Source organism: Podarcis liolepis, assembly GCF_965112155.1.
Source record: "Podarcis liolepis genome assembly, chromosome: 11".
NCBI lineage: Eukaryota > Metazoa > Chordata > Lepidosauria > Squamata > Lacertidae > Podarcis > Podarcis liolepis.
This window is the reverse complement of record NC_139565.1, coordinates 12,706,806-12,822,348: the sequence shown is the minus strand read 5'-3', so window position 1 is coordinate 12,822,348 and position 115,543 is coordinate 12,706,806. Positions and strand designations below refer to the sequence as shown.

The 115,543-nt window shown below is 44.3% G+C and overlaps 1 protein-coding gene across 7 annotated transcripts; it reads left to right on the top strand.

Moving 5' to 3' along the window:
- The first annotated feature begins 532 nt into the window (after nucleotides 1-532).
- On the top strand, nucleotides 533-58,078 carry ERCC6L2 (ERCC excision repair 6 like 2). Of its 7 annotated transcripts, XR_014516918.1 has the most exons (21): nucleotides 567-938; nucleotides 4,526-4,586; nucleotides 4,786-5,210; nucleotides 8,482-8,601; nucleotides 10,879-11,072; nucleotides 12,869-13,030; nucleotides 13,417-13,624; nucleotides 15,555-15,695; nucleotides 21,017-21,130; nucleotides 21,978-22,097; nucleotides 26,638-26,709; nucleotides 28,344-28,489; nucleotides 30,421-30,516; nucleotides 30,617-30,716; nucleotides 34,683-34,835; nucleotides 36,751-36,831; nucleotides 38,728-39,904; nucleotides 42,557-42,711; nucleotides 54,307-54,494; nucleotides 55,197-57,625; nucleotides 57,805-58,078. XR_014516918.1 is itself a non-coding variant. In XM_083464755.1 (20 exons), exons 2-20 carry the CDS (start codon nucleotides 4,568-4,570, stop codon nucleotides 56,113-56,115), a joined length of 4,590 nt encoding a protein of 1,529 aa, XP_083320881.1. In that variant the 5' UTR covers nucleotides 533-776; nucleotides 4,526-4,567; the 3' UTR covers nucleotides 56,116-58,078. The 7 variants fall into 7 exon arrangements, 6 of the variants coding, with proteins under 6 accessions (XP_083320881.1, XP_083320882.1, XP_083320883.1 ...); XM_083464755.1 differs by having other exon boundaries at nucleotides 533-776; nucleotides 55,197-58,078; XM_083464756.1 differs by having other exon boundaries at nucleotides 535-602; nucleotides 55,197-58,078.
- The last annotated feature ends 57,465 nt before the right edge of the window (nucleotides 58,079-115,543 follow it).

Below are 115,543 nucleotides of genomic sequence, written 5' to 3'. Positions count from 1 at the left end.
CACAGCTCCTTGGCTTTGACTCCTTTATTCCTGCGGTCTGAGCTCCAGCCGCCGCGCCGAAGGAGCAAGCGGAGACTACGAGCGAGCGCAAACCCTCCGACCTCCCTGAGAGCAAAGCGAGAACTGAAGGCAGCCGGGGAAGCAGCAAAGGGGGTGAGTGGAAGCACCTAACTTCGTTATCGCGAGAATTGACCGCGAGAGCCGGAATCAAAAGCCGTTCGTTTTCCCGCTAGAGATAGGAAAAAGTGTAGAGTCGGGAGTTTCTTAAGAGCAGGAACTCCTGCCTGCTCCTCTCCTTGGCTTGGGCAGCCTTCTTCTGCTCGGCCCCACCATCGTGCCCTGTGGGAATTCTCCTCCTTCGGCGCCGACAAGCGAGGGTGAGACAAGGAAGGGGAAATGGCGCTCGAATAACAACCATAGACTCTGAGGCCGGGCGGGCGACTCTATACTCTTAAGTCTAGTTACATCCTGAGAGGAGATGCTCTGTGGAGACCCGGACCCCGCGATACCGCGCTAGATCTCGCGAGACCTTGCTGCTCCCTTCGAAATAGGGCAGCTTTGAAACCCCGGAAGTGGCAGAAGCTGCGGCGGCTTCTCGGCACGTGAGTTCGGGGCTTTTGCCTCGCGCGGGGGAACTTCCTTCCCCCCCCCGCCCGGAAGTGCCCTTTAATTCTAGTTATTCCTGCCTATATCTTAATGCTAAAAGAATGAACAGAGCTGACTACTGCAGTCGACACCAAGATAATACCAACAATTACCTGAAACTTTGTTTGCAGGTAATGTCACCTGTAAATAAACAATAAACGTCCATTGAAAATGGCAAAAGTAGTTTCTTTCCCCAAATAGGTTTAGGCTTGTTTCCTAAGGAGATTTAACAAACTGAAGGACGTCGTCCTCCTTCTATGCTCCTCCCGAAGGAAACATGCAGATGGGGACAGGTAAGTTTCTACAGAGAATTTTTTGTATTAGTGGGACTGGGGCGGGTAGGAACTAGGTACGTGCAAATAGACTAGTTATTGTCTCACCTTTATACCTTTAAGCCGCTTACATACCATCTTCTCTTGTATTTCGTTTACACTACAAAGTTATGCCTTAACTATGCTTTCTCAGCCTATTTCTTGATTTAATTTTCCTTGTTCATTCGGTGCAATTCTGGTACAGTAGATTTTGACAGCTCAATGACTAAAGGTATTTAGCAACGAAACGCCGGTTTACCGGAATGAAGTCTGAACACTGAACCACTGGTATATCACAAGTGGACTCTTTATTTACTTCGTTTGCGATTGTTCAAGATAAAATATATTTTGGAAAGAGAAGAAATGAGCACTGAAGCACTGACAAGTGAACTCTTTATTTACTGTGTTTGCTGTTGTTCAAGATAAAACTTATTTGGGAAAGAAGCTTCTTTTGCCATTTTTATGGATGCTTACTATTTGTTTAAGATAGTTGCCTTGGTGATATTATCTTGTGCATCTTAATGCTGGCCTAGAAAAAGGGTCTCCTGCCTTGCCTTTGTTTGTGTTATTGGACTGAGACTGCTCTAACCTGATGTCAGGGCTGCTGGGGAAATCTGTGGCCCTCCAGAGGTTGCTGCATTTCAGTTGCATTTTCAACATGGTCAGGGGTGTTGCAAGCGCAGGGCCTTACCCTTCTTTCATGTCATATTCATAGACATAGCTAGGATTTATGTTTGGGGGAGGGGTTGGATAAGGTTACCAGATTTTTTTCAGTGAATCCGGGGACACTTTTCAACTTCAGTAGGAATGATAGGATTTTGTATGGGGACTGATTTGTAAATCCGGGAACTGTCCCTGGGAAACGGGGACATCGGGTAACCTTAGGTTAGGACACCCACCTGTTATCCTCCTCTGTCTGGTCTGTCTAGCAGATTTGGAAGTCAAAAAATAAAATAAAAATTAACACCAGGGAGTACCTTTCCCACAGTTAACGAGTATATTTTGCAAAATTACAAAGAACATGCCTTTTCTCATCTTATTTTCTTTTTCATTTTTTTCTTGGATTTGCTGAAATGCTTCTCAGCATTTCCTTCTCCAATTCCTTCTTTCCCCCAAATGTGGTTTTTGTGTGCTCACTCAGTAAGCATTACCCATGAAGACGCTCCCCTGCCATCATCACCCATAGACAGGTTTTTACTCTCCGCAATGTACCAAATGACTGTTCTAGGGTACAAGGGGAGCATGGCTGAGCAAGAGAGATGAGGAGAACCTTTTCTGTGATAGGATAGAAGATTTCTGCCTCTTTTACTAGATCTGCTATGTCCAGCTCTTTCAACTGCTCTTTACTGAGTTTCTTCTCCTTCCACATGGTGTACCATAGTCCATCACTCAGTCGGGTTGCCAGTTGCATCGCTAGAATGCGCCACAACATCATCCAAGTGACTTCAACATGCATTTCAGTTTTAAATAGTATGATTATTTCTACTTTTAGTTAAGTGTTTTTATTTATTTACTTGATGGAGGGGGGCAACTCCCCCCCCCCGCCCCTGGCTACGCCCATGGCCCTATTGGTTCAGAACAGATAAAAGAAAGCACTTCTTCACACAGCGCATAGGTAAACTTTAGAACTTGCTCCCATGGGAGACAGTGATGACCACCATCTTGGATAGCTTCCAAAGAGGGTTAGATAAGCTCATGGAGGTTATTGGTGGCTACTAGCCATAATGACTATGCTAATGCTGCTGAATGCCAGTTGCTGGAAACCGCAGGAGAGGAGAGTGGTCTTGTGTTTGGGTCCTGCCTGAGAATTTTTTACAGGCATCTGGTTGGCCACTGTGAGAAGAGGATGCTGTTGGCTTGATCCAGCAGACTCTTCTTACGTTCTTACATTTACTGTCCAGAGGATGTGGTTAATGGGCGGCCTATAAATACCAATAAACAAATAATAGTCTTCAGCTTCTGCTCTCTTTCCTACCACCTGCTGCTTGCTGATAATTGAGTCAGTTTAGTTTAGTCACATACTAGCCCCTTTCTCAAGAGATGCTTAGGCTGCAGCTCACTGCACGCTTTACCTGGGCCAAAGTCCCTTTTCAGGGCATCAGACTGTCAGCATTTTATACTGATTTCCTGCAGACTGGTATTTCACGAAGAACCCCACTTCAGCTACGCTTGTCACCTTTAAAAAAAATAATTATAATTGAGGGGGAGACTTTTTGTCCTAAGTGCAGAGCACTGTTATTCCCTCTCATAGGGATGCAGGAGAAGAGGGGCTGTTCTCTTGGCTTGATATGATGCCTCACCTCATCTCCTAAAGCATGGATGACTAACCCGAATCCCTCCAGAAGATGCTCAACTACAACTGTTGATTGTGTGTCAGGACCCCGCAGCCACCCCCTCGTTGGGAAATAACACACACAAGGACACGGATATTAGGTTTATGTTATTGGGCAAATTTGGCCACAACTTTATTGAATTACAGAATGTGAATGGTATCGGCTTAGGCACTGATTGGACATGACTATATCTGACTCCTGCCCAATGTGCAGGAAGTCTGGTAAGGGTAAACCACCGGATGGAGGAGCTCTGTCGGTGCATACCAACTCGAGCTCCCCCTGGTGTTCCCGTCGGGGTCGTGTCAAGGCCCTAGCCCCCAACCCGGGCTTCAGACAAGATCAACACCCCCGGATTCCTTTAACAGAATACCCTTAAGCTTGGAGGGGCAGGTGATGGCCACACCTCCCCCCCCCATCACAAGGTCTAACAATGCCTAACCGCAACCCTAACAAAGTTGTGACGATTGCTACGAAGTAGGTGAAAACCAAATGGCCACTGCCAATTCTGGCTCGCCCCTCCAATTTAAATTGACCCAGCCACGCCCCCGGCCAGCAGATTGGCCGGCCGGGCTCTGACGTGGCCGGGATCCCCTGGGCAACGGGGGACAAAGCCCCCCGCCCCCGGTGGGGAGTGGGTGGCCATGTGGTCCACCGCAACTCCTCCCCACTGGGAAGTGGAGCGGATCTGCTGGCCATACTTGCTGGAGCTGATGGCAGCTGGAGCCCCGCAACTTCTTGAGGGACACAGTTTCCCCCCTTCCCTAAAGTGAAAAGTACAGTGGTGCCTCGCAAGATGAAATTAATCCGTTCCGCGAGTCTCTTCGTCTTGCGGTTTTTTCATCTTGCGAAGCACGGCTATTAGCGGCTTAGCGGCTTTAAGAAAAAGGAAACAAACTCGCAAGAACTCGCAAGACATTTCGTCTTGCGAAGCAAGCCCATAGGGAAAATCGTCTTGCGGAACGACTCAAAAAACGGAAAACTCTTTCGTCTTGTGCGTTTTTCGTCTTGCGAGGCATTTGTCTTGCGAGGTACCACTGTACAGTTAGCTCCATGTGGTGCTTTTTCCCCCAGCATGGAGATGTCATTATTTGGGACACTATGTTATGATAGCATTTGTTTCGGGTGTTCCTTTATGGAGGTTAATCGTATGTTTGAAATGTCGGTTGATGATACTTGCCTTTTATCTTGTTAATACTATATTTTTTTGCTTATGCTTGTTTCTTTTCTCCCTTTCAGTTTTATAGGTATTTGGGGACCCATGCTTATCTATAACTAAGAATGTGTGATGATTTGGCAGGTGGGTGATTTATCTGTTATCTTGAAGAGAACATTGCTAGGATGTGTCTTGATTTTTGCAGGACTAATTTAAAACAGTTTGCACCCCAACTTTATGTGGGCTTGTTCAGAAAAAAAAATGAATAGAATTTAATTAAGTACACTCTACTGAATTTCATTCAGGTTGAAACACTATTTTTGTTGTATGTGATTTTTAACAGGCAGTTGGCATGTTGGAGATAAATGCCTTGCTCCTTTTCCTGAAAATGAGAAGCTTTGTGAAGCCACGATAACATCCTTGGAAACAGATGAAAATGGGAATTCTTTTGCAGTTGTATCTTTTAGGGGCTCTCAAGGAAAGAAAATACCAGTAGCAAAACTCTGTAGTATCAAAACCAGTAAATATGCCCAGAAGAACTTAATATTTGATGACGAAGATTTGGAGAAGCCTCATTTCCCTGGCAGAAGATTTCCCTCATCTGCAGTTGACTATGAGCTGTCTAAGGATGGAGATCGGATCCCATATACAATTAATAGATACCTGCGTGATTATCAAAGAAAAGGGGCCCTGTTTTTATATGGACACGCTGTTTGTGGTAACGGGTGCATTCTTGGAGATGACATGGGCCTTGGAAAAACTGTACAGGTATCTTACCTCCTTTCTGCTATTCTAAGGACAAAAATGTCTTGATGTCTGGAGCAGAGTAAAGAATTGGCTGGATTTTGTGAGGGTCTCTGGTGTTCATGATGATTTGTGCTCGTGATGATATTGGGCACTCACAAATTCTAATGAGTTGCCAGTCATTTGAATGATTGTTCTTTCCTGCTTTTAATGGTTCTAAGTTTTTGCTAGGGGCTACCATCTCTGTTTGCTCCGCTCATCAAGCCCACTTACCCCTTTGTCAACTCTCCCTCCTTCATACCTGGCCAACCCTTTACACCTGGCCCTTAGCATCTCAGCTATGTCTTTGCCTATCCACCCCCCTTTGGTGAAATTCAACATTGTGTTTAGTCTGTGCCAAGTATTGCAGCTTGTCAGGTGGAACGATCACCCTTTCCTCTCCAGAGGGGGAGGACAGGGGCGAAAAACCCATTGCGTGAACTTGTGAGGACAACTAAATTTCTCCTGCCCCTTAATTTGTTCTGCTTCTTAGTATTGTGTTTGTCTGTAGCTGCTTTGATAATATTTATACCTGTGGGTTAAACCACAGAGCCTAGGACTTGCCGATCAGAAGGTCGGCAGTTTGAATCCCCGCGACGGGGTGAGCTCCCGTTGCTCGGTCCCTGCTCCTGCCAACCTAGCAGTTTGAAAGCATGTCAAAGTGCAAGTAGATAAGTAGGTACCACTCCAGCGGGAAGGTAAATGGCGTTTCCGTGCGCTGCTCTGGTTCGCCAGAAGCGGCTTAGTCATGCTAGCCACATGACCCGGAAGCTGTACACCGGCTCCCTTGGCCAATAAAGTGAGATGAGCGCCGCAACCCCAGAGTCAGTCACGACTGGACCTGGTCCCTTTACCTTTACCTTTATACCTGGGTTTTATAATTAAATAATTAACGAAATGAAATTTAGTAAGCCACAGCCACGTTTCTCCCCCCCCCAGTTTTTCTCTCCTCAGTTGTGAGGTCTTTAGATGTTTCAGGTGTTTAAGAAAGACCTCTAGAAAGAATTAAGCTAATGATATTAATGAGAAAGTTGGGAGTCCATTCTTCTGTCCTGACCATGATATTTGATAAACCTGGAAGGCAAACAGATGGCGAGACTGGAGTGAGGTCTTTAATTTTCCAGAACTGTCACAAAGTGGGAAATAACTTAAGACAGTGATCATGAGTATACAGTCTCTATGCTTCCTTTTAAAAACAAGGCTGATTTCCTCTTGCTTTTTTTATATTGCCTGTTGGGGAATTTTATTACACTCTTTCCCAGACACTGGTATATACCACTGATTGCAAAATGACAGTATGTGAGGAAAGATAGACTGTAAAAATGCTTTCTTGTCAGCGTGGGGAAGGAAGCCTGCAACATTATTTTCTCAGAATGGCAATTCATTCTTTCACTCCAAGGAAGAAATAGCACTCTGCTGTGTGAGACATCCAGGGATTAAACTCCAGACTGGTTTTATTCTACAGCTTCTTTCCATAATTTACCACTTTCTCAAAAAAAAAAAGTTTCCATGCATGGCTTGCCACCTATTTTGTGTGTCATTATACTTGATAATAGCAGTGGTTCATGATGAGAACCAGGAATCCAATTAGAAACATCTTTTTCACAACAGTTTGAATTTCATTGTAAGCTGGAAGTGGATATGTGGATGAATATTTTCTTTTCTTTTTAAAAGTATTTTTCATGGAATTTTATCCACATTACCCAAATAAAATAAAACTTCATGGGACAAATGCATAAAAACCAAGCTGAATCCAAACCAAGGCTGGCATGGGATGTTACATTTACAAGAAGAAATGATAAAGCTGGTTAATGGAGGGATATTTTAAACTTGCCTGTTTTTCCCCCATCCTGGTCACCTAGCTGAACAGTAAAATTCTGATTTAAGCAGGGCATTAGCTTCTGAATGTTATTAAAGTAATCTATTGACTTTTAATGCTACAACAAGCTAAGGGCATCATTGCATGTAACGAAATTAGTGAAATCAAAGCAAGTGCTGCAATTGTCTTATACGGGTCATTTTCTGTCCCTACATGGATCTCTTTATAGCAAGGGTGGGGAATCTGTGACACTTATCTATTTTTGGGTTCCAGCTCCTATCCACCCCAGCCAGTGTGGCCAAGGGTCAAGGATGATAGGTGTTGCAATCCACCATCTGGAAGGCTACTGTTTGCTACCCTTTATTTATATGCTGCCCATTCCATCTTGGGACTTGCATTAGAACTGGACCTCTGGTGGCTCCAGATGCCCTGGCTCTGATTCTGCCCAGGAAGAATAATTCTTGTGTATCAATAAAAGAAGTGAGATATTCCCAGCAGAAGAGGTTGGACTCTCTGTTACACTTGCCAACACAAATTACTTGCATTTGTTGTCAGGAGGACTCTCCTTTCTGCAACCTGCACATTTTAAGAAGGGCTAGTTGGCACATGTTTCCTCATCTTGAGAGCTCGAGACTCTGTGACAGATGAAGAGTGTTTTGGGTCCCTTCCCTTGCTTAGCTGTGGGATGCTGTACAGTGGTACCTCAGGTTAAGTACTTAATTCATTCCGGAGGTCCGTTCTTAACCTGAAACTGTTCTTAACCTGAAGACCACCTGTTCTTAACCTGAAGACCTCAGGTTAAGTACTTAATTCGTTCTGGAGGTCCGTTCTTAACCTGAAACTGTTCTTAACCTGAAGACCACCTGTTCTTAACCTGAAGACCTCAGGTTAAGTACTTAATTCGTTCCGGAGGTCCGTTCTTAACCTGAAACTGTTCTTAACCTGAAGACCACTTTAGCTAATGGGGCCTCCTGCTACCACCGCACCGCCGGAGCACGATTTCTGTTCTCATCCTGAAGCAAAGTTCTTAACCTGAAGCACTATTTCTGGGTTAGCGGAGTCTGTAACTTGAAGCGTATATAACCTGAAGCGTATATAACCAGAGGTACCACTGTATTTAGTTGCAGCAGTGGGGCTGGCTGAGGTTCTGTTGAGATTCCTTGCCTTTGGAGTCTTGAGGCAGTGTGTCTATATGAGTTCTGAGAAAACAAGTCTTACCAAACTGTCTTTCCCATTTGTTGTGAATCTTAACTGCTTTTTTGTGGAAAAGGCCATTTCACCAGTTGAACCATCATCAAATTCCTACTTGTTCCCACAGTTCTTTGGATATGCGAACAGAGATATATAGTCTTCCGCTGTGCATCGGAGTTTTGTTCGGAGTGTGATTTGGTTATTATTTTCCCTTCCTTAAACACTTCAAATTGCGTTTCTTTCTAGGTTATTTCCTTTCTGGCCGCAGTGCTGCACAAAAAGGGGACACGTGCAGATATTGAAAATAACATGCCTGAATTTTTGCGAAGAACTATGAAAAAAGACATGCCATCTGTTCCAAAGAAAGTAAGCTTAGGGGCATCTTGAAGATACAACGGTACAAACCATTTTTAAATGGAGATACCGTATTTTTTGCACCATAACACTCACTTTTTTCCTCCTAGAAAGTAAGGGGAAATGTCTGTGCGTGTTATGGAGCGAATGCCTGCGGATGGCGGGGGATCTGCTGCAGTCATGAGCAGAGGATCCATGGTTCCCCTTCCTTCCCTCCTCCATGGCTCGCATTGCAACAGCAAAGCGGGAGAAGAACCGCTGAGTGGGGAGGAGAGAGGGACAGAAAGCCTGCTTGCTTTAAAGGAGCAAAGCGGGAGAGGAGAGGAGCCTTCTCCTTTTATACCCCTCTTCTGCATTATTAACAGCATCCTTCTCCACCCACCCCACACGTGTTTCTTGTCCCTTGAGTGCTTTTCCTTCCCTCCCCACTTAAAACGTGGTTACAAAGCACGGAGCCACATGGATCCTCAGGATTTTTGCACTGGGTCACCCCAAATTCACCATCAGATCACATAGCATGTCCATGGCTACAGCTTGCACCAAAAAAATCATGCACCCACTATTGCCTGGGGCCGCAGTGGTGCAAAAACGTGGTTACAAAGCATGGATCCACATGGATCCTCAGGATTTTTGCATTGGGCTACTCCAAACTCACTGTCAGATCACATGTCTGTGGCCACAGCATGAACCACAAAAATCATACATCCGCTGTTTCGCTTAGAATATTTTTTTTCTTGTTTTCCTCCTCTAAAAACTATGTGCGTGTTATGGTTGGGTGCATGTTATAGAGCGAAAAATACGGTATGCTTTATGTATGTGAGGTTCTATGGACCACAGTTACACAGCGTGACCCCCGCAATATATTATAGAATATGGTGGTGGTTGTTGGTGGCATGGAGAACTCTGATCCATAGGCTTCTTCATCTCCTGTGATAACTGAAGGACCATTTGCTGACTCTTCCAGTAGCTTGGAGAATAATTGCGCTTGCCTGGAAAACATTTTTGTGACCCCAATAGAGCCTAAGCAATCTCAACAGGCTTCAGATAATTTAAGTGGGCTCTTGGTTCCTAACAAGCAGCTGAAGGGGGATATGTTTCACTTCCCCATTAATATACAGGGGGATTCTTCCACCTTCTTGCCTCTGTACTTCTCACCCCTAGTTGGGCTGGCCTTCACCATGACGCTTCTAGGCTCTGCTTCCTGGCCTACCTTTTGTTCCTACCTCTTTCTTAGTCAGCTGTGTTAAAATCCCTAGGTGCTTGGTAACAGGACGCAGACAGATCTTCCTTCCCTGCTTTTGAGAGCGTGACTTTCCAAGGTTGATATAAATTAAAAGCAGTGGTTTTTGAGGATTCCACCTCCATAACCACAAAGAGTCCTCTCTCAAACGTTGCTTGTCACCAGATTTTGGCTAGGAGCCAACTGACACTCTTTGACTGTTGGCATTCCCTTGCCATCTGTTCTTCTCCTCGTCTTGGGGATTTTCCAGGTTTGCTCCAAGTAGGCATGCTTAAAGCTTGCATGTTCCTGAGCAAAAATGGGGAGGGGGTGTTCCGCCAACTGGCAGGCCTCCCTATGGGCTGCTTTAGGCCTCAAGAGATTCAAATTACCATATTTTTCGCCTTATAGGACACACTTTTCCCCCTCCAAAAATGAAGGGGAAATGTGTGTGCGTCCTATGGGGTGAATGCAGACTTTCGCTGAAGCCTGGAGAGCGAGAGGGGTCGGTGCGCACCGACCCCTCTTGCTCTCCAGGCTTCAGGAAGCTCTGCGCAGCGCTCGGGAGCCCGGCGCAAAGTTGCGCCGGGCTTCCGACGGCTGCGCGGAGCTGCCTGCATTCCGAAGCCTGGGACGCGCTGAAGAGCGTGCCCAGGCTTCGCGCACCTCTCTGCAAGCCTGGGGAGACTGGCGCGACTTCGCGCCGGGCTCCCTAGGTTTGCAGATAGCAGGCTGTTCTGGGGTCAGGGGAAGCCGGGGGGGGGGGGAATAATTTTTTTTCTTTATTTGCCCCCCAAAAAACCTGGGTGCGTCCTATGGGGCGAAAAATACGGTACATAAGCTTGCCATAGAAACAAGATGGTGGCTACATTGAAAGAAACTCTTCTGACTGGGTCTTAATGAGCTTGAAGGACCTTTTTTCTGGGTTTCTCTCATTGTGCTGTGTCCAGGCTGCTGAAAAGTATAGGATAGCGTAGGAATATTAACATTATGGGGGTTTTGTACTCAGTCGCAGCTTGTATGTATTCAGCACCTTGTGCTCAGAAACCACATCACATTCTCCTTTCCAGCCTTTCCTGATTGTGGCACCCCTTTCTGTCCTGTATAATTGGAAAGATGAATTGGATACCTGGGGCTATTTCAAGGTGATAGTTCTGCATGGCAATAGAAAGGACTACGAAATGAGTCGAATCAAGCAGGGGAAATGTGAAGTCGCACTAACAACATATGAAACCCTTCGCCTTTGTTTGGATGACCTTAACAGGTAACACAATTCTAAAAATTACCTCTACTGCAGACAATGAATGTGGGGTTGTTCTTGTTGTTGTTACATCCTAAATATACTCTTGCAAACCCAGGACACTGAATTCTTGAAACCTTTGGGAGAAATAAGAGAAAATGCATTGAGCATATATATTGTGGCTGTAATCCTATGCACACAAGTCGTCAGTGATTCCATTGCAAACTGTGGGACTTAGTTTTCAATTAAACATGCATAGGAGAATGAAAATGTCTTCAACTGCATTGCAGAAATATATGCGCAAAGGGGAAACAGTCAAATTTTTGCTTGGAGTGGAGAAATACTTCTCTAGAGTTTTTTAATTGCAACAAGTGACATTTGATGAAGTCTGGGGCAGGGAACATTCTGGCAACCACCAGTCAGTGGGAGGGTGTAGGGAAAAGGGCTGTAGCCAAAAACACCACTCTCACTCTAGGCAAGCTTCAGTAATGCAATAGAACCGTGATATTTCTGAAATGTGAAACATTTAGCGCTTTTATTAAATGCTAGCCCTATTTCTTCATGTTATTTTGAAAACTTTATTCAGTAAACTGAGCACCAACCCTAACTTCTCCCCTAAAGTATGAATCACTCTGAAATGAATTCTTGCTGGATGGCAAATAATGTATTGTACTTGGTTTAATCTCCCGGCCATCAGTTCTAAGTCATTCCAAATTGGTGCGATCAAATGTTATCTGGCCCTGCCTGTAGCTGTTAAGTTATGGCTGTTATGGACTTCTTTGGATAATTACAAAATCCTAGCTGAAAGTTATATTCAGTTTCTCTCCCTGTCTCCCTTCAAAGATAAACCCTTTCTCCCTAATACAGAAATCAGTTCTTTTCTCTTGCTGTTTGTAAGGAGTGTCAAGAATTTCGCTGTAGGTACAGATAAGCAGGAAAGTCTGGTCACGGTCAGTTGGCACAACCCAGTCAGATGGGTGGCAAGCAAGCAAATATCTGTCTGTCTGTCTGTCTATCTATCTATCTATCTATCTATCTATCTATCTATCTATCTATCTATCATCTATCTATCTATTCCCAGGGAAAGACAAGCCAGGTCTCTCTGATCAAGCCAGGGCATCTCCAAATGGGCCCTGCTGGCTGACCTAAGACCATATTATGTGTTCTGCAAGCTTGCAAGTACTATACCGCACTTGGCACCAGTTCCCTGAGGCGTGGACAATGCTGACTTAAAAGGCCCTTGTCCTATTCTGTCAGTACTGACATCTGTGCTGGAGGGGATGTCAATGGGTGCTTCTCTCTGAGAAAACCAAGCAAGCTATGTCCACAGGCCAAGGAGGCTCAGGGGAGAGGTTGACTCCCATGAGTGGAATGGTCTGTATTTTCCCCTTATCTGTTTCTTCTTCAAGCTTGTATGAGGGGCTGGGTTTGGGGGTCGTCATCGTCATCCATATAATTGATTACTATCAAATTTCTGAGGGTGGTGGAACAGCCAAGAGGGTGTTTGTAGGGAAAGTGAGGTATTTGGGGCTTGAGCCATGACAAACATGTAATATGGAGCACAGATGGGAGGGAGTGCATTGAAACTTTTTTTTTTTTACTTTTCAGCTACATTTAAAAAAAAAACTTGCTGTATTTTTTTTTTAAAAACCCTTTTTTTGTTTTGATACTCTGTACTCTCATTCTCCCAGAACCATGGAAAGTTCAGTCTTGAGTGTCACTGTTTTGCATAATATGGGAAACCTCATTGGCAATAGCTTATGAAATAATATATTTGGAAGATTTAGGGAGACTCTCATAATTTCTGGTTGTTTTCCCAGCTTAGAGTGGTCGGCTGTCATTGTAGATGAAGTGCATAGAATCAAGAATCCGAAATCACAAATAACCCAGACCATGAAGGCGCTAAAGTGCAAGGTTCGATTGGGACTTACTGGGACGATTTTGCAGAACAACATGAAGGAACTTTGGTGTGTCATGGACTGGTAAGCACAATAAAAGTGAAGCTTGCAAGTATAGGTTGAACGCTCATTCACTGTTGATGCCATTTTATTATTTATCTACATACACAGATAGTGTTTTTGCACAGTGTTTTAGTTATCGCACGGCCAGTTTTATAAATGCTCCAATATTACATTTCAGTCCCTCTTAGGGGTACATCCTCGAGTACCTAGAAAACGAACATATTTAAAAGTATGCATGGGAATTTAGTTCGCCAGCAGCTGGAACACAACAGCAGACAGAGAATCTGGATCTTTGGTTCTAGAATCCTACTGGATATGTGAGTGACTCACAAGAAATCACAGCAGACGGAAGAAAGATGTGACAACAAGAATGATAATATGTCTACTGATTTTTTCCTGTCTCTTAGGGCTGTACCGGGACTTTTGGGTAACGAAGCGCGCTTCAAGAAGGAATTTTCTGATCCAGTAGAACATGGTCAGAGGCACACTGCAACCAAAAGAGAACTGGCAACAGGTCGAAAAGCAATGCAGAGGCTAGCTCAGAAAATATCTCGCTACTTCTTAAGGCGTACAAAGGCTCTTATAAATGATCAGTTGCCCAAGAAGGAGGACAGAGTAAGAGTGATCAGCTACAATAAATTTGTCTATAGCTTTTCAATGTGGATTTAATGAAATTTGGCACTGTGGTATAAACCACTTGAGCCTTGGGCTTGCCAATCAGAAGGTTGGTAGTGTGAATCCCCACAATGGGGTGAGCTCCCGTTGCTCAGTCCCTGCTCCTGCCAACCTAGCAGTTCGAAAGCATGCCAAAAAGTGCAAGTAGATAAATAGGTACCGCTCCGGAGGGAAGGTAAACGGCGTTTCCGTGCGCTGCTCTGGTTCACCAGAAGCAGCTTAGTCATGCTGGCCACATGACCTGGAAAAAACTGTGGACAAATGTTGGCTCCCTCAGCCAGTAAAGCAAGATGAGCGCCACAACCCCAGAGTCATTCGCGACTGGACTTAACTGTCAGGGGTCCTTTACCTTTACCTTACCTTGTAGACATCTGGGGTGGGTGGGAGATCCAGTCTGTCTTTTGCATGTGGGAATGCACATACACAGCTGTGTTTGTGCACTGGACTGGGGCTGGTGGGGCTGTCAGGTGCAGTTATGGGAAATCCATTTGCTGTTAGCGGTGCTCTGCAAATACATAGGCACGAATGGGTCTAGAGAAGGACTGGATCGTCTCCTTGATTGCTAAAATGTTTTTTTCTAGTAATTTTAGTATTGTGAGTCAGTGTAAGGAAAGGATCGAATACTGCTGTTAAGCAATATTATTTTTGTCATTTGCAATTTTTGTCAATGTGGGACTTTCCACAGACAAATGATTTTTCACATCTAACCATTCATGTTTTGCCCAGAATTTGTAATTACAAGCCCAAATAACTCCCATAGCTCAGTCTGCAAGCTTAACGTCTTCAGTTCCCATGCAAAAATTTGTTAATGGACCAGAGTTCTGAAGATGTATTCATTTAAAAGACTAGCGAGAGGCATTTTTGCTCTCATACTTTCTTTTCTTCTGATAAATGCATGTAAAAACCTAATTGAATTGTTAAATGGAAAAAGACTGCCTGGGCTTGGCATCACCATCGTGAAAGAGTGCGTGCATTTCACATGTCTTGCCTTGTACGTTGAGCATAAGAGTACATTTTAGAGAATACACAATCACACATACTTTTAATAAAGATGCACGTTTGTCTGCTGCTTTTCCTTCCTTATTTTTACCTACCTTTTAGCCAAAGCCTGTAATAATACAGTCTAAACTGGGCTTTCTAAAGAGAAGATTAACAGCAACGCCACTCGGCTGCCTTTAATCTTGCAGCTTTCATTTCATTTCATTCTCTTGATAATGTGAGTATATGTTCAAGATACTTTTGGATTATTATAGCACAGCATGGTGCTGCTGCTTTGTGGGTGGCCTAAATTCAGGAGTGATCCTGGGATTTCTGCATCCTGCTGGTTGAGACCAAAAGATGTCATGGAGATGCCACCCATGGTCTTTGAGAGGAAGGATAAAGTTTGTCATCCCACTGTACAGAGCCCCTCCCTCCTACATCAGCAATTCAGAATGTCAATGGATATCTAAAGAGCTGGCTGTTTCTCTTTATCGCCTTTGTCTGCATTAGTGTTCTGCAATAGTATGTGCCAGGAAATGGCAAAATAGATCTTTTAAGTGGTTCAAAATCTTTGTAGCCTTACATCGATGCATTTTGAGTCCTTTCCCCTCCAGCACATACTGATTGCAGATTGAGAAGGATTGCCACAATTTAACTTTCATATTCGTGACAGATTGTGTCATTTAAATCTAAGATATTAGCCAACGACACCCCCCCCTTTATATGGTGCTAAAGTTTACATCTATTTTGCAACAACAATGAAACATCGTGTTGAGTTGGGCTGTGCCTGTCACGATCATTCTCTTCTTGCAATTGTTCATAACAGCTTAACATTTTTATTTGTGGTGTTTTCTCCCCCCCCCCCCCGTTTTGCATTTTATCCTGCCAGATGGTTTATTGTTCTCTGACAGAGTTCCAGAGAGCTGTATATAAGACTGTGCTGGAGACAGAGGATGTGCAGTTGGTGCTGCGAGCAGGGGAGCCGTGCAGCTGCAACAGCGGTCGCAAAAGGAAATATTGCTGCTACAAAGTAAGATGTTTGGACATGTTTAATTGTATTGCCAGGTTCCCTTCTGCAGTGTGCATCTGGCGCACTCTGCTTCCATGCCGACTTTTCACACATGGATCTGAAAGTGGGGCACAGACGATGGATACAATGTGGCATAAAACTCACTTACTCATCCCTCTGGCAGTCTAGGTTTTTGGATTCCCAGTACAGTGGTACCTCTGGTTGTGAATGGGATCTGTTCTGGAGCCCCGCCCCGTTCGTAACCCGAGCAGAATGCAACACGCGTCTGCGCATGCACAGGTCGTGATTTGCTGCTTCTGCGCATGCACGTGACATCATTTTGAGTGTGCATGCGTGAGCGGTGAAACCCGGAAGTAACCCATTCTGTTACTTCCGGGTCGCCGCGGAACGCAACCTGAAAATGCTCAACCTGAAGCATATTTAACCCGAGGAATGACTGTACAGTGGTACCTCAGGTTAAGTACTTAATTCGTTCCGGAGGTCCGTTCTTAACCTGAAACTGTTCTTAACCTGAAGCACCACTTTAGCTAATGGGGCCTCTTGCTGCCATTGTGCCCCCGGAGCACGATTTCTGTTCTCATCCTGAAGCAAAGTTCTTAACCTGAAGCAATATTTCTGGGTTAGCGGAGTCTGTAACCTGAAGCGTATGTAACCTGAAGCGTATGTAATCCGAGGTACCACTGTACTTTCTTTTACCACTCACTTTTCTTCTTTCTGTTTGGATTTCATAAGCATTGAGGTTGAGTTACTCAAAAAGTCATCATTAAATAGCCAAAACATGTTGTTGTTGTTAGACTTGTTAGTCTTATGCAGGGGTGGAGGAAGGGGGGTGCGGTGGGTGCAGTCCTCACTGGGTGTCACCACTGGGGTGTGTGTGACAAAATGCCAGGTGGCACTCAACATGGTGCCTGCAACGTGCCCGAGCCACGCATCTCTCACGCGGTGGCTTCGGTGTGTGCAGTCTCCACACTGCCCAAATGGTCTGCCCACTGCCTCCCCCCCAGCTGTAGGGCAGCTGAGTAGGAGGAGGCAGGCAGATTCCTTGGAGGCCCCGTGGTTTGCCCCACCCCTATGGGCAGCTCGCCCCACCCCTGGGCGCGCCACCCCAGGCACCCATGGGGCGGCTTCCTCCACCGCTGGTCTTAGGTTTGGCATTTAAAGTATTCAGAAACACCCTTTCAGACTTAATTTTTGATACCACATAAAGTTTTGCAGGTTTACATTGGAGCCTTGCTTCTTCAGATGCGAGTGTGGATTGGCTGGCTACAAGTGAATGTCACCATTATTAGTTACACATATAAGGCATAAATGGAACGGTGTGGGAAGCAGCAAGGTGGGGCGTGAGGTAGGGGAACTAGGGGTCATAATGTTCAAAAGCAGTTGCATGTTCTTAGGCTCAAATCAGACATAATGCCAGATTATGGTTTGCCAGCTGAGAATAAGTTTTGTGGGCTCAGGAGCTCTTTCCACTGCTTCTCAACTTCCTTGCTTTCTTAGTCCATAGCTTGCAGACATCCACTTTGACAGAATGTGGTTGGTGCCTCGACCCATGGCTTGAAGTGGGTTTGGAAACCATCACTTCAAATTCTGGTTTACAAGGGAGGTACTAATCATTGGTACATGTTAAAAAGCATGTTAAAAAGTACATGTTAAAAAGCAGAGACATCACCTTTCCAACAAAGGTCCATATAGTTAAAGCTATGGTTTTCCCAGTAGTGATGTATGGAAGTGAGAGCTGGACCATAAAGAAGGCTGATCGCTGAAGAATTGATGCTTTTGAATTATGGTGCTGGAGGAGACTCTTGAGAGTCCCATGGACTGCAAGAAGATCAAACCGATCCATTCTGAAGGAAATCAGCCCTGAGTGCTCACTGGAAGGACAGATCCTGAAGCTGAGGCTCCAAGACTTTGGCCACCTCATGAGAAGAGAAGACTCCCTGGAAAAGACCCTGATGTTGGGAAAGATGGAGGACACAAGGAGAAGGGGACGACAGAGGACGAGATGGTAGGACAGTGTTCTGGAAGCTACCAGCATGAGTTTGATCAAACTGTCGGAGGCAGTGGAAGACAGGAGTGCCTGGCGTGCTCTGGTCCATGGGGTCATGAAGTTTCGGACACGACTAAAGGACTAAACAACAACAACAACAATCATTGGTTGCCCATTTAGGTGTCATGGCGAACCTGCTGATAAAATTGAGGGAGGGTGTCTACTGAGCAGGCTTCCAGTTGCCAAACCGAGGTGTTTCAGGCACGTTGAGCCTTTGTTTCACGTGGGGTTAAGGGACTAAGCCGTGTAGGTTTTGACGATTACCCCCACTGCCTGTGGTCTTTTTGCACTAATATAAACATTTCCTTTATACAATTCTCTTTCTGCTATTATAAACCTTTGTGGTGGATGGTTTCTTTGCATTTGTGCTCTCATGACTGGCTTCAGCCAAAACAGCTGACTTAAAAATAAAATAAAATAAAGCCCCACAAATATACAAGGGTTGAAGAATAACATTGTAAAACATTGTTATGTATGCTGTACTTTTTCATCAGCATTGGTAAAATAGTAGTAAGCAGACAACATGTAGAAAATAATTATGAAAACACTTCTGGAAAAGAATACCTAGTGAGTTCCTTTTTACTTGAATATTAATTTGTTCCCTGAGTGACTTTTTTATGGTGCAAAATTCCATTGGACTGATCTGCTGGCAGATATTTGTTAATATATCTGTACCCTTAAAATATTCCAGTTGATCTGAAGTTATCCATAAAGCAGGCTAGTCGGTTACTTTTTAAAATATGGCAAAATAGAGGAGAAGGTGGGGAGGATAGTGAATGTTTTGTGACATGTTCTTAGAAGTTATATTGCTAAATCATGGTATATGAAAGAATAGCTTTACTATTGCTATTCTCGTGAGAGTCATAAAATGCACGGTCTTAATTTTTTGTCATGTTTACCTCAGTGGAACTACCACAGAGTAAATGGTCAGTGAATCATCACCTAAAAATCAGCCAGGCATGGTCGGGAAAGTAGTTATTTGATATAGGTGCTGATGTCATTGCTGGTACATTAAGAAGCTGTTGGATTATACTTTCTGAGTTGTTTTAGGTTAAATATATTTTAGATGTATGAGCAACAACACCCTGAATCCTAAGCATACGTAGTTTGGCATTAATTCCCTTGGGAGTAAGTCTATGTACGCGGGTGGCGCTGTGGTCTAAACCACAGAGCCTAGGAATTGCCGATCAGAAGGTAGGCAGTTCGAATCCCCGCGATGGGGTGAGCTCCCGTTGCTCGATCCCAGCTTCTGCCCACTTAGCAGTTTGAAAGCATGTCAAAGTGCAAGTAGATAAATAGGTACCACTCCGGCGGAAAGGTAAATGGTGTTTCCATGTGCTGCTCTGGTTTGCCAGAAGCAGCTTAGTCATGCTGGCCACATGACCCGGAAGCTGTCTGCGGACAAAGGCCGGCTCTCTCGGCCCATTAGAGTGAGATGAGCGTTCAATGCCAGAGTCGTCCGCGACTGGACCTAACGGTCAGGGGTACCTTTCCCTTACCTTTAAGTCTATGTAAGATCATAGCCTAACTTTCCTCTAAAGAAAGCAATGAGTGTTAACAATTGTGAGAAATGGGATACAATCCCTCAGGGAAGACTCCAGCATGTAAACGAAACACTGGGGTGCGGGAACCTTCCCCAGGCCTGCGGCAGCCATGAACCCTAAATTGGCCTCATTTCCAATTTAGGGGAAATTGAGGTTAAAAGGTAAATTCTGCTTGAAGTTGCACCTGCAGCTTTATTTCCTTGCATCTTTATTTGGTATCCAGATCTGCTGAGATTGGATGACACCAATAAGCAGCAGCATTAGAATTCCAGGTTTATAGTCTGAGAATCAGAGAGATTTGTGCCACCCTGTGTATCACCGTCTTCCAAGCACTGACAGAGCTACCCAGTTATGGTTGGCAACAGGAACAGCCAACAGGTTGTGGTCATTCCGCTCTTTTGCAATTAATAGGCACACATGCCATGTTACTGTGTCTGGCTATAAAGCCAAACCAGGCGATCAGAAACGTAAAGTGCTTAAGCATTGTTGTTTAGTCGATTAGTTGTGTCCGACTCTTCGTGACCCCCTGGACCAGAGCATGCCAGGCACTCCTGTCTTCCACTGCCTCCCGCAGTTTGGTCAAACTCATGCTGGTAGCTTCAAGAACACTATCCAACCATCTCGTCCTCTGTCATCCCCTTCTCCTTGTGCCCTCCATCTTTCCCAACATCAGGGTCTTTTCCAGGGAGTCTTCTCTTCTCATGAGGTGGCCAAAGTATTGGAGCCTCAGCTTCAGGATCTGTCCTTCCAGTGAGCACTCAGGGCTGATCTCCTTCAGAATGGATAGGTTTGATCTTCTTGCAGTCCATGGGACTCTCAAGAGTCTCCTCCAGCACCATAGGGGTCTTAAATTTTTTTTTAAAGGACACCAACCAACCATCCAGTTTTTGCAACAGGCAAGACCAATTTTACAGAGGTGGGAGGAGGGAGATCTGTGCTATAAGTTTGTACTGTCCGAGAGAAATTATTATTGAGCAGTAAAATGGGATGCTCTGCACTGTCTGCATTCTTTTCAATGTTGTGCATTCAAAAATTCCTGTCAGTTGCATGCAAAGTACAGTGGTGCCTCGCAAGACGAAATTAATTCGTTCCGCAAGTTTTTTCTTCTTGCGAGTTTTTCGTCTTGCGAAGCACGGTTTCCCATAGGAATGCATTGAAAATCAATCAATGCGTTCCTATGGAGACTGTCCGGGGACAGAGGGGAAGCGCCGCGCGCCTTCCCCTCTGTCCCCGGACCTGTTTAAAGCAAGGGGCGGCGGGGAGAAGATTGCTTCTCCCCGTTGCCTGCCCCGCAATTTCCGGGGACAGAGGGGAAGGTGCACGCGCCTTCCCCTCTGTCCCTGGACCTGTTTTAAAGCAAGGGAAGGGGCAGTGGGGGGAATCGCTTCTCCCCGTTGCCGCCCCTTGGTTCAAAAGAGGTCCGGGGACAGCGGGAAAGACGCGCTGCGCTTCCCCGCTATCCCCGGAGCTTGCGGGGCAAGCTTTGTTTTGCGAAGCAAGCCCATAGGGAAATGCGTCTTGCGAAGCGGCTAAGAAAACAAAAAACTCCTTCGTCTAGCGAGTTTTTCGTCTTCCGAGGCGTTCGTCTTGCGGGGCACCACTGTAGATGCACAAGGTGGTTGAGAGTGGCCTGTACCACTTCCAAGTGCAGGTGGGAACAGTGCTATTGAGCTGCCTTGAGCTTCTCGTCCCCTTTCTAAGATGCTTAATTTTTTTATCTATTTCTGCAGACAAATGCTCATGGCGAAACAATGCGGGCACTGTATTTCAGTTATCTGACGGTCCTTCGTAAGATTGCTAACCATGCTGCACTGTTACAAACGAGCCACACAAGCAAACAGCAGGTCAGTCTCCTTGAACCCACAATATTTTGAGGAAGAACTTAATGGCTAAATTACATTGCTTTTCCCATTTTGATGTTGTGTTAATTGTTCATGCTGCTGAAAATTGTTTCAGTCATATTCAGCTCCTATTCAGAAAACACAATACTACCGTATTTTTCGTCCCATAGGATGCTCTGTCCCATAGGATACACCTAGTTTTTTTGGGGGGAAATAAAGGAAATTCCCCCCCTTTATTCCCCCCCCCCCAAACCAGGTCGGGGAAACCAAACCAGGTCGGCTAACAGCGGCATGGCGGCACTGCACCTCCCCGCTGTCCCCCGAGCTTGTGGGGCTGGCCGATGTCTGCCCGGCACGTGGGGCGCTCTGCTTCAGGGCGCCCACGCGCCGGATGGCAGGCTGCAGATATCTGCCTGGCGCGAGGGGTGCTCTGCTTCAGGGTGCCCTGCGCGCCGGGCGGCAGGCTGCTATCCGCAGCCTAGGGAGCCCTGCGGGAACTCCCACGGGCTCCCCAGGCTTGCTGATAGCTTCCTGAAGCCTGGAGAGTGAGAGGGATCGGTGCGCACCGACCCCTCTCGCTCTCCAAGCTTCAGCGAAAGCCTGTATTCGCCCCATAGGACGCACACACATTTCCCCTTCATTTTTGGAGGGGGGAAAGTGCGTCCTATAGGGCGAAAAATGCGGTAATTCCTATAGCTTTTAATCTATTTTTCAACCCTTAAAGTTAGTTGGATCATTTTGCTTCTGTAACTGTTGAAAAAGTGCTTTCGATTTCTTCTTATGCCCAGGATGTTAATTACAGATTTGCCAGATTTTATCCTCCTTCTGCACAATTTGTGTTTCCTTGCAGGAAGCCTACATCACGAGGGTGTGCAGCCAAGTGTTTTCCAAATTTCCTGATTTTGTGAAGCTTAGCAAAGATGCAGCCTTTGAAACCATTTCTGATCCAAAGTATAGTGGGAAAATGAAGGTAAATATATGAAGGGATTGAAGTATACATTATGTGGCAAAAAATAGTATTAGCTTTCATTTAGCATGCATGGTTTCTTTAAGATAAAGGTCCTCTGTTTACATTTCCATTACCATGTAATTTCATGAAATTTGAAATTTTCTGCATATTTCATTGTTATTCCACTCATGACAAATATGTTGATGCAAATGTATTGCTACCAGTAAAAGAAATTGAGTTTCTGTGCAAACAAATGTACCATCAATGTGCATGTTGAAGCTCCTGTAGATCAGGTTGTGTATATATTGAATTTGCCTATTTCCACCCTAACTTCATTGCAGGTAAGATGTCTGGAAAGAAACAGACCAGAACACACATGGAAAAGAATGAACCTTCTTCTCCATGTAATCAGGTCCCTGGTTTTACAATCTTCTGCATTTTTATAATCTATACTTTACTACTACAGATGCACTTTAAAAAATGAAAATAGTAAGACACCAGTAAAATAAAGGCTTTAATCAGATATTGTTGCCCTCAGGAGATTGGTTCTAATTTTAAACAGTCTGCCAAGCTGCAGCTAAGAAAAGGTTATAAAAATATTGCAAAGACAGCTTTTAAAATTATATTTTACTTCAAAAGCTCAACTGTTTTAATTCTGGGGTTTTTAACATATAAAAAGGCAGGCATAACCTATATCAATAAACCACTATGGCTGAGAAATTGAGCAAGAGTGAAAGAGCTGGCTGAATAGTTATGGCAGTAATAAGGTGGGGTTTGGGATTTTTACTTTTTATTGCATCAACTTGTGCAGTTTCCAAAGTATTTCAGCTCTGCCGTGCCTCTGCTTTTGTTCATCCACAGAGTATCAAGGATAGCTTCTGTGTGAAATAACACTGGAGGCATCTGACACGCCATTATTGGGCACCACTTAGTGAGTGTTTTTTCCTGAAATAAGACTGTTAAAGTGTCCTGCTGATCAGGCCAGTGGCTTGTCTAGTGTGCTGGTCTCACAGTGGCCAATCAGATGCCTATGGGAAGCCCCAGAGCAGGAATTGAGAGTGATATACTCTTCCCATTGGGAATGCCCAACAACCAGTACAGTGGTACCTTGGTTTGCAACCGTCTTGGATTACAACCATTTTGGATTACAACCACATCAAACCCAGAAGTGTGTGTCCCTTTTTTTGGATTACAACCCAATTTTTTTGGATTACAACCCTTCCCCCCCCTTCTTTTGGAGGACCCATTGGCGAAAGCGCGCCTTGAGTTACAACCTCTTTTGGTTTACAACTGGACCTCCGGAATGGATTGTGGTTGTAAACCAAGGTACCACTGTCTTCAGAAGCAGGCTAGGTTGAGAGGGAATGACTGGCCTAGTGGGCTTTATGCATTTGAACCCTGGTCTCCCAGGTCTTAGTCCAACACTCTAACCACTACACCACATTGGTTCTCTATTTGTGTCAGTCTGCTTATCCTTTAGGCTTTGGGCATTCTGGATTCATATATTTCCTTTTCAGGCTTATCTATTTGTTCCTTGCCTTACTTCTGATCTGCTCTAAATCTTTTCTACATGTGAAAAGGATCTAGGAGTCTTGGTTGACCACAAACTTGACATGAGCCAACAGTGTGACGCGGCAGCTAAAAAAGCCAATGCAATTCTGGGCTGCATGAATAGGAGTATAGCATCTACATCAAGGGAAGTAATAGTGCCACTGTATTCTGCTCTGGTCGGCCCTCACCTGGAGTACTGTGTCCAGTTCTGGGCACCACAATTCAAGAAGGACACTGACAAACTGGAACGTGTCCAGAGGAGGGCAACCAAAATGGTCAAAGGCCTGGAAACGATGCCTTATGAGGAACGGCCAAGGGAGCTGGGCATGTTTAGCCTGGAGCAGAGAAGGTTAAGGGGTGATAAGATAGCCATGTTCAAATATATAAAAGGATGTCACATAGAGGAGGGAGAAAGGTTGTTTTCTGCTGGTCCAGAGAAGCGGACACGGAGCAATGGATCCAAACTACAAGAAAGAAGATTCCACCTAAACATTAGGAAGAACTTCCTGACAGTAAGAGCTGTTCGACAGTGGAATTTGCTGCCAAGGAGTGTGGTGGAGTCTCCTTTGGAGGTCTTTAAGCAGAGGCTTGACAACCATATGTCAGGAGTGCTCTGATGGTGTTTCCTGCTTTGCAGGGGGTTGGACTCGATGGCCCTTGTGGTCTATTCCAACTCTATGATTCTATGATTCTATGCTCTGTGGAATACTGAAATACCTACCATGCTGTGGAGTCCTCTTAGATTCCAAAATGACATGACATTGGTTTATTTTCTTTAAGCTAAGTGGATTTGTTTTCAGGATACCCATTTGGGAATTAATTATGTGAGCATATTTGTTCTCCTCACTTTCTCCCCTGGTTGTTTTGTAGGTAAACTCATTTTACCCTTTAATTTGACCTCCTTGTTTGTACCTAAGAAAATAAAATTGGAGTCTGAAATGGCAGGAGTTAATTATTGTTTTACCCATTAAAACGATCCAGTTTTGACAATTTCTAATTGAATTGAAAACCAAAGCTCTCCAAATATTTCCAATTCGTGCCTCTTCAATTCACCGTGAAATTGGATGATTGGGCCTTCAGTGTGGGTTATAACAGTACGATTGCTGCTTTGTATTCAAGATTTTATCTGCCATTATAGAATTAATCAGATAAGTCTCCTCCTGTCATTTGGAATGTTTTGCTTTCAGGAAAATCTGTGCAAATTAAGAGGTTAAGTATTTATCACTGAATCAATAGCATTGTTTAAATATTTATTGCCCATTGGGAATAGGCTACCGACATTGGACAGAAAAAATCCTCTTTTCCCCTTTTGTGTCTTGCTTCTGCGCGGTGCTCTGGAATTACTGCTTGCCAGATGTGGACATGCTCCTTTGGAGAATAACAGTATCACTGTTATACAGAATGCTCTGGATTATTTGCTTCCCTACCAGAAGAGCATTGCGTGTGGGCGGATTATTGGCATTTCAAGGTCTGTGCAAAGTCTGGGAAGCCACGACCTACTGTAAACAGACGAAGAGAGGACACTGGGAGCGGGGAAGGGCATACAGCTGGCTGATTATTATGAGAAGCCAAGTTCCAAGAAGTTCTGAACTTGGATGTTGTACAGCAGGCTTAAAAGGGGGTTGGCTCGCTTCAGGGTGACTATTACGCTCTGGGTTTTTTAAAAAATGTCGTCGTGTGGTCATGGCCTTGTAGGTTAAGGCTATCACATGCTGGGCAGCTACAATGCTACAAATGTGTGATTTGCCATCCTTGCATTGTGTTTGCATTAAGATCACACCTCCTGCACTGTTTCGTGAATTTTCTTTTATAGCTGTTTTAACCAAAGCCGTGCGTTATCTGTACATTTTGTAAAATGTTTATTTTATACATGTTTAAATGAGTGCGTGCACGCATCTGTATCTCTGATTATTTGATATCTTCTTATGGCGCATTCCAAACACAAGATTCACTGGTGTAAACGAGGTTGGAATAGGTGCGTCTCCAGCAGAATTAGCTGGGTCTGGGGTCTGTCCTACACTCGAGTAGGACTCTGGCAGAGATACATGCCCGAGTGGCATGTTCTCTCCCTCCTGGTCAATTGTTCGGGAGCTTCAAAAGCTTTCTTCAGCCCAAACATCACAGCGACCAATGCCAACAGACACCAGCACACTTAGGGATCCGCAGAGTCTTCGCAGCTTGCGTAACAGACCTCAGCAACTCAGCATTTTGGCTAATCTACTTTATTTACATATAAACAAACACGGAGCATTGCAACATGGCTCCCTCTCTCTCAAGCATCAGACAGCAAAGAGAAAGAACAAAGGACAATAGTCCCACTTCACGGAACACAGGAACACAAACATCCTGTCTCCGTCTCTTCCCACTTTGTGGAGTCAAAACATACACCATCATGTGATAGACAACAATCCCATGACTGCAATCATGGAGCAGGAATTCTAACAGGCTCACCTGGGGTTAGGCCAGCTGGGGTCCCTCATCCTGATTCAGCTGGCAATACACTGGTGTAAGCCTTTCATTCTAGCACAGCCGCAGCTCGCCTGGGGCAAGTTCCACAAACGGGGCATTCTGGGGTAGTGGCAGCGGACAAACCATAGCAAGGAGAGATTTACCCCTATCTCAGTCAAATGCAACCCAGCATAAGTTGCATTGGCAAATAGCATGGTGTAAAGCAAACACAATTTTAAAGGCTGGTTTTGCCTCTGATAGACTTGGGATGGTTCAGCTGGCGGTAGGCCTACTCCTGAACAGAGTTTGAAATAGGGGAAGTTTACACCAGGATAATATATCCCAGCATAAATTGCACTGGCTTCCTGTCATTTCCATTGACCTGCTCATGTTTTTAGTTTGTATGAGGTCACTTCAAATCAGTTGACTTGTTTTTTCTTCTTCTTCTTCAGGATTTTGTGTTGTGGTTTTTAAACCCTCAACTTTGGAAAGTTGTCATATATGTGAAAGTATTATTTGCCTGAGGTTTATTCAATAATTCTTTTCTATGGTTTACTTCCAGGTCCTTCAGAAACTTTTAAATCACTTCAGAAAAAACAAAGATAAAGTGCTCCTTTTTTCCTTCTCAACCAAGGTGAGCTTCACCTGATTTGTAACAAAACTGACTATAGCTTTCTTTGTTATATGGTTAAAAACCAGCGTACTCTATTTAATACAACAATAAGTACTAGTACAGTTCAAATGATATAGAATAAAATGGTAAAAAAGGTAAAGGACCCCTGACAGTTAAATCCAATTGTGAACGACTCTGGGGTTGCAGCGCTCATCTCGCTTTACTGGCCGAGGGAGCTGGCGTTTGTCCACAGACAGTTTTTCCGGGTCATGTAGCCAGCATGACTAAGCCGCTTCTGGTGAAACCAGAGCAGCGCACAGAAACGCCGTTTGTCTTCCCGCTAGAGCGGTACCTATTTATCTACTTGCACTTTGGCGTGCTTTCAAACTGCTAGGTTGGCTATTTTGTATTTTTATAGAAAGATAGAAAGTCCATGTTGGCCTAGTAGGTAAAAACGATTGATGTATTTTGTAGGCTGTCATGCAAAATATTCCGAATAATGCTGTAATTTCTAGTTTTCCGTCTTCAAGAAGTAAAATGGGTAAATTCCAGACTTTGAACTTCTGGGCACTCTTCTAAGCAATGGGATAATAGTCTCTGTACGAGCTAATAGGGGCAACATAAGAGAACATGGAACTGACTATAACTATGTATAGTAAAGCCTAAAGCATTGAATATATCTGCATCATCATCCACTTAAAGTATTAAATATGATAGTAGCCCAGTCTGCACGTCACAGTAATTCCCAGTTCATAGTTTCCCAGTGATTGCTCCTGCTTTGTGCCTCCCTTCAATCCAGCAGGCGCAACAAACCATCATCCCTCAGCTTAACGGTATAACTGAACCAGGAGCCATGGTTTGTTTTACTCAAACAAACCATGATTCGTAAGCCAAGACCAAACCTTGTTCTTGTTTGGAGAAAGTCAAACCATGACACACACACCCCGAACACTTTTGTGTAGGAAAAACTTGGGAGTATTTCCTCATACCCCATAACAATCACACCTATGGCTGTTCAGTTGCATGTGCGCATAACAAAACAGATGCATGTACAATGATTATATTATGAAGTATTAATGCTTTTCCTCACACAGAAGGATTTCCTTGTCGGAAAAATGTAAGGTGTGAGGCAGCTCTTGGATAAACTGAGGATGCGATCCTGTTCACACTTCCAGAGGGTAAGTCCCATTGAACTCAGTGGGACTTACTTCTGAGCAGAGATGTGGGTTATCCTGTGAAACTTTCTTGTCAGTGCCTAGGCCAAGCTGTCTTGCCTCTTCCTCTTATGTGTGAATTCCTTCAACTGACTAATGGGACTTGGGGAAATGGCACATGAGATAAGGCAGGGTTGCCTGGGTTGAATTAAAAAATGAATGTAAACATTATCTGAGTTCTCCATATCAAATTAATAGTTCGTTGCTTCCACTGGAAAAGCAACACACTATTTAAACATACCACTGCAGTAAATGGAAAATGGAAAATGTTAAGTGTTTCTACAAGTTAATTAAATATTTGTGATTCTATGACTTTGGAGAAAGAGTGATGGTAGGAAAACTCTGAGCTGTTACAGACCTTCAAGACACTTGATCTGCCGGTTTTATTGTGGTTCTTTTTAAATAGTACTAATTGCCTGGTCTCCCCACCTCTTCCACCAGTTGCTTGATGTTCTGGAGCAATATTGCATGGCATCTGGGCTAGATTACCGAAGACTCGATGGAAATACAAAAGCGGAGGAAAGGGTCAAGATAGTAAAAGAGTTCAACAGCATGGAAGAAGTTAACATTTGCCTCGTTTCTACAATGTAAGAAAATGCTGTGTCTGCTTTTGTCTAGGTAGTTAAGAGATTTATAGCAAATTTACTGCACTCCCACTTGATTGATCTTGCATTTTGTCACTTCCTTGGGAAGAAGCAATAACATTACTGTCTGCTGTTATAAGACTGGGAAGTAGACTGCATCAATCAAGACTATTAGGGTAGGAATGAGTCATATCCCTTACGTATTTCCATATTTCTTCGGTCTTCATCTTCGTCTACCCTTTCTGAGGATCGCTTGAGATCGAAAATGACGAGTGATAATATTAAATAAATAAAAGCCCCCCCCCCCCGCTTTTTGTTCCCCTTTTGGAACCAGAATAATCTTGAATGCAGTTGTTTTTGAAAGCTACCATCCTCAGTTTCATTTGAAAGAAATTAGTAGTGACATGCACAAATAGAAACTCAGAAATTCAATTAAAAATTCAGTCATGGCCTCGGCTGTATTTAATGCTTAGAGTTAATCGGTCTATATTTTTCACTCGCCCATCACAATATCACATCCCTGTTCACAAGATGCCATTTTGTTTGTCACTCACGAAGCCCCCAAAAAGAGACCATTCTGTTTTGCTGTATTTAATACCAATACAGTATAATAGTCTTCAAGGCCTCCCACTTATAGGGCTAGTTTCAAACAGTAGCATTTTTTTATGAATTTTATTGCAAACTGCTTTGAGATGTTATCCTAATAGGTGGTATATACATATTTTAAGTAATCAAATATAGTAATAATATTGTGTCAGGAAAAAATAAGCCCAATTAAAAACCCGTAATTTTTCTCAACTATGTTTCTTTTGTTTTCTATTTTTAATTCCAATAACTTTTCTTAAAAGAGAAGACCTAAGGTATGGGGAGGGTATTTTTAGTTACTTGAAGTTATTTCCTGCCAATTGAAATGTAATAGGATTACTCACTGGAATTTGGTGGATTGGGTTCAAAGAGAGACTGCACACCCATGTGATGTTATTGATGTGATGTAAAATTCCTACAAAATGCTTCAGATTTCATCTTTGAAGCCTACCCAGAATTTGAGCTGCTTTATTTGTAAGGAAAATGTGTTCAATATGCAACTGTTGGAGAAAAAAATGCCACATTGACACATATAATTTGACTCCCTGGAATATACATGCAGGGTGACTTATCTCTGATCCAAGCAAAAACTCTGAGGATTTTAATGAAAGCAAGTCATCACATCTTGTCCATGCAACTTGTCAATATGGTTGAGGTTTAGCCAATTTATTTAAAAGAGTGTCTTCTTAATGGCTTATTTTGGACTGTTTTCAGTCTAGTTTATTAAGTGTTGGAAAAGAATTGTTGCAAGGAAAGTAGAAGCATAACGTTTTAAAAGTTTAGTAAGCTTCATTTCCTTGGAGTTTCTGAACCCAAGTGAACATAAATTGTGTCCTGTCCCTTCAAACTGAAGTACAGCACATTAGTTTAATTGAATGTGGCAAGCGACTTTTCCTGTAAATGGAACAACGTAGTTAATGTAAACCTCTGTACCCCCTTCTTTCATCCTGTATCGCTTTGGGGAAGAATGAAAATGACCTTGAGGTATCTTGTACAAAACAACATAGTTGGAAAATGTACATTGTTTGTAGCGCAATAAATGTGAATGTCACTTTCCATCGCTAGTATTGTGAGATTATGGAAGATGATGGGACAGTAGCTCTATTGCACACGAACAGTGAAACTGCAGTAAGTTTGTTCGTTATGATGAGAGAAATGCTATTTGTGGTTTCTACTGAAAGCAGTATAGTTAGTGGCATTATTTATAGCCTTTTGGAAACTTGAGAACTTTCTGCCAGTTTGTCTAGGAAAAATGCTCGTAACAAATAATGCTACTTTATATACAAGTGGTGATCTCATTTAAAAAAACACACATTTCTTCACCTCTTTGTTTCTTCTGTTGTTATAAGGGCTGGTGGACTGGGGCTCAATTTTGTTGGTGCAAATATTGTTATACTGTTTGACCCAACATGGAACCCAGCGAATGATCTTCAAGCCATTGACAGGTACAGGCAACTTGCTAAAAACTGATTACTTTGAAATTGCTTCTCTTTTTTCTTCTTCTCTTTTCTTCTTTTTTTTGACCCAGGACTTTGGTTTTTTCAGAGCTTACAGGATTGGCCAATGCAGGGATGTGAAAGTATTTCGGCTAATCTCTTTGGGGACGGTGGAGGAGATGATGTACTTACGGCAGGTTTATAAACAGGTAAGGTTTTCACTGTGTTTTTGTTCACATTGCTGATTTTTTATATCAAATCACAGCACTTGTTAACCAGTTGTTTGTGTAAAAATTAAAGTTGACCGAATCTAACACAATCTTTATCTTTGCTTTATGGCTTTTAAGCTAATTTAATAATTCTCATATATAATTTAAACTCTTCCTAGAGAGAATATAACAAAAGAATATATACCAGGGTGCCTGAAATAAATGTTCACATTTAATTCATCATTAACTAGTAAAGGGCAACATTTATCATGGCAGAGGCATAAATAATAAAACACCTAAACACTTCCAACACGCCCCTTTATTTCTTAAGAAGCACCTAGTTCTTACAATGACTTATCAAGTTTCACATTCATTTATATCATTTGTGCCCATGCTTTTTGATTTTGAAGCATAAGTACATATATAATTGCTTTGCGTCACATTAATCTTTTTTATATACTTTTCTTTTCTCATTCCTCTTCTCTCTTTTCTTTGCTCCTTGCTTCACTTCCTTTGTAGTCTCTTGACTGTACTAATTTAGATTATAAGTTCATTAGGGCATGGAACCCTCTCCTTGCCTGTAGGTGTGGAAGACTCCCTGGTCCTGAATGGGGTAGCTGTGCCCATGAAGGACCAGGTGCGCAGCCTGGGAGTTATTCTGGACTCACAGCTGTCCATGGAGGCGCAGGTCAATTCTATGTCCAGGGCAGCTGTTTATCAGTTCCATCTGGTATGCAGGCTGAGATCCTATCTGCCTGCGGACTGTATCGCCAGAGTGATGCATGGTCTAGTTATCTTTCGCTTGGACTGCTACAATGTGCTCTGTGTGGGGCTACCTTTGAAGGTGACCTGGAAACTACAACTAATCCAGAATGCGGCAGCTGGATTGGTGACTGGGAGTGGCTGCCGAGACCACATGACACCGGTCTTCAAAGACCTACACTGGCTCCCAGTACGTTTCCGAGCACAATTCAAAGTGTTGGTGCTGACCTTTAAAGCCCTAAACGGCCTCAGTCCAGTATACCGGAAGGAGCATCTCCACCCGCATCGTTCTGCCTGAACCCTGAGGTCCAGCGTCGAGGGCCTTCTGGCAGTTCCCTCACTGCAAGAAGCCAAGTTACAGGGAACCAGGCAGAGGGCCTTCTCGGTAGTGGCACCCGCCTTGTGGAACACCCTCCCACCAGATGTCAAAGAGAAAAACAACTACTAGACTTTTAGAAGACATCTGAAGGCAGCCCTGTTTAGGGAAGCTTTAAATGTTTAATAGATTATTGTATTTTAATATTCTGTTGGAAGCCGCCCAGAGTGGCTGGGGAACCCAGCCAGATGGGCTGGGTATAAATAAATTATTATTATTATTATTATTATTATTATTATTATTATTATTATTGCTATTATTATTATTATTAATCACATTGTAAAACGCTGTATACACTGGTGGTGCTCTATAAATAAGTTCCCTGATAAACATTAGAATTTTCTGACATTGTTCACTGGCCTTCTAAAACTTATCTTCTCACGGTTTGAGTTAGTTTGTTGTCTGAACCTGGGCTCTTCGTTGATCTCTCTCCAGATGTATCACAAGCGGTAACCAAGGTTTATTCTTGGATTTACAGCTCATGGTTTGCCTGGAGAGCCACATCACTAAACCATGACCTAGCTTATGGCAGGAGGACCGGAGGAGGAGTGCAGCAGCTGCAATCTCCTCCGCAGGGAACCTTATTATTGTGTGTTTGCACTAATGGGTTATGTATATTAAACTCCTTCAACATTGAACTCCTTCTCTTGACACCTGGCCAATAAAATATTAAAATTAAAATAAGAATTACCCAAGAACCAACATTTAATGGTTTTAAGAATACTGGGTTATATCCAACTAAGTCCTACTCAGAGCAGCAGATCCATTGAAACCTAGGGGCTTAAATTCATGAATTTTAGTGGATCTATGCTGAGTACAACTTAAAGATTCTGTGTGGAAATGAATTGTTCTCTACACAAATTGCAGCTAATATTCCTCTTGAAATAATTTGAAATAATGAATGTTACTAGTGTTGGCCTCACTGTTTGTTTGGGGAGGAGGGAAGTAATATTGCTGGTAATGTGATCAGTTCAGAATAAATAATTGTAGAGGTCCTGAAGTTCAGGTCTTTTACAGAAAAACACTGTCAAAACAGCTCAGTTTTTAGGCCAACTACCTTTGGCAAGACTTTAAACATTCTTAAAAATCCTGCCCGCTATACATTTTGTTAATTAGCTTACAGGCAGCATTGATGTATGTTTGAGAAACTTGATTGAAATCACTGCCTTGTAAATTCAAATGAAGTTTCCCAATAGTATTTTCAGATGGTGTCATTCCAAGTATCTGTGTAAAACCTTTAAAAATAAATAAATCGCAGTGCCGTTTTTGCAAACAAATTATACTTTAAATTGTGATAGTGCCAGGATTTTGACCAGCAAGTGGTGATTACACCTTTTTGCTAGATTAGGAAGAGAGTATTGCAGATATTAATATTGTGCAGTTTGAAGCGACTAGAAGCATAAGACCTGACTCCTGTTGAAAGAAATCATTGTCCAGACCCATAAAAATATGATTCAAACTTTTACGTGCAGAACTCTTCAAAAACAGAACATAAGCATCAAAGATACATCTAAAATATCCATGTGCCATCCAGCACAGGCTCAGCATCTTAGAAATAAATGGTAGCTCCAAGGATTAAAACGGTGCCTCTCTCCCCTATTCTAGCCTGCCTAAGGCTACGCAGCTTTTTTGAAAAGCCACTATCCTATCCTTGTGTTCTCTATCAGAGAAAAGCTAACAGCCACCATCCTTTCAAGATGGCGAATCTGCAACTCAATACTTTTGTCATCTGATCCCAAGTTACAACACTCACATGTTAGCTAGCAGAAAACACCAGTTAGTTCATTATCAACTCATCCAGAGCTTTGAGTCCACTTAGAAAACTACTGTGTATGCCAATGTTAGCAATACACATTTAGCCATTTTCCATTATAAACCTTCATTGATACACATACATTTTCCATTTCTGTGTCAATCAAACCAAATATACTTAACAGAGAGGTCCGGAGATTCTTCTGGCATTTGGCAATTCAGGGGACAACAAGCCTCACAACATGGTACAACATAGTAAGTAACAGGTGAAACCTGCAAAAAACGTTGCAGATCTGTAAAAGGATTTCTCCAGTGTTGTGCTCTAGGCAGCCTTGAACAGGAGCTTCATATTGCTTTTCAGGCGTGTAGATTTTTCAGGAAGGATGAGCGGCAAAGGATGCCTTTATTTTCCTCCTATCTCCAATGTCTTCTCCTATTGTGCTATATACTGTGCCACCAGCCTCAGATCTGAGCATTTTATTGCTCTACACCAGGGTGGTGGAAAGTGAGAGTAGTGGGAAGCCTTTTTTCACCAGTTGTGGTCCCACATTGGATTTTGCCCGTTGACCATGAGGAAGGGACAAGTAGGCTGCTTCTCAAGTAATATGAAAGCCTTGGTGGTGCAGATGTAGCCTGTGGATCATATATTGCTTTCCCCTAGCTCATGTTAACTAAATTCTCACTATTGAGGATTGTGGTAGTGGGGCTGTGGCCTACACTTGGAGATCATCTACTGCCTAGCTTGTTTCGTTATTTGCAGTATGTAGCTGGGTGTGTTGGAAAACAGTGTATCTGCTGGAGTACATTAGCACAGTTATTTGATTTCCTATGTTATACAGGGTACATGGGAGACTTCAGAGCACATTTTCTTTATTTTCCAATAACATTGTTCAGGTTAATATTACTCCACAATGGTGGCATCTGCCAGGGAAAATAAAACACAATATTTTACTCTTTTAGGAATTTCTGCCTGCTCTGGCTAAATCGGCGCATAAACTGTAAATGCCAGGAAATTCTGACATGTTGCAGGAACATGCTCCTGAATTATTATTTTTTTATGTTCTACTCTGTTTTAGCAACTGCATTGTGCTGTAGTGGGAAGTGAAAATGCCAAGCGGTATTTTGAGGCTGTGCAAGGATCAAAGCAACACCAAGGAGAACTTTTTGGTATTCATAACCTTTTCAAGCTTCAGGACCATGGATCCTGTCTGACAAAAGAGATTCTGGAGGTGTGGTGTTTTACCTTTGTCCTTTTGAATATTTCTGTGTCTTTTCTCTATATCTTACCAGGCTTGTGAAGAAACACATGTTTTGAAATGTGGGAGGATTTTCACAACAGTAAAGTTAGTAATATTGCTTTTCTCACCACATAAGAGAAATCCAGTCTAGTTGCAAGTGTAACTTTTTCTTAACTTGGGGCTGGGGAAACTTTTTTGTCCCAAGGGCAGCATTCCCTAATGGGCATCCATTTGGGGGGCACATGCCAATGGTCGCTGGGGCCAGAGGCAAAACGTAGGCCAAGCAGTTGGTGTAACCCTTTGTACAGTAGGCTACCTTCCAGTCAGAAGAATAAGTATAATAATTTATTATTTCAGTTACAGATAGGTAGCCGTGTTGGTCTGCCATAGTCAAAATAAAAAAAATCCTTCCAGTAGCACCTTAAAGACCAACTTTTGTGTGCATGCACACTTCTTCAGATACACTGTGTATCTGAAGAAGTGTGCATGCACACGAAAGCTCATACCAAGAACTAACTTAGTTGGTCTTTAAGGTGCTACTGGAAGGAATTTATTATTTGTACCCCGCCAATCTGGCTGGGTTTCCCCAGCCACTCTGGGTGGCTTCCAACAAAGATTAAAAATACATTAGAATGTCACACATTAAAAACTTCCCTGAACAGCCTTCAGATGTCTTCTAAAAGTTTGGTAGTTATTTTTCTCTTTGACATCTGATGGGAGGGCGTTCCACAGGGTGGGCGGCACTACCGAGAAGGCCCTCTGCCTGGTTCCCTGTAGCTTTGCTTCTCGCAATGAGGGAACCTCAGCGTCCCGGCAGAACGATGGGGGTGGAGACGCTCCTTCAGGTATACTGGGCCAAAGCCATCTTTACACCCAAGCAAGCAACCAGCATGTTCACAGTTCAAAGAAACATTCCAGCCAGGCAAAAGTATTTGAGAAGGGCACAGAATATCCCGAGACAGAGAGAAGGTATAACCTGGGAAGAGTTCTGAAGGCTTGAGCTTCCTCACCACCACATTAACTTGATATTTTAATATTTATTTGTTTGAGAAACTCCTAACCTGTTTTTCATGGAATATTCTCCCAGATCAGGGTACATCGTAGTAATTCAAAATAAAATAGTTAAAGTCAGTATAGTTCCAAAGAGCAAACAAGAAACAACTTAAGCAAGTCCATCAAGGGCAGAGATGCCCATCTGCACCAATCAAGCTGAATGGTTTAAAACAAAAAAACCCCCCACCTAGTGCCGAAAACCCATCATAGCGCCAGTCGAATGTAAGAGGAGGAGGCATTCCCTGAGCAGAGCGTCATTACTGAGAAAAACCCTCTCCTTTGTAGCCACATCGTGGATATTTTAGTTATTCACATACATCATACCTCGGAAGTCAAACAGAATCCGTTCCAGAAGTCCGTTCGACTTCCAAAATGTTTGGAAACCAAGGCGCGGCTTCCGATTGGCTGCAGGAAGCTCCTGCAGCCAATCAGAAGCTGTGGAAACCACGTCGGACTTTTGGGTTCCAAAGAACGTTCGCAAACCAGAACACTCACTTCTGGGTTTGCGGCGTTCCGGAACCAAAGCGTTCAATTTGCAAGGCGTTCGACTTCCAAGGTATGACTGTATATATATATCAATAATACCCAACCAGGAAAATATCAGGAATTAAGGTCTGCTAACTCTGTCCTTGAATGCAAATAAAGCAATTCCCCCAAGCCTGCTGATGCCCTGACATCTCTCTCTCTGTGTGTCTGTGTTGCCATTTTGGCTGCACAAGGATCAGCACTCTGAGAATGGCTCCATTATTAGTATCTAGAACAGGCATGCACTGGTGTGCAGAAAGGTGACTGATCAGACCAGAGAGTCTACATGATGTAAACTTAACCATTAGTAAATTGCTTCATTTTTTAGAGAGAGGGCCAAGTGGAAGCTGGTGTCATGACAGCTACTACATGGTTAAAAGAGGAACCCCAGGGAGACGCGACAGAAACGGTAAATTATCAACTTGCCTTTCTGTTTTCACATGTTATGAAATGCACTGCTTTAAGATTTTGGATCTGCTAACTGTGATAAAGTCTTGAGCTGTCAGTTGGAGTAGACCCAGAGGAAACTGGAGGGGAAAAACCTAGGACGGCGGGATTAAAAGTGTCCTAAACTTCTCCGTACTTCAAAACATTTCTGTGCACATTGTATAAAGTTACTTTTCTGGCTTATGAACCTACGTGGCGTTTTTCATTTTGAATCTGCCAAGTGATTTTTTTGGCAGAACAGCGTAACGTACCAAATAATAAATGGAGAGGAACAAGGAATTTAACAACAAATTATTGGTGTTTTTAAAACATACACTTGTGAAAGAAAGAAAGAAAATGTGGCCATTAGAGGTTGAATTTAATGGTGTCTCCTTGGCTGATGGGAGCTTTTTTCCTTCTAGCAGGCGGGTGGCGCTGTGGTCTAAACCACTGAGCCACTTGGGCTTGCTGATCAGAAGGTCGGCGGTTCGCATCCCCACGACGGAGTGAGCTCCCATTGCTCTGGCCCAGCTCCTGCCAACCTAGCAGTTCGAAAGCACGCCAGTGCAAGTAGATAAATAGGTACCACTGTGGCGGGAAGGTAAACGGCATTTCCGTGCGCTCTGGTTTCTGTCACGGTGTCCTGTTTCCATGCGCTCTGGCACTTGTCATGGTCCTCCATGCACCAGTAGCGGTTAAGTCATGCTGGCCACATGACCCAGAAAACTGTCTGTGGACAAATGCCGGCTCCCTCGGCCTGAAAGCGAGATGAGTGCCGCAACCCCATAGTCGCATTTGACTGGACCAGCTTCCTTCCTCCACTGGATCAAAGAGCTTTCCATCAGAAGAGGGGTGGGCACAAATGAGTATAACTCTACATCATTTTAGAAAGGCCTGTTTTCTGCATTTAAATTCTAATGTTCTTATAATTGGGAACCTTGGCTTATCTATAATTAGTTTTGCTATTTGTGTAGGTGTTTTTTTAAAAAACCTTTCTAAAAGAAGTCCAATGTAGCTCACATAGCTACTATACCATAAATATACTGTAAGCGGTATCATCAAAATGTCACACAATAAAACAGAGACTCCATTAAGCATCCAAGCAAGTTCTGTAAAAATAAGTAAAAGGTCTTTTTTTATCAAGAAGTTTTTTGTTTCTGTCATTAAAGATTAGCTACTTCTCCAGTGTGCCCTCTTACAAATAATTCAATTAAGCCTGCAATTGTAAGTGTATTGAAAAGTAAGCCCTACGGAATGGACTTGGACTTGCTTCCCAGTTGCCCTGTAAGCATCAGCCTATAAGTTGAGCTTTTTAGTTTTGGTTGCTGCCGGGTCAAATAAGAATGCATCTTTAAAAGCTGCACAAAAACGAGACATTGAAAGATATGGTAAGAAAATGAGGAAGTTGCTTCTCCATAACCAAATAGTAGGTAACAAACCAGAGGGAATGGTTTGTCAATAAGCAGATAATAAGAGTCAATAAGCTGATAATCTAGAAACATTTACAAACTTTAGTTGTGGTTTTTAAAAAAAGAAATATATATATATAATGCCATTTTCCTACGTTTTTAAATGTCTGATAATTGTATTTTATGAGCTGGATCCATGCACATCCTTTTCAAATAGGAGGGCTCCATCTCTCCATGGCAGGAATTCTGATCCAGCAATCTGGACAAAGATGGAGGGGAGCCCCTGTTCCAGTTCCTATGTAGATCCCACAGTGCACAAGAAAAGGTTTACAGGAGCCTCCTCCCACCCTGTTTTAATAATTATGACTATGGCATGTCATTTGAAGATTGAAAGTAAGCATTGATAGTTTGAAGACACGTTTTCAATTGCAGTTTTGTTTCATATTTTCCTGTTTCTCGCATGATTTCAGCACACGGAGGCTGGTTGTGAAGATCAAGACGCTGCCAGTCCCAGGAAACTGTCGAAAAGGGAAGAGTTTGATTGTGGCAGTGACTTCAGTGACGAGGAGCCTGCGAGAAATTCCAAAGTCAAAGCAGAACAAAGCCGATCTTGCAATACAAAGAACAGCAAAGTTGTGCAGGGACAGCTTACTTTGCTGCAGTGTGGGTTTCCTAAACTACTAGAAAAGGGCACTGAAATTACTGAGGATGATAGTTGCATTGCTGTCTCCAGTGGTGAAAGTGTTGGCGGTAAATCAATGTGGCAAATACCTAAAGAAAGCTCCCGAAATGAATGTTCCCTGAAAACTGAGGACGGCTGCAGTACTGCAGGACCTGAGAGAGACTTATTGTCACCAATCAAAGCTGCGAAACAAGAGTTTCATAGAGAAACTACAGACTGTGATTATCGTATTTCACTACACCCTGAAGAAGAAAAGGACCCTGGAAATAAATACAAAGACATGCATATTTTAAATCAAGTTGGGGTCGTTATGGAGACAGAATGCAGTTCAAGTGACAGTGATGATATCATATTTCCTTCTCAAGTTCCTTCTGACCAGAAATCTGTTAAAAGCAGTAAAGGTGCAGCAACAAATTGTGAATGTTTAGGAAGAGTAAAAGGCTCCACGCATACATCTCTGCAAAAGCATTTGACTTCCGAGCACAGTAGCAGGAGTGTTTCACCTTACAGCGAAATGACACCATTTGAAAACACCCGAAAAATCACATCAGTGAAAGAAGCAAGTGATATCAGTGATGAGTCTGATGATATTGAGATGTCTGGATCAGGAAAGCAGAAATTCACCGGCATTCTGAAAGAAAAACGGTTCTCTAACAGGAGGCTTGATACCTCCTCCACAAGAACTGTGTTGCACAAGAGCAATTTGAGTGTTGGGGAAAGCGATGCCGATTCTCACATAGATGAGTTCTCATCACCAGAAGACAGCTTCCCAGTTAATATACGAAGAGGGAGGCTAAATAGTGAGAGGTGTGGAATTCAAATTAAACCCAAATCGCCAGTGTATCCGAAGAGTCCTTCTTTGACTCTGAGAAAACGAAACTATTCCGATAAGCACCAGATTTCTTTCAACGAGCAAATATTTGAAAGTCAAGGAAAAAATGTGGGATCCCTGGACAGACTTCTTGGTAATTACAAATATATCATACAGTGCAGAATAACCAATAGGGTTCCGAGAATGATGCTTTAAAGCAAAGGCACTTTGAGTTTTCTCCTATTTCTCAAATGAGTGTATTTACAGCAGGACAGGGTTGGAAAGAATTTCTTTACAAACCTGGAGGATTATTTTGTCAAATAATTGTAAAGACCTGTTTCTAAAACAAGAACAAATATTGGTGAAGACAAAGCCTTAGCTGTCTCATAATCCTATATCAACAATTGAAGCTTTCTTTGAAATTGCCATTAGCGCTTAGAATAAGGGGAGCTTTTGAGACAGGTTTACTGCCAGTCTGCATTACAGTCTAAACTAAGCTTTATTTCCAGTTAAAACTTTCTTCTGTTTTATTGGTCTTACTACCGTATTTACTGGAGTCTAATGCGCCATTGAATCTAATGCGCACCTCCATTTTCAGAACCTTGAAACCAAAAAAAGGATTTGCTGGAAGACGTAAATGTGCCATAAACCTAATGTGCACCTTAATTTTCACAAAGTAATTTGGCCCAAAAAAGGTGAGCATTAGACTTGAGTAAATGTGGTAGATTCACTGTTGCTCTTATGCTATCTTTTTGGACTCTAAATAGTGGAGTGTTTACTTTAACCAAACACTGTTTGTATTGTGTGAACTTACAGACAATACAGAACCATTTGTGTTGTTAGCATCTCAAGATGATCAAAAATTGCTTCTGAATTTTTGCTGCTTTCAACAGAGATTTCATGTTCTTATTTAGGAGTGCAGTCCAAACCCTGGGGTACTGCCCAATGAGAAAGCGAAAGATCCACAGCTCAGATGCATCTGTCAGCAGGGCAGGCCAAGAGCAATCAGGCCTGGATTTGGGCTGACGCCGTCACATGACAGCAGTGGGGCTGACTTGGGATCTAATGGATCTCGGACTGGCCCGGCCTATATCTCTTCCTGCCTCCAGACTTCCCACTGGCTGCTGTGGGCATCAGCAGCGGCGGAGGAAGCTGCTTGGGCGCCTGGGGTGACGCGCCCAGGGGCAAGGTGAGGGCGGGGCAAGCCGTGGGGCATCCAGAGTCTGCCTGCCTCCTCCCACACAGCTGCCCTACAGCTGGGGGAGAGGCAGTGGGCAGACAGTTTGGGTAGGAGAGACTTATGGCTCAGGCGCCCTGCAGTGAGTGCCATCCAGCTCAGACCACATAACACCAGTCTTGAAAGACCTACACTGGCTCCCAGTACGTTTCCGAGCACAAGTCAAAGTGTTGGTGCTGACCTTGAAAGCTCTAAACAGCCTCAGTCCAGTATACCTGAAGGAGCGTCTCCACCGCCATCGTTCTGCCCAGACACTGAGTTCCAGTGCCGAGGGCCTTCTGGTGGTTCCTTCACTGCGAGAAGCTAAGTTACAGGGAACCAGGCAGAAGGCTTTCTTGGTAGTGGTACCTGCCCTGTGGAACACCCTCCCATTAGATGTCAAAGAGAACAACAACTACCAGACTTTTAGAAAACATCTGAAGGCAGCCCTATTTAAGGAACCTTTTAATGTTTAATAGGTTATTGTATTTTAATATTCTGTTGGAAGCCACCCAGAGTGGCTGGGGAAACCCAGCCAGATGGGCGGGGTATAAATAATAAATTATTATTATTATATTATTTTGTCACCCCCCTCAATGGTGACACCTGGGGTGGGCCACACCCACTGCACCCCTTCCTCCTCCCCTGGGCATCAGCTCTTCTGCCTACCTGCTTGTTGAGCTGCCAGAACAGGGTGCTGGCATCACTTTGTAAGCGGACGCCAGCAGAGCTGGGTGGAGGGACAGCTTTTGCCCAATTCAGTCCTCTGCCAAGCACAGCACAGCACAAAAAGGGGGTTGGGTTTCACCTTCAGAGAGGTTAATCTTCCTTAAAAGGTTAAAAGTTCAAGGTTGTTGGTTTGAAATGTGCATTCTGCTAACCAGGCACATTTGGATGAATTAAGAGTTGCTAGGCCCCTTAGAAGGGACGTGGGTGGCGAAGGGGCGCGGGTGGCGCTGTGGGTTAAACCACAGAGCCTAGGACTTGCCGATCAGAAGGTCGGTGGTTTGAATCCCCGTGATGGGGTGAACTCCCATTGCTCGGTCCCAGCTCCTGCCAACCTAGCAGTTCGAAAGCACGTCAAAGTGCAAGTAGATAAATAGGTACCGCTCCAGCGGGAAGGTAAACAGCATTTCCGTGCGCTGCTCTGGTTCGCCAGAAGCGGCTTAGTAATGCCGGCCACATGACCTGGAAGCTGTACGCCGGCTCCCTTGGCCAATAAAGCAAGATGAGCGCTGCAACCCCAGAGTTGGCCACGACTGGACCTAATGGTCAGGGGTACCTTTACCTTTACCTTTAGGATCCTTATAGGCTGTAGAACAGGCTCACGAAGCTTAAAATTTGCTTAAGTGTAGATGCAAACACAGACCAAAGTTCAGAAAGAAAACTCTTTTGTATACAAATAGTGTTGTGGTTTTTTTTAAAAGAGGACTTAAAGAAAAGAGGGAAAGGGCAGGAGATTCAGGGCTCAGTTTTCCCCTAACAATGCCTGCTGGTGCAAAGTTTCCTTTGGTTTCATTGAATGCCTACCTGCCAATCTTCTTGTATCCTTAGATGAATGAACTCTTGTGTTTCTTTTTCGACTGATAGGTGATGTTGCAGAAGTGTCGTATGTTCACTCAAATCAAAACGTGGTTGGTTCAAGCAAGGCGGAAAATCAGATGAGTCGGTGGGCGGTGCAAGACGTTTTTGAACTGCAGCAGTTTTCGCAGCTCCCTGCAAATGTAGCAGTGCGCCCTGCCAAGGTAAAGAGAAGGATTTGTGGAATGTTTTCTGTTTCTGTTGTTGTTGTTGGTTTTCGACCTCAGTTCCTTGGACAAGGTGCCTCCAACAGAGTCCAAACAAAGCGCTTGCTGCTATTTTTGTATCAAGGGAGCTAGGAGTTCGGTGGATAATACGTTACAAAAGATAAAATATATTTTCACTGGGAAATATTTAACGGACATCCCAAGGATGATATGTTGTGTACCTTTGTTTGCAGTACATTTTTTTTAAAAAAAACTAATATTGTAAAGCACATGCTCTGCTTTCCTTTGGACCACATCAGCGAGACCAGGGTCTTGTCATCTGGGCAGCCCAGGACCTCCATGCAGGCTGCCCAGGCTTGCGCCCTGAGGAGGCCACTTTGGTGCTGCTAACACAGCAGTTTGACTTCACCCCCAGAGGCACACGCCATTGTCTCTTGAGGCAGACGGATGTCAACAACAATATTGTCAAAAAAGCATACCATTTCCCTATTTTTGTTTGATAATACATGCCAACTTAGAAGCCTGTCTCCTATGCATGTGTTGCTTAATTTCATTAATGTACAGTCATAACTCGGGTTGAAGTAGCTTCGGGATAAGTATTTTAATGTTGCGCGTTGTGGCGACCCGGAAGTAGCGGAGTGCGTTACTTCCGGGTTTTGTCGCTTGCGCATGAGCAGACGGTCAAAATGACGCCATGCGCAGAAGCAGCGAATCACGGCGCTCAGACGCGGGTTGCGTTCGCTTCTGGATGCGAACGGGGCTCTGGAACGGATACCGTTCACATCCAGAGGTACCACTGTATATATTTAAGCACACATCCTCCTTTGTCTCTTGGCTTCTATTTCCAGTTTAGGATTTATAGGCCACAACATTACAGTGATGGTAGAAACTGCACCGGACAAACGTCTTCCTTCTGCACTGCTTTTACAGACACAGGAGAGCTCTCGGTGTCTGACATGGCAGTCATATGCTACTTGACTCCCTAACCTAGAGCCTGAAGTCCTTTCTCTCAATCCCTCTTCCCCCTGCCCCCTAGATTCTCTTCTCCTTTGGTTCCCTTTCTTCTGAGACATCCCTGAGGTCAGCTTTCAAGTCAGAGAAGCTTTTAATCCCAGCCAAACTGACAGTTACCATCTTTCACAAAAACTGCATTGTAAAACTTTTCTTGTTCCCAGAGCAGTTCACATGTTGATGGAAATATCAGGTTGTACCCAATGGAGTTTCCCCATTAGGTGCAAGGACTTTCACCTGCGCAACAGGACTTCCGTCCCTCCTCTCCTCTTGCACCCTGTTCAGATCTGCTGGAGAAGGTTTGGAGAAACCCACTAATAGATTGGGTGGTGCTGCACCAGTCAAGAAGAGGAATTCTGTTTGTGTAGGTGGAAGGTCTTGTGCTAGTGGCACAACTTTGTTGGATACAACCTGTTGTTACTCTCCCCGAATTGGTTTCAGAGTCTTAACTGTCACAAGTGCCATGTCGTACAGATTAAAGAACCAGTATCTGCCCTTAACAATAGCTTTTTATGAAGAAATTAAGAAAGCGTTTCCTAGCAGAGAGATAGAGTGATGAGGAAAATCTGACCTACTTAATTTCTTTGTCAGCTATTGTCAATGGCATGGAAACACAGCTAGAAAGAAGTTGGCAGTCGTACTTTTCCCATTTACACATTCTTTGTGTGCTTAAGCTGTGTGTAGGGTTGCCTGTGGAATGGTTTCTGCATCTTCAAAAGCTTCAGGGAAGGCTATGACTGGAAAATCTGTAGCTTTCCCAGATTAGGGATTCAGCGTTGGGGAAAGCGGCATCTGTTTCATTTTGCAGGGATAGAGTTTTTGCTGACAGGACTGGCGTGTGGGACTGATAGTGACACATCCAATGAGGCAATTCATCTATTTCCTCCTCATGGGCCAATACTAAGAGCAGATCCACACAATGCATTTTAAGCACATCTGTCACTCATGTGAAGCACACAGCTTTTACATTGCGCCTGTAGTTTAAGGATGTTTGGAATTGTAGTTTTGTGAGGTTGAAATTACAGTTCCCAGCATTCTTTGGGGGAAGTCGTATGCTTTAAAGTGTTTGCTGAAATGCTTTAGGTATGTGCTGTGGATCTGCTTTTTAAACAACTATTTTGTACCTCTATCCCACCAGAGATTTATATGTGCAGTGTGTGTGTGTGTGTATATATATATATATATATATATATATATATATACCGTATTTTTTGCACCATAACACTCACTTTTTTCCTCCTAGAAAGTAAGGGGAAATGTCTGTGCGTGTTATGGAGGGAATGCCTACGGGTGGCATGCCTACGGATTTTCCTCCTCTAAAAACTATGTGCGTGTTATGGTCGGGTGCGTGTTATAGAGCAAAAAATACTGTATATATATATATATATATATATATATATATATATATGCACAGTATAAGATTTTTAAGATTTATATGTGCTGTATAAGATTAATTATACTGTATGATATTTATTTATTTGACTTGTTAGCTGTTCACTACAAAATAGTCTCCAAATGATTTATAAGCCAGTAATATGCTTTCATTGCTGTTAGTAATGTATGTTAGTTAGTAGTTTTTCTAAATTATAAAAAATATTAATGCTCAAAGTAGTATAAGTATACAGATATATCAGCTCTATAGTCACACACAGATCCCTGAAGGCTCCTACAGGTTTGCAAAAGCTCACAGAAGAGAAGAAATGAGAATCTTTTTTGAAGATTTGCTGCCCCTCCAATCTCTGACCCGGACTCCAGTTTTTCCTTTGTGACCCAGCTGCTATCTGAGCACACAGTCCTCATTGGGACCATCCGATCTTCCTCCCCTATCTTGCTATCTCTATTCATGATCCTGCCCACTTAGTTCACCAGTGCATAAATACACCAGTGCAAGAAAACCTTTAAAGCTACGGTGCATCATTTCTCAAACAATGCCTGTGCAAGCCACTTACATTGCGAGGCTGCAATATATGTTAACCTTATTTGTCCCAGAAACGTGGGGGCTAGCTGGCGAAAAGAGGGTGAGCCCCCTCCGCGCCAGCCCTAAATAGGGCAGACACGGCCGGGATTCCTCTGCTCTCGCGGGGGCTGAAACCAGCCCCCGCTCACGTGGGGGGTGGGCGTGAAGCCCGCAACCCCACCTCCTGGGCAGGCCGGAAGTGGCTTTGCGAGGCTGCAATATATGTTAACCTTATTTGTCCCAGAAAGTGTTAAATGCAGGGATAGAAGCAGGAGACAACAAGGTAATGGTTGTTAAGAATCATGCCTTGCCAGCACATGGATTGGCACCACATGCACCACCCCGTCTGTGGAGATGGAGTTGCCAGATTCTTGATGTGCATTAGATACTTACTTGGACAGAAGTCTGAACAGGAAATGGAACCTCAGGGCTGTTGGTGGTGAAATGCCTAGTGATTTCATTTACTGCCTTTACCACATACTTTGACAAAGCCATTAATCTTTCTGCAGTCTTTGACTGCTATGTCCTCAGTGTACGGCTAATTTTCATGTGCGCTGTTTAATTGCTGATGATTCATATATATATTTTAAAAAGACTACACTTTCTCTCTGCTTTCTCTCGGCCTCTTATCTTTTTCTGCTGGCTATTCACTTATTCTTAATGGACACAGTCTAAGAGGAAGTTTGTCTTCTTTCGGTTCCACTGAATGAAGTGGGTGGGCAGCTTAAGCCGTCTGCTTTTATATACAAACTGCTTTTACATACAATTCATGTTTTTCAAAAAAAATATCTTGGCTCGTGTTATAAGCCCGTCGCCTGGCTCTCTTCTAGCGCGGAGCCCGCCGCCCATACCCGGCGTATAAGACGACCCCCGACTTTTTAACCTCTTTTCCGGGGTTAAAAAGTTGTCTTATACGCCAGAATCTACGGTATATGCGATTTCACTTAAACGTGTGGTGCCTCGGAACGTAACTCCTGCATAAATGGGGAATTGCTTGTACAGTACTAAAAGCAGCATAGTGTATTGTTTGCTGCAAACTCTGTTGCATAGCCTAAGGATTAATGGACCAGGTTATGGGAGGGATTTTTCTGATGCATAGTTTCCCGGGGGTGTGTGTGTGTGAAGCAATTTTGATTTGTGTGACTCCTGAAAGTTTTGAAATTTCAGATTTAACACTACATTAATAAAAGGACTTGTGGGTGTCCTTGCCTGTATAAGCTGTTTTACGCAACGGGAAATTGTTCTGAACCCTGGGCACTGAAAACTGAACACGGCAATCTCTGAACCGTGGTGGGTTTTGTGGTCTGGAGGATTGCCCAGTTGAAAATAAACTTAAATTTCATCTGTAGCAGATTCTCCTTTAGGTCATGGGAAGATGCTATAAACTTCACTCTGTCCCTTATCAGCCGCCCAGAGAGGGGAACTGTCCTTTTGCCGCCGCTCCAGGCAGCCTTGCAGGGCCCCCCCCTTTGTGGTCCAACACCCCCGGGACACTCCGGACGGTCCTGGCCGCCCCATTGTGAGAAAGGTGCTGGGCTTTGCTTCACCCCCTCTGCCCCGTTCAGATTGTGGGTGCCTCAGCCCTATACCAACCGAGCTGAAAACACCTCAGGCCAATAGAGTTGGTGCCTCTGTGGTGGATATCAGATCAATTTCAGATGATCTTGCTTCAGTTTCTTTCAGCTCTGCTACTGCTCCTTCTGCAAATACTAATATAGTGGTACCTTGGGTTAAGTACTTGATTCGTTCCGGAGGTCCGTTCTTAACCTGAAACTGTTCTTAACCTGAAGCACCACTTTAGCTAATGGGGCCTCCTGCTGCCACCGCGCCACTGGAGCACGATTTCTGTTCTCATCCTGAAGCAAAGTTCTTAACCTGAAGCACTATTTCTGGGTTAGTAGAGTCTGTAAAGTGTATGTAACCCAAGGTACTACTGAATATTGTTAGGTATGTATGTTTCGTCATTATTTGAGGAGGTATATCTAATTTGAAAACATTTCAAGGCAATAATAATAATAATAATAATAATAATAATAATAATAATGGCTGTTTCCGTTCAAAATTGAATAGATGGGAGCAAAATGGAAGAATACCCTTATGGGGTAGAGTTAAATAAAACTGGATATATCCTTTCTAATTGAAGTGTGCCAACTAAAATGTTCACTAAATATTTGTTAAGTTTTTATTTCTACTTTGCTTACATTACAGCTATGTTGGGGGGAAAGCCATCGCATTCTGGCTGCTCTGAATATTGGGTGTTCCAGGTTTATTTCCTTTAATTTATTTTGCTTTAAGGGTTGTCTGCATCCTTTTTTGAAAAATAAAAAGCTCCAACAACATAAAAGTAACTTGAGCCTTCTGGAGTCAGGGAAAACATCCTCTTCTACTGTTTCCAATCTATTTTGAATTGGATGTCTGGGTTCCTTATTTGATTCCTTAATTAATTTATGTGTTAATTGGCAAAAACAGCTTCTGTGAAACAGCCTAAATAAGAATTCGAAATTACTGGTTTCTGGAATGGCCCTTGTTTGGCTCCTTTGAACACTATGTGTAAGAGATCCTCTTTAAGCAATACCCACCCATCCCTATCCTTGGTAGCAAAAAGGAGGAAAAATAATTGTATGAAAAGGAACAGGATACATTTGAAAGGTTTGAAGAAATAATATTCCGCATTAGAATTAATTTGCTTTTTAAAATACTTTACCTTGGTTTTATACGGAGGCTCTCCCCCCCCCCCACCAATTGCTTGTTTTCAACTTAAGTTTACTTAAAGTTTTACTGAAAAGGAATATACAAAGACAGCCATTGAATGGAGGATTAATCACTATGGCAACTGAAATGTGGTGACTGAAAAGGGGGAGGATGTATTCTCCCCTCAGCTTCCTGCCAGCTGTCATACTCAACCTTTGCGGAGTGAATCCAGTCCAAAATATAGACTATGACCAGCCCTAAGAAACTATATCTGTATTTTTATAAATTGGTACAAGTATCGCACTATAAAAGAAGACTTAATCCCCTGAATTGGTTGACAGACACTTGGCACTCTTGACAGTGTTTTGACAGAGAAATAACAGGATGCTTTGTAGTAAAACCTGGATTAATGGTAAACCCCTCTTTATGTTATTGCAGTGTGGTGTAAATGAGGGAACTAAGCATTCTGTCAGCCTGGGGTTCAACGACGTGCCCTTTCTATGCCCAGTGCAGGTTTAAGGGCTCTGTGGAGTACTGTAAATACAAAAGTAGTGTTATTAAGAACCCTTTGTGCCACTTGTATTTTGTATTACATAGGTATTTTTCATAGGTCATGTAAACAAAAGGATTTCTGTCAGCTGCAGTAGATTTGAACGCAGAGCATCTGTGCAGATCTTAGGTTCGGCCAAGAAAGCTGAAAGAGGAATCACAGCCCACAGGTTTCCCAATGGTCTTTTTGGCCCATGACAGTGAGTCAAACAAGAAACAAAAATAAAACACAGCACAAAATCCCCACAATTGAACATCCCAGTTTCACTGCACAACAAATAGCTAACCTGTAGTATCTTTTAAGTGATACTGTGGGAGTTTTTTTAAATGGTTGGTATGGTGAAGCCACTCATGTTTGCTAGAGGGGCTGTTGTGCTGATGTTTAATCTGATGCTGTGTGCTTTGGCTTTTAATGTCGAACTATTTCTAAAAGGATTAGAATTTGGAGATGAAGCCTTTTCTGAACTTCAGTGATGGTCAGGACTGTGGTGCAAACAAGTGTTGCATTAATAAGTGCAACTCTATACTTGGGTCTTTGATGGGCAACCAAACAGATTATCATGTCTCTGATAATCTAGCTCAATGCGAGGTGGTTACTGGGAAGCAGAAGCTGTTACCAGGAGTCAGCAAACTTTTTCAATAGGGGGCTGGTCCACTGTCCCTCAGACCTTGTGGGGGGCTGGACTATACAGTGGTACCTCGGGTTAAGAACTTTGGAGGTCGGTTCTTAACCTGAAACAGTTCTTAACCTGAGGTACCACTTTAGCCAATGGGGCCTCCCGCTGCCGCTGCGCCGCTGCTGTGCGATTTTTGTTCTCATCCTGAAGCAAAGTTCTTAACCCGAGGTACTATTTTTCGGTTAGCGGAGTCTGTAACCTGAAGTGTCTGTAACCTGAAGCGTCTGTAACCTGAGGTACCACTGTATTAATAAACGAATTCCTGTGCCCCACAAATAACCCAGAGATGCATTTTAAATAAAAGCACACATTCTACTCATGTAAAAACATGGTGATTCCTGGACCGTCCACAGGCTGGATTTAGAAGGCAATTGGGCTGGATCCGGCCTCTGGGCCTTAGTTTGCCTACCCATAGAGGAAGATTTGCCCTTGATTGACCTGTTGCCTTATTACAAGTGCACCCCTGAATCTGTACTATGCAGAGGATCAGAATTTCATTTAGAAGAAAAGAGTTTGGATTTGATATCCTGCTTTATCACTACCCTAAGGAGTCTCAGACGTGAGTAGCGCTGTGGGTTAAACCACAGAGCCTAGGACTTGCCGATCAGAAGGTCGGCGGTTCGAATCCCTACGACGGGGTGAGCTCCCGTTGCTCAGTCTCTGCTCCTGCCAACCTAGCAGTTCAAAAGCACGTCAAAGTGCAAGTAGATAAATAGGTACCGCTCCAGCGGAAAGGTAAACAGCGTTTCCGTGTGCTGCTCTGGCTCGCCAGAAGCGGCTTAATCATGACCCGGAAGCTGTATGCCGGCTCCCTCAGCCAATAAAGCGAGATGAGCGCCGCAACCCCAGAGTCGGCCACGACTGGACCTAATGGTCAGGGGTCCCTTTACTTTTAAGGAATCTCAAAGCAGCTAACATTCTCCTTTCCCTTCCTCCCCCACAACAAACACACTGTGAGGTGAGTGAGGCTGAGAGACTTCAGAGAAGTGTGACTAGCCCGAGGTCACCCAGCAGCTGCATGTGGAGGAGCAGGGAAGCGAACCCGGTTTACCAGATTACGAGTCCACTGCTCTGAACCACTACACCACACTGGCTCTCTATCCATAGTTGAGTATAGTTTGAGTTGATATGAGAGTTTGGTGCTTGTAGAGTTGGAAAGGACCCCAAGGTTCAACTAGTCCAACCCTCTACAATGCAAAAATCTCAACTAAAGCATCCATGACAGAAGGCCATCCAACCTCTGCTTAAAAACCTCCAAGGAAGGAGTGTCCACAACCTGTTAAGAGAGTCCGTTCCACTGTTGAACAGCTCTTACTGCCAGAAAGTTCTTCCTGGTGTCTAGTCATAAACTTGTAGAGTTGGAAGGGATCACAAAGGCCATCTAGTCCAAACCTCTAGATTCTGGGAATCTTTCAACCAAGGTGGGGCTCAAAGCTACAACCCTGAAATTAAGAGTCTCATTCTCTACCGCCTGAGCTATCAAAATCTTCTTTCTTGTAATTTGAATCCATTGGTTTAGGTCCTAGCCTCCGGAGCAGGAGAAAACAAGCTTGCTTCATCTTTTAGATATTTTAAGATGGCTATCATCTCCTTTCAGTCTTTTCCAAGCTAAACATACCCAGCTCCTTCAACCATTCCTCATAAGGCTTGGTTTCCAGACGCTCGATCATCCTGGTTGCCCTCCTCTGCACACATTCCAGCTTGAAATTATGCCAATTCTCAATACAGTGGTACCTCGGGTTAAGAACTTAATTCGTTCCAGAGGTCCATTCTTAACCTGAAACCATTCTTAACCTGAGGTACCACTTTAGCTAATGGGGCCTCTCGCTGCTGCCATGCAGCCATCGTGCGATTTCTGTTCTCATCCTGACGTAAAGGTCTTAACCCGAGGTACTACTTCCGGGTTTGTAAGCCGAGGTACCATTGTACTTGATTGTCACTTGTGAAAACGTTCTTTTTTGGACCCAGAAATCCTGCATCAACAGACATTGCTGGTGGGTCTGTTTAGTCAGGTGGATTTTATCTAGAAGGCTGAGTAAAGCTACTTCAAGGGCAATTCATGATACTGTCTTTACAGCAACTTTTTTTTGTTACCCTCCAGGCAGAAATTTTCTAACAGTTGATTTTGTGAAAAGTTTCTTGAGGCAGGGGGAAGAACACAAAACTGTTTTAGACACATTTAGAATTGTTTTTGTCCTTTTCCAACTATGGGTGCCATCTGGGTATTTATTTACAGTGAACAGTATTAGTTTTACCAGTAATTTTGTTCCATTACAAACACAAAATTTGGCTATTTTCCAAGCAGACTTAAAAAAACCCACCTTTTACATTTAAACATACGTGTTGGTCAAAGCATTTGCTACTGTTTAATGAATGAGATGAATAAATGAACATTCTGATGTTTTAAAAATCTTTGAAAGGTGATATGCTGGTTTGTTTTCCATTAATACCATTATTAAATGTTAATACCCCTGTGATTTCTGCAGTGGCTGATATAAAACTATGTGGATCGGGAACTGGAGTCCCCAGGTCAAAATCCAGCCCTAGATTGCTAACCTAGGGGGAAAGCAAGTATGTGAGGGAAGTGATAACTAAGAGATTTTTTGAACCCCAACTTGCGGGATAGATGGAGTTCAGCCAACTCCCTGTTTAGGGAAGTTTTTAATGTTTGATGTTTTATCACATTTTTAATATTCTGTTGGGAGCCGCCCAGAGTGGCTGGGGAAACCCAGCCAGATGGGCGGGGTATAAATAATACGGTGGTTGCTTATCCTTCAGGATGCGAACACGGCAAACCTGGAAGTATTTTTCCGGGTTTTGCCACACGTGCATGCAGAGAAGTGCTCTACTGTGCCACGTGCATGCGCAGAAGCGCTCTTCCACCACGCATGCATGTGCAGAAGTGGTCCCTCCGGTTGCAGAAACCTCGGGATCTGACCGGAGCTCTGGAACGGATCCCATCCACAACCGGAGGTACCACTGTAATAATAATAATAATAATAATAATAATAATAATAATAATAATAATAATAATAATAAATAAACAACTCCTCCCACCCCCTCCTCTAAATGTCCCTCCCATAAAGCTAGTTGTATTGGTTTGGCTCTGAAAATCTCTAGTGAAAAAGGAAGACCCCTAACCAAGGTAGATGTAAAAAGTTCTGAACTGTATTGCATATATCTTCTGATTACGCCTTGCTGGGTCACCTTGCTGTTGGTGCCGTTATTCCTTTGAAGAGTTACATTGGTGAGGCAAGCATTACCATGACCCTTCATCTCTCTAGGTTTCCAGACAGTTGCAGGAACATGATAATGCTTAGCTCACCGCAGCCAGAGGCTATAGACAGCACCCCATCTGTGTGGCTACAGCTGCCATACCATAAGCTCCATCCTTTGCTAAATGTCTGCATCCCCTATGAATTGACACTGTAGGGGCTGTACCCTTCTATGGGTTAACAGGGATACCAGGGCAGGTGGCTGGGTGAAAATAGAACCAGGGAATCAAAAAGTGAAGTTTGCTGTGGCACAGCAGACAATTTAGGCAGCGGTGTAGCTAAGTGAAATTTGGGGTATGTGTTTGTTGATCAAGGAGACTGTGGGTTGCAGCCTATAGCCTGGACCTTCTGGATCGACTGCACTGAAAAGGGGGAAGTTGAAACTGTTGGTGATGTTGGTACACAGCTTAGTAAATAAATATTTTGAAATGTGTGATATGCAGGGAGATCTTTGAAGGCTGCTCAGAAACTGCAATTGCTATTTAATGAAGTATGTTATATTACTATTGGAACATGTAAGCTCCAGGAAAAGCCTTTGCAGACACTGGGCTACTCCTGTCAGACTGGTTTTGCATTCTTACCATTCTGCTTGTTTTTGTTTTAATTCTATGATGTCGCTTAGTTTGCAGTGTTCGGACTTCTTACAGTTAATTTTATTGTATTTTAAATTTTACATACTTTTTATAGTTTTATTTTAGGTGACTGTTGTTGTTGTCTTCATTATTTTGGTTTTCATTGCGCAGGTTGCTTTGAGAAATCTGGGTGCAAAAACAGTAGGAAATCAGTCCTGCCTCATTTGAAACATCCCCTAAAATGATGTTACTCTGCAATCTGAATTATATTTTACCAGCCAATATTTATTAACTTTTAAAAATTATTCTTACTGTAATTGTGCATAGCGTATTTTTATGAATGTACAACTTATTACTATTTAAATAAATGTGATAATAATAATAATAATAATAATAATAATAATAATAATAATAATAAATTGTTTTTGTACGCTGCTTGAATGCAGCCTGTTGTGGAAAAGTGGGGCATAAATGAGACCATAATAATGAAGTGTACATGACCAGTTTCTCAATGACTAGCTCTACCTCTCCATCTCCCATTTTAGAAGACACCCTTTTTTGGTGTCAGTAAACTAACTATATACTGAATACAGAGACAGTTGAAAGTGATGGTTTTTCACAGAGCATTTTTTTGACATGTTTGGGCTCCAGGGACAAGTTATCACTTATTAAAACATAGCAGTCCGATTTCCTAATAGAAATATCAAACAGCTGTTGAGGGACCTTGACCTTAACAACTCAAAAAGGCCACATCTGTCCCCTGTAAAAAAACCCAAACCCAAAACCAAACCTCAGCTAGGAGCATAGGAGAAAAGTTAGGTGAAAAACGACTAACATGTTATATTTCACATTTGGTTTAGAAAAGCAGGAAGAGTCCGTGGGAAGCTTTCTCAAGGAAGAAGAACACCAAAAAGGATAATTCAGTAAATGAAACCAGCAAGCCTTCAGTACTTTACATTAGACATCCTGTCTGTCAAAAGAAGAAGGAGGTTCACCGAGTTGGCTCCATTGCCTTCCTGGTTGGAAAAACACCCCAAAGAATCCGCAGGTAAGAATACAATTTGCAAAAATGACCTCCATTTCTGTTTTTTCTTAGTTTGCTTTATATAAACTTTAGCTTTCAGTGGGGATTATTAATAATGTTATGTTTAAAAGCAGTATTGTTTTGAAGCCTTTGTGATTTTAAGTGTAACCTTTTGGGAATAAACAACAGAAAATATTGTGGAAAGACAGCAAAACGAGCAGTTCTGATGGTGCATTGCAAATACCTTCAGTCAGGTTTGCTCAGCTTTCCTGAGAAGTTAGAGCATGTCGGTTCTTCTAGTTTTCTATTAGAGTGATCATGTCTAAAACATAATATTGATGCATCCTGAAATTTTTCCACAGTAGTTTAGTGTTGCTGGAATTGTGTCCTCCTTTTAATGGTTGGAATTGCAATTTTTAGAAGAACTTTTATTGTCTAGCCAATAAATGGGGGGAGGAGATGAGGAAAAGTCCCACAGGAATGAGTCCACTGCTGGGACTCATTAGGTGAATCTCATCTCATGTTTTTGCAAACCATGTTATATCAGCTTTTTGTAAACTAAGGCTTTGTAAACCATGGCTTGGCAATAATTCTGAATTCTCTTTTTTCTGGACACCTGGAAATGAGTGTTACTGATTCATGTTGTAAGATATCCATCCATTTTTTTGTTTATTTTTTTACATTATTGGGATAATTAGTTATGCTTTGTTTCACTGATGGCTGTAGGAAACAGTTTGAAGAAATGGCATCTCATTTTCAGAAGGCCTCAGTGGAAGAACTTGCCAAGCATATTATCAAAACTACATCAGAAGAAAGGCAGAAAATGCTGAAAATTTTTTACAGTGCTAAATATCCAGAGTTAAAGGACCTATTAAAAGTTGATGTTCCAGTATCTGTTTCAGAAGGAAGTGAGGAAGGAGATGTGCACAGAACCCCGTTTAGAAAAAGAAAGGCAATTTCTAAACGTGGAAAATCAAAGTCTGAGTCTTCAACAGATCTCTGCGGCCAAGAAAGACATGACGCAGAAGCAAAGCAGTTTCAATTTCATCCCTTCATACAGGCTGCTGTGTGCCATAATGTGGAAGATAAACAATTGCCCACTGTCGTTACCCAAGATAGCGTTAGTAGGAGAAACAGCCAGGCATTCAAGGACTTTATGGCATCTGACTCATTAAGCAATAAATCAGGAATAATTGAGGGGCTGTCTGCAAAAGGACAGCCAAACTTGAAGGGGATGGAGTCACCAAGAGAACCCTTTCTGTCTCCACCAGAAAGCAGACATGCTCAAATGTGCAAGAAAAGCTCTTTCGCAGACATGCTAGGAGACATCTCTATTTTAAACGACCTCTTCAAGAGCCATGAAAATAGACCAACAGAGGCACCTAGGAAGACTCTCTCAGGTCCTGCAGAAAAAGCACGAACTCGGCCAAAAGACTTCTGGGACATGCTGAATGAACCGAATGATGAGAGCCTCGAAAAACTCACAGACGTGGCAGCCATAGAGAAACTGTGCGAAAGAGCTTCTACAGCCACTTCATCCCAGAAGAAAGAGGATGACGAGAAGTCTCTTTGGAAGAAAAATGACAATTTTTTATGGAAAAGATATGCAACTGACACAGATGACAAATCTTTGTCTGGCACATGATGTCTAATTTCGAAGAAAACAAGAGGAAAACATCCACAGGTGTTAACAAAAAAGATCATTCCTACCCACCCCCCTGGAACTGGCCCAATGAATTTGCAAGCTTCTTAAGTGCTCTTCCCGCCAGTTTCCTTCCCCCTCCTTTCACAACTCCTTCAAAAGAAAGGTTGTTTTCTTTTCTCTCTCGAAAGAAGGAAACCTCTATGTTTTGAAGGAATCGTGAAAGGAAAATATCCTTGAAAAGAGGCTGAAGAAATACAAAACACATTGCATTGGTATTGCGAATAAGAGCGGGTTGCTCTTACAGCACCTGTGGAGATTTTCCTCCTGTTTGGCTGTTGACTTGTGAGTGCTCTTGCTTCTGGCTCCTAATTCAGTTTTAAACAGTTAAACTAGGGAAATAATGTTCCAAAGCCGTGAGCCTTCCCCATAAGACAGTGCAGCACCCATATCAGAGTCCCGTTAGAGTCCCATTTCCCCTGCTTGTCTGCACACATGAAAACTCTGCCCGCCTTCCATATTCCCATCTAGATCATCCCTTCCATTTAGTCAAGTTACTTGTGTCCATGTAAACACACACACACACACACACACACACACACACACACACACACAAAACGATCCCTCTATGCACAGGACTTGCAACATCATGGGTTGAACGGCCACATTCTTTTTATGTTTCATTGTAATTTGTTGGCCTCTGTACACTCCAGCATTTTTGTCATGTTTTCTGTCAGCAAAGCAGTGGCAAAAGTGTGGGATTTAACCAGATACCTGATTGGTACGCCTCTGAGCTACTGGATTAACACTAGGACATTTTCAGACATCTAAAAAAAACAACAAGCGAAGTTAATTGTTGCAGACACTTTGGGATTAATCAGGATTGCTTTGTCCCAAACGTTGTGACATCTTGAAAAGTTCTTGTTTGATGATGAACTAGTTTGGCAGCTGCTGAGCTGATAGCATAAGAGGCTCCTGCGAATCTATCAAGTAGTATGTATCATCAGACAACACAAAGTTAGCCTGGAGGGGGTATTGAGTAAGAAGAGGTAGCTGTACTCTGCTACTTTGTGATATCTGAAACGATTCTGAAAGATAGGGCAGTTCCACTGGGATCGTTTATACAGCAAGGTGTGTAACTTTAGCAATACAAGCCTTGCAGGCATGTCTCATTTCACACCTGCTGGAAACTAAAACTTGAATGTATCAGTGTATGAAAAAAGCAGTATGGTAACCAGAAACCTGTCAGATTTTATTGGGGGATACAAACTTTTAATGCTAGTGTTTTAAACTGAGGACTTAAAAAAACACATCCTTACTGTACATATTTTTTCATCCTAATTTTAAAAGAAATGCACATTTTATAAAGGTGATTTGTGATCCGACCTGCCACTACTTGCCACAATGGGATGTGTTTCCACCCATGTGATGTCTGGGTGGTTGATAGTGTTTGATTTGTTTCCAATCAGCTTAAATCACAAATCATCATAACAGGAGAGTTTAAACAGTTCTGGTACATCCGTTAACTGCATTTGGCATTGCTGGGCACTGGTTGCCAGATACTGCAATGCAGTGATGGCCAAACTTGGCCCTCCAGCTGTTTTGGGACTACAACTCCCATCATCCCTAGCTAACAGGACCAGTGGTCAGGGATGATAGGAACTGTAGTCCTAAAACAGCTAGATGGCCAAGTTTGACCATCACTGCTGTAATGTGTTTTGTGAAACATATGCACAAGCCTCATTTAAATGAATGAAAACTGCATAGCAGCCTTTGCTTGCTGTTTCACTTCACCGTGCCACTTTCTTGAATTAATTACAATTGGCTAAGTGCATAAGCAATTGGCTAAGTCCACATCACTAAATTGAATTGCCAAGTGGTTTTGCCAAAAAAATGATGAAATTTCAGCTTGGATGAATTTATTGCAAGCATTTTGTCTGAAAATAAAATCCTTTTACATACGATACCTCACGTGTGCAGCTGTGAGCATTTATAAAATCAGTAATGTATCATTGGTTCTTCTGTGCTTCACTTCCTTCAAAGTACATTTGTAGAACATGCTTCTTTTGGGGATTGATTTGTACTGTCCCTTTTGATGAAATTAAGATGGTAGTAAAAACTAAGGCAAATAAGCAAGCCCTCGGCTCCCCAATCTCTCTCATTGCCAACAAAAGCTAATAAATGAATAGATAAAGAACCTAATCATAGGGACGCGGGTGGCGCTGTGCGTTAAACCACAGAGCCTAGGACTTGCCGATCAGAAGGTCGGCGGTTCGAATCCCCATAATGGGGTGAGCTCCCATTCCTTGGTCCCTGCTCCTGCCAACCTAGCAGTTCAAAAGCACAAAGTGCAATTAGATAAATAGGTACCACTCAGGCGGGAAGGTAAACAGCGTTTCCCTGTGCTGCTCTAGTTCGCCAGAAGCAGCTTAGTCATGCTGGCCACATGCCCCAGAAGCTGTATGCCGGCTCCCTTGGCCAATAAAGCGAGATGAGCACCGCAACCCCAGAGTCGGCCACGACTGCACCTAATGGTCAGGGGTCCCTTTACCTTTACCTTTAAAGAACCTACCCACGTGATGCTGAAACAGTAACCTTGCCCATGCATTGTGTAAGACAGGGGTCATCAAACCTTTTCAGCAGGGGGCCAGTCCCTCAGACCTTGTGGGGGGCCGGACTGTGTTTTGAAAAATAATAATGAACAAATTCCTATGCCCCACAAATAATCCAGAGATGCATTTTAAATAAAAGGCCAAATTCTACTCATGTAAAAACACACTGATTCCCGGCCAGATTGAGAAGGTGATGGGCTGCCCCCGGGCCTTAGGTTGCCTACCCATGGTCTATAACATTTCTGTCTCACATTGAATGTAACTGATCTGTAAAAAGGACTCTATGAACTGAAAGCAGAGGCACTGTATGTACTTTTGTAACCCAAGAAAATCTTTAATAAAAACAATTTTTAAAAATAGCTAGATTTGGATTTTTTCCCCCAAAAGCAAGAGAAGAACCTTGCAAATTTGGAAGCTCACGTTTGCCTCTTCCATTATCAGTATTTTGCCTGCAAAAGTATTCTCAGCCTTTTAGATTTTAATCTTCTGTGTTACTATATTTACTTATTAAAGCTTGTATTCACCCTCTCAATAGCGGTGAACAGGGTGAGTTAGAATTAAATAATTGAAAATACAATAAATAAATAAAAATCTAAAATGCTTGCAAGCCTATAATTAAGCATAATGGAGTAGTGTTTGTTTTAACTAGATGGAGTAGAGCACCTCATAATTAAGTTTCTTTAAAACTTTTTAATACCCTTTGTTGACAATCCCTTCAATGAAAAACATCTCTATAGAGTTCTACTAAAACAAACATTTGCTGAGGAAAGCTAATTTCTTGTACTGAGAGGCACTTTTCAGTTTTATGAATGGCCTGCACTGTGGATAGATTATCATTACATCCCACGTAAGTTATTTAAGACAATGAAAATCTTAGGTTTATTGCCAAAGAACTATGACCCTGTTGCACTCCAGGCCACCCAGCTTCCCCATTAAAAAGAGTAAGAATTCCCTGGGGCCTCTATCAGCTAGTCAGGAGACAGTGCAGAAGAGAATAGCCTAGGCTATGCCATAGAATAGTCTCCAGAAGACAAGGTGATGTGTAAAAAGCTTTTTGTGAAAGCTTGCAAACAGGTGGTCAGTCACATCCTTTGCCAACCTCTTCAGATATAAGCTGTGCTGGCTACAGACAAAAGGAACTGTAGAACAGGGGTCAGCAACCTAAGGCCCATGGGCCAAAAGCGGCCCGCTGAGGTCGTTTGACTAGCCCACGAGCTGCCCCCGAACTGAGCTGCCCACTTGCATGCTGCGGTAAACCAGCGCGGTGCAGGGACTCACTTCCGCAGCGCCGGAAATCGCATCTGTGCATGTGCAGACGCCAAAAATCGCAGGTCATGTGCATGCACAATCCGGTCCACGGATCTCGGCAGGACCGATCCGGCCCAGGCAAGATAAACCTTGCTGACCCCTGGTCCAGAACATATAGAAGGCACTAGGTTGGCAAAGCCTCGATTGTCCTTTCCATAGACTTTCAGGTAGGATACAACCTCAGTTTGTTCAATTGTATGAAAATACCTTTGATTCCAAGCGCCCTGGAACTCGGACGTTTTGGCTCCCAAACGTTGCAAACCCGGACATGATTGTTCCAGTTTGTGAACGTGCTTTTGGAACCTGAACATCCGACAGGGCTTCCGCGGCTTCTGTTTGGCTGCAGGAGCTTCCTGCAGCCAATCAGAAGCTGCAATTTGGTTTTCGAACGTTTTGGAAGTCGAACGGACTTCCGGAACGGATTCCGTTTGACTTCCGAGGTACGAATGTATATGTTCAAGTCCTCCTGCTAATGTCTTGTTCCAAAGGCATTGCTGTGTGCAGTGCAATCACTTAGTAAGAAACTAGTCCTTTGTTGATTACAAAATTACTATAGGGGCAACCCCACATTTATGGATGTTCAATCTTTGTGCAACTACACATACACACATCAGACCAAACCTGGAAGTGGCCCAAAAACATCACAAAAAGGCGTGGGGGAGGAATGTGGTGTTTGCAGGCTTCTTCAATGGTATTTAAAATATATGCGATTTCACTTTAAAATGTGGTGCCTGCGTAAATGGGGAGTTGCAGCATAGTGTCTTGTTTGCTGCAAATTCTGTTGCATAGCCTAAGGATTAATGGACCAGGTTATGGGAGGGATTTTTCTGATGCATAGTTTCCCGGGGGGGGGTGTGAAGCAATTTTGATTTGTGTGACTCCTGAAAGTTTTGAAATTTCAGATTTAACACTACATTAATAAAAGGATTTGTGGGTGTCCTTGCCTGTATAAGCTGTTTTATGCAACGGGAATTTGTTCTGAACCCTGGGCACCGAAAACTGAACACAGCAATCTCTGAACTGTGGTGGGTTTTGTGGTCTGGAGGACTGCCCAGTTGAAAATAAACTTAAATTTCATCTGTAGCAGATTCTCCTTTAGGTCATGGGAAGATGCTATAAACTTCACTCTGTCCTCGCAGTAGACATAATGCATTTTAGTTTGCTAAATATCGAAGTTCAAGGTAGTTGGCACCAAACAACTTCAAAAATACTAATTTCACATCAGTTTCGTGCATCTAGCAATATGCTGAAAACATACCTGTTTACACAAGCAAGTACAGCCAGGATATGTTAATAATAATAATAATAATAATAATAATAATAATAATACATTTTTATTTATACCCCGCCCTTCCTGGTTCAAAAACCGGGCTCGGAGCAGCTAACAACAAATTAAAAACACTTAATTATAAAAGCAGCATAAAATACAGTATAAAAACATGAATAACAATAAAATTCAAAAATGAAAAATCAATTTAGGGGAAATAAGCATTAGATAATCCCCAGGGCTAGCTGGCTGAATTGGTCCTACTTGGGACAGCGAGGAGGCCAGGGGAGAATTAGCTGTGGGGTCTCATGTTTTCTGCCTTCAGTTTAAAATGGCCTTTAGAAAACTACTATTTCTCTTCTAGCTTAATGCCAAGATATATATTTGTGCTCCCCGCCCCCCACCGTGTGTCCACATGCCGAAAAGGAGGGCATGCAACAAATTCTCTGCAATATACAAAGTGGCAGAGCAGATGCATTTGCCCTGGCCGCACATAACCAAATTCTTGTGGGATTCAAGTCATTTCCTCTTTGGAAGTGGCTTCTTGAGCAGGAGTTTTTCTATGGCACCCCTAAGAGGTTAAAAAGGGATTAGGCAAATTCATGGAGGGTAAGACTATAAATAAGGGACGCGGGTGGCGCTGTGGTTAAACCACTGAGCCTAGGGCTTGCGAATCAGAAGGTCGGCGGTTCAAATCCCCGTGACGGAGTGAGCTCCCGTTGCTCTGTCCCTGCTCCTGCCAACCTAGCAGTTCGAAAGCACGTCAAAGTGCAAGTAGATAAATAGGTACCGCTCCGGCGGGAAGGTAAACAGCTTTTCCGTGAGCTGCTCTGGTTCGCCAGAAGCGGCTTTGTCATGCTGGCCACATGACCTGGAAGCTGTACGCTGGCTCCCTTGGCTAATAAAGTGAGATGAGCGCCGCAACCCCAGAGTCGGCCACGACTGGACCTAAAGGTCAGGGGTCTCTTTACTTTTATTTCTGAATACAAATCCCAATATTAGTTTTAGTTAGATGTACACTGCTGTATAACTCATGCATGAACTATGTGCAACCTGCTGTGGATTTGTTGTGAGCTCCCGTTGCTCTGTCCCAGCTCCTGCTCACTTAGCAGTTCGAAAGCACGTCAAAGTGCAAGTAGATAAATAGGTACTGCTCCGGCGGGAAGGTAAACAGCTTTTCCGTGCGCTGCTCTGGTTCGCCAGAAGCGGCTTAGTCATGCTGGCCACATGACCTGGAAGCTGTACGCCCGCTCCCTCGGCCAATAAAGCAAGATGAGCGCCACAACCTCAGAGTCGGCCATGACTGGACCTAATGGTCAGGGGTCCCTTTACCCTTACCTTTAAGACTATAAATGGCTACTAGACATGATGGGTTATACCATGCCTCCGTGGTGTGTGGCAGTAATGCTTCAAAATGCCAGTTGCTACAAACCTCAGGAGGGGAGAGTGCTCTTGCACCTGGGTCCGGTTTGCAGGATCCCCAGGCTTCTGGTTAGCCGCTGTGGGAGCAGGATCCTGGCTACGTGGGCCATTGGCCTGATCCAGTAGGCTCTTATGTTCTTGGGTTAAGTAGACATAGGGACCCGACTCCATCTCCATCATTGATAAAGCCCTACTAAAACCCACAAAACTCCTAAACAAGTACAGTGGTACCTCGGGTTACAGACGCTTCAGGTTACAGACGCTCCAGGTTACAGACTCTGCTAACCCAGAAATAGTACCTCGGGTTAAGAACTTTGCTTCAGGATGAGAACAGAAATTGGGCGGCGGCAGCGGGAGGCCCCATTAGCTAAAGTGGTACCTCAGTTTATGAACAGTTTCAGCTTAAGAACACACCTCCAGAACAAATTAAGTTCTTAACCTGAGGTACCACTGTATACATTTTAAAAACAACAACAATTAAAACATAAAATCAGCAAAACTCTTAAAATATGTAAGCTTGCTGAAATATAAAAGTTTTCATCGGGTATCTGAAAGAGCATGGCAAGTGCAGTTGCTATAAGTTTGCTCATGTCCAAAAGACTGGTCTCCCATCTCCCCAGCAAACTCCCTCTCCGCACATAAAATTTGGCAAGTTGCGAATGCCGCTGTGGTATCCCACATCCTGATAAAAGAGGGATGAGAAAGAAAATAAATTGGATTAAGGTTTCTGCATGGAAGGCCCCCCCCCAAAAAAACATTGTCTGGATTCAGTCTCGAAATACAAGGCACTAATAAAAAAATCCACTCATACTGAGTGTTGTCCTTCCTCCATACCTTCTTTTGGTCTTTGAGAACTTTTTTTTGTGTGTGTGCCTTTCACTGAGCCACGTAGAACTTTTGAGAACCAAATCCTGCCTGCTGCTGCTCTATATAAACCATGGCCATGCCTGGACAGGGGAGTTATCAGAGAGGAGATTGTGACTGCCCTGCTATTCCCCTAGTCCTGCTGCTTCCACGTTCCCACCAGCTAAACCTAATGGTGTCTCACCTCCAGACAAACCATGAGCTGTAAAACCAAGAACAAGCTTGGTTACAGCTTGCAGTTTGTGTGGAGTGAGATAATCCACGAACCCAGGTTTGGATGATGCACCGAAGCCAAGCCATGGCTTAGCACATGGTTGTGTAGGGCCACTGGGGGAGGAGTAGAGTGGCTATGACCTCCTCTATGGCTTAGAGCAGGCATCTCCAGACGTTGTTGGACTACAACTCCCATCATCCCTAGCTAACAGTGGTCAGGGATGGTGGAAATTGTAGTCCCAAAACATCTGGAGGGCCAAGTTTGGGGATGCCTGTCTTCGAGTTACATTCAAAACCTTCCACTGCTATTACCAAGGCCCTTCAGTCAATCTCCTCTGTTGCAGAGGATGGTCTGTAACATGTTAATATTCCCCCACCCACACCACCAGACGCATAAATTACAGCTTTCAGGTAGAGAAGATTTACTGTGGGGACGACCTGTTTGCCCTTACATCTGATAACAGGGACCACCAGAAGGGAAGATTGCTTGCTTCTGTTTTCTCCTCAACAGATATTGATTGTATCTTGCCCTAAGGGTAAAAGCTGTGGTTTTTTAAAAAGGGACTAAATAAATGACTATGTAGTCTGATAGCAGACTCCCCCCAACCTTTTTGTATTCAGATAGCCACATAACTCACAAGTGGTGAAACGAGAAGGAAGTTATGATGATCTATCCAATATAAGTGTGGGTAAAACCTCTCACAGAATCTAGCATGTGTTCTGCACATGCCCCATATGGTAAAGATCCTACCTTTTATAAGTGCTTTTGAGAGTTGATACAAGCTATACTAGGGCAGCGTTCTGTTTTTCTACACTTCACACAAATGTTGGTTGCTGTTTATCATGTGTCTGTGAGGGGTGCAGAGTATTCCATCACTACTGCAAAAAAAAAAAAAGTAAATAAGCTGATTCTTCTTTTGAAAGCAAAAACATATCCACATTATAAAAGATTTGTCAAGTGAACATTTAATGAGATAAACTGGCATATCTGGATAAAAGTATAAAGTGCAGAAGACAATTATTTACCAATTCCACTGCTTCTCATTGAACAATATTCAGAATTTCATTTCATTTCTTGACAACAACAACAACAACAACAACAACAACAACAACAACAACAACAATAATAATAATTTATTCATACCCCACCCATCTGACTGGGTTTTCCCAGCCATTCTGGACAGCTCCCAACAGAATATTAAAAACACGATGAAACATCAAACGTTAAAAACCTTGGAGCTGGACCTCAGTGTCTGGGCTGAATGATGGGGGTGGAGACACTGCTTCAGGTATACTGGGCCGAGGCCATTTAAGGCTTTAAAGGTCAGCACCAACACTTTGAATTATGCTCAGAAATGTACTGGGAGCCAATGTAGGTCTTTCAAGACCGGTGTTATGTGGTCTCGGCAGCCACCCCCAGTCACCAGTCTAGCTGCTGCATTCTGGATGAGTTGTAGTTTCCGAGTCACCATCAAAGATAGCTCCACATAGAGGGCATTGCAGTAGTACAAGGGCGAGATAACTAGAGCATGCACCACTCTGGTGAAACAGTCTGCAGGCAGATAGGGTCTCAGCCTGCGTACCAGATAGAGCTGGTAGACAGCTGCCCTGGGCACAGAATTGACCTGCTCCTCCAAGGACAGCTGTGAGTCCAAAATGACTCTCAGACTGCGCACCTGGTCCTTCAGGGTCACAGTTACCCCGTTCACACCTGCCTGCCCCGTCCCACAAAAACAGTACTTCTGTCTTGTCAGGATTCAACCTCAATCTGTTATCCACCATTCATCCTCCAACCGCCTCTAGACACTCACACAGGACCTTCACTGCCTTCACTGGTTCTGATTTAAAAGGTAGGTGGCTTAGGTGGCTGATTGGTAGAGGTAGAGCTGGGTATCATCCACATACTGATGAACACCCAGCCCAAACCCCCTGATTATCTCTCCCAGCGGCTTCCTATAGATGTTGAAAAGCATGGGGGAGAGGACAGAACCCTGAGGCACCCCACAAGTGAGAGCCCAGGGGTCACACTTTATCTAAAGGTTCCAGGGTGGTGTACAAAAAGTGTGGCTTCAAATCTTGGTTTCTGCTGCATGACAAGCTTGGTCATGCAATCAACCTAGCTGCATCTCCACCTATCTTTTTTAAGATTTAGGTGAACAACTTTGGACGAAACTAAAAAATAAAAGCTCAATAACTGGTTTGAGGAAAGTGGACCAAATTGGGACTGGTGCTGAGCTAAATTTGACCCATTGGTTCCTCATCCCTGGTCTACTCTGGAGTTACGGCGCTCATCTCGCTTTACAGGCCGAGGGAGCTGGCGTTTGTCCGCAGACAGTTTTCCCGGGTCATGTGGCCAGCATGACTAAGCCGCTTCTGGCGCAATGGAACACCGAAACCAGAGCAGCGCACGGAAACGCTGTTTACCTTCCCACTAGAGCGGTACGTGTTTATCTACTTTTTGGCGTGCTTTCGAACTGCTAGGTATACCCATTTAATGCAGTGGGCGCTCGTGTTGCGAACGTGATCTGTGCGGGAGGCACGTTCGCAACCCGCAGCATTCGCAACCTGCACATGCGAGGGTTGCCATTCGGCTCTTCTGTGCATGTGCAAAGTGCGATTTAGTGCTTATGTGTGATTGCCGAAACCCAGAAGAAACCCGTTCCAGTACTTCTGGGTTTCGGCGCGTCTGTAACCCGAAAAAGCGCAACCTGAAGCATCTGTAACCCAAGGTATGACTGTACTTAGTATCCGACTCCATGCTCTGTGTGTATCACAGCTTTCTGGGTAGAAAATATAGCAGTGCCTGCAAAATGTAAAACCCCACAAACAGTAGAAATACCTTGAGAGAATGGGCTGTTACACCAGTCAAAAGAAGCAGCACATTTAACTGGACAAAAAGGCACTGATTGCTCGAGGAAAGCATCATCAAACCTTCACATCTTGTATTTAGAGATGGTCTCTGCAAGCAGCAAGAAGTCTAGCTTTAAAGTTGTGCCTCTTGCTGTGTCCAGCCTCCCCTTTAATAGGCACTGTCTAAAACTGCAAGGACATCAGCTGCCTTTTCCCTTCAAAACCTGCCTATAAAAGCAGAAGGGTCGGGAGGAAGGATTTCTGTGATTTCCCCTTCAGTATGGCAGGCATATACTGTAGTAATCCATTTTTTCATCAGCTTATTGCTAACAATCAGCCACCTAAGCTCTGAAAACCTCCTTTTGCCGTTAGTTGTAGATGGATGCTTAAAGGATTTAAGAATGTCAGTCATCATCTTGTTTTGCAGGAGAGGGGGGTGGGGTGGCAGGATCGGGGGGGGGGGGAGGAAAAGGAGGAGTGAGCCGGAGTTCAGAAATTGCACTGTGTGTGTGGTCTGAGGTTATTTTCTCGTTTTATGAAATGCATGCTTCATTCTGGGCTCAAGCAAACCTTGTGCGTCACTGAATGAGCCCCTTATCCACTTTCCAAAACACTGGGAGGGGGGAAAAAAAGATTTGAAAGGGCTCTGTGGGTGGACTGCAACTATCAGCAAAAGTGAATAAGCGAACTTATTTAACTCAGGTGTCCCCTCCCCCAAAGCTTAAACATAACAACTTTAAAGCAACATATGGCCATGGAAAAAGAGAATACAAACCTGAATGCTTATTAGGGTGGGGCTGTTTTAGTTTGAAAGCCAGATTACAGGGTCTTGATGTGCACAAGGGGCTATAAAATCATGGTCAGAAAGGGAAATGGGGGTAAGGCTTGGGGAAATGATTAAATGACACTGCTCAGGCTGTAACTTTGGTTGTGTAAGTACCATCCATTTAAAACACATTTTGCCCCTCAAAAGAATTCTGGGAACTGTAGTTTTCCCTGCACATAGCTACAGTTCCCAGCACCATTGAGGAACTATAATTCCCAATATTCTTTTGAGAGGAAATGTGCTTTAAATGGATGGTGTGTGTTCAGCTTTCCTCAGGCTATTTGCCTTTCGACCTGCACACCCATTGCAGTTACTCCCAACGTAAGTGCACTTACTGAAAGGAAATAAATCTCAGGCAATGGTTTTATACGCTTTACCTTTACTATCCTTATTTTACTTTATTTTTAAACTGGCATTGGAGCCAGGCAGTTGACATTTTTATTTTCCCAGAATGCAGCGGGCTCACCCTGGTGCCCTGTCCTAACCGTGCTGTTTAATCACACAGGTAATGTGACATGTAGTTTGGCACTCACTTGCAACAAAACACCATCTGCAATCTCCTCCTTCTCCAAGTCAGCTAGTGTTAGTATTAGACCTTCGTTTTATCTGCGCCGTGACTCCACGATGGCCACATGTCACCTGGTACTCAGAAAAGCTAGAGGGACCTGGGGTAAGGCAACTTCTTATGTTCTTAAAATCTCCTGGCCAATGGCAGGAGCTGGAGTGTGCTGCCCTTCAGCTCTACATTTATACAGGATTACTTTGGGAACAGGATGGGTTGGTTGGTAGGAGTGGGAGAACTGGGCCCTTTCAGACTTACCCTTGGAGGGTTTTGAAGTTTTGTCCAGGCTGCTCAATGGGCCACAATTCATGCTGGGATGAGCAACCATTTTCTGGATGCCACTTTAATTCACATCACCTGGCAGCTATCTCTGTGGGGTGAGCCATTTGTGTGCAGCAATTCTACAAGCACTGGGCAGTCTCCTCTTGAGTTCCTTGTGGCATGTGGAGAAAATTTGTCTGGTACTCTCGATGAACTGCCCATGACAGACCCCCATTAGTTGAAAGTTAGGCTGCTTATACACCATATGTTTAAAGCACATTTCTGCCCCCCAACAAAATCCAGCAGACCCTCCAAGTGTTGCAAGTTTTCCTGTTTCTGATTTGATCCTGGAATGTCCCGCTTTTCCTTAAGGGTAAAGGGACCCCTGACCATTAGGTCCAGTCGTGGCTGACTCTGGGGTTGTGGCGCTCATCTCGCTTTATTGGCTGAGGGAGCCGGAGTACAGCTTCCGGGTCATGTGGCCAGCATGACTAAGCCACTTCTGGCGAACCAGAGCAGTGCATGGAAACACCATTTACCTTCCCGCCGGAGTGGTACCTACTTGTCTACTTGCACTTTGATGTGCTTTCGAACTGCTAGGTTGGCAGGAGCAGGGACTGAGCAACGGGAGCTCACCCCGCTGCGGGAATTCGAACCGCCAACCTCTGATCAGCAAGTCCTAGGCTCTGTGGTTTAACCCACAGCACCACCCGCGTCCCAGCACTTTTCCTTAGGGTGTCCCATTTTCATCAGAGGAATGTTGGAGGGTATGGAGTTATTAAACCCCCGAGGCATCTGAAGGCATCCCAGTATAGGGAGGGTTTGTTTTTCTTTAAAAAAAAGTTTAATGTTTTGTTCTGTTCTTATATATCCTGTAATTAACCCTTCCCAAACTACAGTTCACAGGATTCGGAGGGGTGTGTGTGTTTAAATGTGCATTGTATACATAGCCTTAAAGTGTCTTCCACACAGGGCAGCTGTGATGGCTGCAAGGGGCATTTATAATTATGCCCCCTCATTTTTTTCGCAAGTGGAGAGAGCACCTAACGAAAGACCACCTAGTAAGTCCATGGTGGTGCTGGGATTTGAACTCGGACCTCCGGTATGCAATCTGCAGTGACTCTAGCCAAAAATCGCAGGCCACGATCCCAGCCATCCTTGCCCATCCTTTTCTCATTAGCCAGTTCCCTGTGTGAGTGGTCCTTGAAGCCAAATGCCACATTCCTCGCCCTCCTCGGGGAGAGAGCTGAAAAGTAAGTTTGTATGACCACGAGGTACTTCCAGACGGATTCTTTGTACGCTTCCTAACCGCACAGTAAACCCCACTGCCAGCAGCAGGGCTTTATTCACTGCCTGGCCGCTTTAATGTCCGGCTCCCAGGTGCCAGACGAAACTGCCAGACCTCCATGACTCCGTCCAGATGAGCTCTCCCCTCAAAAAAATCTTCATCTCTCCTGCGTCTGAGTTAAGCCAATTGACAGGAAGACATAGAGAGAGAGAGAATGGCCTCCCCGGCTATAAAACGAATTCACTTCTGAAGCTAGCAATCATCAAAACCTCTCCCTGGAAAAAGATCTCCAAGGCTGTTCCTATTATAGTACCTACAGCTGAGCTCAGGCTAGTAAATGACCACAAGCTCTCTCAGGGGACTGTGGGTGTCGAGGCAAAGACACATGTGAAAAAACACACTGGCGCATGTTTTTGAATGCTAGAGGTAGTTTTAGTAGCCCATGCCTGGTTCTGATTAATATCCCAGCCCTTCAGATGAATGGAATGTAAACCACATACCAATTATTGGAAACCCATGAAGGAAACTCCCTTTTCCGTCTCTCTATCTATCCATCCATTTGCCCACCCACATGACTAGAAGGGCTTTGAAAAATGCCTCCTTCTTACAGAAAGTGTGGAAAATTCTGCTTTTCAATCTCTCTCCCCCCCCCCCACTCCCCACACTGGGTCTTCAGCCCTATGGTAAAACCAAAGAGATAAAATTGCATCTGGAGCTTTTAATGTCGCGAAAGAAAGAAAGAAAGAAAGAAAGAAAGAAAGAAAGAAAGAAAGAAAGGTTTGCTGTCTTGCAGATTATTTCTCTCTCACAGCAGCAAACAACAAAATTGCACAAGAAAGTCTTGATAACATTACTCAGTCACATTCTTCTTCATCTCCCATAGAAGTCATTTACTTAGTTAAGAATCCATATAAAATATATCCCATGGGGGGAAATCCAAAACTTTCAAATCAGTCCTAAATGGACAGAACAGCAACTGAAACATGTTTATGCATGTTTCTCAACAGAAGAAGGAAGCAGCTTCACCAATCTGGGTCCCCCCCCCCACTTCATAAAGTGGTATTCAGATAAGCATTCAGATTACCAACATCAAGACATTTTCTTGGCGGTGGTGCTGACTGGTTGTGTGAATGCCCTGACACATCAGGCTTGTTCAAATGTCACTTGGGTCCCATGGGAATGGCTTCTTCATGATCAGATGTGCTACACCATTAATAGCTCTATGTCTGGTTTGTGTGGGAGCGGGGAATGACATGATAATCAGCCTGGGGTGAGGAACCAGGGACTCTCCAGATATAGCTCAGCTACAGCTCCTGTCATCCTTGACAACCTGCCATATTGGCTCAGGTTGATTGTGAGTTGGAATCCAACATCTGGAAGGTCACAGGTAGAGTGATACCTTAGTTTGCATACATCTTGGTTTACATACATTTTGGATTACAAACACGTCAAACCCAGAAGTGTGTGTCCCGGTTTGCAAACTTTTTTTTGATTACAACCCTTTTTTTTTTTTTGGCTAACAAACAAATTTTTTTGGAGACCCCATTAGCGAAAGCGCGCCTTGGGTTACAACCTGTTTGGGTTTACAAACGGACCTCCGGAACGGATTATGGTTGTAAACCAAGGTACCACTGTACCTTCTTCCTACCTTAACACCTTCTCCTCCTCAGTCTGGGCTGCTGATTCTGAGTAACATGAGTCTTGCTCATGATTCAGAAACTGTTAAGTTGTGGGTGAACATATCAGACGACACAGCGATTCTTCAAACAGCTCTTGTTTATTCACAGGCCAGGACAGAACTGAACTGAAGGGTTCAGTCAGCCTGCTTATATAGAGCTCCAGTACAATGTAACTGTAACAATTTTCTAAGACTATCCAATCACTGAACGTCACTTTCGATCAGGGACGCGGACTTAGAAAAAATATTGGGGGGGCCCGGGAAAGCTCATGAATAATAAATAAGCTCATGAATATGCAAATAAAGTGGCTCCGGCCCTAAATAGGGCAAGCCACGCCCCCCAGCCAGCCGATTGGCTGGCTGGGAGGTGTGGCCAGTCGGGATTCCCCTGTTCTCGCGGGATTTCCGGCCGGGGCTCTCCGATTAGGGCGCGCGGCTGGCTGGCTGGCGAAGGAGCAGGTGGGGAGGAGGCGGGGGACGGCGGCGGCGCTCTGCTGGAAGGGTGCCCGCCCGAGATTATTGGGGGGGCTGAGCCCCCCCAAAAAATTTTTTGAGGGGGCTCGAGCCCCCTCAAGCCCCATGGAGTCGGCGCCTATGCTTTCGATCCCTTATTTGCATAACTATCTACAGCATCCCCCTGCTGGCCCAGGGTGAGAACTTCAGTACATAACAGAAACCACCAGAGAAGCATTTCCCTGATGAAGGACGCACCTCATAGACCAGAAATGATGTTTCAATCCAGCCATTGCAGACATGGATCCAGCTCACAATGCGTCGCCTTTCGGAGAGGCAAAGGCTATATTTGGAAGAAACATGGTTGTGTAAACACTCCTGTGTACTTTAAAACCAGTGTGCTCCAACCACGGATTTGGGAAGTTGGGTACACATGACATTTGCCACAATCCACATGCATGCTGAATCTGTTCTTTTCATATTAGATATTTTGGTGCATTTCCCCCCAAACCAGCTTTGATCCAGATTGAGAAAAAGAATGGCCTAGCTGTGTTTTACCTCAAGTCAGAAAGTTTCAAGGTATTCCTCCCATTGCTACTTCCTGACATGGTGTCGCCATCTTGCCAGCCACAGCAACTGGAAGCAGTAATGTGAATCCGTGTGCAAAGAGTTTTAGAAGACATTCCATTGGGGAGATAAAATGTAATATCCATTATTTAGAAAGGGAAATAATATTGGTAGAGGTAGCAATCCATGCCAGAGACACTATAAATCAGGATTTGCGCAGGGCCCTAATTTCCCTGCCTCTATCCTTCTAACTAAAACACATTGCAATGGCGAGGTTTGGTTTCCTTGTTCTCGGGAATGTGCTTGTGTACATGTTGAAAAACCCAGCAGATCCATCTATGCACATCAGGGCAAGAGGCCTTAACTGAGTGGTATATTTGCATTTTGAACATCTGTGGTCCTAACAAGGAACAGAATGGTTTTAAATTGCAGCAGTAAGTGCTGTGTGAATCAGACTGAATAAAACAGCCAGGCAGACCTTGGAAAGCTGGCGGAAGCTTGTAATGCAATATACAGAGTGCAGTAAGTCTTGGATTTACACAGCAGCCGTCTTTTTTTTTTTTTTTTTTTTTTGCCGCAGCTGTTTTATGATACTTTGCTGGCCTCTAGAGGGACATACAGCATATAGACTGAAGTACTTGGCTAACATAGTAATAAAATTTAAGCACCCTATTGTACCCTTATATAAAAAAGAATGCCTGGGGAGAGGATAAGTATAATGCTGGTAAATTCCTTAAGGAGGGGGACATGGAAAAACAATATTATTTTTTTTTACCTTTTCTTCCCATGTATCACCCTCCTTCTGCTTAGGCCACCACTATCCTTTTTTGGAAGAACTGCGTGTTACGTTTTCCCTGTATGACACACACATGCTCTTCACAGAGCCTCCAAGTGTCCCTATTTTCCAGGGATGTCCCTGATTTAGAGAAGCGGTTTCTGATTTGATCCTGGAATGTTCCACTTTTCCTTAAAAGGTAAAGGGACCCCTGACCATTAGGTCCAGTCGCGGACGACTCTGGGGTTGCGGCGCTCATCTCGCTTTAATGGCCGAGGGAGCCGGTGTACAGTTTCTGGGTCATGTGGCAAACCTGAGCAGCACACGGAAACGCTGTTTACCTTCCCGCCAGAGTGGTACCTATTTATCTACTCGCACTTTGATGTGCTTTTGAACTGCTAGGTTGGCAGGAGCAGGGACCGAGCAACGGGAGCTCACCCTGTCGCGGGGATTCGAACCGCCGACCTTCTGATCGGCAAGTCCTAGGCTCTGTGGTTTAACCCACAGTGCCACCCGCATCCCTTTTCACTTTTCCTTAGGATGTCCCTATTTTCATTGGAGAAATATTGGAGGATATGGAGTTATCCGACCTCCGAGCCGTCTGAAGGCAATCCTGTATAGGGAAGTGGGTTTTTTAAAAAATAGTTTAATGTTTTACAGTGGTATCTCAGGTTACAAACACTTTGGGTTACAGACTCCGCTAACCCGGAAGTAATACCTCAGGTTGAGAACTTTACCTCAGGATAAGAACAGAAATCGCGTGCCATTTCTGGTACCTCAGATTAAGACGGTTTCAGGTTAAGAACGGACCTCCAGAGCGAATTAAGTTCATAACCAGAGGTATCACTGTACTATGTTTTTATATATGCTGGAAGCTGCCCAGAGTTGCTGGGGCAACCCAGTAAGATGTGTGGGGTATAAATAGTAAAATTAACGTCACGGAATGGGACGTCCCTATTTTCACCAGAGAAATGTTAAAGGGTATGTCTTCATAATGGAGGAAGATCAGAATTGTGAGAGACAGACACAATAAACACGGATAACCAGAGTACTCAAAGGTGAGCTTTCTCAGACCATCTTCGCAGCAATAGTTGTACATTTATATTTATGTTTCTGTATATTTTTAGAGCAGGAATAAGGAACCTCAGGCCTGCAGGCCAAATGTGCAATATGTTGAAAGTGCCTTTTGTATAGACTATTACTGCTGTTTCAAGCAAATAAGCTGGTTTGCCCACTGCTGGATAGGATGCAGAATGGAAAAATGATTTGAATTTAGAGAAAATTGTTGTTGTGCACCAGAGTGCCCAGCAGGCAATTTGTGCAGCTAGTTCATCAGGAACAATGATTAGGAAGCACTAGGAGTCAGTACTCTGATATAATTCCTGGTGTTTGCTACTAACATTGTTCTTTGACATCATCATCATCATCATCATCATTTATTATTTATACCCCGCACATCTGGCTGGGCTTCCCCAGCCACTCTGGGCGGCTTCCAAAAACAAATTAAAATACTGTAATACATCAAACATTAAAAGCTTCCCTAAACAGGGCTGCCTTCAGATGTCTTCTAAAAGTCTGGTAGTTGTTGTTCTCTTTGATATCTGGTGGGAGGGTGTTCCACAGGGCGAGTGCCACTACCGAGAAGGCCCTCTGCCTGGTTTCCTGTAACTTGGCTTCTCGCAGTGAGGGAACCACCAGAAGACCCTCGGCACTGGACCTCAGTGTCCGGGTAGAATGATGGGGGTGGAGACGCTCCTTCAGGTATACTGGACCAAGGCCGTTTAGGGCTTTAAAGGTCAGCACCAACACTTTGAATTGTGCTCGGAAACGTACTGGGAGCCAATGTAGGTCTTTCAAGACCGGTGTTATATGATCTTGGCGGCCGCTCCCAGTCACCAGTCTAGCTGCCGCATTCTGGATTAGTTGTAGCTTCCGGGTCACCTTCAAAGGTAGCCCCACGTAGAGCGCATTGCAGTAGTCCAAGCGGAAGATAACCAGAGCATGCACCGCAGGCAGATAGGGTCTCAGCCTACATACCAGATGGAGCTGGTAAACAGCTGCCCTAGACACAGATTTGACCTGTGCCTCCATGGACAGCTGTGAGTCCAAAATGACTCCCAGGCTGCGCACCTGGTCCTTCAGGGGCACAGTTACCCCATTCAGGACCAGGAAATCCTCCACACCTGCCCGCCTCCTGTCCCCAAAAAACAGTACTTCTGTCTTGTCAGGATTCACCCTCAATCTGTTAGCCGCCATCCATCCTCCAAACGCCATGTTTGTATAGGAATAAAGATTGATTGCTCTTTTGTTCAAAACGGTTTCAATATTTTTAAATATTGATAAAATACAGCATCTATTCTAGGGCAAAGCAGCACACTAATGCAGCTGTTTGGTCCTTCAGCTCATGCAGTTTACAGATGTTGTTTTTTTTAATGGCCTTTTTTCCATTTCCCCATCTTCTTCTTCCAGTACTGCTCTTCTTTCACATGTGCTCATCCTTCAAGGCAGCTTCCCCCATTCCTGATGTATTCCAGGTATTGTGGACTACAACTCCCATCATCCTAATCATTGGCCATGCTGGCTGGGACTGATGGGAGATGTAGTCTAGAACATCTGGAGGAAATCAGATTGGAGAAGGCTGCTTTAAGGTATATCCATTCTGTTTTATTGTTCCTCTGGATCTAATCAGTATGCCAGTGGGCAAGCAACAATCTGTTTCTCGTAGATTTTTACAAGCTTCCCTTTGCCTTTTGGATAATAAATTATTCCCCTGGCACACATACAGAATTTAAAATGCCCCTTTCACTGTTTGGGCGCAACGGATTGATGTTAGCTGATGCCAGTGAGCTTTCACTCACGATGACCCTCATGATCTCTTCCCTTGATGGGAAGAGATGGGATGGAAGAATCTGTCAATTTCACTTCTCTCAGATTCTCATTTTTCCAATCTTAAATTCAGTTCTCCACATTTCTGCAGCAATTTGCAATTTTAAAAAAAGGGTCCTCATTAAAGTTCTTCAGCATTTTAGCTAAGGAACACATCTTTGTATGCAGTTTTGACTAATAAGATGCAATATAATATATTGCATTTGCGTGTGTTATTTTCACAAATATATCCATTTTTATGTACACTCCCCGGCATTGCAAAATTAATATTTTTTTTGAAAGATGGCTGCACTTTGATTCCCATATTGTTTGAGGCAGTGTGAATTTGGTAGATTTTGCTTTAAATGCAAACTGGATCTAATTTCTTCCTCCACTGTTAATTCCAAGGCCACAGCCAGTTCAGACTCCATCAGTATGTGTGTGACATTAGGATTTGGTGACCCAAAGTTTGTTTTCTGGTTGCAGGGCAGCAGCCATGACCAGATGAATGCATTAAAGCCCACTTTAAGTTAAAAGAACTCAGGCAGAACAGCATCCATATCATATGCAAGTTCAGATTTAACTCAATTTTTTTTACTTTAAATGTGTGTGTTGTTGCTCTTGCTGAGTGATCAGTGATAGAAGTGGGTGGTTTGCTCAGAAGCCCTTTTCTGGTTGCATGGGAGCTAGCGCATGATTCTGAGCCATCTCATTTTGGAGTACATGCATGCCTTACGAGTCAGCTTAAATGCAAAAGTTTGTGACAGGCAATATGTTACCTATTACGTCAAGTACTGAGCATTACAGCATTTACACTGCATCACATCAAACAAGAAATGTTATGACATACTCACCATCATAAACCTTAAAGGATTTTCCCAACCCAAACATAGCCCCGTATCTCTGAAACTGGATGCCTGCTGTCACTGTTGATAGCAGCAGCCCTCTGATCATAAGAGCCTGTGGCTGAGTGTGCAAATGCTTACCTGTCAGTGCTCCACGGAGAGCCAGAAGCAATGAGCGGTTTAATGTCACCTGCTCTAGTTACAGCTGGGAAGCTTGGCAACTCTCCATATTTGCCTGTGATGAAAGTATTACGAGGATTCTAATTGCAGAGGCTGCAAATTTATCTGTGGCTTATTGTTTTCTGCTTCCAGGATCTAATTTGCTCTGGATGCTCTCACATGACCTCCTTCCACCTAGATAGACAGATAGAGATAGATGATAGATAGAGAGATAGATGATAGATAGATACAGGGCTGTCTTTACCCGGAGGTGCGAGGGGTGCAGGGCACCCGGGCGCCGAATTCTGTGGGGCACCAGGTACCCACTGCTGAAGCCGCCTAAACTCTTAACTATCTACTTGTTATGAAATAATAAATAATTTTGATCAAGCTAGAAAAACAAAATGCATATATACCTAGGTATTACCAAAATGTATACCTACTGTTTCACTACAGGACTTTCGGCTTTGTGCGCTCATTTACCAAAGATGCGCCACACCAGTGGCAGCGCTTGTCATTCACAATGGTGGCGCTTGTCATTCACAATGGCGCTGTGCACGCAAAATTAACTCTTACATCAACATATTATGTTACGTATTGTGTTGAGCTGCTAGGCGACAGCAGGGTCAGCGGCACCTTTGAAACAACTGATGTTTCTCCTAAGAAGGTGCCTAAACAATACTTATAAGTTTAAGTGTGGTGGTGTTGTGTACTTAAGTATAAGTGTATTGTAAATAAATGAGCAAATAAAAAAGTTTGTTTCTTTTTCCTCCCTTCTTTTGTAAACAAGAGATAAGGTGCAAGCATGATGTCTGACATAAGGAATTCTAGTGATTTTCAGGGCACATAGAAATTTACCATGGGTTAGTGGCATGTTCACAGGATGCACCTTCAATCCAGAAGAAATCAGATGTTTAAAAGATTCAAATGTAAATCTGGAAGGCTTGTTTAATCTGTGATGAATGCCAGGATGAAGTGTGTTTGTGTGTGTGATATTTATTAACCTCTTTCTATGCCAAATCCTGGTAGATTGATCATTTCTTTAAAAAAACAACAAACAACAACAACAACAACCCACCACTATTTGTAACAAGATAATATATCATGGTAAATGTAGATTTTCAGTGCTTCCAGACTGGGGCTTAATTGGTAAATGGGCTGCTGAGATATTGCAAATGTCTCGTTGGCGACAGTTTTGTTTGTTACTTATCAGATTTCCCCTGATAAATGGTAAATCTGGATTAAATAAGGGGGAATATAGGCTGCTGTTTTGATGTTGACAATGTCATTAGATGCTGCAAAAAAACCCCAAAGCATAAAACCCCCTTGCATGAATGAGGAGAAGCACCGTCCCACCATAAACACCCGTCTGGAAGCATCCTTTAACCATCAGGAAAATGGTTAATGTCAGCAACCCCCAAAGTGCAGTGTTCTATCCTTCTATAGACACCAGCCATCATAAACTCCCTTGGAAGATCCAGCTTTATCTTAATGTGATTGTAGGAGATGCTGGCTGAGAAAACCTTCGATGACAACAGCTCTATCTCCAAAGGCCAAGAGTAAATAATTCCTTGGAAACTGCACAAGGCTTGTCACTAGGTAGTTAAACTGCAATATAGCAAATGTCCAATATAAGCATTGACTTACAAATGAGGTTGGAAAGAAAAACACGGCTAGCTGAAACAAGCCAGCCCATCAAGCCATGAACTCCCCATGACAGATCGCTGAGAAAGTTTGTGACCTTCCTTTTCATAGCGCTGGACACAGACTTGGATGAGAAATTGCTGTTAATCTTCCTAAGCCCTTCAGATAAAGCAAATGATACAGCTAAATAAATGGGCAGAGATCACCCATTTCAACTCTGCTTTTCCACCCCTACTTAGCATGCTCACAACCCATTCCTGCTTCTATCCCTTACTGGCCTCTTTACTGCATTGCATAATTTCCCTTTCGTCACCTGAAAAGGAGCTCTATACTTGCTGCTGCTTTTTGTACACAGCTACCAAAAGTTTACTCATCAGGTCTGGGTAGTTTTATAATCACTTCAGTTAAGGTAAAGGTAAAGGGACCCCTGACCATTAGGACCAGTCGTGACCGACTCTGGGGTTGCGGTGCTCATCTCGCTTTATTGGCCAAGGGAGCCGGCGTACAGCTTCCGGGTCATGCGGCCAGCATGACTAAGCTGCTTCTGGCGAACTAGAGCACCGCACGGAAACGCCGTTTACCTTCCCGCCGGAGTGGTACCTATTTATCTACTTGCACTTTGACCTGCTCTCAAACTGCTAGGTTGGCAGGAGCAGGGACCGAGCAACGGGAGCTCACCCCGTCACGGGGATTTGAACGAGGCAGAGCGTTCCACCAATGTTGAAAAGGCCCTTGCTTTGGTTGAGGCTAATCTGATTTCCTTAGGGCCCGGGACCTCTAGAGTGTTGTGGAGCTTAAGGTCCTCCGCGGGACATACCAGGAGAGGCGGTCCCGGAGGTACGAGGGTCCTAGGTTGCAAAGGGATTTAAAGGTCAAAACTAGAACCTTAAACCTGACCCTATACTCCACCGGGAGCCAGTGCAGCTGGAAAAGCACTGGGTGAATGTGGTCCCACAGCGAGGACACCGTAAGGAGCAGAGTAGTGCAGCTTTTCCTAGGCGACGATCAGGAAGAAAGCTGATAACTAGTAGCTTGATTTTGTAGTTTATTATATACAGCAGTAAACTCACAAGATGTATACAAGTTACTATATACAGACACAAACTTCATGACTCTCCAAGCACCCCAGAATACTCCTAACTAGCCAAACGATGTCATAGGTCATGCTGGCTATATGAGAGACCTCAGCCATCACCGAGCTGTTACTGGGTCCTCTTATCTCCAGGCAAATTTATCCAGTGCTCTGTCTCCCTAGCCTGTAGTCAAAGCACCAATTGCTCACTTGCCAAGCTGCACGTAGACTATGAACTCCAGCACCATCTGCTTTGCATGCAGAAAGTCCTAGGTTCAATCTCAGATGTCTCCAGATGAGGCTAGGATAGAACCCTTTTTGAAACAGTGGAGGGCCACTGCCAGTAAGCGGAAATAATTCACGGACCAGTGGTCTGACTAAGCATGAAGCAGATTTCTTCCACTGCTTATGAAGGGTCCCTGACCGCACAAGCCATTTGGCTGCCACCCACCATGGCTCCTGAGATGGCTGGAGCCATCTTTCTGTTGCCACCAAAAGGCAGCAAGCCCAAGTTACCAGGAGGTGCAATTTGAGACTCATGGCAGGGCCAGCGTAATTTATGACAATATGACACATGGCTATGTTCCGTCTCACTTGCATCAGGGTAGACTTTACCGGGCCACATGGTGCATTCATCATCTCAAAGCAACTCTTTATTTTTCTATTCTCTCCTCCCTGTTTATTCTACAGAGCATTTTCAACAATGCCAGCTCCTTTCTCACCATTAATAATTCCTCCACTGCGTCTCTGCAAAACTGTTGCTTTGTTTCATGCGCCTGTCACTCTTCTATTTAGATTGCCATTCCTTGCAAAGTGCTACATAAATTTACGGCACTTTGTGATTTATGATCATATGTATAGGATATATTTCAATATGGCCTCCAATTTTATGTTTTTATAGTAATAAATACAGTACTTAGGACTGCTCTCAGATGTTTTATTTTTAAATGATTTTTTTAACACTGAAAAATAGACACCCCCCCCCTCTTTACAGTTTGGAGAGCCAGAGCCCCCAAAGGATTGTTTTATCACATTTATTCGGCAATACAACACTTTGCTTGAAGATGGGCATCTAAGTTTCCATAGTGGCAAAAACAACGACTCTTGCAAACATGCTTACAAATTAACCAATGAGACATAGATGTTGTTTTGATACAGAGTAGAGCAAGTACAAATGTTCCCCTCTTAGGAAAATATTTAGGCACAGCTGTTGCTCTCAACTGTCCCATATGGTTGTGTTTTCAAGCATGGCTTGAACTTGAAGCAGTTTCCATTTATAAAAATTCTTTAGCGAAATCATCTTTCCAATAATAATAATATTCACATGTGTGCCTTTGCTTCTAATGTGTTTTTTTTTCTAATTAATTAATCTCCTAAAACACAGCTCCCTTGCTCTCTTGCTTTGCTGCATTTGCATTTTCAGTCCTCCATAAGTCTTTAACAACATTAACGGTGTGGAAAGCTTAGGTTACCTTGTTTTCGTTTCAGGGAAGTTAGACTTGTGCTGTTATGACAAAGAGTACGAAATGTCGCTTACCAGATGTCATGTGTCCTCATTACCCGTCCAGTCTGATCGTCAAATTCTGAACGTGCTCATCGAAAGAGTTTCATGCCCTGTCGTCTTTGCTGCTTGGTTCTCACTCCAGGTTTGAAATGGCTAGAAAGCGTTATCATTTGCATGGCTGAAAAGGAATGAAATGTCTATTAAACATGAGAGATGGACTTCAGGTATGTCTAAAAAGTAACAGCAAAGGTAAAGGACCCCTGGATAGTTAAGTCCAGTCAAAGGAGACTATGGGGTTGTGGTGCTCATCTTGCTTTCAGGCCGAAGGACCTGGCGTTTGTCCACAGACAGCTTTGCGGGTCATGGGGCCAGCATGACTAAACTGCTTCTGGTGCAATGGAACACCGTGACAGAAAACAGAGCGCATGGAAATGCTGTTTACTTTCTCGCCACAGTGGTATCTATTTATCTACTTGCACTGGCATGCTTTCGAACTGTTAGGTTGGCAGAAGCTGGGACGGAGCAAACGGGAGCTCACCCCGTCGCGGGGATTCAAACTGCCTACCTTGCAATCGGCAAGCCCAAGAAGCTCAGTGGTTTAGACCACATGGTTATAGCAGGGGTTGGGAACTGCAGGAGCTATAACTCGCTTTAGCACCAACCATAGGCCACGCAGACTAGTGCTGATAGGAACTCCAGTGTATCAACATCTGGCGTAGCACCAATTTCCAATCCCTGCTGTAACCATTTGTATCGTATATATACCTGAACTCTCCCCATTCCTGGGTTACAAGCATAGATGATATTGTATTGCTTAAGGTAGAGGGCCACCCCAAGACATTTTGCTGCTTGAGGTGAAGAACAATATGGCAGCCTTCCCCATTCCATATACAGAAACCAACCAGACTGGCTGTTCATTCTTACTTTGATACTGATGATGGGTCAGTGTCCACCACTGAGGGCAACAGGGTGGCTTCAGAGGCCCAGAGCAAGCCACAAGGCCCACACAGGTTTATTCCCAGCTTTTCACCATTGTTCCCCACCCTGCCTGCTGCCTAAGGAGACCACCTCACTATTTAATAATAATAATAATAATAATAATAATAATAATAATAATAATAATAATAATAATTTATTATTATTTATACCCCGCCCATCTGGCTGGGTTTCCCCAGCCACTCTGAGTGGCTTCCAACAAAACACTAAAATACAATAACCTATTAAACATTAAAAACTTCCCTAAACAGGGCTGCCTTCAGATGTCTTCTAAAAGTTTGGTAGTTATTCTTCTCTTTGACATCTGGTGGGAGGGTGTTCCACAGGGCGGGTGCCACTACCGAGAAGGCCCTCTGCCTGGTTCCCTGTAACTTGGCTTCTTGCAGCGAGGGAACCACCAGAAGGCCCTCGGCGCTGGACCTCAGTGTCCGGGCAGATCGATGGAGGTGGAGACACTCCTTCAGGTATACTGGACCATACATATATAATGGTAGGTCCAATCCTGACAAGAAGGGCACATGTTAACTCTGAAAATGCCTTGGCCCTCCTTTCCCCTGCAGTCAGAGGTCCATGTCAAAGTGCAGTTCTCAGCCATGAAACACAACATACTAAGTCATTTCTGAGCACCTAGAAGCATCCCTTCACTGACAAACTACTTGGTACAGTCTATGGTCAGTCTGTATTCCATGTCCATTGAGCATGATCAGTCCTCATTGGGCTGTTTTTTAATCCCCCACTCAGGTTCTTTTTTTGTATTTTTTGGAAACTTTGAGGTTCCCCTGACACTGCTGATACCTTAGGGTGTCCAGGTGCAAAAAGCAGGACTTACTGCACCTTTAAGAGTTCTGCAGAAGATAAAAATTTCAACAGGAGCCTTGCCTGGCTTTTGCATCTGGCTGCTACCCTATGATACCTCCCTCTTGTGCACAGATGGCTTAAGCTGTACTTCTAGCAAAATTAGATGGCTGAAAAGTTGTGGACTGTGCCACTTCAGGCCACAGGGGGTGAGTCGTTGTTTTTGAATACCTTTAGCTGCCTGCAGCTAGCATTCATTCTGCCCTGTTTCTCCTCTGGCCTGCTATGGAGGTTTTATGTTTGCTTTCAAGCTCAGGCAAAAGCTTGAAGTGCTCATGCTGAGAAAAAGAATGAAAAACAGTCAGAAAAGTGTAGCCAGGAGCCATACTGGTGCTCACTTGTTTTCCTAGATGTATTACCTAGATGCATTACCACAGCAAAGCTGTGTTTTTGTGGCACCTAGTTGGAATTGCAATCATGCAAAGTCAACACTAAACTCGCCCATATGGCACTGAAATGATACTAGGTCAGCTCTATAGTGTGTTACTAAAAGACCAATCAGGGACACAAGTGGCACTGTGGGTTAAACCACAAAGCCTAGGACTTTCTGATCAGAAGGTTGGCTGTTCGAATCCCCATGACGGGGTGAGCTCCCGTTGCTCGGTCCCTGCTCCTGCCAACCTAGCAGTTCAAAAGCACATCAAAGTGCAAGTAGATAAATAGGTACCACTCCGGCGGGAAGGTAAATGGCGTTTCCGTGCGCTGCTCTGGTTCTCCAGAAGCGGCTTAGTCATGCTGGCCACATGACCCGGAAGCTGTACGCCGGCTCCCTACGTCGGCCAGTAAAGCGAGATGAGCGCCGCAACCCCAGAGTTGGCCACGACTGGACCTAATGGTCAGGGGTCCCTTTACCTTTAAAAGACCACAGAATTACAGGAAACCGCTCTCACCGTTGTAGCTTGTTTTGGCAAAAGTGTGGATAAAGTGCTATCAGTTAAACCCATTTGCGTGACTCGCTCTGCTTATATGTGCTGCTGAAACTCCCAAATATATTTCAGCAGCTGGTAAAACTGGGAGGAGGCATTTGCTCGTGGAATGACAGTTTGCAATCCACAGTGCTTATAAATTAACCGGGATAAAAAGATGCACAGCTTGCCTTGAAGCAATGCTGGTAAAAACAAAACAATTTGTTCTGGATGCAGCAAGTCAGCTCTGTTTCCTCTCAGCACCTCGATGCAATTCGTTTTGAAATGGGTAAAAGAGTGTGATTTTCAGGAGGGCGGGGGAAAGCGAAAACGAACATTTTTACTAATCAAGTGACATATTTTGCTAGAGAGGGTGTGAGCCGTAGGAAAGGTGGAATGGAAGGAAGCTGGAGCTGGAAAAAGCCAGAGGGAGGGAATGGAGAAGGAAGCAGAAAATGGGGTCCCGTCTTCATTCTCCCTTTAAAGCAGGGTTGTCCCACTGCCATGGCTTCCACTGAAGAGTCCTGGGAAGAGCAAACAGGGAACAAAATGTCCATGTGTCAGTGACAAGGAGCAGCAGAAGAAGTAAGGAAAACTGAAATCCTCGTATTGATTTTGAAATTGAAACCAACTCTGTCTTTGGCAGTCAGGCTTTTAAGTGAAGATCAGCAAAAGCAAGAGGATCTGTTCCCCTTCTGGATTTAAACCAGAAAGCGTCTTCCTCCGATGCCATATCAAATATCTCAAGGTGCCAGCTGTCTGCTTGCTTTTTGTTTCTTGCTCTGGGGTTCGCACAGGGACAGAGGAAACAGCTCTGCTGTTCTGCCTGCTTTCTTGTGTTCGTTCCGTTGTGAGGACCCGGCTTTTGTAGCTGATTGGAGACACACACACACACACACACACACACACAGACAGTGTGTTAATCCTTTCAGAGAGTACCAATTTGTCATGTTACTAAATCCCGTCATTTTTCATAGAATCCCAAACCTGTGACTCAAAAGTCCTCAAATCTCTATACTTCACACTTAAAGCATTCTGCACACATAGCCGTGGGCCCAAGTTGAAGCAAACAAGGCATATTATGCCCTGGGCCTTAATTTCTAAGATCAGGTGCTTGGGGTCTGTAGGTTACACCCCCTTGTGATCGCCTTTCTCCTCATTCTAGAGCAGGCATAGGCAAACTCAGACCTCCAGATGTTTTGGGACTACAACTCCCATCATCCCTAGCTAACAGGACCAGTGGTCAGGGATGATGGGAATTGTAGTCTCAAAACATCTGGAGGGCCAAGTTTGCCTATGCCTGTTCTAGAGGAATGGGTTCTGTTTTGTGGCTAGTCAACAATCTGCAGCCCTAGTGTCACACAAGGCCCTTCTTGGCCTAATTTCAAAAACTCTGTACAAGTTCATACCTCTGGCAAGAGTAATTTAGCCATGCCACCGCTGCCCCACAGGAGAGAGAAAGGAAGAACGAGGTGCCCTGTCTTATTTTGGCCACAGTAGCCATGTCTCCTACTTTATACAGTAGAGGACAATTGTTTCTATTCTGAAGAGCTGTCAGAGGACATTTGAAAGTGTTTTCTGAGTGCTAACCAGTCCAAGTCTTGTTTAAAGATAAGGCTCCCTTTAAAAAAGGAACCCGGAGCCTTGAAGTTGTCTGTCAACAAATATCAGCACAGGGCCAGCAGGCCAAGCTGGCACTCAAGTCACCTGGTGTCTTCCTTGCTCTGGTGATATGTATTGTATTTCTATTTAAATCTCAGTCATTATTTCTAAATTTGCATGAATACGTGTACCTTTCCGTATGCAAGTATCACGCAGACTGGTGTTCTCTTTTGGATTCTTTCTCGGATTCCAATGCAAATCTTAATTTGGCTGGGGAAACCCAGCCAGATGGGTGGGGTATAAATAATAAAATTGTTGTTGCTGTTGCTGTTGCTGTTGCTGCTGCCACTGTTGTTGCTGTTTTCTTTTTCTTTTTTTCAAAATTTTTAATTGATTTTCACAATTATCACAGAAAGAATTTTTTTTTTACAAAACATAACAAAACATACAAAAAACAACAAAAAAAAACACAAAATAGAATTATTATTTCACATCGATAATTTCATTACATTGGTAACTGACTTCCTCGAATCCCCTCTATCTGAATTTCATTATATCACCTGTATAACAGTTCTCCAACTTCCTATTTCTAATAATATTCATCCTTTTCATTAACTAACCACTTCTTCTTTATTATTTTTCTAATCCTTAATATTTACTACCACATATCCTTATTCTACCCCTAGGCCTATTTGTTACTTCCAAGAATTTTCTATTTATCTTATATTACAATATTTAGTTAAATATTCTTTGAATTTCTTGCTGCTGTTGTTATTTTCTAGCAATGTCTAACTAGCCACCCTACTTTTCGCTCTGGCCCTGCCCACTCCCGGCTTCAGCTCCACATGAAGCTCTCCACAGATTGCCCCTAAAGGAATGCAACATTTGACAGGAAGAAAGCTATCCCAGGCCCACTGTATGTTCCCCTTCTTTATTTCTCTCACCCCTGTTTTCTTTGAAAAGAGATTTCGGGATGCTTGTGCAATTGCCGCTACATGCAGTCCACACAGGTGAGAGGATTCTTGCCTGTACGGTTCACCTCGCCCTTCCAGGCACACTTACAAACCACGCAAACGGAGGACCTCCCAAGGCGCTTCTTGTGAGGTTTGTGCAGAAGCCAGGAAGCTTAACTGCTTGGGCAGGTTCTTACAGGTAGCCCAGGTAGCATGGAAACAACAATGAGGGTGGAAGCAACCACACTGCAAAGGCTTTTATAGACATGCTAGGAATCTGAACCATGTGGGCAGATGTCTTTCCATTAGGGATGAAGGAGGAATTTGTTTCAGGTCACCTTTGAAGGTGACTTTACATAAAATGCCAACTTCCCAAAACAATAAGATAAAGGTAAAGGGACCCCTGACCATTAGGTCCAGTTGTGACCAACTCTGGAGTTGCGGTACTCATCTTGCTTTACTGGCCGAGGGAGCCGGTGTACAGCTTCCAGGTCATGTGGCCAGCATGACTAAGCCGCTTCTGGTGAACCAGAGCAGCGCACGGAAACGCCGTTTACCTTCCCGCCGGAGCGGTACCTACCGTATTTTTTGCTCTATAAGACGCACCAGACCACAAGGTGCACCTACTTTTTGGAGGAGGAAAACAAGAAAAAAAATATTCTGAATCTCAGAAGCCAGAACAGCAAGAGGGATCGCTGCGCAGTGAAAGCAGCAATCCCTCTTGCTGTTCTGGCTTCTGTGATAGCTGCGCAGCCTGCATTCGCTCCATAAGACGCACACACATTTCCCCTTACTTTTTAGGAGGGAAAAAGTGAGTCTTATAGAGCAAAAAATACGGTATTTATCTACTTGCAGTTTGACGTGTTTTCGAACTGCTAGGTTGGCAGGAGCTGGGACCGAACAACGGGAGCTCACCCTGTCATGGGGATTTGAACTGCTGACCTTCTGATCGGCAAATCCTAGGCTCTGTGGTTTAACCCACATCGCCACCCGCGTCCCTTCCCAAAACAATACATGAACATAAAGGCAGTCATCCTTTGAAACTTGCTCTATTTAAAAAAAAACAGAGCCAATGAGTATGAGTTTATTGACAAACAACATACCCAAGGACAAAAGGAATATATTTTTGTATATAACCGCAGCCACAAGAATATTTATGGCAAAATACTGGAAAACAGGAAAAGTACCACAAATGACAGAATGGCAAGTGAAGATTTGTGAGTTTGCCAAGATGGTAAAAATGACTGCAGCAATCAGGGGCTGCTCCAATCAAAAATTCTACACAGAATGGGAATGCATAGGGGAATACAGGAAAAAATGTGGTGTTAAAGCAGAACTCTTAATAGGAAATTGTTAAGAGTGTAAGGACAAAAGAAGTAATTATAATTTAACAGTTTTCATGTTACTCTATTTTTTCAAAGCAACTAGAAAAAAATATGATGATGGGAAGATCTCACACAGGTGAAGGGAAGCAGTGGGGAGGAGGGGAGGTTTAGGTTGAATTTGGGAAATAAAATAATATATGGGACAGCAAAGGATATAATAGATTCTTATAGAATAGTAGTATATTGTAACCAGAATAAGTTTAAAAAGGGAAGTAAATGTACTTTTAGTATTTTCATTATTTTAATAGTTATTATTATTTCTTATCGGTAGAAGGCAATGTTAATTTAGGCTTCTTTGTTTTGCTGTCTGTATAATTTTTTTTTAAGCCAAGGGGAAAAAAGAAACTTGCACTTCTTTGAATTTTGCAATTCCATTCTGCAGCCAAGTAAGCCCAGCACAATAATGCGTGCATTCGGGTAAAGCATACATAAAATGCATGGATTAATGAAAATTGCATATAGAAATGCATTATAGTAGGAGAAATTGTTTTGCAAAAACATTTTTGGCAACATTACTTACAAAATGTGTTCATTAGTAGAAATTCACACTAAAATGCTGGTGAATTTTCATGAGGACATTTTTTTTAAAAAAAACTGCATGAGATGAAAATGTGGAGAATTGGACTTGGTACAGGAAAAATGATGAAATGAGAGAAGCTGAAATTGACGGATTTTCCCATTCCTGCTTCACATATATCAAGACTGGAACACAAAGGCAACCACTCCCAAAAAATGAGAGTAAAGGAGAATTATGTCTCTGTACAAATTAAGGTTCCAAAGAGTCAACAGAGAAGTGAGTTCCTGATGGTTCAGGATAGACAATAATGGATGAGACCCCACTTTATCCTGCATTTAGTCATATTGCTTTACATTATTGGCACCAATACAGCCGTACCTTGGCTTTTGAACAGCTTAGTTCTCAAATGCTTTGGCTCCTGAATGCCGCAAACCCAGAAGTGACTGTTCTGGTTTTCGAACTATTTTTGGAAGCCATATGTCCGACGGGGCTTCCGCGGCTTTCTGAACATTTTGGAAGTTGAGCGGACTTCCGGAATGGATTCCGTTTGACTTCTAAGGTACGGCTGCAGTGGCTTTGCTCTGTAGAACAAACAGTAGCCTGTTTTTGGTGGGGGACATAATTGACCACCACAATGGTGTGAGTAAAAGGTAAAGGGACCCCTGACCATTAGGTCCAATCGTGGCTGACTCTGGGGTTGCGGCGCTCAACTCGCTTTATTGGCCGAGGGAACCGGCGTATAGTTTCCGGGTCGTGCGGCCAGCATGACTAAGCCGAACCAGAGCAGCGCATGGAAATGCCGTTTACCTCCCCGCCAGAGCAGTACCTATTTATCTACTTGCACTTTGACGTGCTTTTGAACTGCTAGGTGGGCAGGAGCAGGGACCGAGCAACGGGAGCTCACCCCGTCGTGGGGATTCGAACCGCCAACCTTCTGATCGGCACGTCCTAGGCTCTGTGGTTTAACCCACAGCACCACCCGTGTCCCTTTGGTGTGAGTAGAAAGGGTTAAAACCATATCTGCCTCTTTTGTGGCCCAGACCCACCTCTCTGCCCTCTTCCCCAGCACTCGTTTAAAGAAAAAGAAAGAAAACAAGAAACAAGTGCAAACTTGCCTGTGAACATAATGTGCAGTTGAGCCTTGTAGCATGGAATAAGGCAGGTGGACTCTTCATGCCTACGGGTCAGGATTCCCCTTTTGGAAATTATCATTATTCATCCTGCTGCAGCTGTAAATAGTAATATTGTCTTTCTCCAGGCGTCTTTCTTGGACCACATAGCCAAAATACGTATCATTATTTCAGTATCACTTTTCTGGTTTGCTGTATCAATCACTTTTCATGTTACATACAGCCAAAGGATTTCGGGGGGGGGGGGCGTCTGTGGCGGAGGGAGAAGGCAAATTCAATCATCTTCAAAGCGCATACATTACTGAAAAAACCAACATGTATGCATTTATAATAAAGCAATTTTTCTAGTCCCCAAATTGTGACCTAAGCAACACCCCTGTGCGAAAAGCTGTCCTGCATTGTCAGAAAAGAAGAATATGTAAAACATTTTATTTTTAATACATGCTTCAGTAACATGCCAGAACCAAAATAGCCTGCCCATATTTAACATCTTTACTGATTAGAAATGATTCCCCCTATTAAAATTGACCCCCACCAATTAATCAACTGAAACTTTAGTTGATTATTCTACCCAGAAAAGCTTGCAGTTCTAATAATCTTTATTTTGTCATATATATATATATATAGTGACTAATGGGTTATTATTTAATTTCTACTTGAACAGATCTGAAACTCTGATATCTACCAGTGATTTGACAAGAAGCTGAAAACAAAAAGTTGCTTTGAAATCTAATGCAAAAGTCATTTTCGTACTAATCGCAATCTGTATGGTCAATGGAATTTTGCTTTGACTGTGAAGCAAAGCACAATTATGGGGTTTTTTTAAGGCTCATCTTTGCATCCAGCAAATGTTGTGCCTTACATCTCTCCCCTCCCCCCTCCCCCCGCTACAATGACTTCATGTGCTAACAATTTGACTTAATGAGTAACTGCAGTAAATGTGCAGTGTGGAAATATTGTTACAAGTCTGCAAGAGCATTCCCAGGCTTTGTAAAGCATTGCGTTGAAAGATATGTAAAATGTCTAATTACTCTGAGGCCTTGAATGAAATCCCATTCTCAACTCAATCTTTTTTTCCTTTTCTTTCTTGAAAAAGCAAAACGAAAACCTTTTTCTGGACAATATACATGGGGCGCTTCAAACATGGTGCATTGAAAGCACTTCCACGTAGGAAGAACTAAGGGCAGAGGATTTTTACTACATGTGCATTTATACAGTGGCCCAGCGCATACAAACTGTTCCCAGTCTCCTAACCGTGATTAGGACATGGGGAGCATGTCATGGGCTTGCACACTTGAATTCTCCTTCCTTCCCTGTTTTGTATTAACTGCAGTACAGTGTCACATCTGCACTGGTTACTGACCAGCATTTCCCTGGGGTTTGAAATGTGTTTGCAAACGCTAGTTATGAGGGAACATTAAAAGGTAAAGGACCCCTGACAGTTAAGTCCAGTCGCAGACGACTCTGAGGTTGCGGCGCTCATCTCGCTTTACAGGCTGAAGGAGCCGGCGTTTGTCGGCAGACAGTTTTTCCGGGACATGTGGCCAGCATGACTAAGCCACATTCTGGCACAGCGGAACACCAAAAGCAGAGCAGTGGACAGAAACGTTGTTTACCTTTCTGCTGGAGTAGTACCTATTTATCTACTTGCACTTTTTGGGGTGCTTTCGAACTGCTAGGTTGGCAGGAGCTGGGACCGAGCAATGGGAGCTCACCCCATCGCAGGGATTCGAACCTTCTGATCGGCAAGCCGAAGAGGCTTAGTGGTTTAGACCACAGCGCCACTCGCATCCCTATTATGAGGGAACATTAACCATAGTTAACTCTGGTTCAGACGTACTCTTGTACCATGGTTAAAATAAACCATGTATATGGGAGATAAGAAAGACGGGGAAAGTGTACAAAGGTCCGTATAGTTAAAGCTATGGTTTTCCCAGTAGTGATGTATGGAAGTGAGAGCTGGACCATAAAGAAGACTGATCGCCGAAGAATTGATGCTTTTGAATTAGGGTGCTGGAGGAGACTTTTGACCATTCCTAAGGAAATCAGCCCTGAGTGCTCACTGGAAGGACAGATCCTGAAGCTGAGGCTCCAATACTTTGGCCACCTCATGAGAAGAGAAGACTCCCTGGGAAAGACCCTGATGTTGGGAAAGATTGAAGGCAGAAGGTGAAGGGGACAAAGGATGAGATGGTTGGATAGTGTTCTCAAAGCTACCAGCATGAGTTTGACCAAACTGCGGGAGGCAGTGGAAGACAGGAGTGCCTGGCGTGCTCTGGTCCAGGGGGTCACAAAGAGTCGGACACGACTAAACGACTAAACAACAAACAAGTAGAAAAGTCAGTCCCTGCCTGCAGGCTCACTTTTGTAATACACATGGCATGAAAGGAAAAAGGAATGGGGACAGTAGAGGAAAGCAAGCTTTGGAGCAGCTTCAGTGACCAATAGACGAGGCCAGGTTCGTCTTCCTTCTTCCATGGAACCATAGAACCACTAGTGACCCTTGGTTTGAAACAGCCCCAGGAATTCCTACTTCTATGTAGAATTATCAGCAACTTTGCCTCTTGACTTATTCTTTCCGGGGATGCAATCAAATTGTTGCAAGGCGATGGGCTTTCCTCATTGTTTATTTTATTGTGAAGGCTGCCAGTTTCCTTTCCTAATGAATCCTTTACAAGATTTCATGTACGCATGCTGGTAATTGTATTTGGAAATTCAATTTGCTTGGATGCAACAAACAAGTTGAACTTAGATTGAAACGTAAGGAGATTTCCTTCCCTAAATATTTACTGCAATTAGACAGTCTGTTGAATCTGCCCTTCCCATCCGCTTTGGTGCCAGGCTGCTGGCAATTTGTTTCTCATTACTCAACACAGTGGAAAATTATTACGGTGAGATAAATGTGGAATCCACAAGTCAGTGATGTATCTGTCATCAATTAGAGTTGTTTCCCTCAAAATCTAAGCTTTTATGATTTAAAGGGATAAAGAATGGATTGTGCTGGTTTGTACTCCTGGGGGTTTGTACTCCTGGGGAGGGGAATGCAATAAACAAATCCTTGTTTATTGGTATTGCAGGCTGAAAGGAAAAAGAGTTTTCTTACTGGGCTGCGGCTGCCCAGTCCAAAGTTGCGGGACTGATATGGCAGAATTCTGGAAAAATGGTTGAGGCAACCAAACCAGGAAGTAGCTCGGGATCCTGTGGTACAAACACTGTTTCACAACAGGACAGCAATTTCAGTTCTCTAGTGCCAGTTGTGTGTTGTTGCTGTGTCTCAACGCACGCTTGATGGACAACAAATCCACAGCAGGTTGCACATAGTTCATGCATGAGTTATACAGCAGTGTACATCTAACTAAAACTAATATTGGGATTTGTATTCAGACATAAAGGTAAAGAGACCCCTGACCTGTCCAGTCGTAGCCGACTCTGGGGTTGCTGCACTCATCTCGCTTTATTGGCTGAGGGAGCCGGCGTACAGCTTCCGGGTCATGTGACCACCATGACTAAGCCGCTTCTGGCGAACCAGAGCAGCGCACGGAAACGCCATTACCTTCCCACTGGAGCGGTACCTCTTTATCTACTTGTACTTTTGGGGGTACTTTCAAACTGCTAGGTTGGCAAGAGCAGGGACCGAGCAACAGGAGCTCACACCGTCGCGGGGATTCGAACCACCGACCTTCTGATTAGCAAGTCCTAGGCTCTGTGGTTTAACCCACAGCACCACCCGTGTCCCTAAGATTTCATAGAATCATAGAGATGAAAGAGAAAGCATCATCTAGTGCAACCCTTTGCAATGCAGGAATAGTTGACCCAATGTGGGGCTCGAACCCACAACCCTGAGATTAAGAGTCTCAAGCTCTACCAACTGAGCTATCCCAGTTTCACATATAATGTATTTACAATGCATATAAAACACTTTTTCTTTACCAATCTGGTCAAGTCCTTTGAGGAAGTGTTTTTTGTCACCAGTAGTTACATTGTAGGGTGAAACCCAGTTGTTTTTTTTTCAAATCTCATAAAATATTTATTAAATTTTTTTGAAATATAACAGTAAAAATGAAAAATAAAAATACAAAATAAAAACAGTTAAAAACATACATTTTTTCTTTTACTTATTTTCTTTTAGCTTATTTCCCGGACCTCCTCATACCTCCCTTTTTTGTATTCCACTTCAATTTATTGGTTCAGCAAATCCTTACCATTAGATTTTAACCCATTTATAACCCTTTTTCATATTCTCTTAGATCATTACAGCTGGAAACCCCTTAGTTGCTATCCAACATCATTCTATCATTCATTAATTTTACAATATTTCTGTAGATAGTCTTTAAATTTCTTCCAGTCTTCTTCCACCGACTCTTCTCCCTGGTCTCGGATTCTGCCAGTCATTTCTGCCAATTCCATATAGTCCATCAGCTTCATCTGCCATTCTTCCAAAGTGGGTAAATCTTGTGTCTGGGTGAAACCCAGTTTTAGCGCTGCTCTCTATTTTCACAGAGGTAAGAAACACAGGCCTCATAAAGATCTGATAGCTAAACCTCTAGTTACAGCATACATTGAAATCATGCCGTCTGGGGAAAATGCTGAGAATTTTTCTGTTAAGAGATGGTGCTATAGAGTACAACAATTAGCTCTAGACAGTTAAATTAATCCAGCGGGTAGTGTTATGGGAATATTTAGCATAACAGCCTTGGCCCAGTATATCTGAAGGAGCGCCTCCAACCCCATGTTCAGCCCAGACATTGAGGTCCAGCTGTGAGGGCCTTCCCTCACTGCGAGAAGCGAAGTTACAGGAGACCAGGCAGGGGGGCCTTCTTGGTAGTGGCGCCCACCTTGTGGAACACCCTCTCATCAGATGTCGAGGAAATAAACAACTTTCTGACTTTTAGAAGACATCTGAAGGCAGCCTTGTTTAGGGAAGCTTTTAATGTTTGAAGTTTCATCATGTTTTTAATATCCTGTTGGAAGCTGCCCAGAGTGGCTGGGGAGGCCTGGCCAGATGGGTAATATAAGTAATATATTGTTGTTGTTGTTGTTGTTGTTATCATTATTATTATTATTATTATTATTACGATGATGGCGACTATGAAGTTGCCACTGTAAAAGGAAGGAAGGAAGGACAAAAGAAAGAAAGAAAGAAAGAAAGAAAGAAAGAAAGAAAGAAAGAAAGAAAGAAAGAAAGAAAGAAATGTCTTGTTCAAGTTATGAAACCCCAGCAAGTATAATTTGATTTTTTGGTTCACATCCAGTGATATTGATTAAAGCAAGGGAACGGCTCTTAGACGATTTGATCGCTTGCCGCTGTTATAACGGGGCATTCCTGTAATGCTTTTCTCTCAACTCTTCCTCTGAGCAAGTTACTATGATTTCTTTCTTTTTTAAAAAATATATATATAGTTTTTAGGCAGTTGACGCAAAGGTTGTCCCAGCTCTGTCGTGCTGTTTTACAAGGTCATAACTTGACCTCCCCCCCCCCCGCCCACCTTTGCTGGGATAAAGTTTGAAGGCTTTGCTTTGGGAGTCCCTCTCTTTGGTGGCCCGATTACTGCCTTGTAAAACAGCATGGCAAGACTGTTACAGCTGAAAAAAGAGCAAGCCATCCAGAGATCTTATTGGCCAACACTTTGATTTCATGTGACTTAATGTTTGTATTCGTCAAAGTACCATATAAAACAGAGTTTGCTACTGTAACACCTAATAACTTACTTACATTTGGGGAGCAATTAGAAACATTTTTTTTAAAAAAAAATTAAAAATAAATTTGCGCAATATATTACTTCCCTGCTGATATAATGATTTGTTATTGCGTAAGTACTCTTACTTACTTAAGTAAGTAAGTAAGTAGGGACGCAGGTGGCGCTGTGGGTTAAACCACAGAGCCTAGGACTTGCTGATCAGAAGGTCAGCGGTTTGAATCCCCGCGACGGGGTGAGCTCCCGTTGCTCGGTCCCTGCTCCTGCAAACCTAGCAGTTCGAAAGCACGTCAAAGTGCAAGTAGATAAATAGGTACCACTCCGTCGGGAATGTTAACGGCGTTTCCGTGCGCTGCTCTGGTTTGCCAGAAGCGGCTTAGTCATGCTGGCCACGTGATCCGGAAGCTGTACACCGGCTCCCTTGGCCAATAAAGCGAGATGAGCGCCGCAACCCCAGAGTCGGCCACGACTGGACCTAATGGTCAGGGGTCCCTTTACCTTTACCTTTAAGTACGCTTAGGCTAGATGCTTATTAGGCTAGACCCTATGACAGCCTTTGCCAATGTCTGTGTTGTCTGTGGCTGATGGGAGTTGTAGTCCAAACCAACAGGAAGGTGCTGGGTTGGTGAAGACTACTCTCGAAAAATCCTTATGCTAACCATTAGCTTGGGAGTTGATATCTGATGGCTCCTCTAGGGTCTTGGCTCTATAGCACTGTTCCCTGGCTCCTCTGATATACTGATTTTGCAACTAGTGGTTTGGGTCCAAAAATTAGATTGCGCGCCTACCTAAGGTGGGTTATACCAAGGACACAACCATTATTTTATTCAGTTTGATTTAGGCATGAGTGTGCAAAAAATAAAGGAAGGAAGGAAGGAAGGAAGGAAGGAAGGAGAAAGATTATAAATTATTATTATTATTATTATTAAGAAAGATTGTGTTGGGGGTGGGTTAGGGAAAAATCATGAAAGGGAGAAGCAGAAAAAGAATATACACAGTTAAAAAATAAAAGCGGATCTCATATAGCAGATTGGGTTTGAAGATGGGTTCTGGGACTGAAAAGATTACAGACCACTTTACCATTGGGAGCAAAATGTACCCTCTCTGTGGAGAGACAATTTATATTTTTATATTGAGGAATTTATTTCTCGGGGGGTAAATAGAGAGAGAATGACGTAACCTCATCTATCAGCACCTAGCAAGGTTTTTTTTTTTCATATCCCAGAGCACACTTTTAATTGATGAAAACATTTTGTACTACAAAGACAGCCTGATTCCCAATTGGTAACATTCCCACATGCAGTGCCTCTGGATAGGACTTTTTCATAATGGCTCTGACAGGCCCGCCAACGTTGTTGGTTGAAGCTTAAACCCCAAGCGGGCAGCCGTGGGGCTTGTCTGTGTTTTCCTTGAATGGCTAATGAGATGGTGCACATTGCATTTTCTGTGTCAAAACCCCCAGAATTTCACATTATAACGAAAACTGCCTCTGTCGCCCAAAGAGAAGCCTTCCATAATGAACTTGCACCCAGATTATCTCATGCAGAACGGAACGCAAAAATGACCCGGTTCCTACATAATGCTAAGCCGAATAATGGTTTAGTATGAATGAGCAGATTTCCACAGCAAAGACTGTGGCTGCAGTGCTCTGCTGTTCCTCACCTGGTCTGCTGTCATCATGCTAAACCATGGTTTTACTTGGTGATACACAGGGCCGTCAGATCGTGAAGCTGAGGCTCCAAACACAGTATGCCAGCTCATGAGAAGAGAAGACTCCCTGGAAAAGACCCTGGTGTTGGGAAAGATGGAGGGCACAAGGAGAAGAGGACGACAGAGGACGAGATGGTTGGACAGTGTTCTCGAAGCTATGAACGTGAGTCTGACCAAACTGCGGGAGGCAGTGGAAGACAGGAGTGCCTGGCGTGCTCTGGTCCATGGGGTCATGAAGAGCCGGACACGACTAAATGACTAAACAATAACACACAGGGCCGTCTTAACCAGGGGGTGCGAGGGGTGCATGGCACCCGGACGCCCAGTTCTGGAGGGCACCAGGCTGAGAGTCTGGGGCCAGGTTGAGGAGTCTGGAGAAGAGCTCCTTGTGGAGTAGTGGAGCCCGGCTGTGTGGGACTCGAACCCGCAGCTGCTCAGAGCCCACGCGGTGGTGTCTCGTGGGGGGGGGGTGTTGCGTGCAACTCGCCAAGGCTCTGGCGTGCCCCTCCGCCACCAAGAAAGCAAGCAGGCAAACACGCAGCGCGGATCGAGCCAGTGCAGCTGCCGTCCCTCCGTGTCGCCTCCAGTGGGGGAAGAAAGGCACTGCGCAGGAAAAAGACCGGCCGCCTTGGCCAAGGGGGAGTGTTATGTACTGAGTTGAATAGGATCCAAACTGAAGCAGTCTGATTGGTCCTAGAACAATAGGATTGAGAATGCAGCAGTCTGATTGGTCCTAGAACAATGCAGCAGTATGATTGGTTGGCAGGAACCACCCAATCCTGCTCCAGATAGAAGTGAATCCACAACCTGATTGGCTTACAGTAGAATTCCGGAATTAGCCAATCATGTGCAGCCCATTGTGTAAATAATGTATATAAAGCAGATACTGTGAAGGGACTTTCATTCATTCCTCCTCACCACTATGAGCTGAATAAAGAGCATGAAATCACTTTGCGACTCTGAGTATATTTCACTGGCGACGAAGGTGGGATCCCGCTGAGCTGACTGCCACACACAGCACCGCAGCACCGCCACCTGCCGCAACGCTGCCTCGCACCGTGGATCCAGGCTTCAGCTCCGGGACACAAGGAACTCAGAATGGCAGCCAACAGCAGCTTCTCGCCATTCAACCCAGCATCTGGAGACTGGGAAGCGTATGCCTCCCGTTTCACCTTCCTCCTAGAAGCCAAAGGGGTCACCGACGAAGAAGACGCCAAGAAGAGGGCGATATTCTTCAGCGTCTGCGGAGAGGAGACGTTTGAAATCGCCCGGGCTCTCCTTGCGCCTGAAGACGTCGCTACTGTTCCATACAAAACAATAATGGAACAGCTGAAGGGGCACTTTTCGCCGCAGCCCTCAGTGGTGGCTCGTCGAAATGCCTTCTACGCAAAGCGACAAGCCCCTGGGGAAACCATAACTGGGTTTGTGACCTCTCTCCGCCAAGCCGCCCGGTTCTGCAACTTCTCAGAGCTGGAGAACATGCTTCGTGACCGCCTCGTCGGTGGCCTGAAGGATGAGAAGCTGCAACGACGCCTCTACGCCAAGAAGGACCTAACGTTCCAAGTCGCTCTGGAGGAGGCCCTGGCAACGGAAGCTGCCGAGAGGTCGACGCAAGAGGCACGGCCGAGCCTGCCATCCCAACCGAGGGTCCACCACGAAGACCTCACCGACGACTCAGGATCCGACAGGGAGGAGGTGCACCGAGTACAGCAGCGCACTCAAGCAGCGCACAGACCACAGCTGCCTCGACGAGAAGGAGGAAACTGCGCAAGCTGCGGGGAGAGTCACGAGAGGAGGACCTGCCGTTTCCGCAACGCAGAGTGCAGGCAGTGCAGAAAATTGGGACACATCGCCCGGGTGTGTCGGGCTCGGCCCACCCGACACCAGGCATCAGATGACCAACCCAAGAGCCCCAGGTCCCGGGGCCCAACGCACCAAGGCAACTCGACGGAGCTCACGGACTGCCAGGTATACCAGTTGCCCCACCCCAACGTAGAGAAAATTTATGTAGAGGTACAGATAGAGGGGGCCCCATGCCGCATGGAGCTTGACACGGGTTCAACTCTATCCATAATCTCGGCAAGGACCTTAAGGAAACTGTGTCCTACTGGGGGTCCCAAACTCAGGCCGGCCCCATTCACCCTACGGGACTTCCAGAAACGTAAGGTCCCCACAATGGGGGTGGGGACCTTCAGGGTGCAATACCGAGGGCGGACGCGGCAACTGGACTTGCTTGTGGTCAAGGGCCCCTACATTAGCTTACTGGGATTGGCATGGTTTGGACCATTGGGGCTAGCTGTCACTGGGGTGAACCACACTAGCTTACAAGTGGACGTGGATGCCATATGCAAGGAATTTCCAGGGGTTTTCGACGGGAAATTGGGACAGTATACGGGCCCCCCCATTGCGCTACAGCTTGACCCCGCAGTACGACCGGTCAGGCTCAAGGCCCGCCGGGTCCCGTTCGCCTTGAAACCCCGTATAGACGAGGAATTGGACCGACTCGTGGAGCAAGGAGTGCTGGAGCCGGTGCCTAATGCCCCCTGGGAAACCCCAATCGTCACACCCGTCAAGCCTAATGGTTCGGTCCGCATCTGCGCAGACTACAAATGTACCATAAACAAGGCCCTCACGGCCCACGCATACCCAGTGCCAGTGGTCAGCCATGTCCTTGCCACCCTGGCTGGGTCGAAAATTTTTGGCAAGCTGGACTTGGCCCAAGCATATCAACAGCTGCCAGTAGATGAGGCCACAGCAGAGGCACAGACGATTGTGACGCACAGAGGAGCGTTCAGGGTAAAGCGGCTGCAATTCGGGGTCAGCGTGGCACCAGGCATATTCCAGAATCTAATGGACTCTCTCCTTAAAGGGATTCCTGGCGTCACCCCCTTCTTCGATGATGTGTTGATTGCCGGGCCCACACCAGAGGAGTTTGAGGACCGCCTCCGCACAGTTCTGCACCGTTTCCAGACGGCGGGTCTCAAGGTGAAGCGGGAAAAATGTCTACTAGGAGTGCCTCAGGTGAACTTTCTGGGATTTATGGTGGACGCAGAAGGGGTCCACCCGACTGGGGACAAGGTACGGGCCATTTGTGATGCTCCAGCACCCAAGAGCAAGACTGAACTTCAGGCCTTCTTGGGACTATTGAACTTTTACCATTCCTTCCTTCCCCACAAGGCGGCGGTAGCGGAGCCCCTACACAGACTCCTGGACAAGCGGGCCCCTTGGGTGTGGGGCCAGCGCCAGGAGGCCGCATTCCAGGCAGTCAAGGACTTGCTTGTCTCAAACTCTGTCTTGGCACACTTCGACGAGAGGCTGCCGGTGGTGCTAGCATGCGACGCCTCACCCTATGGCATTGGCGCTGTCCTGGGGCACCAACTCCCGGATGGAAGAGAGGTACCGGTGGCGTACTTTTCACAGACACTCAACGCAACCGAGCGGAACTATTCGCAAATCGACAAGGAGGGTCTGGCAATCGTGAAGGGAGTAAAAAAATTCCATGATTTCTTGTACGGGCGGCCCTTCACCGTGGTGACTGACCACAAGCCGTTGCTTGGCTTGTTTGCTCCCGAAAAGCAGACCCCCCAAGTGCTGTCTCCTCGCGTCCTCAGGTGGTCAATTTTCCTTGCCAGCTACCAGTATGCACTGATTCACCGACCTGGGAAGGCGATGGGCCATGCGGACGCCCTCAGCAGGCTACCACTGCCGGAAACAGGCCCCGACCCAGCACCTGCACAAGAGGTTATGACCCTGGAGCTGCTTCCCGACCGCCCCATTCAGGCACAAGAAGTTGCACACCATTCCAAGAAAGATAGGGTCATCTCCCGGGTCCTGGACTGGGTGTGGAGGGGATGGCCCAGCAGCAGCCCCGGGCCAGAATTCGCTGGCTACACAACCCGCAAACATGAACTGTCGGCCCACAAGGGGTGCCTGTTATGGGGAAGCAGGGTCGTTGTTCCCCAGCCCCTCCGCAAAAGGGTCCTCACAGCCCTACACGAGACACATCCAGGGGTAGTAAGAATGAAGGCCCTGGCCAGGAGTTATGTGTGGTGGCCGGGGATCGATGGAGAGATAGAGGCCTGGGTCAAACACTGCCAGGCCTGCCAAGAATCCCGCCCAGATCCCCCAAGGGCCCCAGTCCAGTCCTGGGAGTCCGCCCGAGCACCATGGTCACGCCTGCATGTGGATTTCGCTGGCCCCTTTCAGGGGAAAACATTCTTCATAGTGGTGGACTCCTACACCAAATGGCTGGAAGTTGCACTGGTACCGTCCACTTCCACGTCTGCAGCCATCCGGGTACTACGCAGGCTGTTTGCAACCCACGGGCTCCCTGACACTCTCGTCTCTGACAACGGGACTGCATTTACGTCAGGAGAATTCCAAACCTTCACAGCACAGAACGCCATCCGCCACATCCGTTCGGCGCCGTTCCACCCTGCCACCAATGGCCAAGCAGAACGCATGGTGCGGACCACCAAGGACACCCTCCGCCGCATGACACAAGGGGACTGGGAGTACCGCCTTGCCACATTCCTTCTAGCACAGCACAGCACCCCCAGCTCAACGACTGGCCGGAGCCCCGCTGAACTACTAATGGGTCGGCGCCTTGCAATCAGATTGGACCGCCTTCACCCCGATAGAGCTCAGGATGAGGTAGTGGTGGGGGAAGGCAGGAACCCCCGGACCTTCGAGGCCCAGGACCCAGTGTACGCAAAGAATTTTGGGGCAGGCCCAGCATGGGTACCCGCCACAGTCACCAGGGTCACTGGCCCAGTGTCGTACGAGGTGCTAACGGATGGGGGGCAATGCTGGCGCCGCCACTGCGACCAGATACGGCGACGATTCCTGGGAGAAACCCAGGAGGAGGACAGGTCAGAGGAGTCCCAAGGGAACAGCGGGGCAGTGAGGCCCATAGAGCAGGAGGGGCCAGCAGGAGAGGCAGAATCAGTAAATACAGAGAGGACCCATGAGGCCGGAAGGACACCGGAACCAGAACCACGACTGAGCGAGCCGGTTGCACCAGACCAAACAGCCCCATCACAGCCAGTATCCTTGGAACACGAGCCAGAACCTGGAGCCCGGACCAGGGAACACCCCAGGCCGCAACGCACACGTAGGCCGCCAGCATACCTTGAGGACTATGAATGCGACCTCCCGGGCAGGACTGGAAGTTAGAGGGGAGGGGTGTTATGTACTGAGTTGAATAGGATCCAAACTGAAGCAGTCTGATTGGTCCTAGAACAATAGGATTGAGAATGCAGCAGTCTGATTGGTCCTAGAACAATGCAGCAGTATGATTGGTTGGCAGGAACCACCCAATCCTGCTCCAGATAGAAGTGAATCCACAACCTGATTGGCTTACAGTAGAATTCCGGAATTAGCCAATCATGTGCAGCCCATTGTGTAAATAATGTATATAAAGCAGATACTGTGAAGGGACTTTCATTCATTCCTCCTCACCACTATGAGCTGAATAAAGAGCATGAAATCACTTTGCGACTCTGAGTATATTTCAGGGAGACAGCGACAGATTTAAGTGCTCTCCAGGGAGGGAGGGAAGAGGGAGGGGCGCTGCAGCCATGAGTCCCGCCTGAAGGTGGGTTGGCCTCCCGCCTTCCCTCCCTCCGGTCGTGGCCCCAATACGAATCTCTTCCTCGTGGTGTCTCCGCTGCCGCTGCCCACCCGCCAAGGGGTCCTTTCGCATGTGAAAGGGATGTGGCCGTCTCACGGCCCTGCTACGGGTTCCCTCAAGACTCGCGTTGCTCCTCAGGCAGTGGCGTAGCGTGGGGGGGTGCAGGGGGGCCGGCTGCACCGGGCGCAACATCTGGGGGTTAGGGTGCGCAAATCCATGGGTTAGGGGGCGGAAATCCACGGGTTAGGGGGCACAAATTACTTGCCTTGCCCCGGGTGCTGACAACCCACGCTACGCCACTGTCCTCAGGAGCTGATCTCACAGAGTTACGCCACGGAGGGGGCGTCGTGGGCAGACACGCGTCATAGGAGCCCCCAGTATTGCTTTCCAGGCGGATCCCTTCACCCGACAGCCGTGCTCCTCCCCGATCCTTTCCCGCCCCATCCAGGGAGACGCTACTCCTTTTGCCCCGGCGGCAGGGAGTCCGGGCTGCCTGGCTACACCGGCTTCTGCAGCGGAGAAGAGCGGCAAGAGCACAGGCCACAAAACATGTCTTGAGGGTGAAGGAAGGAATCGCAGTAGGGTAGAAGACAACTGATGTCTTTGTCTCACCAAAGGAAGCCTTCCTTCAAAAAAGTCAACAACTTTGGGCAACCGGGGTGTGTGCGCGCTGGGTGGATCTTTGCATCCGGCGCCACATATGCTTAAGACGGGCCTGGTGGTACACTTGAAACCAGACTCATGGTTTGTCTCTAAAGCATGAGCAGTCATTGAAGAGCAAACTTTAATTACAACTTGTGGTATTCCTGGAGTGAGACAAACCACAACCCCAGGTTTATACATAATGCAAAGCCAAACCATGGCTTAGCTTTGGGGAGTGCACAGTTCCAGGACTGGTGGGGAGCGAGCTGTGGCTTGCTTGTCTGTGCTAAGCTATGGTTTGGCTTAGTGTTATGTGTGTTCTGGCCCATTGTCATCAGTGCCGAATTTACTTACAAGCTAAACAAGCTATAGCTTAGGGCCCCACTCTCTTGGGGGCCCCAGAAAAATTTAAAGGGGAAGAAACCGGTATTAATTGTATTTCAGTTCAACAATTACTTTGATAAAATTTCAGTTCAACAATTACTTTGATAAAAATGGCTTTAGATACATATTAGGTCCATAAATTACCATATAGCATATATTCAACACACAAAACAGCGACAGACATATAAAGGGCCCCATGACCTTCAGGAGCTTATGGCCACATCAAACCTATATCCGGCCCTGATTGTCATAGTCAGTTTCTTTATATATGTCATTTTCTACAAACACGTCTTGACACTCCCATACAGGTGCGTTTAGTTAGGTAGCTGTTGCTTCTGAATTACCTTTTGCAGAGTTTTTAGAAAGGTCTTCTGGGCTCCTGCTTATTTTTAAATGAAATTGAAAGCCCTCTTATCAACTTTATAAAATTCATTCTTTTACTACAGAATGTGCATTTGTCTTCTTATGCCTAATTATTGTTTCGGTCCACCTTTACTGATGGATATTCGTCAACAATTTGGTGTGGGTTTTGTTTCTTTCAGTTTGCATTATCGGTGAGAAAGTTGTGTGTTTTCTCTAGGCAAAGCTGTTTCCTGTTTAATGTTCTGTTTGTGCTCCGCCTTATTCAAAATTAATTTCAGATCACAACTCAGATTTCTGTGTTGTGCTGGTATTAATAATTCCGGGGGAGATATTGGTGTCGATTTTCCCATCTTGCTCATGTTTTGTCGCAGTCTTAATAAAATCTGGCCCTGTGCCCTGGAGGTCTCCCCTCCAGTATAGGCAGATATCTCATGAGAATTGTGATGCAGCCCAAAGCTTCACACAGCTACTACTAGCCGCATTGAGAAAAGGAGGTGCAGTGCTTTCAACCAAAACATATATATTGTTTAATTTCCTGCATCTGTGTTATTATGACATCACACTGATCTGCAGAAGTTATCAACTTAGTGGCTGGGATCAAAAGAATTGCTTAGGCTTTTGTCAGGGACTTGTGCAGAACTTTTAATGTTTATTTTTCTTCAAGGAGCAGAACAGCATGCCATCTAATAAACTACTTTTGAAACTACCCTCCATTCCAAAACCAGTAAGGGTGTGGCCATAGGATTATAATGAGTCATAAAGTTTCATTGGACTCATGGATTTGGTTTCACAGTATTGTACATTCTGCCTGTTTATTCACTTGTTTCACACTATTGGTGCCAACTAGGGATGGGTGTGGGACCCGGGTGGCGCTGTGGGTTAAACCACAGAGCCTAGGACTTGCCAATCAGGAGGTCGGCGGTTCGAATCCTGCCCGCCAGCAGTTCGAAAGCACACCAGTGCAAGTAGATAAATAGGTACCGCTCCAGTGGGAAGGTAAACGGCGTTTCCATGCTCTGCTCTGGTTTGCCAGAAGCGGCTTAGTCATGCTGGCCACATGACCTGGAAGCTGTATGCCAGCTCCCTTGGCCAATAAAGCGAGATGAGCACCACAACCCCAGAGTTGGTTATGACTGGACCTAATGGTCAGGGGTCCCTTTACCTTTACCTTTTAGGGATGGGTGATTCTGTCAATTTCAGTTTCTCTCCATTTCTCATTCCCCCCCAGTCTCAAGTTCACTTGTCCACATTCCCACACCAGTTTGCAAGTTTAGTGTAAGTTTCTCCTAGTATACATGTTTGTATGCAATTTTGCCAAACATACACATTTTTGCATACAATGTCCCCCAAATATAATGCCTTTTGTATGTTATTTTCGGTAATATAGACATGTCCGTGCATACTTTTATATATGCAGTTTTGTACACAGGGTATACGGTGTTGCACAATTTTGAAGGATTGTTATGTTTCACTTCTCATATTGTTTCAGAAAAGTGTGTGTGTTTTGGTAGGTTCACCAATAAAGGTGAACAGAATCAAATTTCTCCCCCATCGCTTGTGCCGGCAGAAACTTCTGTCCCAACGCGAATAGCAGCTTTGGGAGAATGGTTTTGCCAGGTGTTTAACTGGCCTCTGTGAATCTTAGGAGATTCAGGACAGACGAGAGGAAGTATTTCTTCACAGCCCACCAACTTGGATGAATTCAAAGGAGGATGAGCGAAATTCATGGAGAATTTCCACCCCCATCGTTCTGCCCAGACACTGAGGTCCAGCGCCAAGGACTTTCTGGCAGTTCCCTCACTGCGAGAAGTGAAGTTACAAAGAACCAGGCAGAGGGCCTTCTCGGTAGTGGCGCCCGCCCTGTGGAACGCCCTCCCATCAGATGTCAAAGAAATAAACAACTATTACTTTTAGAAGACATCTGAAGGCAGCCCTGATTAATATTTGATGACTTGTTGTATTTTAATATTTTGCTGAAAGCCGCCCAGAGTGACTGGGGAAACCCAGCCAGATGGGCGGGGTTGTTGTTGTTTAGTCATTTAGTCGTGTCCGACTCTTCATGACCCCATATGGACCAGAGCACACCAGGCACTCCTGTTTTCCACTTCCTCCCACAGTTTGGTCAAACTCATGTCCGTAGCTTCGAGAACACTGTCCAACCATCTCGTCCTCTGTTGTCCCCTTCTCCTTGTGCCCTCAATCTTTCCCAGCATCAGGGTCTTTTCATGAGGTGGCCAAAGTATCGGAGCCTCAGCTTCAGGATCTGTCCTTCCAGTGAGCACTCAGGGCTGATTTCCTTAAGAATGGATAGGTTTGATCTTCTTGCAGTCCATGGGACTCTCAAGAGTCTCCTCCAGCACCATAATTCAAAAGCATCAGTTCTTTGGTGATCAGCCTTCTTTATGGTCCAGCTCTCACTTCCATACATCGCTACTGGGAAAACCATAGCTTTAACTATACAGACCTTTGTTGGCAAGGTGATGTCTCTGCTTTTTAAGAATTATTGTTATTGTTATTGTCGTTATTATTATTGATTATGGCTATGTTTTACCTCCACTGTCGGAGGCATTATGCCTCTGAATATCAGGTGCTGGGAATCACAAGTGTTGAGAATGCTGTTGTGTTCGTCTTCTGCTTGAACATCTCCAATGGACATCTTGTTGGCCACTGTGAGAACAGGATGCTGGAACTTTTATGTTCCCTGCATACCATGGTCCTAATCCTGATCAGCCTACCAGTGACCGGTTTGTTTTTGCAATTTCGAAAGTAGTTAAGTGCCACGTGCAATTTGACACTTAGCCACCGTCACGTTTTCACTTTTTTAAACATGAAGAACAAATAGGTGCAGGGGTGATCAAGACTATGGCAAATAAGAAGGGGATCTAAGGGGATCTAACCCTTGTACTGCCGTGGTCGCATTAAAAAGCACTGAGTCCTGAAATTGCTGTTTTCGTTGGCAGGGAAGCTGCCTATTGCTTTTTTAAAAACCTACAAACCCACCCACCCCCAATGAAAACACGTTAAGAGACAAAAAGGACATTGAGTGATTCTTATGAGAGCACCCTAAATTGGGATGTCTCTAGTTTTTGGTAACTCACTTGCTGTGGGATTATTGTACTGTGGGTTGGGGATATATATACAATGATACCTCGGGTTACATACGCTTCAGGATACAGACTCCGCTAACCCAGAAATATTACCTCTGGTTAAGAACTTTGCTTCAAGATGAGAACAGAAATTGTGCGGCAGCAGCAGGAGGCCCCATTAGATAAAGTGGTGCTTCAGGTTAAGAACAGGTTCAGGTTAAGAACGGACTTCCGAAATGAATTAAGTACTTAACCCAAGGTACCACTATATATCTATATCGTAGCAGCTTAGAAACTTTTCATCCATGGAGAAATATTGGCTCCCTCCAGCACTGACAGCAGCTGCCGGAATCCAGGGGAGTGAGGAGGAAGTGATATTTACATTATATTTGCATTCCTTGCAAATTGGCATCTGCTCTAAACATTTCAACCATAAATGAGGACCTGGCCACTGTGTTTGCTCCCCCCCCCCCCGCCGCCCTCAAACGTCCCTTTTGATATTTAATGCAACATGATGACTGTGGTTACTAAAACCTAAAAAAGACATTTGCAAGCTATCAAAAGCGAGGGTGCCGCTCATACGACTAAATGGGAAAGACTGCTGGGTCTCAGGATATTTATAGAAGGATAACCTCGCCCCCATTTGGCCTTTCAGGGAGGTCCTCTTGATTACTGATAGTGTGTGCCTTAGCTATGTGTACTGAATGCAACACTGAGAGTCACAAGTCTCCCCTCCTAGTTTCCTTTTAACTTTACAGCTCACCACAATAAGTGTGGCCCACCCAGAGAGCTGGCTGAGTGGTGAGGTTTTTGTTTTGTTTTGGGGGGAAACTTCTCCTCTACTTCTTTATGAAGTGCTACCATGGCCTACAGAACTGTCTCTCTGCATCAGCTCATGTTTTCCAAGTTGTTCACTGCAGACAGGATTTAGGGCTATCCTATTCCCATGCTGCTAATACAGTTGTACCTCGGATTGTGAGCGTGATCCGTGTGGGAGGCACGTTCACAACCCACAGCGTTCGCAACCCGCAGTGCTGCGTCTGCGCACGCGTGCGACTCGATTCAGCACTTCTGCACATGTGCATGACGTCATTTTGTGTTTCTGCGCATGCGCGAGCGCCAAAACCCGGAAATAACCAGTTCCGGTACTTTCGGGTTCGGTGTGGTCCGCAACCCGAAAACATTTAATGTTCATAACCCGAGGTATGACTGTACAATGTTGTGATTGTTGATAAAGGAAAGAGCACAGGCTCTTTCCATAGAAACCGGCAGCACAGAGTGTTGCTCTGTTGTGCTTCGTCAAAATATTTTTTGCTTGGGGCGTGCTGCGGACTCCTTAATGCACTTATGGGTCCTGCATCAAATCACTCATCTGGATTTGACCTTCTAACATCTCTGCAGCTCAGGCATCATGCCAGGCAATTAAGACACCTCCGAGTCTAAAAAGAAAGGTTCCAATTCTTTGCATGTTGATTTCTTGCTGTGAAAGCTGGCTCTTTTGGAATGCCGGATGGGATGGAAAACACAACCTTCCAAAGCAGCTCGTAGAATCAGAAAGAAAGGAAATGCACACCATACATTTAAAGCACATGACTCCCCCCCCACAAAGAATCCTGGGAAATGTAGTTTATTAAGAATGCTACAGTTCCCAAGATTCTTTGAGGAAAGTCACATGCTTTCCTAGGGAAGTTTATCCATCGGAATCAAAGGTAAAGGTAAGGTAAAGGACGCTAGTTGAATTCGACTATAGGTATCAACAGTTTCTTGGCAGTGGGTATAGAGTTAGGCCCCCTTTGCACTATACATTTAAAACCATATCATACCACTTTAAAGAGTCACGGCTTCCCTCTAAGAATACTGAGAACTGTAGTCAGCTGAGAAGATCATGAGAGTTGTTAGGAGGCCCTTATTACCTTCACAGAGGCGCAATTCCCAGAGTGGTTTAACAATCATTCCCTCTCCATACTGACCTCTGGAATTACAGCTCTGTGATGGGAATAGCGCTGTCTCTTGACAACTGTCATTATCCTTAACATATTACAGTTCCCAGGATCCTTTGGGGGAAAGCTGTGACTGTTTAAAGCGGTATCACAATGCTTTAAATTCATAATGCAGATGGGGCCTTGGTTTTGCTTAGAGTACAACTACTGAAATCAATAGGACGTAAGTTAATCATGAAAAATTAAGTCACATTGATTTCAATGGATCTAATCCAGGGATGGCTGAAGTTTGGTTCACTGAGGACATCTAGTAAATCCAAATCAATCATTCTGTCAAAATGTATACTCTTCGCTCTCAAATGTAAATGTTAAACTGTCCCCAGTGCCATCATAAGGACTACAGCAATCGCCACAATGCAGAATTTAGCGCATGTTTGTAATTTGTAAAGGACTTAGCCGGATAAACTGGCATTCAGATCAGTGTGGTAAATATACATAAATAAAAGGCATTGCAATCACCTGTCATAATATCCTATATTGTTATAGGTCAAGATGAGAAGGCCCTCTGTGGGACTGACTTACTTGCTGTGAGAATTCAAAGGCTGTTTATCTCGATTAGTTAAAGACCTATAATTGCAGCAGTTTGACCTCAAGGAAGGTAATTACTCTACAAAAGCTCTCTCCAGGAAACCAGACATTAGACTTGGCTAATTAGGCTGACATTCACAAGCTGCCCTTATCAGAATGCAGATGGTTTGGCAATAGCATCTATAAATGCTGCATGAGTTGTTCACATAAAACTTCTGCCACAATAATAGCTAAGATTGGAGTTATTTTCTTGCTGCCTTTTAATACCTTTCTTCAAGAAAGAAAGGAAGAAAAGATCCCTTTTCCCAGAGGCAGTTTCCCAGGAAGAAGGATGGAAGCTGACAGCAGCCTGGAGACCAAAGCAATTTATTATGGGGTGGAATGAATGTATTATATGAGGTGAATGTTTCTGCAATTACATGTCCCGATGAAGCTGATTATTCATCTCGCCACCTGTTGGAACATTCTTTGAACCTTCAAACTGTACCATCTCTGTGCCTTGTTTTTGTTTTGTGAGTGCATATTGCATTCACCTTCTTGTATGGTTTATAGCTGGGATGTGCTATCCTGACTACGACATCATCTGGATGAGCTCTTGTTGTTGTTTAGTCGTTTAGTCGTGTCTGACTCTTCGTGACCCCATGGACCAGAGCATGCCAGGCACTTCTGTCTTCCACTGCCTCCCGCAGTTTGGTCAAACTCATGCTGGTAGCTTCGAGAACACTATCCAACCATCTCGTCCTCTGTCGTTCCCTTCTCCTTGTGCCCTCCATCTTTCCCAACATCAGGGTCTTTTCCAGGGAGTCTTCCCTTCTCATGAGGTGGCCAAAGTATTGGAGCCTCAGCTTCAGGATCTGTCCTTCCAGTGAGCACTCAGGGCTGATTTCCTTAAGAATGGATCAGTTTGATCTTCTTGCAGTCCATGGGACTCTCAAGAGTCTCCTCCAGCACCATAATTCAAAAGCATCAATTCTTGGGCGATCAGCCTTCTTTATGGTCAGGCTCTCACTTCCATACATCACGACTGGGAAAACCATAGCTTTTACTATACAGACCTTTGTTGGCAAGGTGATGTCTCTACTTTTTAAGATGCTGTCTAGGTTTGTCATTGCTTTTCTCCCAAATGGTTTAGAATAATACAATTCTAAAGAGTTGGAAGGGGTCCTAAGAGCCCTCTAGTCCAACTCCCTGCAATGCAGGAATTTCAGCTAAAGCATCCAGGACAGATGGCCATCCAACTTCTGCTTAAAAATCTCCAAGGGAGTCTGTTCCACCATTGAACAGCTGTTACCATCAGAAAGGTCTTCCTAATGTTTACTCAGACTCTCCTTCCTTGTAACTTGAAACCATTGGTTTGGGTCCTACCCTCCAGAGCAGGAGTAAGCAAGCGTCCATGTGACAGTCCTGGTGGCTATCAAATAACTATTACTAAATAACCCACAGTCTGACCTCCTTATGAGGAATATGTGTGGCTCATCTAGTTAGGAACTACACCCCCTATTGATCATGGACCTGCTATAAGATAACTAAAAACAGAACACTTGTTATTCTACCCGATGATCAATAATAAGAAGAGTTATTCTATTAGTGCATATGATTATCATATTGCTCATGCATGCACACACACCCTTACAGGAATCAGTACTTTTAAAGCTGCAGTTCTCTACTCGCTTACCTGAGCATAAGACCTATTGTATTCAATAGGGCTTAATTCTGAGTAATGTGCATGTACAGGATTGTGCTGTAAAGCTACAATCCGCTGCACATTTACTTGAGAGCAAGCTCAGCTGAAGACAAGGCTTTTAAATGGAAAACTTTATCCCTGTGAGTATCTCTGTTGGATCCATTATTCTTTTCACATAGAAAATACTTTTTAATTGTTTTTTCCTATATGGAATGGTTTGTAATTGCTTGCATATATGGAATTGTTTTTTAATTGTTTTTAATTGTTCTAACACACGGAACTCTAATTGTCAGTGGTTGTGCCATAGTCCAAGAGCCAAATGCTCCTAGACCCTTTCCCGGCCTTTGAGAGTACAGGAATCAGTACTAAAGCAGGGCTGGCGGACGTTTCACTATTCACGTGTTTCTGGACTGCAACTTCCACCAGCTCCCCAATGACTGATGGACTACAGCTCCTATCAGCACAGCCATTGGTCAGCTGTGGACAGCCACACATTCCATAATCTCTGGTCTAGATTTGTTTATTTATTTATATTTCCAGCATTTATACCTCACCTTTATAACAAACATTTAGGACAATTTACAATAAAAATGTATGCTCTGGCTTTTAAGGAAAACAGTTGAACAAAGGATAGAATATCATTTAAAAAATACAGCCGTACCTTGGTTTTTTGAACAGCTTAGTTCCCAAACATTTTGGCTCCCAAATGTCGCAAACCCGGAAGTGACTGTTCCGGTTTGCGAACTATTTTTGGAAGCTGAATGTCTGACGGAGCTTCTGGTTTTCGAATGTTTTGGAAGTCGAATGGGCTTCTGGAACAGATTCCGTTCAACTTCCAAGATATGACTGTACAATTGTCAAAATAAATAGCAGCAGGCAGACCAAAAAAACCCCAGAGGAATATAATAATTAATATAATAATTTATTATTTATAATCTGGCTGAGTTTCCCCAGCCACTCTGGGCGGCTCCCAATCGAGTGTTAAAAACAATACAGCATTAAATATTTAAAACTTTCCTAAAAAGGGCTGCCTTCAGATGTCTTTTAAAAATAGGATAGCTGCTTATTTCCTTGACATCTGATGGGAGGGTGTTCCACAGGGCGGGTGCCACTACTGAGAAGGCTCTCTGTCCGGTTCCCTGTTACCTCACTTCTCGCAATGAGGGAACCGCCAGAAGGCCCTCGGCGCTGGATCTCAGTGTCTGGGCTGAACGATGGGCGTGGAGATGCTCCTTCAGGTATACAGGACCAAGTAAATACAGAATCAAGTCAAAAATCAAAAATCAAATTTAAACTGCTAAAAAGAAAACACAACAACAAAACACAACAACAAAATTAACTCCTAAGATGCAAAATGGAAAACTCAAAAAACAAAAACCAGAATACGGAATGGGCTTTGCCTGGTTCTGAAGGATAACAAAGATTTGGCCTGGCAGTTTTCCCTTGGGAAGGAGTTCCACGATCCACATGCCACCACAGAAGGAAACTCTCTCTGGTAACCACCCACTAATCTATGCAGCAAAGGGCCTCCGGGGATGATCTCAGTTGCTTGGCATGTTCATAAAGTGCTATTCTCCTGCCTTTGGTGGTATGTGAGCACCTTTGGTAACATACATACTCATAAGTCAAAGTAATTATAATAATTATGGTGAACCAGCATTGCTGGGTTTGGTCATACAGATGATAATGACATAACTCAACTTCGACAGGGTATGCAAAGCTTTGGTACATACTAGCATCATTATAAGAAATGTCCCAAAAAATGCTTGCAAACCATGAGACCAAAGATTTAAATTTTTTAACTAAGACTTTGATCATTATAGGTAGGAGTGCTGAACTACAATAATATTAATATCCAGAATTCAATTGGACACACCAAAGGGCTCCTGCTTTCCCAATGTTATTTTTGAAAGTGTTTCCTTTGGATGGCAGACTGTGTCCTTAAGCAGTGCTTGAATTTTTCTTCAAAAGGATCAAGGTGTCTTCGTGAATCGCAAAGCAGCAGCACAAAGTGGTTGTTGAAAGGGCTAATGAAAACTTAGGCTGCACTGACAGAAGCCTAGTGCTCAGATCATGAAAAATGATAGGTCTGCTGTGTTCTGTGGTGGCTGCATTTGGAGTTCTGGGTAGGGTTCTATGCATGACATTTTAAAAACGACACTGGTGAACTGGCGGATTAGCAAGGTGGCAAGCGGTCTGGAAGTGAAGTACTGTGAGGAATGGGGAAAGGAGCTGGAGAAATTTAGGCTGGAGAAGAGAAAGGGGAACTAGGAGCGTAGGAAGTGGGGGTGCGGATGGCGCAGTTCACCCTGGGTGTCATCCTTGAGGGGGGTGACAAAATGGTGACTTTCCTGGGAGTGACGCAGTGGCTCGGGCCCCTACACTGCCTGAAACAGCAGCCAAAATAAAAAAAATTCCTTCCAGTAGCACCTTAAAGACCAACTAAGTTAGTTCTTGGTATGAGCTTTCGTGTGCATGCACACTTCTTCAGATACACTGAAACAGAAGTTGCCAGATCCTTCTATCTTCTGTTTCAGTGTATCTGAAGAAGTGTGCATGCACACGAAAGCTCATACCAAGAACTAACTTAGTTGGTCTTTAAGGTGCTACTGGAAGGAATTTTTTTATTTTGACTATGGCAGACCAACATGGCTACCTATCTGTAACTGAAACAGCAGCGTGGGGCTTGCATCTGTCAAGCGGACTCTGTGGGTGGCTCACCCCACCCCTGCCGCTCCGGGTGCCGGAGCAGCAAGCTACGCCCCTGAGGGGAACATAATACAGTGGTGCCCCGCAAGACGAATGCCTCGCAAGACGGAAAACCCACTAGATGAAAGGGTTTTCCGTTTTTGAGCTGCTTCGCAAGACGATTTTCCCTATGGGCTTGCTTTGCAAGACAAAAACGTCTTGCGAGTGTTCCGATCTTTTTTCCGCTTTCCCCCCCTTTTCTAAGCCGCTAAGCTGCTAATAGCCTTTTAGCCGCTAATCTGCTAAGCCTTTAATAGCCGCTAAGCCTTTAATAGCCGCTAAACTGTTAATAGCGCTAAGCCGCTAATAGGGTTGCTTCGCAAGACGAAAAAACCGCTAGACGAAGAGACTCGCGGAACGGATTAATTTCGTCTTGCGAGGCACCACTGTAGCTGCCTTCAAATTTCTGAAGGGCTATCATGCAGAAGCTGGAACAGACTTAAAAAGGTAAAGGGACCCCTGACCATTAGGTCCAGTCGTGGCCGACTCTGGGGTTGCGGCGCTCATCTCGCTTTATTGGCCGAGGGAGCCGGCGTACAGCTTCTAGGTCATGTGGCCAGCATGACTAAGCCGCTTCTGGCGAACCAGAGCAGCGCACGGAAACGCCGTTTACCTTCCCGCCAGAGCGGTACCTATTTATCTACTCACACTTTGACGTGCTTTCAAACTGCTAGGTGGGCAGGAGCTGGGACCGAACAACGGGAGCTCACCCCGCTGCAGGGATTCAAGCCGCTGACCTTCTGATCGGCAAGTCCTAGGCTCTGTGGTTTAACCCACAGCGCCACCCATGTCCCTACGGAACAAACTTATTCTTTGGCTAAATTATAGGGCAGAATGCAGAGAAATGCACAGCTGGGTCTCTACTCCCAGGGTTTTGGGGCTATGTCTGTTGAAGAGCAGCCCCCACCCTGTGCCACAATGCCACATGGCAAACTACTTTGGAAAAAGAGATGTCCAGATCAGTTTGTCATATATCATGGGGAGGTCTACTGCTCAGAAAAAAAATGCGTCAAAAATTCCACTGGGCATGCCAAGCCCCTAAAACAGCTCTTTGGATCCCAGGCATTATAAAACCTGTGGTCCTTTTCAACATTAGAAGTCAAGGACTCATCATGTATCTAGGTCATCTTGTCATTCTTTGAAATGACAAATATCAGATTCGGTCTGTAGGAAAAGGCTTCCCATCGCTTAATTAAAACATTTTATTGCGAGTGTGTCTTTTTAAATGAGCTCATATTTGTTGAAAGGCCAAATGATGCAATATTCAAAGCACATCACTTGGCTTGTTAGTGCCATAAATACACATTATGAATGAAGACATGTTTTAGGAAGGGAGAAGCCGGCTGGGGTAAAGATGAATCAACAATCAGAAATATTAATATCCCTCAAAATGAATACTTGCTTTCTGTTCTGCCCCTGCCCCCAAATAATGTTACTTTAAAAAAAGTATTTGGCTTTCTAGCAGTCAGATGACTTTTATATTCTGCGTAATCGTTCCTGAGTTTAATACAGGAAAAGCTTATAGTGTCTCCCCCTATTTTAAAAATGAGATGCAACTGAAAGGAGAACGGGGGAAGATT

Coding starts and splice junctions, on each gene's coding strand:
- ERCC6L2 (XM_083464755.1), top strand. Junction 13,031..13,416: donor CTTTGGTGTGTCATGGACTG/GTAAGCACAATA, acceptor CCTGTCTCTTAG/GGCTGTACCGGGACTTTTGG. Junction 28,490..30,420: donor ATTTGCCTCGTTTCTACAAT/GTAAGAAAATGC, acceptor TGTTGTTATAAG/GGCTGGTGGACTGGGGCTCA.